The 144,179-nt window shown below is 42.7% G+C and overlaps 1 protein-coding gene across 3 annotated transcripts; it reads right to left on the minus strand.

Moving 5' to 3' along the window:
• Window positions 1-36,350: 36,350 nt before the first annotated feature.
• Window positions 36,351-108,303, minus strand: BMP3 (bone morphogenetic protein 3). 3 transcript variants are annotated; one of them, XM_029600161.1, is made up of 3 exons: window positions 107,990-108,303; window positions 56,906-57,816; window positions 36,351-38,245 (listed from the first exon to the last, which is right to left on the minus strand). In XM_029600161.1, exons 1-3 carry the CDS (start codon window positions 108,285-108,287, stop codon window positions 38,054-38,056), a joined length of 1,401 nt encoding a protein of 466 aa, XP_029456021.1. In that variant the 5' UTR covers window positions 108,288-108,303; the 3' UTR covers window positions 36,351-38,053. The 3 variants fall into 3 exon arrangements, with proteins under 3 accessions (XP_029456021.1, XP_029456026.1, XP_029456035.1); XM_029600166.1 differs by lacking the exon at window positions 36,351-38,245 and adding an exon at window positions 43,555-44,257; XM_029600175.1 differs by lacking the exon at window positions 36,351-38,245 and adding an exon at window positions 54,895-55,249.
• Window positions 108,304-144,179: the final 35,876 nt, after the last annotated feature.

A 144,179-nucleotide genomic window follows, 5' to 3' on the forward strand; every position in this document is an offset into this window, starting at 1 on the left:
TAACTCTGTGAATGGGAACACAGGCATCGGCTAGATAGGAAAAGCCTCAAAAGTAGCTCCATATACCTTAACTACCTTCTTGAGGGATAGGTAGATCTTTCTGTGAAATAGCCTTTGCAAAGTGTTTTCCATGAATAGTTTAACTATGTGTTCATAGCTCATGAGTTGCTTTTTTATAATTTTGCATCACAGTCACTGATTAGCATTAAAATTGCAAAAGAGCTCCCAAAAGAAAAAGTTTGCCTGCTAAAATAGCTATTTTTGAAAAAGTATTCTTTGTACTCTAAGTGGGTCATTAGCACATGCTTCCCATTTGACATGCATTAACAATGCTTTTAATGTGCAAAATCATCTTTGCAAATATTGGTGCACTTTAGTACCTTGGTCTCTTAAAGAATTATAACAAAAATTCATAATTGCAGAAATGTGTAAAACTTGAACGACATGCAACTGAGCAGTAAGTGACAGAGCATGCTTTGCCTACCCTGCCCAGCTGCCAATGCTTGCACCAAACAGCAAAGTGTAGATGATCGTTCATGTAATCTCAGGAAGCACAATGGCATGCAGCGGGCTTCCTTGAACCAAATAACATATCTTATTATCACTGAAAAAGGACTGAAGTAATCAATTTATGAACAAGATATTAGTAGCTGATATCGTAAAAAGTAAAATTGACTGGACAACTTCTGGAAGGCTGAAAAAATATTGAGGCCAATATTCAAAGGCATTTAGCCAAACAATTCACAAGTTCTCCAACCAAATGCCAACTTTTTGAATACTGGGGTACTTACCTGGTTAGATTTTAGTTGGATAACTCATTATCCAGCTGAAATTCAGCCAGATAAAAAAAGGCATTCCAAAGGTATTCCAGGACAGGGTAGAATGTTATTCTGTCTCTGCTATGCGTTTCTGTGCATGGCATTAACAGATAGTCCTTACTCGCAGAAAGAGAAGGCTGGTTCTTCAACTCCAACTTTATAAACATTTGAGACAGTTAACAGAGTCTTACTGTACATAAACTGAGGACAAGAGCTGCCAGCACAGTCTGGGCAACTTAAATATGGATAGGTAAAATGAAAATAATTATGCAGGGTTTGCCAGGTTAGTTGCTTACTCATATAGGCCTGACCAGTACTGACCAGAGATGAAAGAGCAATGAGTTAAGAAAAGTCTCCGGCACCCATGCCTGGATTTAGGCATAGGCAATGTTGTAGACAAGTGCCTCCAGTGCCAAATTTTGATAGGAGCCAGAGCATTGCCAACTCTGTTGCTATCTAGGCCTGAAAAGTCTTTCTTCTTCCAGGTCTCCTATCTTCCTGTAAACAAATGTGAGGCCTCTCTGCACTGGCATGTGCATGGTCCCAGCAGGCCCCACAACACTCCACTCCTTGCACTGGTTGCCCTGGTAACAGAAAGCTTGTGCTGTAGCAGATGGTGGAGCACTGTGGTAGCTGCTGGGAGGTGCAAGCACTAATTCAAAGGCACCATATAGGTTTAGAAGAAGATCTTGTTGCAGTGTCAACAGCCAAGACCTGGAAAGGTGTGTAGGCCCTGAGGTAAAGGGATATGAGCTGCAGGACTGCAAGGGGAGAGGGTAAAACTTAGGCAGGTGCCTTACATCCTCTAATTTATGGGATGAAAGGAGGGTAAATCCTCCCCCTCCCCTCCATGATTTCTGGGATAAACTCCCCCTTCCGCCTCCTTTACTCTCCATGGATTTCTGGGGGAGGACTAACCCCCTCAATCCGTACCCTTTAATGATTTCTGAGGGGCGCCCCACCATTGCCGATGGGCAACTATATTGCAAATCTACCTCTGCAGATACCCCTGCTTTCAGTCACAGTTAACCCTTTAGAGCCACCTGCATCAAATATAACAGAAGCTTTGAACGTGCAGGCTGACCACCCGCTGGCAGTATAAGAATAAACACTTATATCACCATGGTAACCTTGGAGTTTTTTTTCAAGGTTGGACCATTGGTAAACATATGATAAATATAAAGAAGGTACCAATGTGCCCAGTATAATTATTTTTTACTCAAGAACCTGTGATGTTATGACCTTCATGTTATGAAGAACCTCAAGAACCTGTGATGTTATGACCTCAAAGACCTCAAAGACCTCAAAGACCTCAAGAACCTGTGATGTTATGACCTGTGATGTTATGACCTTAAAGATTCTCTACCATCAAATGCAGCATTACTGATCATTTCCTATTAAACTGAAACAGTCTCTATCTACCAATCATTACAATGTTTTACTTCTCGTTAAACTGTTTATCTTTCCTCTAACTCTAATCCCAGTTAGAATGACCCCGTTTTATTGTAACTTTTTTCTTCCATGCACTTGTTTTACCTTTTAATGTATACTCTTATGTTATTAGTTATTTACGTTATAATGTATTTCTCACCCCTTGTTTTATGTAAACCGACATGATACGAACTCCGTGAATGCCGGTATAGAAAAATACAAATAAATAAATAAATAAAATAAAATAATAGGCTTCATCATATAGTATTAAGTTTCACTTTCACACTCAGCCTTATATATAATCAGTGGTCATTAAAGGTACATTTTTTTAGATATTTTGAAATTGCAACATATCCCCATATTGTGCAAATACACTGTGATCCATAATTCTTTGAACTTTTCTTCACTGCATTACTTATCTTAGAACTGTATCGTAGTTGAAAGCCTTCCACTCCGAGATAACTCTGCCCGGTAGCTCTGCCCAACATGGGACCATGTTTCGGATTTCAACAATCCTTTTTCAAGGGCTTAAATAACTAAAAATAAAAAGGTTCAATGTATGGAGTATCAATAACCTATTCAAAACTATCAAGATGATGGCAAAACGTTACCATTGTAACATATAACATTTAACAAATGTATCGCAGCACTTACTGTTGCAGTCAATTTTCAGATAAAGCGTGGTGGAATGATAGCATTCAATTTCCGGTATCAGCGGAAAGACTGCCATATTTTTGGGCTTTTAAAGGGCTAAGATGTCAATCACTATAGCCATTGCCAACGTGATTGATAGCTACTTAAGGTCCAACACCATTTTTTAGCACGATACTCTGACCAAATTGAAAACCGGGGTCAGCCATTTTTTGCCTGACAATGGCGAAACCACTTATATAATTGAAATTAATTGAATATGAAGAATTGCCCACCTCCCTCCTCACAAAACTTATATAGAAATTTAAATACACGAGTATCATCATTATTATGATAATGATTTATTTAATAGAGTTGCACAATTTTAATCAAATAAAAGTTTGACAGGAAAAGAAAAAAAAACACAGCAAAAAAAAAGAAAACATCCAAAACAGAAAGAAGTGGGTGGTGGGTGGGTTGTCTGGAAAAAGAGAATTATAGAGCAAACAGAAAATGTACAATGTTTTCCCTCAAATGCAATACTCCCAAGGGCTCCATTTAGGCACTTGCTACAAAAAACAATCCCCATTGCACAATTAAGAGTGTATCCCACTGGCTGAATGAGATGCTCGTTCTCTCAAAAACCTCTCAAGTTGTCTTGGGTCATAGAAAACAAATTGTACCCCTGAAATTTAACTATACATTTACTTGGAAATTTAAGAAAAAAATTCAGCTCCCAAATGAACAATTTTCAAGCTTAGTAACAGAAATGGCCTCCTCTTTCTACAGAGATGCAGGAATAACCTAACCTTCTGCTTGAAAAATAACTCATCCTTCTTTATGAAACTAAAGCTGTGAGGGGCCAGTTCTTGTCTGGCTCTAACTTTACCATTTCTTCCTGTTTGCTCTGTCAAGTTAACATCAGCACCTTAACCTCCAGCTTCAGCTGTCCAAATGAAAGGAAGATATTGAATTGTTACTGTAAGAGGCATTTAAGGAAATTTTAATACTTTAGTCAAATATCTATGAAGTATTTCTCTTAGGAAAATTAGTATAACGAAGATTACATTTGCTTGTACTATTTTCCAACATCTCAAGTGTGTGATTCAGGTTAATATTATCCTTAACCAAGGTTGCCTGTAAAGCCTGCATAGATACAATATTCACATTTCTGAAGATTGAAAGAATTTAAGGCTATTTTCATATTCTGATCCTGTAATTTACTAATGGATTTCTCTGAGATGGCACACAATTTTACCACTGTCCCAGCCAGAGAAGCCTCAGTCCAGGTCACCACAGCCCACACGCTTTGCAAACACCAGCTGGAATCTGTACGTGATGGGAAGGGCAAAGCTAATCATCACCGGAAAAGGTGCTACCGATAACTATTCTCCTTTCTCTATCTCTTTCATCTCCACTGATGATAAGGCAAATGCTCTTACCCCTTCAAGAGAGCCCAGTGAGAGACCAGAGGGATCTTCGCTGTCCTGTCTCAGCCACAAGTTCTCCCCTGCTGTTGACTGCTCCAAACCCCAGGTATCCAGCAATGCTACAAGGTGTCCTGGCGTCTGACATCAAGTGGTGTCTAAGACCAGAGCTCCTCCGGAAGCATTGTCCTTTGTGTGGGAGAGGTACCCTAGAGCTTAACAAGGCTTCAAAAAAAGGGAGAGCTGAAGCCAACTGTTCCACTTCTTTCCCTCTTTCACCACACATCTTTAGAACAGATGCGGCTTCCTGAATTACAAAAGAAGTCAGTAGGTCTCGTCAGCTGAGTAGGAATTACTGTCGCGGGATGACGCTTCCTCTTGGATTTCCACTTCACCATAGCAGGCTCTAGAATGGAATACCACAAAGGAAAAGGTGGACCGAAGTGCACGAATCACACCAATAAGGATAACAGAAGGAAAATTGTGTGCTGCGATAATACTTATAGTAAAAGATAAGGGGTAGATTTTAAAAAGGTGCACGTGGACGCACATATGCGAGCGCTACCCGGCATGCACACATGTACACCCGAATTTAGAGCTTGCGCACACAAGTTTAAAAATCAAGGGTCGGCAAGCGCAAGGGGGTGCACAATTGTGCACCTTGCGCACGCCGAGCCGCGCTGACTTTCCCCGTTCCTTCCCTTCCCCCTAACCTGACCTTCCTACACTTTCCCCAGCCTTTCCTCCCTCTAGCCCTACTCTAGCCCCCCAAAAATTTTTATTTTACCTTTTGTGCCTGCCTCTGGGCAGGCGCAAGTTGCGCATACCATAAGGCTGCTGGCAGGCGATCCCTCGACACAGCGGCAATGGCTGCTGTGTTGCAGGCCTCTGGCCCTGCCCCCACCCCCGGACCCACCCCTTTTGTAAAGACCTGGGACTTACACGAGTCCCGGGGCTTTATGCGCGATGCCGGGCCTTTTTAAAATAGGCCAGGCACGCGTAACCCTTTTAAAATCCGGCCCTAAGTTAGGACAATAAATCAAATAAAGTAATTAACAAAATGAATGTAATACAATAAATGACAAAAACAACTCACTATCCACTATCAGTAGGGACTAGTGTATAAATTACCACAAAAATCAATTCCCCACTTTATGAATGTACCATATTTTTTATTTTATTATTTTTAATTTTTATTAATAAATTTTTTTTTTAATTTATGAATTCTTATTCAAAAGAATATTGAAAGTAGGATAAGGAAGGTTTCATACACACATTGCTACCTGCTTTCACCAGCCTTGTATGTAGATAATTTGTCAATTGTAATCATGAACCGACCTTCCTCCTACCATTGTTTTATTTCTTTACTGTAATTTGATCAAACAAGAATCTATCTTTTTTTATATAAATTTTTAAATGTAAATTTAAAATTTTTTTATAGTGAGTCATGCGAGGTTTCACCGGAAATGTTCAAAGTCCATTATTCATGCATAGTTTCACCAGAAATAGTTAAAGTCCATTAATCAATGATCCAATATTCCAATATTCCAAAAACATTTTTTTAAATACTCCCATGCTTACCTTGACCTCAAACAACTTACTGATAAATTATCTTGAATCTTTCATCATTTGTGAATATTTTTGATTTCCAAAATGGTCTTATTTGAACCTTCGGTTGAAATGTGAGTCAATTTACTCTATTTCCCATTAAGATAATTGTCCGGTATCTTCCAATTTTATTCCTCCTGGTATATAAAAACCTTCAGTAATATATGAAATTCCTCTATTAATCATTTTCAATTACAGCATACTTGCTGCTTGCAATTTTAATGTCCCAAAGATACCATTGCTGATATTACCAAGAAGTCGCCACTACTACTTTAAACAGCTTACTCTACTTCCCGTTCTTCTATTTCTCCGTTGTTATCACTCTTATATTTGATCAGGTTCAACTAGACCACCGATTTCACTTTAAAGTCTTAAACATGTTAACTTCTATAGCGTGTTTAAATACATTCCCCAGTTGTTAAAACTCTCGCTTACTCCTTTTCCAAATCTTCAACGTCTATTTTGCTAGAATTTCCCCAACGTTAATGAATGATAATTATGCGTTCCCGATCTAGTTAGCTTTTTCTCTCATGTCTCCCGACATGGCCATGTTTCGATAAATTGCATTTATCTTTTTCAAGGGAGGTTTTTTTCTCTTGTACGTCGGGTCGCTCCTTGCCACTTAACCAAGCCTTTAACAAGTAAATGCTTTTTAAACCCCTCAGCTTTTAACCGAGTCACTAGCTCGATCTACCACCAATGGAGAAGTACGTTTCTTACGTGCCTTTTGTTTATATTTTTTGAAAATGTTTTTCTGTTTTCTAGTTATTTGTTGTAAACCAACCTGTGCAATTATGTGTGTGGTATGGATAAACATGTTGACAGGTTTTAGAAGAACAGGCGTAAAGTCTTAAAGGTGAACTTTCAAAGAGCTGCACACACAAAAATCAGCACAGGTGCACTCTATTTCTGGAGTAAGTGATCTTAAACCTCTTCAAAGTGAAATACTAAGTAGATGAGGGGGACTGAGTGAAATGTGGGGAGTTCAGGCTGAAGAGCCAAGAGGGTCCTGAAGATGGACTGGGTGAACCGGTAAACTAATTGGTAAAACTGGTAATTTCATTGTTATGTGCATATCTCCCAATTTATACATGTAAAAGCTGACTTACTGGAGGGGGGTGGGGGGTGGGAATAAATGCATGTAAATTATGCATATTAAATCTACTTGTGTATAATTGTAAAATTAGAAATAAAAATACACGGGTATACCAGTTGCACACACTTATCCATCTAAATTCCGACTCATCCAGCTAAGTAGTGGCTTTGCTATTACTTATCCAGATAAATTTTGCGTTATCCAGCTAAGCTGTGCTTTTCAGGTCTTATCCAGTTAAGTAAGATAGCCGAATAAGTCTAAAAAGCACTATGTGGCCAGCTAAGTTAGGATTTTCTTAGTTATTTGACTATCTTACTTAAACCAAATAAGTCTGAAAAGCACTACTTAGATGGACAAGTAGCACTTTTAGATTTATCTGACTAAGTAGTAACTTTTCGGGGTGTGCATTCGTTTGCAACATATTGGCAATCCGCAATGTATATGCCATATTCGTTGCATTCGTGGGGGTCAAGAAATGTATGGTGAACCCCCATGAATACAATGTATCACTAACGAATAACCCCCCCTCCTGACCCCCCCCCCCCCAAGACTTGCCAAAGGTCCCTGGTGGTCCAGCGGGGGTCCTGGAGCGATCTCCTTCACTCGGGCTGTCGGCTGCCGGTATTCAAAATGGCGCCAATAGCCTTTGCCCTTACTATGTCACAGGGGCTACCGGTGCCATTGGTCGGCCCCTGTCACATGGTAGAAGCAATGGACGGCCGGCGCCATTTTGAATACCGGCAGCCTGAGTGCAGGAGATTGCTCCAGGACCCCCGCTGGACAACCAGGGACTTTTGGCAAGTCTTGGGGGGGGGGGGGGAGGGGTCAGGAGGGTGGCGGGTTGTAGTAAATTAAATTTAAAGGGTTGGGATGGGTTTTTTTGGGGGAAATGAATACATATGTAACTAATGAATGGATCGGGGTCCCCCGAGAACGGATGCAATGGATTTGGGTCCCGATGAATACGAATACCGAAGGGGATTAATCCGTCCCTGCTGCACATCCCTAATAACTTTGGTGCTACTTAACCTATTAAATCGGAACTTATCCGGATAAATACATCTACTTATCTGGAAAACTTGCAACTTGCCAGATAAGTAGAATAATGTATTTACACATTCCTTTCTTAGTAAAATAAGCAAAAACACTGTAGAATTGACAAATTGAGCTGTTTCATCTTTTGCACTGGAATTCTTGCACTGGAGAGTATGCTAAATATTTCCTGAATTTGCAAATTTTGCAAAGGAACATTTTACATTTCATATATCCTTCCTACCAATGCTGATCATTCATGCTGCTTTAGTTTAATGTCATGCTTCGTTAATAACAGTGTATTACTCTTCCTATATCAGAATAAAATAAATCAGTGTGAACAAGCATAACTGTTAACGATTAATTGAACCATTTTGCTTCCTCTGTTTCATACATTCTTTCCTTTTTACATACATGGGTGCCTGGTACAAGGGATATAAAGTTTATGAAATAAAACCATTATAAATGGAAACACCTGTTGAACATAGATAACTAAAGTGCACAAATATTTGAGAATGTGCCTTTTGGCAATGCAAATGTCAGTGCTATGCTAGCAAAAGATACAAAGCTAGGTATCTGCTCGGAAAGTTGTGCTGGCTTAAAATTAGTTCAGTGTTTCCCAAACACACCTACTTTAACAAAAAAATGTTGTGTGGCACACCAGCCTCCACAGGTCAGGCAGTGCGGACATGGAGAGGACTCATATGGGCAAAAAAAGAGCTAGGTAAGCACTGAAAGCCCCTCCAGTCTCTCTTCCAAATTTTAAAAGAAAGGGAGAGAGGGAACAAGGATGCACATGAACCTGTCACAATGGGCCAGCTTTCTATATGTACAAGATCAGGGTAAGGGAGAAGTCGTGGTGCAGGCAGCTGGCTCAGTAAACTTGGCTGTTGCATATGATTGCCAGAGCTCTTCCACTACTGCTGCTGCCAACACTCAGAGTAAGTCACGTCTCACAGAGCCTGAGGCTAGGACAGAGGCTGTAGGACTCAATGGAGGAAGCTCAGGAAGGGGAAGAGGAAATGGTATACAGCAGAAAGCAAGGCCCAGCTATTTGTCCCTGCATGCTGCCCATTAACCTCAACACTCCAAGCCTCCTGCTGCAGCTGGGAAGAGGAGACATGCATGATTACCCATGTTCTGAGAAAGGAGCTCCGGCATCTTTAAGAGTCATCACTGATGTGTCTTGCTGTTGAAAGATGCTGAGAGCAGAGCCCAGGTGCTGGCCTGGATTTGAGCATGAAGCAGTGGTGACTTTTCTGTGGCTTATCCTATCAGGTCTGAAGGCCTACTGGTTTGAAACACTAAATTAGTTTAAAGACTGTCTGGATTGAGTGACAATGCTTAAATATTGTCATCTTCCTGTAGATAAAAATGGTCACTTTCTCAATTTATTTCCACAATGTTTTGGAATGTGCAGAGGGTAAGAGCAAATAACTAAATAAATAAATGAACAGTATGATGCTAATTTTCGCAACCATAAGTTTTATTAAGGGAGGTCTTATTAGCCTTCTAGAAACTAAAGTTAGATGAATGAGGATTAATAATATAGATCTGTTTCAAAATAAATAAGAAGAGGCCAATATTTAAAGGCACATAGCTGGATAACTCACACATTATCCAGCTAAATGTCAAGTTTTCAATACCTTGGTACTTCTCTGGCTAACTTTTAGCTGGATAAGTTATTATCCAGCTAAAACTTAGCCGAATAAGTAGTAGGCATTTTAGGGGCATTCCAGGGCAGGAATGAGATAGCCAGGAAACTTAAAAGGCTAACTCTGATATTAGGAAATAATTGAATACATGTTTTACCTAAAAGGTATTAATAATGCACAAGAATCAAACCTTTGTTGATGGAAAGAAAACTGTAGAACAAGGGGTTATAATATGAAGCTCCAAGTGGATTGAGTCAGGACCAACGTCAGGATGTATTTGTTTATGAAAAGAGTGGTGGAGGCAGGGAATGTCCTCCCAGAAGAGGAAGTGAGGACCAGGATGTAATGAAATTCAAAAGGGCATGAAATAAGCACAGAGGATGCCTTGCACCTAAAGGATGGAGGTGAAGAAAAAAAGGTAACCCATGTTGTCTGGGGGTAACTTACACAGAGCAACAATTACCCTAAGGATGAAAATAAACAAAGAATAAAAGATTGCTGGGCAGACAGGATGGACCACTTGGGCCTTTTTCTGCCAACGTGTACTATGTTTCTATGTCTGGCTAACTCTAGCCATCCCCTGGAGCAGGAATATAGCCGGTTACGCGCCAGCACAAAACCAAAGGAAAATCACTCTGGTCCAGCAGCCATGGATCTCCACACCCGACAACTGGATTCAATATATGTATACCCCCCCCCCCCCCCTTTGGCAATGCAAATATTTTACCCTGGAAGTCAATTCCCATCTCCCCAAGCCAAGCCAACCCAACCCATCCCTACCTCATCCAGCACCTTAGATATGTGAAAGGCCACCGGTGCCAAAGTACGAGCTTACCACTCGTGGGGGCTTCGGTCATTGCCTGGACAGCAAGGTCTGTGGATGGCACTACCAGCATTGCCGGGACTGGTATTACTTGTACTGCAGCTCCAGCGGCCTTTCACATTTCTGGGGTGTCAGACAATGAGGTAGAAATGAGGCCGACTTGGAAGGGTGGGAGGTGATGGTGGGGCTCCCCCTTCTACAGTAACATATTTGCATCGCCAAGGGAGAGAGGGGAGCTGTCCTGCTTCCTTGGATCTTTAGCATTACGGGGAGCTTAGGCGGGGAGGGGGCTGGAGGCATGGGCCCGCTGATCTGATATTGAAATCCACTTGGACACGGGGGCGGGGGCAAGACTTGTGAGGGGTGTTTTATGTCAGAGTTTAATTGGCTGTATTCCTTTGAACGTAGCCAGTCAATCCTAAAGTTACCAGACTCCCTTTGACAGGATTAATTTAAATGTTCAGAGATAGCTGATTAAGTTCAAAGTTATTCAGCTAAAGGTAGCCAGATAACTTAGGGGTTCATTTATCAAAATGCGGTAAATACCGCATGCGTTAGCAAAAGGGGCGTACTTTATTGCGAAACAGCTAAGTTACTGCACATTGCGATACCACTTCATATTCTGCGATAAGTGCCAAACCAACGAGAGAGAGAGAGAGAGAGAGAGAGAGAGAGAGCCCAGCCATGATAGCATGTCCCATGCATAGGTATTTATATCCCTAGGATAGGCCCAAATAGTAACTCGAGTGAGGAAACTCCCTCCAAGATGGGATTTGGCCAAGGGTCTCTCAGCCTAGCTTGATGGACTCTCTACCTGGGTAACATCAAGCTAGGCTGAGAGACCCTTGGCCAAATCCCATCTTGGAGGGAGTTTCCTCACTCTGAAGGCCAGCTAATCGTCACAAGAGACCACTGTTCTGTTTGTACGTCTCATGTAGAATGTGACAGTGGCCCCTAAACCCCTACACCCTTATCTAATCCCCACCTCGAGTTACTAGGTGGGCCTATCCTAGGGATATAAATACCTATGCATGGGACATGCTATCATGGCTGGGCTCTCTCTCTCTCTCTCTCTCCCCCCTCTGGCACTTTTTTTGGAAGAAGGGGGTCAGAGAGTTCCTCAGAACCTTTAATGGGGGTGGGGGGGTGTTGAAGGGCCCAGGGATTTCCTGGGTCCTAGGCCCCTGGCCCTTTTTCTTGTGGAAGTTGGAGGGGCCGAGGGACTTCCCCGAGCCTTGGCAACTTTGGGGGGGGACAGTCTCAGGGAAGCCCAGGGGAGGACCTAGGGAGCCTCAGACCCCCCCAGCAAATGTTATTTCCCCCATCATTTTTTCAAAAGAGAATCAAAAAAATGTTGAAAATGTAATGAAACAAAATAGGATTTCCCATTCCATTTCAAATGAATGCACATCCCTCTTAGTGGGTTGTTTATCCTGATGAATATCTCTGATAATTTATAGCCGGATAAATTATCAGTTTTAGATTCCTTTCAATATTGGCCTCAAAGAATTCCTGATTAGTCCTAAAAATATGATAAGCATTTGACATTTCAAAGTCTACATTCCTAAAGGCTTTAAGATGGGCAGAGTACATATTTTGATTTGAATCCTTGCATGTGATTAAATGCACCATGTGCAGTTTATTGTATTTGTACCTTGATTATACTAAAATTAGGGATAAGGGAACCTCCTCTGATCTTGTCTGAACTCAGGATCAAGCTTTCTATTCTTTCTCCTCAAACTTATTTGGATATGCAGAAGCAGTGCTGATTGAATTTGCACCTTAATAAAGATGGTTTTATTTGAGCTTATAAGGAAGGATTTTAAACATAAATGTTACTCTCTGAAGAAGTGAATGGATAGTATGTGAGGGGCTCTGTTTCTGAACCCCTGGGATTCTTCCTCTGCCACACTGTTATAAGACTAAGCTTTGGCTCTGCCTATTTTCAATGTATGCTGAGGAGTGAGCGCATGCAGATCTATTCAATCCATTTGAGCTAGTCTCCAATTGCCTTTTTTTTTTTTTTCAAAAATCCAGGTTTACCTAAATTGTTTTGGATCTTGAGTGACATTAATGTGCAGTTGCAGATTATCATTTGCTCATGCAGCCCGAATAAACCCAAAATGTCTCTGACCTCCCATCATTCTGTTTGCGAAAAAAGAAAAAGAACTTTATTTAGAAATTTTTTATTTTGTTCTGTGTGTTCATTTATCTTCTTGGTATTTCTGTTCATCTACAGAATTAATTGTGTAGGATGGGTCCCTATTATCTGTAAGGAAGAGATTGTGACTGGCATGAGTATGCCTGTCACTGGCAGGGATATCTGAGAGTGGGAATGGGGGTTCAGGAAGGAATCAAGGGGGATTTGGATTGGTGGGGCTAGAAGTGCTGCTAGGACACATCTGTCAAGGAAGCTAGAGAGGCATAAGTTTAGCTCTACACTTGTAACACACCACCAGCTGCACCTCACTGTGGCTCTTCATACCTTCCATTTGTTCAGCAGTGTCCCATTGCTCCAAGGTTATTCATCATACTCCCAGCATCCCTGACTAGGGACAATTCCCACCCGTAAGCCTTTATAGCAGTGGTTCTCAACCCTGTCCTGGGGACCGCCTCAGCCAGTCGGGTTTTCAGGATATCCACAATGAATATGCATGAGAGAAAATTTGCATACACTGCCTCCATAACATGCACATTTTCTCCCATGCATATTCATTGTGGATATCCTGAAACCCCGACTGGCTAGGGGGGGGGGGGGGGGGTCCCCAGGACAGGGTTGAGAACCACTGCTTTATAGGGCCCTGCTGCAGGTCTCCCTGTAGGTGTCACCTGATGACATCATCACTGCCTCAAGATATAAGGAAGCTCAGTGCATCAGACCAATGCCTCAGCAACAGGTCCTCTCATGGAATCCTCTGCCTAGGTGTTGTCATTGCTTCTGATCCTGCATGTCTGCTGCTTGTTTGCCATGTTCCTGCCTCCATTCTAGACCTTACCTGCTTCCTGTCTTGCTCTGCTCCTATTTCCTTGCCTGCCCTGCTTTTCTTCTGCCTTGGACTGATTCTCATAATTGATAGGGTTTGCCAACTGGCTCCATTTTTTTCAGGACAGGTTGATCCAGTCCTGGCTTTACCTCATTGAGTGATGGGAATTATTCTTATTTCCCTATTGCATAACATAACAAAAGCAAAATTATAAGTACCTGCATTCAGGGAAGTAAAACCAGGACTGGGTCAACCTGTCCTGAAAATCTGGAGCTGGTTCGCAGCCCTAGTTGTTGACCCAGCCTGACCTTTGATGTTGCTTCACTTGCTGCCTGCCCTGAACTTAGGCTGCCTCATATCTGTCTGAACTCTGCTAGCCCTGACCTTAGCTTGCCTGGATGCTGGCTGCCCTGACTGTAGCCAGCAGTATGTCTGCTCAGCTTGCCAGGGCCTAGGCCATGCTCAAACTAGCCTGCGTTAATCTGACGGAAGTCCTAGGGCCCATCATCCTGAAATTTGACAGCACTGCCAGTATCCAGAGAGATAAGAGCAGTGGAAGCTAAGAAGAAGGTGAGTGGAAGAAATTGGTAAGAAGGGGAGAAGGGGCCATAGGCTCAGCTGATTTCCAGTATGGACAGGCACTTTAGATCAGGGCTTCCCAAACCTGTTGCCCTGGGGACCCACAGCCAGTCAGGATTTCTGGATATCCATAATGAATATGCATGAGGTAAATTGGCATATACTGGGTTTCAATGTATACAGATTTATCTCATGTACAGTCACTGTGCACATCCAGAAAACCCAGCCCTACTTTAGATGGACCCCCCACTTCATAGAATAAATGCAGAGTTCTTCATGGTCATAACCCCCATAAAGTGTCCACCATCTCAACTTATGGAAAAGCCCTTCCTCCTCCTTGGTAAGTGCATAACATGGTGCTGGTACATCAGGTTCCTCAAGGGCCTCCACTGCAGCCACTTTCCTGATGCACAGTCAGTGCTAGAGAGTCCCACCTTGATGTGACATTTCTGCAGCATCCACTGCAGTTCTTGTGGGCTAAGAATTACTGCCAGATCCATGGGTAATCTCCACTGACAATGGGTGAACTGACAGCACCTCATTCATTTCTCACACCCTTAACTCCATTCCCAGTTCCCAAACTGTCCTATTCCTCAAACCAAACCTATTTTACTCATGCCTATTGTTTTCCCTTTTAACCCATCTCTAAGGGAACAGGGACAAATAGGGAATAAAAAACTGGCACCGACATTTACAACACATCGGCACAAATTCAGGCTGTAAGCTCTTTACTAAATAACGTTTCCCCCACATTTTTAGTTAATAAGTCACTTTTAATAGAAAACATGTGAAAGACAACTCTCATATGCATATTTAGCAACCCTGATCTAATAAATAAAACCAATACTGGGCCTTCCTGAGATAAAGCAAATGTAGGACATTATAGAATAATATCTTGATGAAAACAATTTCTTCACTTTCTATACTGCTATTGTGTACATCCCTTAAACAAAAATCCCCAATTCCTTATTTGTGGTCACCCTTTTCTGTCATCTATTGTGTACATCCCTTTAAGCACTCAATTGATTGCTTGTTAAATCATTTCCTCTTACTTCTTCATCACTGCCTCTGCTTACAGTACAACCAAAAATTAATAACACCCAAATTGTTATTCTTTATCAGGCCAATACTCATAAAAAGCATAGAATGGCTAACTTATCCAGCCAAAGTTAGGTAAATTAACATGAATATTCAGTGGCATAAAGGTCTCACTAAATATCCTCGAACAAAGTTATCCAGCAACTTTTAGCCAGGTAACCTTAAACCTAACCAGATATCTTTTAATATCGCAGGTTAGGTTTAAAGTTATCCAGCTAAAGGTAGCCAGATACCTTTAGGTTTAACTGGCTATATTCAAATGAACACAGCCAGTTAGGTAGCAACATGTATAAAAACAAAATGTCTAGCCCTGTGGTCATGAGTCCCATTCTCCCCAAGCCTCTGATCACCCTATAGATGCCAAAATTGGGATGATGGACTCCTTCACCTTTCCCACAAGTTCCCTGTGATTCCAGAAAACAGTTGGGCCAAAAGGCCCAGTGAAGCTAGCCAACCCCTCTCCCCCCAGTGATTGAAAATCTGTACATAGGTATAGGTCCCCCCTCACCTGCTCCAAGCTGAACTGAGCAGTTCCTCCTTGTCCGGCATCCCAAAACTGCACAGGCCTCTTATTTCTTATCCAATCTCCTCTCAGAGCATCCCGATATTGCAGTGATTTACACACTGATCTCTTTCCCAGTCTTCTCCTGATGCCAGGAATGAATGTATGAAAATCCATTCCATGTACGACCACTGAAGTCACTGGATCTCTTGTAGTGAGAGACTGCTCTGAAATCTCCTCTCCTCTCCTGATGATAGCAAATCAATGTGTTGGATCAAGAGGAATGTAGATAGCCAAAAAATTAAAAATAAGTCTTCAAAATCCAAAAAAAAAGAAGGAAGGGTGGACAAAACTTCCTTCAACAAAAATGACACACAAAACCGAAAGAAAGAGTTCTTTAAAATTCAGAAATTCACCCCTTCTCCCTTTTCCATACCAAACCTTAATCCCTAAGGCCCAAAGAGTCCTCTCCCAAAAGCAAGAAAAGCAAACAGGAGCAGAAAGAGCAGCATCCTGCCTCCTCAGAAGTAAAAATCCACACCCTTTCTAGATGTTTCTTTCTTTTAGAAGAAACCATCATAGCAGCCCACATAAAGGAGCTGTGATCCACTCGGATTACTTTGACTCTACCTAACTTAATGGTAGGGTTCTATACACATACATTCTAGTGCATGTAGACCTCATATTCCCCATAGAAGACTTTATCTCTTTGACATGCTGTGGCCAGCCTTGAGCTGTGGTTCTTACTGGCTTTCTTCAGGCTCCCTGGCATCCCAGTAATGGCCTAGACACAGGCACGACACTGGGGCCATTCCTGTTGTGAAGACCCAGGCCTGAAGCTAGGGACTATTCTGAGGCCCAGGCACAACATCAGGGCCCGACTTGAGGTGGGTCCCATGAGTCCAATGACCATTACCTAGGCCAAAAGCCAGGGATTGGCCTGAGGCCAGGTCCAGTCACTGAAGCCCAAGTCTAGGCACAGGCCCGAAGCTGGGGCCCTGCCCGAGGCCGGTTCCCACCTAGTCCTGCTTGGGACCTGCAGCAAAGACTCAAGTCTAGTCCCAGACTGGGTCCCATCTCTGAAGTCTGCGCTTAGGCCCAAGTCTGATGACAGGGACCAGCCCGAGGTATCTGTATCCACACTACTTGTTTGCAGAGATTCTTCAGGGACTTCTTTTCCTTGGACGTTCATTATATATAGCGCCTTTAGCGGAACAAAATCCACCTTATGACCATTCTTACTGCAACTCAAGAAATGAAGACAAGATTCCACTCTTTTTTCTTTCTTTCTCTTGGAGTAGATTTAGGGCTTCTACTTTTATAGAACTGCTCATACAAGTCTCAGACTCCATAACACTGGCCTAATACCAGCCCCTATGTATTCCCTCCTTGTGAGGACATTGTTCCCAAAAGTGGCCACTCTGGTTAAGGCAGCCTGCAACATCGTATTCCCTGAACAGCCATGTTCCTGCCTCAACCTTTGCAAAAGGACAGGTTGCTGTGGCATGATCTGTATATTTACACATTAAATGCTTGAACTCGCTATCACCATGGCTTTGCCCTACACATCTAGTTTTGGCAGTATGGACCTTGATCCTCAGGACCTCAAAGCCAAGAGCCTCAGGGTCTTGGCTTTGAGGTCCCTTTTAGTGGCCACCCTTGTTTCCCCCCCAATATTTGTTTCCCTTTGGGATTCCCTGGAAATCCCTTTAACCACTTTAATCATGTATTTTTATTCTAGGCATCTCTGCAACAGGTATGTCTTCACAGACTATCCATGCAGCAAGTATATCAGCATTTCTCCTGCAGTGAGTATGCCTTCACTGCACTTAGACTCCTGGAGTGCAGGCACTATCCTTTTACTAGTTAGCCCATACCTTAATTCATCAGCAGCCTTCCATGTCAAAATTTTAAAACCAGATTGCCCATTCTCCTGAAATAACACATGTAGTTTCTCAGCAGAAGGCCCATCCTCCCAATTAATTTTCCTGAGTTAGCCAAAAACTAATCCCCTGACAGAAAACTACTTGTGTTCATTTTATATTTGGCTCTCTCCATGCTCTGGAGTCTTTTCTCCTTGGCATCCCAGTGTAGACTGCACAATGCCGTTCTGGCTACTGGATTAGGCCCAACTGCCCATCCTCCACCAGTGTACTTCTCAGTCTGCAGTTCTGCTTTCTCTAATCTTCCTCCTAGTCCAGTAACCTAGAAGGAAGGAGAATACAGAATCCAACTACAGACTGCTTTGCAAAAGACCTGTCACACTCACTATACTTATGATACTTTGCCATAGAAAATCACATTCTGTAAGGGAAGGAGAGCAAAGACAAGAAGATATTTTTTTTTCTTAAACCACTAATAACAGAAAAAAGGAAAAAAATGTAACATAAAGGTCTTGCACTTCCCCTTTTTATATATAGACAAGCCTAGCTACTCTTACGAACAGTAAGGAACATTCTTGCATTTCAGGGCTACACCTGCCCTCATTATATACAGGTAGTCCACCTGTTCCCAGATACGCTTACCAGAGCATAGAAAACATTGGCCTTTCAAGCTCTCCATGGCTAATTCCATTTGGGTTGTCCCTGCCGATTTCCCATTTCTCTCTCAGTGCTCCAGGCTGGACTGGTCACTCCTTCCAGGCACTTGCCCTCGTCTATGCCGATTACTAACTCTTAGCTGCTTCAGCTGTTCAGAATGGCTTTGAGTTTCTCTTTAATCAGCGCTGGTTGTTCTGCATATGCCACTGTTACCACCAAATGTAACAGACCATTGACTGGACCCCACATGATCTGCTAACAGTTTTCTGGAACACACTTCTCAGAGCAGGTAGTCAAAACAGCTTTATTCCATATATCAGTATTTACTTCACACTTAAAGGTTCCATTTTCTCTCCTGAGACACTAAGGTCACTCCAGTAAGGTACATTAATAGTCAGTTGTAGGCCAGTCCAATTTCCCAGAATCATATAGCACTTATTTCCTAACTGTACCTTTTGGAGATCAAGACGCCCCAACCAAAGGCTGCAGGCATCTCTGCTTCTGAGTCCAGGTAAGCCAGATTATACATTAAGCCGTTCTGAATTTTGAGGATGAACAGTTCCCTTTAAATACAACCAAGTGAAAACAGTACAGAAATAATTAGCAGCAAAGCAAAATGGGGAAATCCTGCATTTGCAGATCTCTTAATTACTACTCTTAGTTACTCACAATTCACTTGGGTTCTTGTGATCCCACCCGGCAATTCATATATTCAGGATTTGGTTTGTGATTTGAGAATCATGGGGGAGATTTTATGCAATTATATTTCAGTCTTCAGGAAATATGTACCAAAATCTTATGTTGTCATACCTGGGAACTGTCTGGATTTTTAACCCAAATTCCAGGTTGCATATTGAGTTTCCAGGTTGTTTCTTCATGCTCACATTTTCCAGCCCCAGAGTATTCCCCTAGCCCCAACATGAAGGCAGGGAAACATCACACCAGGAATGCAAGTATATTCTTTTCTTAACTTCAAACCCAAGGGGAAAATAAAATCACATCAGAAAATAAGCAAAATATTCATAAGGATAATACACATACATGCAAATAATAAAAAGTAATGATTAAGAATAGGAGTTATGCAAAGAGATAACAAAACTATCAGTGTACCAAATATATTAAAAAAAAAAATAGTTTTCCTCTGGGAGGCCAACTAACAGGGATGTGAAGAGGAAAAAAAATGTTGATCTGGTTCATTTGTTTGTTTCCTAGGTCACAATCATTCTTTTGGCTCATTTCAGGAAAAGAAAAATTAATTCATTCATTTTATTTGATCATTTGTTTCACATTAAAATCAATGCAGCCTATTATGGGCTCCCATATTGGGGTTTTCTAATAATTTCTAATGAAACTTGTGGGTAGATATCATCAGAAGGGTGAAGGCACACCAATGCATCAAGACTGTGTCAACATGGCTCCAAATGTTGCATGAATAGGCCATGGAAAGTAATGGGACAAAGGCACCATGAGAGGAGCATCAGCAAGAGTACCCAGAACACCCCATGGCTCCAAAAGAAAGGCAAAAGGCACCATCAACAGTGAAATGAACCCTCCAAGGCAGCACAAGAGGGGCAAAGCAGTACCAAATGTGGCATGAACAGCTCATGGCACCATAATGGGGGAAGGAAGCAACAAAAGGATCAGGAAAACCCAAAGGCAGTCCTATGGGCTGGCCACTTGATGTCACTAGGTCCCTGTGGAGAACTCAAGTATCATGAGCCTTCCATCCCCCTCAGCCCCTCCCAACCTGGAGGGCGGTGGTTGGACGACTCTGCCTGTTTAGCCCAGCCATTTTAGAACTCAGTGTGATCAGTTTTAGAGAGCCTCTGAACAATGAGATGTTTTGGTTTTACTCTCTGCTGAGGCTTCCTTCATTCTGCACTTTCAGTTTAAAGTGATACTTCATTAAGCACTCCTTACCAGAAGGTCCTTCTCATATTAATTACAGAGAGAGAGAGATTTTTATGCTAGATTCCCTTTTGGGGCAAAAGGACTCTCACCCAGAAGACTGAAGACCTGTGAGCCCACTCTATACCCTAGGTGAGGTAGGCACCAGTGACAGATCCTGCTGAGAGAGACGGTGATGACCAAAGATATATCCACATTTACCTTTCGAAGTAGTTTTTGGCATGTGGGGGGAGTTTATTTCTGATTCATCCCTCCCCACAGGGATGCAATGCTGGTATAGCCTGATCCAATTTTGACTTTTCTGCAAAGAGAAACCCCTAATAATAACAACTAATGATGAAAGAGCAAGACTGGGTGACCCCAATCGGATCTCCACCTATGGGACCAGGATGGGTTAAGTATCCAGGAAGAATATGTAGTCAGGTAGGACTTTTGCTGTGAGAGTGGGAACCCCTCCAATAGGATTAGTGGTTAGCCACTGGGTGAGCTTTGCACAATTAAAATCACCATGAGAAGCTCTACCCATGGACACCTAGGTAGGAAGTTACATCCAACTGCTGGTACATGTGTGTATTTCTCTGTAGGTACAGAGAAATACACACATGTACCAGCAGTTGGATGTAACTTCAACATTATGGACAAATGGCCTTTTAATTTATTTAGATTTTTTTATATTCTGCTTTTTGCACTTTTGTTTCAGCACTTCAAAGCAGATTATATTCAAGTACTGGAGGTATTTCCCTATCCCCAGAGGGCTTACAATCTAAATTTGTACCTGAGGCAATGGTAAAGTGACCTGTCCAAGGTCACAAGGAGTGACAGTGGGATTTGAATGCTGGTCCTGTGACTCATAGCCCGCTGCTCTAACCACTAGGCTACTCCTAATCATTGCCAAATTAGTAAACTTTATTTTAACACCCAAAGCCTGGTCCTGTCTGATTTGTTCTAGCACCTCACCCCTTGGGATGCAACTATATTCTACATATACTGAAAACAAGACACCATGGTCTGGGCTATAAGCAAAAGCTTCTCCCCATAAAAAGAATCCACCATGGTATAGAAAGTCAAGTATGAGATGTAAAGTGCTAGCTGGAGCAGCTCCAAAGAGAGTAAATATGTTTGCAGGTCCTTGGGACGTAAAACCCCCAGTAGGGGTTACATTTATAGGGCCTCCTATCCTACATGTATTGTATGGCATCAGCTCCTGGGCACTAGACTCAATTGGTTGGTTTTCATGCAGAAACACTCTAGCTGCTTGCAGTCTCTATGGCTCACTGGTTCAGGAAATGGTAATCACATTGGCTCACAGCATGTCACATGTTAAGACCACCTAAGAGGCTGCTCTGTGCTCCTGAACCCAATACTCCTTTTGTTACCTGTGTGCAGAATCAGAAGGGCATTCAAATTCACGCTGCCACACTCCAGTCCTCTGACTACCCAATAACCTCAAGCAAAAGGGAAGCCAGTGAATGCCCATCCACATTCTGTCTCTCAGGCACATCTGCATCCTTTGATATACTCCCCTCTGAGTGTTACTCTACCCCTGTCCAAATTCTGGAAAAAGGGCAAGCTCATGAAAGCAGGGACAAAAATTTGGAACCTTGTCATATTCATTTACTCTCCTGCCCTCCGTACACATGTCCACAGGAAGGCCCTCTTTTTAATGTGGCTAAAAATACACTCACTATGGAATTTTCATATAGTTTTAGCTGCAGATAAGGACAGTAATTTTCAGTCAGGTCATTTTACCCTGGTACATACCTTTAAAATGTAGGAGGGTGCCAAGTTGTTGTTTTTTTTTTGTATAGTGAGAGGAGGATGACAATGGACAGGGGGGACCAGGCAGAAAAGGAGGGGAATAAGGGTAAAGGGGAGGGAGCAGGTGATGGATAGAGAGGGATAAAGCAGAGAACAAAAGTGCACAGCAAAGGACAGATATGTAAGGAGAAGAGGAGAGGGTACAGAGGGACACATGGGAAGGAAGAATGTAGAATAGGATACAAGAATGGAAAGAAGACACAGAAGAGAAAGTCAGGGCCTGGCAGAGTAGACAAAGAAATGCAAGCAGACCTGCAAGAGCTAAGGGAAGGGAAGGAGGAGAGGGAGATGAAAGCAGAGATCGTGATGAGCATGGAAAGGAGGTAGAAGGGTTGAAAAATCTAGGATAGAAAGGAAGGATGATATTAGCATTTTCTTGAGCACTTGAAAGTGGTAGAAATCACATTGTGAACCATGAAAGCACTGATGAGGTTTGTCTGGAAGTAGTTGCTTTTGGGCCTCCATGGTGATTTCTAGCACGATGATGTGCACTAGAAAACATGGTATAAATTCTCTCTGCAACTTCTTCAACTATTCTTTGGCTGAGCAAAATCCCAAAGTTCCCTGGTGTGTTTATTTTGCTCTATAAATATCCCAGGCCAGTGGCCACTATGATTTTCTATATACTATCACTTAATAAGTGCTGCTGCTAGCATGTGTTATTGTTTAAGACAGGAATGGCCAACCTATGGCACATGGGCCACATCCTTACTGCCCACAATAGCATGAGCATCCCAGCCCACAGCAGCCACATCACAGTAGAAAGTGACATCCGTGGCGTGGCAGAAGAGATGACACTTCTGCCACCAAGTTGGGCGATAAATCTCAATTATAGCATTGAGGTGGACCCCTTCCCTCTTTGACAGAGCACCCTGCCATTTAGGCAGAGCCACAATGTTTGCCCAAATGTAGGTTTGACTGTGAGGCACAGCAAGCTTAGCTGTTCTGACAAGTCAGACCTGTGCAGGGTGACAGTGTAAAATATTAACACATGCCAGCAGAAACACTTATTAACTTATTATTAAAGGCCTATCATATTCCCATTTGTAGGTGCTTTATAATACATCATGCATTGTTTAGTTTTTTATTTTATGGAGGGCAATATGGAAAAGGTTCTCCTTACCCCAGCCCCCTCTCTGCAGGGAGCAGTGAACAGTCTCATAACCATTACACTGCCTATGTTTAGAGATAAGGGCTGGAATGGGATAGGAGGGAAGGATCTGAGCAGTGCTGATTGAATGCTTATTGGTGCATTATAATGGGTAGTATAATCCTGCAGATTGATATGTAGATTACGATTTGCAGGTCAGGGTTGAAAAGGTATAGGGGGGTTGGGGGTGGGAAGCAGTTCTGACTAGTATACCATAAGTCCATGGCTGCAGCAAGATAAATGAGGCACGTTTCACAGAACAACAAATAGTGATATGTGATACAACCATCTTTGCTCAGGTAAGGCCAGTCACTAGCTTGGGGGTCTAGGTTAAGGTGAGCTGCTTCTACTGATCAGCAGCACAACACTGTGTATAGCCTAGATCCTACTCTTAAGTGCCTGGCTCTGCCACCTCTCACAAATTTGGTACCACGTCACACTAACTTAGCCAATGAGCATGACATTCATCCCCCTAGAGTACTGACCCCTTCCCCCTCAACCCATCACCCAACAAAACCATTTTTGTGAGATAACAGTAGCTTTCAGCCACCGAATACTTAAAACTGCTACAGATAATGTTCCTTAAGCCCTCAAGTCTAAGACAGAGAATGGAAATAATAATTAAAAAAAAAAAAACACACTTAAGTAAATTTTATTATTTTCAAAGTTTTGCAGTGAAAAGTTCCCATTACTGAAAGGAAAACATTACAGATCAGGAAAAGCTTATACATCAGTAGTGAAAAGTATCCTTCACAGTTTCACTGCATATGCCTTGCTGTAGTGACCAAGGAAAAATATCCTGTCTTTTCACTTTGAAGGTGTAGTTACAAAACAATTGCCTTATATAGCATCTAAAAGTTGAAATTATTAAAATATAAAAATGCAATTGGCATATAATAAATTAAAAGCATTTTTTAAACATTTCTTTCCATATACAAATATATTTTTTTCTTTTTTCCTGAAGCTTACTATACAGGCAGATATAGCTAACTAGACATTTACAGGAGCTTATTTGTACAAGAAAACATGGATCTTTTGCTGGTGGAAGGGCTGCTTGCAAAGTAAAAAAAAAAAAGAAAAAAGCCTTGGCAGGTTGTGATACTTTTTAAGAGGATTAAACAACAAAAAAACTTAGTGCCTGAAACTTCACCACCACAGCGGTTCCTTCTTTAACTGTGAAGTGTTAAAAGCCTCAGGGACCACATTTTGTTGGCTGGTCCTTTAAAATGTCTCACAAGCTGCTAAGACTTCAGTTTCTCCAGGACCCATAAAGTCCCTAGAACTGGACGTGGAAAATAAACCAAACCTATCATGCCCAGGAGAAAAAAAAAAGCTGAGACTATGCACAAACATACTTATCGAACTGTGTGTGTCCAGTTTAAGAGCCCTCCTTATTATGGTTGTGTTTCTATTGCTAAAGCTATTCTTTTTTCTTTTGTCTGAAAAAGCATTCAACCACAAAGTAATACAATAGTGGGATATTTCTCCTCGTTGTTATTTAGGGGAAGCAAATAGATGTTTAATGAGAAGAAATGCCCTAAATATTTAGGAAAAAAAATGCACCCTCTCCCCCCCTACACATGTGTATATACATAAGATTAAAGTTAACAATTGGAAATATTTAGATATGTTATATACAGACATTATTACATATGTAAATAAAATATGTCTAAACAGTATTAATTTTTTCAAGAATGCACAAATATTAGTTTTAGATTATCTATAAAAATGGACAGTATATAAATAATAGATAGATAAGTAGGCAACTGGATTGATTTTGGATTTAATCCACTCCATTTGTTCTTTTCACAATTTACGATTGAAGTGTTTTGCTTAAACAGAGAATATCAGGTGATGAATCAAATGAGATTATTCCGCAGTTACTAAAGACATTAACTCAATCATAGCAATCTTGCATGTGACATTTAAGGACATCTCAGCAATCAGTGGAAGATGAGGACAGAGTATAATAAGATGCGCCAGGTTAACCCGCAGTTGTGCACACATTTTTTTTGTACATAAAACTATACTTGGCAATACAGCAAGGAGGTTTGTGCATAATGATGTGTGTTTAAGTTAGCGCCCTGGAATGGAAATCCCATGCTAACGAGGGCATTAGTTATTACCCCTCAATGCAGAGAGGTGCGTTGGCTTACCTGGTCCTTTAATAGCTCCGGAAATTTACCTCCTAACCCAAGGTGGAGTAAAGTTTCCAGAGCTAATGGGCAGAAGTTGGAGTTCTACTAATCAGGACCTGTGGTCGGGATTGTGTGTGCATAAAATATGAAAACATAAAATATGATAAAAAAAATGTGTGTTGAAAATATTTTTGTATGCATAAAACATATTTTATGCACAGAAAATATGGTTTATGTGCACAAATCAATTTTCCACATGCAAAATATAAATTATGCATACAAAAAATGCTGTGGAGAGCACATTTTTGTGCACATAAGTCATAAACCATGTTTGTATGCACGCTAGGTATTTTCGTTACGCACATTTTTGGGGTTGTGCACATTGTTTAACTCCTGGATGCATTAACCTCCCATTAGTTTACTGCATCTGGAGTTTAAAACATTTTCAGAATGTGCATAAAGCAACTGTAAGTTGAACTTCAGCACACAGTTTTAATACTCAGCCTAATTAAATTGGCCCCACAGGTTATAGAACAGTGGTTCTCAACCCTGTCCTGGGGACCCCCCCAGCCAGTTGGGTTTTCAGGATATCCACAATGAATATGCATGAGAGAAAATTTGCATGTTATGGAGGCAGTGTATGCAAATTTTCTCTCATGCATATTCATTGTGGATATCCTGAAAACCCGACTGGCTGGGGGGTCTCCAGGACAGAGTTGAGAACCACTGTTATAGAACATTTTCTTTGTACAATGTTTGTTTCTAATATTTAGTTGGGAATGGAGGCATAGGACTACTATAAAATACACAATTTCTTGTACAATATTATTGAAAAAAGACCATGAACATCAGGACCACAAAGGTTGACTGTAACTGATTTCTCTCTCTGTTCAGACTTCCCACCACCACATCACAAATGTATTAAGTACCTTTTAAAACCTGGGTCCTTATGGCTTTATCGTAATCTTAACCAAGTTTCCTGAAATGTAATGTTTCTAGGAAAAGCTGTCAAAGCGTTGTCATTTGTCAAAATTTTCTAGAACCATGTGTGTCTGTCCATATCCCGCTAAAAACTATTCAACCATTCATCTGATTTTTTTAGTTTGTACCACAGACAGAGCATGCAATGAATCCCAGAACACACATTTTATATACCCTCAACGTCCCTGACACTCAGGATACTTTCTTTTTTCTTTCCTGTAGGGAAATGGTCAGTTCAGTTGACATCTCGGAGTAAGTTGTGATATTACTGAGCAATTTTAAAGCTGCCCTACCATTGATTAACACTGAGCATTTTTAAAGTTGCCTGGTCATTGGGGTTTAGTGCTTGTGGTCACCAGTTGGCTCTGTTTTTTCTCACCTAGTATCTTAGAGGGAAATACTCTCTCTCTCATGTTTAATGATCTACTTATTACACAAGAGTTCACATAATAAATGTTGTCATAACCATGTACAACATTCTGTCCCAAAGAAGGGAACTAGGCATCATGAAATGTTCATACATCTCCTTGTTGAAATTCAAGCAGAGTTATAAGTTCAGATAATAGTCAGCCCAGAGATGGAAATAGCTTATTATAGGTCCTATGTACTTAACATTTTTTCTTAGACACAAAACAGGAGAAAATCTTTAGCACATAGGCCCTGTTAAAAACCATATTTAAGCTACTCCCATGCAATTCTTATTTAATATTGAGTCCAACCATGTTAGCAAGAGACTCAGAACCGATCTCATTGAGCTATGCTGGCTAGGATGTCAGAAATGATATCACATACAATGGTATTCTCCACATGGCTATGCTCAGGATTCAAGGGAATTGTAGGAAAGCAATTAAAAGAATGGCAGAAGTAATGACTTTAGGCAGAATTACCGGTAATTTTATGGTTTGCAGTGTATATTTCTGAATTAGTGCAGGATACACAGAGGGTAGAGCTTGCTTTAAACTAGACCTCCCCTAAAACAACTTGTCCATCACTGATACATCTAAATATATACCCTACAGAAATCCAAATATACCACATAGATCAGTTTCTAGAGATAATGCATTCTCTCTCTCTCTTCAACCCCTTAGCTTTTTCCTGATGTCACTGCATGGGAAAAGTACAAAGAAAATTGCCCTAGAAACACCAAGATTCCTGGGAAACTCAATAGCAAAGTCCAAAAAAAAAAAAGTATTCCCGGTAATCACTTTAACACATTCAAATATCTATGAGAATTAAATATATATAAATGTAGGATCAATCTTTTAAATTTTTAGCCTCAATAATTTATATTATAGGCTGTGATTACCTCATGGTCCATATTCATGTTTTCAAAATGTTTGTTTTTTTGCATATAAAACCCAATGACCAGCAATATCATATGAATTATATAAAAAAAACTTGCAGCAACAAAACAAAGGAAGTCATATGCAGTGCCAAACATCTCAAAGAAGTGTCATCATTTGCAAAAGGTCCCCAGAGGTATCATCTCTATTCCAAAAGTACCAACACGGTGCCATGTTTGGTTGAAACTGCTTTAGGAGGGTTAATGGATCCTTTTGTAATCCCACTTGTACAAAAATATATGCTGTACCTAAATGGTCCTTCATTCAAATTTAAAAATTACTACACATGGAGGAAAGTTACTTCATTTAAGGGAAATGGAAATGTCATGATATAACACAATATTCATAATTCAATTAAAAAAAAAAACATTTTAAAGCTACAAATACCATTCAAGGCATTAATTCAGGCCATGTGGGGTCACAGTACATAATGAGAAAATCCATTATTGTTTCCTAGTATTGAGTTTTCTCTGTATGTCTTCCTCACTGCTGTTAAAATTAATTTTTCCAAAACAATTCATTTCAAATCTTTAAATTGATGTCCCTTTTCTATATAGTGCAACACCATGGGGCCAGAAATTTTGACAGTGTTAAGACAACATCTCTGTTCAATAAGTCTGGTTCTAACAAAATATTTAGTACTGCCTATATAAATTAGATTACACGAGCATTGTATCAAATAGAAAACACCCGAGGATGAACAATCAATAGTATTCTTCAAGGAGATTTTCTGTTCTATCAAAAAATGAACCCATTCCATACATAGATAGGTTGTATCGCACATAGAATACTGTCCATAGGGTTGATGTCTATTCCACGGAGTTTGATTAGATGCTGATATTTCAGGAAGTCAAGAATACACTACCATGTCTAATGTTTCTACTACGTGAGATGCTATACGTGGGAAATCTTAAAAACCTGATGTAACATGAGAATATGCCAATGTTATATTATAGCTATCACATCATGAGCTCTGTTAGGGTACTTAATGATACATTTAAGATTTGTGTCTTTTCTATGAGGGTTGAAAGTTAGCAATATAGACCAATTGGCATTTACAGCCCTCTTAAAAGCTCTCTTCATGACACTCTTTGGATACCCTCATGTCAAGAAGCATTGTTTCATATCCAGTGCTTAGAATCTAAGCTCCTGAGTGTCACAGCACAATCTCCATAACCAGAGTAACTGGTTGCCTGGTATTTCAACTGTAGAGGGTGACAACTATTATATAAAAAGTAAGTTGTTTTGGAGAGTCTTCTTCCAATAGATTGTAGTACTTAACTCAGAGTCATGTGCAATTATAAGAATGACAAGGAATGGAATTTGTCTAGATCATTACGCATTGTACATTTTAAATGGTCATCCTGTTGACTGAGCCAATGACAAAATTCCTGTAAAGACGTGGAATCTAAACATCAGAGGAAAAAGACATTGTCAATGTATCAGCACCACAAGCTATTGTGACTGAACCACTGAGACACATACACATACTGCTCTTCAAAACTGGTGACAAAGATTGGCCACATCCGGGGCCATAGTTGCACCAATGGCTACCCTCTCTATATGGATGTAAAACAGATTCAAATTGAAAATAATTGCTAGTTAAGACAATAGTTGTCAGTTCCATAAGAAAATCTGTGGGAATTCTTTGATGGTTGGGTCTCAATGGCAATGCTGACCCAACGATATCTAATGCTACATTTTGGGAAATGTTCGTATACAATGCTTAAGACATCTAGAAAAGACAGGGATACTAGAGAACTGATTTTCAAAAAGTGGAGCTCTCGTGCTGTTAACAAAACTTGCTTGTACATCCTGGTCTAGAATTCGATTATTCACTGCTTGATTGTCTCAGCATGCTCTTTTGAGTACATTTGCTTTTATCATGATGTCATTTCTGTTTCCCTTAAATGAAGTAACTTTCCTCCATTTTTAGCAATTTTCAAATTTGACTGAAGGACAGTTTAGAAATGACATGATGCAGTGTTTATTTTTGTGCAAGGGGGATTATATAAGGAGCAATTAACCTTTGAAGAAGTTTCAACCAAACATGGCTTTTTGGAACAGACAGCATATTTCAGGAGACCTTTTACAAATGATTACACTTCTTTAAGATAAGTTTACCACAGCATATGACTTTCTTTGCTTTGCTGGTGCAAGGGTTTTTTGTTTTTTTTTTTAATATGATTCATATGATATTGCTGGTTGTTGGATTTTACATACAAAAATTTCAAAAAACACAAAAAGGACCATGAAGTAATTACAGCTTATAATATACATTATTGATGCTGGTTAAAAGAACAGTCCTACATTTATATATATTTCTCATATATATTTGAAAGTGTTAAAGTATTTAGCGGGATAACTATTTCTTTGGACCAAGTGGGAGAATACATAAGGCTGGCTCTATGCCACTAGCTGGTGAAATATAACAATTTCACCATTCACTTATCTCACTGCTACACAAGATACTGTTTACAATAATACTTCCTCTTTAGGTAAAACAGAGGGAAGGTAATTTTTAAACAGCCACATGTTATAAAATTGGGCGTAGATTTGTGCGCGCCGGGTTGCGCACACAAATCTACGCCCGCGCGTAGATTACAAAATCTGGCCCATAGTGAATAAGCATTTTGGTAGCATGTTCACAAAAGGAAGAAATGGATTTTAGTGATGTTACGAAGGAAGAAACAACATACTTTAGCAGTGTTTTGGACGCACATAGAGAGAGAGGCATCAAAGTTATGATCCGAGAATTTGAGAATTGGTGCAAAATCTGCAGGAAAAAGTGCCACTGGATTTACAACTATGCACAGACATTTGAAACTTGCCCTCTAAATAATAGGTATGTGCAACCATCACATCCATTCTGGCGGGTATGCACATACCTCGCTGACTTTAATAATGAGATACACGCATACTATCAGTTTTCCCATGTATACCATAAAGTTGGCAAGGTACGCGCGTATCTGCCAAAATAGATGTAACAAATGCATATCCTTTCTTTATAATGAAACTAAATTTTATACCATTCATCTCAAATAAATAGATTATCTCTATCCTGTGGGTAAGCATCTTCAGTCAAGCCATGTGACATGGCATTCTCTTAGTGGTATATGTTGATTTATATTTTAAATAGGAAAATTGTGTAGCTGATTGTAAACTTATAAGGAGTTGAGTCCTATATTGTGTGTTATCTATAAACACAACAATATACCTACAGATTGATATACTTTAAGGAGTCCATATTCATCATGCCAACAAAGGTTGCCAGATGAATATACCCAGCTATATAGAAATTAGACGGACATGTTTATCCAGCTATGTTAGCCAAATAATGTTGAAAACTTGAAGGTGAATTTTCAAAAGTTGTGCGTGTAGTAATTAGTAGTTGTATGTGTAAAATATCAAATATATGCTATTTTAGAAACTTCAACATACCAAGCATAAGACAGGGTGAGTAAATCTGCACAAGCTGAAGAGCCAGGAAGGTCTCGATGACCTTCAGATGGACTGGGCAAATTGGCAGACAATCGGTACAACTGTTAATTTCATTTCACGCGTATGTTAGAAAATTTCCTATCGGGTAAATTTTTATTCGCCGGCATGCACAAATACCGGAAGATACATGTGCGGCCGGGCCATGTGTAAGCCAAGTGCATTTTTAGAAACGGCCCGGCCATGCACTTATCTCCTGATACATGCAGAAGTGCTGGGCCATTAAAAAGGGGCGGGCCGGCACCATTCTGCGCTGACCTGGTGACTCATGCGCCGGCAGCCAACCGGCGCAGGCAACTTACTTGTACTCCGAGGAGGAAGTAAGTTAAAAAAACAAACAAAAAAAGATATAGGTAGGGTAGATTTAGGGGTCAGGGTGGAGAGGGGGGTAGGGAAGTTCCCTCCCAGTCCACTCCTTAATTGGAACGGATCGGAAGAGAACTGGGTAAAGGCCCGATCGTGTCATCATGCGTGTTTTACAAAATTCCCCCCACTACGTGCGCGAGGATGTGTACGTGGGCATCATATTTTATAACAAGTGCGCATGTTATAAAATCTACCCGCACATGTTTTAAAATCTACCCCTTTGCGTATAACAGCTGACTTATGGGAGGTAATGCATCTAAAATATGATTGCTATATCTACTCTGGGGGTATGTTAAAATTAGACATAAAAATACACATGTATACCAGTTGTGCACAATTATCCTAATAAATTCCAACCAATCTGGTTAAGTAGCAGCTTTGCTGTACTTTACTGGCTATGTTCCGGCTAAGTAGTGGCGTTTATCTGGACAAGTTCGATTGATCCGGATAATTCTAAATAGCGCTACTTATCTGGCTATCTGATTTAGCTGGGGGTAAGTAGCTTTTTAAGACTTAATCGAAAACTGTCTGAATAAGTGCTGCTACTTAGCCGGATAAGGCTGGATTTTGCTTGATAATTGTGCACAAGTGGTATCCTCATGTATTTTTATGTCTAATTTTAAAATGATATGAGAGTAGATGTAACGTGTATTTTAGATGCATTTATCTCCTCGTAGTGCCACCTCTTAGCTGGATAACTTGGAATTTAACTGGATAAGTGTAAAAATATATTTGCACGTACACGCACGCACCTGTTCCCAGGTACCTTTACACATATTTTATAACCGGTATACACTGTATATGCACAGATTATAAAATATCTGTCTATTTTATGACACACAAGAGAGGAGTCAAAAATTCATGTTTGCTTAGATCAAGGCAAAGAAGCCTGCTTGACCACCAACAAAATGAATGCCTGATGACAAATTAAGTATTTTGTGACGTTGTGGCCAACTGTAAAGCAGGCAGATCAGACACCATTTTAATTTTAATATTTCTGTATGGTCTGTTAGGACCTTATCAGCATGTGGTACATTCTAGTCATGGGCTAGAGTGTTCAATTCATTAACATAGTCCAACCCCACTGGGAAGAATCTTCCTAATATTTTGTAAATACTCATCCTGAATCCCTAGGGGAGAAAAGGAGTTGAAATTGATGAGTGGAAGGGAGAGGCAGCAGGTTGCCGGCCTGCTCCCTAATAAGGGTCTGAGAGGAGGGGGGAGATTGCTTTCCCTCTCCAAAACTGGAGCACAGGACAAGCATCCACTTGTCGTGTGACATAGAAGTCAATACTGTGTTCATACAACAGGAAACATCTTTTATTGGAACAACATTTTCTTCGGTAAGGACTTTTATTTGAGTGACTGTTCTATTGATCTCTTTGGGCCTAGAAGCAGTTGGCTTCTTGCCACATCTGGAAGAACCTATAGGATTGCATCAGGTTTTTCCAGAATATCTGCAGTTCCTGAAGGTATGCCCCTTTTACAAAGGGAGGACTCTAAAAAGGGGATATTTTTCATTATTTTTTAATGACCGCAGTTCGATAAACCATAAATGTGTCTACAATACAGGTATTTACTGCTGGGAAGGATTTGTTTTGTCACAATCCACAACAGCATCAAAGCAATCTAGTAAAATTGATGAATAAATAAAATAAGTCTTTGATACGATCAGTGCCTTAGTATTTATACTATCATTTTATGTAATCATTCTGATCCCATTTTAGCTGATGATTCAATGAATCCCCACACAATGGTAAACACTCGGGTCTGTGGGCAGAATTCTGGTAAGCAATCCAAGATCCTAATCTTTTGACCCATCTCTATTTTAAAAGGTGATTGTGGAGCTCCTGATCACGAACACCCTAATAGAACCTTCAGAGGATCATCTGCTGCTTTCAAGAAAAGCTCCATTCAGTTGTGAAAAATGTTAAAAGTGAAACTAACTACCGTATTTTTTGCTCCATAAGACGCACCTGACCATAAGACGCACCTAGGATTCAGAGGGGGAAAATTTAAAAAAAAAAAAAAAAAAAAAAAAAAAAGTGTGCTAAACCAGCTCTGTCCCTGGGCATCTGTGCGTCTTATGGAGCAAATTAGGGGACTGCATAACATTTTATTTCTCTGCGTTTTGTTTTCGGGTCTGGGGAGGGCCATTTTGGTCCATTCCCCAGATCAGAAAACTTTTGTCTTTCTATTTCTGTGGGGAAACCCCCCCATCCCAACCCTTTAAATTAACTAACAACCCCCCACCCTCCTGACCCCTCCCCAAGATCTGCCAAATTAATTTACTACAACCCCCCACCCTCCTGACCCCCCCAAGACCTGCCAAAAGTCCCTGGTGGTCCAGCGGGGGTCCAGGAGCGGTCCGGGAGTGATCTCCTGGACTTGGGCCATCGGTTGCCAGCAATCAAAATAGCGCCGATGGCCCTTTGCCCTTACTATGTCACTGGGGTCGACCAATGGCAGCGGTAGCCTCTGTGACATAGTAAGGGCAGGTCTTGGGGGGGTTTGTTAGATTTTTAATTTTTTTTTATATTCGCTCCATAAGACGCACAGACATTTTCCCCCCACTTTTGGGGGGAAAAAGTGCGTCTTATGGAGCGAAAAATACGGTATATTAATGTTATAGGTGAGATATAAATATAGAAAAGTGACAGCATAAAAAGACCATATGGCTTATCTAGTTTGCCCAACCACACCAACTACTCAGCCCTCCCAGATACCTCTAACACAATTAGCCAAGAATAAACGAAAACCCATGTATTTTGCAATTATAGGTAAATATTTACCTTTAAAAGCAATCAGTGCAAGACCATACATTTATCATTTTCTGAGATGCATCATTAAAGTCTAGTTTTGCTTTCTTATGCATGCCACATGAGGTTACACAGACCTATAACCTAACTCTTTTTGACCTAAATTGGCATTACCCAACACATGGAGGTTGATATTCAAAAACAAATCGGAAGCCGATCCAAGATTGCTGTGTAGCAGTAAAGAAAAGGTGGAGATCGGTGTATATAAAAAAGACCTTTATTAAAACTTGCCCAAGTTTTAATAAAGTTAAATTTCTTTGAATATCAATTTGGCAAACTTGAGTTATCCAGATATATGTTGAGGCTTGAATATCATCAGCACTTGTCTGAATAAGTCATTATTCAGATTTAATTAATCCAGATAAGTAAGATGAGTTTTGGGGGCATTCTGGGGCAGAGTTGAGTTAGTAGCCAAATAAATTATTAGACTATTTTGAGGGGGCGGATGGCCGGCAGGGCTGACACTTGTTTCACTACTGGGGTTGTGGAGTGGCGAATTGGGCTGGCAGGCCTGCAAGTTATTTTATTTTTAACTTTGAATTGCTTCTTCATCGGCTATTTGGCTAAAGCAAGACATGACCCACAGCAGGGTTATAGTTATCCAGGAATGTGTTCCCGGATAACTTTAACCAGCTATTCAAAGAATGTAGCTGATTAAACAGCAATTCAGAGTTCAAAATGAAATAACTTGCAGGCCAGCCAGCTCAAAAGCCCCACTCCACCACCCCAGTGAATCAAGCGTCAGCCCTGCCGGCAATTCCTCCTCAAAATACTTTAACAAATTGCAGGCCTATAGCTCCAAAAGCCTCCCCGAATTGGCCCAAATATAACAAAGGTCCCCCCTGCAGAAATCCCTCAAGCCACCTCCTCCCTCATCCCCCAGCGACCCAACACGACCCCTCCCAGAATCCCCTCAGTGCAGCTGGGAGCGTGGAACGATTGTCCAGATTCCGGCGTGTCCAGCGTTGCTGTCAGAATGCTTCTTTGATAAAACCGGAAACAGGACGATTGTTCCGCGTTCAGGACTGCTGTAAGGGACTTGGGAGCTCCAAGGAGGACTGGGTTGGGTCGAGGGAGAAAAGCAGGGTGAAGGCAGAGGGTGAGCTTCTGTAGGGGGGGCCTTCATGACAATTATATTTACCCAATTTGGAGGGCCAAGAGGGAAGGAAGACCTTTTGGTCCTAAAGGCCCGCAACCTGTTACTAATTTGGGGAGGTCGGGGTGGGGGGGGGGGGGGGTGTCAGCTGGCAGGACAAACACTTGTTTCACTGGAGTGGAGGAAAGGGCCAGTAGGCCCACAAGTATTTTGGTTTTTTTTTTTTAAACTCTGAATTGTGTCTTAACCAGCTATATTCTTTGCATAAAGTGATACAAGGTAGTTATCCAGGAACACATTGCCATATAACTTTGAAACCTTTTTGGTGATATTAGAACATATTCAGTTAGTTTTCAAAAGTTATTTAGACAGCTATACCGGGATAATTTTATTCAAGGATGTTCAGTGGGATGTTTAGCCTGCTGAATGTATCAGATAATTTAGCTGGCTGACTTTAGCTGGATAATTTATCCATTTCCTTTTTAAATTACCTTGTACTTTATGCTTTGCCTGAAAGCGAGCAGCATACCTCAACCAGTGAGGGTATTTCCCCCAGCGCCTGCAAAATGTTTATGAATGCAGGTATTTGAGAACTGGCATTCATCCAATGCAGAGAAATGGTCTAAAATTGGCTTTTAAACACACTCTTTTGCTAGAAAGAGGAAACTGTTTTCCAACTTCCCATCGGCTCTTCTCTCATCAGGTTAGTAATAATAATAATGACCAAGCATGGCACTAAGGCAAAACGCGTACAATAGATGTTAAATAAAATCTGTGAGTATCTGCTCAGGGAAAGCAGTGCTCACCAATCTTTCCAACTCACCAAGGAAAGCTGTCAGATATAACGCCTCACTGACTAAACAGTGTTATTCTTTTTATACTAAGGCACTTGTACTCGGCTTCTACCGTATTCATGGTTACAGTGGAAGAAAGACATTTTGTCAATGTGTTTTACATATATTATTTAAAAAAAAAAAAAAAAAAAAAAAAAAAGATGAACATTTTACATTGTTTTATCCTAACCTAGTAACATAGTAAATGACAGGTAAAAAGACCTGAATGGCACATCCAGTCTGCCCAGCAAGGTTTGAGAGTTGTAACTGCCACTCCGTGCAGGTTACCTGTTATCCTGACCCACAAGTATAAAACTTAAAAGCACCCAGGCTGAAAGGATTAGGTTTACATAGCTGTCCTGCTAAACTTCTAAGTTGAGTAGGGCTGTGCAATCAATTTATTGGTTCACTGCTTTCTCCACTGCATTTCAGTACGAACTAGGCTCAGAAGCAGGCGACACTGCAAGCGGTTGGCTGTCACCTGTCTCAAACTGAAGTGGTAAATTGTAAATAAACAGCAAAATGTCCAATTATTTCCCCATTAAGCAATGCATCCTCTCTCATTTCCATGCACTGTCCTGCCACATCCAGTGCATCCTCTCTCATATTTGCACACTCCTACGCGCACTTTCCTGCGTGTTTTCGCTGTCTCCGCTGTTTCTCTTCTCCCCCCTGTCTTACTAATCTCACTCTCTTCTTACATTCTGCGCACGAGGTCAGTGTACGCTCCAGGAGCCCTATAAGAGGAGGAATTCTATTGCAGCAAGTTTAGGGACGGGTGGAAAGGGATCATCCCTTTTCTCATCATCACTTAGGGGTGATGAAAGAGCACTTGCTTACTTGTGCTGTGAATGGTCTTAGAGATATTTGGAGCAAAACTGTAACTGGTAACCTGCTTGCTATTGCTAGGAATTCTGAACCCCACAAAAGTATTTGCCACCTTTTAAACCTGATGTGTAATAAAACTTTCTTTCTGTATAAACATAAGGTACTATTATTGTAATCTCATCTTTAACAAGGCTTCGTAGGATCAGTACCATTGTGATTTGCTTATAAAAATTGAAGGCTAGGGCATGTTAAGCACACATACACCCCACTATACTAACCAGGCAATCATTTAAATAAAGCATCTCTCCCCAGCTATCCCTATGTGACTATATATTATAAACCAAGCTTCTGATTACAAAGGTGATGTATAAGTTGCAGTGGTTTGCACTACCAGGCTGAAAGCTTACCTTCAGATGCATAGCATAACATCAGTGCCACAGTACAGGATCTCAAGCTGGGTGTAGCACTGTAAGCTCAAAACTATGTGACAGCCAAATGCACACCAAAGAAAGGGAAAGATGATTAAAAAAAAAAAATGAAGGTGAAGGGCCTACCCAGGCTTCTCTTATGACATTTTGATAAAGAAATCATTCTTCCATCCACCTTAGCTTTCCTTCAGTGTGTAATATATATTGTGGACTGCATTAGCTTATCCCCTTTAGTCAATGAATAAATGGAGCGCTCAGTCATGCTTTTTCACCCTTGTATAAAAATATAAATGTATGAGGTCTTCAGACAGATATAAAAGCATCTTAAAGCCTTCTATACCAAGTCATTTATTACCCATTCTGGAAGCTTGGAGCAACAGCAGCAGGTAACATTCCTGGTCCAGCTGGCAAAGGGTGTATCTGTTGTTTCAGTCACATATATTCAAAGAAAGGCTCACTTCAAGCTCCTATGATGGGAAGTCGTCAGGTGCTGTCCACCACTCCATTTTTAAAATACAATTGTTTTTTTTGTTTGTACATTAATTTTTTGGGAACAAAATGCATTGGGAGTGCAAATGTAGTTAACAATCAAAAGAAAACCCATGGTATCAGCTCTCCGTGCTGTTATCTGCAGGCGCAGGACTCTACTGTCATGTTAGGGTACACCTTGAGTACCACGTTCTTGTTTTCGTCAAAGAATAAAATGCTGAGGGAAGACATCTTGTCGGGCACACAGCAGGGCTCAGGAATGCCAGGAACCACGCCAACTGCTCGAACTATACTCTGGATGGTGGCATGATTCGATGGCTTCAGAGACTGGAAAAGAGCAAGATACACATAAACCTGTTACTCGAAGGATCATTGAATGTCATCCAACATATCCTCACAGCCTGGACCAATTAGCTAAGACTTCCAGCACACTACAGTATTTAAGTGCATTAAAGCCCGATGTGACTAGCGACTAGAGTTTACTGCCAGAGGGGCAGATGCAATACATTGCGCTCAGTCGAGCGCACTGTTTACATGGCAGTTGGACGCGGGTTGTATAGGCACTACCTAATACCCTTATGCCACAGCGCCTCCACAGCATGCGTCCAACGCAGGGCAAAACGAATAGTCTAGGACGCACATTTCTGCGCTCACTAATTAACGATTGCCCGGAGCAAGCATTAATTGCTGAGTGTTCCCAAACGTTGTACAGAAAAGCAGAAAAAAAACCCCTGCTTTTCTGTACATCCTCCTACATAATATTGTTGCGATATTAAGTAGGAGATGTACAGGAAAAAAAAAAGTTTAAAAAAAGCGCCGGTCGGGTTCAGGAAATGGACGCTCAGTTAACAAGCACCCGTTTCCTGAACCCCTGGCTGTGCGCAGATTAGGAAAACGGATATCGATAAATTTGGCGTCCGTTTTCCTAACTGGCAGACAGCAGACCGCTCGTGGGCTCCCATTCTCAAGGAGGCACTAGGGGCGCACGCAAGCGTCGCTAGCTTCTCCTTGATGACGCCACCCCTAATTTAAATATTGCATGGCGCCCCCAGGAGGGATGCCTGGGGGGCGCGATAGGAAAGCAGGCGCGGGGTGTTCAGTGTCCGCTTTCAGTGCGCAGTAATTGCATCAGCCCCAGAGAGTGGTTGATCATCTTACCTCTGAACAATGCAGATTTACATCTGAGACCAAGTGAATTTTAATAGCTTATTAGAATTGAAATCTCAATTATTATGAGCTAGTAAATTAAAAAAACAAAAAAAAAACAAACAAGATTTCTAACTTAAAACATTAGTTCTAATGCTATGATCTCAAGCAACATTTAAAAAAAGCTGGCATGCCAGCCAATCATGAAGCCTAAGCAATCAGCTCACCTGCATAGAGACTAAATGCTGGAAAAGCAAGATGAGGCACATAGCAAGCCAGCTGTCAGTAGCCAAGACTCTAATATTCCCTTTAGCTGGGATTTGCCAGATTTTTTTCCTTTTTTAAAATTTATTTTCATCTGATTTTACCACTTCATTTTTTAAAGCTTAAGGATCAAATTTCTACTGATTGCACTTTAAATAAATATACTTATTTAGATTTTCAAATGAAGCAAGCAAATGCAAACATCCCCCAGTCAAATGTAACATTTGGCTGCATGGTGATGTCACAGAAAAGTTAGAGCAGCTCAGATGAATACAGAGGGGCTGATGCAATCGACGTGCAGTAAAACGAGTGCTCGTGTCTTCCTAACTCGCACATAGCCACCTCACCTGGATGCCCGATGTTATATTTAAATGAGCCGGTGCAATAAAAAGGATTAACTGTGCGTCCCTAGCGCTCAAAAGCATCGGATACCCAGGAGCCGTGGCTGTGTGCGTGTTTCTTGGCGGCACTCACCCTCCATTCAACATTGTTTAAATATATATATTTTTTTAATTGTATAGGTTATTCTTGTTTGCAATAATAAAGCTCTCTTCCTGCCTTTAAAGCTCCATCATTCCTCCTGGTTGCCCTGAAATGTAAGGAGACTTTACAAGCTGTTCTGACCATCCTGAAAGCTTAATGGTGACTTTTCTTTGAGAAATCTTTAGTCTTACTACAGAGCGCAGATTTATTTTGTATGAAAAGCAGTATTTTTGTTTTTTCAGGAGCCCTTGACTCGTGGTATGACATATCACCGGCTCTGGGGCTGGCATTAAGTTTGCCGTGTTGGAAAGGGTGCATTGGGCGACCGGCGATTTTCTGCATGGGGGGGGGGGGGGGTAAATAGCTAATGGCTATACGTTTGGATGCACTAATCCCCTTACTGCATTGGGTGTTATGCTAGGGCGTCCAAAACGTGCATCCAACCGCATGTGAACCTGTACGTCAGGCTGAGCGCACTTTATTGCATCGGCACCTAGAGAGCGCGATTTTCACAAGTCACTCATCCAGGCAATTACTGATTTACCCAGGGAGCAAGATTGTCTGAATATTGCCCACCAAATCCACAGTACTCAAGACGGAGTAACATCTCATACACAGCATGTACATTTTAAGCTGTGCAAGGAAGAGGACTTCGTGGTGGCAGGTTTAGGTCAACAAAGGCAAAACGATACACGTGGCTTGCATGCTCAAATCTGTGCACATCATTTGCCATGGGAAGAGAATCCAAAGAAAAGGCCGGAGCAGATACTTTGTCCCCCAGAGCAGTTTTCAAAATAGAAAGAAAGTTTGTGAACTTTCATGTTTGAAAACCACCATAAAAGTCCGTGGGTAAAAAAACGTACCAGTGTGCCGCAAAGCCCTCCCATAAAGAATAGCCTCCTGGAAACAAAGATACGGACAGAAGTAACACTAGGAATCAGGAGGACATGGAGTAAGAGTGAGGAGGGAAGTGCAGGCGCATGGAATACGACAGCAGATAAGGACTGTACGGCCCCATCACCTGCCCAGTTTATCTCCTTGTACAGTGCCAGGCACCGCAGTCAATCTCTGGCTCTCTCATGATACCCTTCACATCTTCCAAACTAAGCATCCCCTGTGCCTATCCCTGGCTTACTGGGATAACTGTTACTGTTCCCAGCTGCACCCCCCTCCCCAATAAAAGCATTTTTATCAGATGAAATTCACTAACACAAGCAAAATGTTTAGGAAAACAAAAAAAGTTTCATGGAAAGAGCCTAAGAGTTAAAATGCTAATCATTACAATAGAAACACTCGCTCCAGCATGAGCACAATAACCCAAAGTTAAATGCTGAAGACGAGACAGCCACAGTCACTCTGTGATTTTGCTTTTTAGATGCAGATCTGGATTATAACAGCTTCCTTCTTCTAAACAGAAGACAGACACTGAAGAAGAGAAACCTTCACTACTGGAAATTATTATTTTTTTCCCCACTTTCAAATGTTTACACCAAAGGAAGATTTAAATGACAATTCTATGGCACAGGAATGGAAAGCTGAAAGACTGAAATAGTAAATTAAAACAGCAGATCAGAGCAATCATCCAGCACACACAGTTTCACCCCTCTCCTATATAGGGGGAAACGAGTAGCACTGGGGTATATATATATCAGGGGAGGGGTTAGGGCAAAGCCAGTGAAGACAACGTTAGGGACTGCATATTGAAATCCTTGCACCTGCTTTATTCTGCATACTTTGCACATGGAAAGTGCACTGGGCAATGACATCCCACTGATGCATTTTTCCAAAGGCCAAGTCCTCAGGGAGCGTGCCTTTGAAATCCACCTCGCAAGCCCACAGACACAAAGTAACCACAAGTCTGCAAGCACTGCGGTCAGATGGAAAATTGGTCTCCATAGGAGCAGCTTCCAAACGTGCAACATGTTTCTAGTTAAAACAGGGAAGCACAGAGTTAAAAAAAAAAATTCTCACAGGCGGAGGCACAGAAGGGAACACAAGAAAGAAAGAAAAATTGCAATATTTATTTATAGAGCAGGGGCCACATTTCAGGCTGCACTGAATCAAACGTCTGCACACTCTACAGTAGTTGGTCCGAGCCGATCTTAATGACATGTTACTTTGCTGTTTTCTTTTATGCACAGATGTTCCGAGGGCTGGAAGAGAAATGCTTCATCTTGAACTCTCCCTGGATCATGCTGTTAGTGGGATTAGGTTTTCGGCACACAAGTTTAGCAAAATATGTATTCAGTTTCTTGCCATGAAATCCTGTACAATATGCCTTAACTTGCTGCAAGGCGGTGACCATTCCTTTTTTTTTTTTTTCTATCAGATAGCATATAATCATAAAGCACACCACATCCTGTGTGTCAAGTATCATAATGTGATGGTGCACATACAAAAATAAACAGGCCTGCAGACATTTGTTTTCCAGATATGATTCCATATATTTACAGTGGAGGAACTTCTGAAAACAGTCATTCAAGCTGTCAGCATTTTTAGGAGTCCTATGATTCTTCATCCAACACTTAAAAAAGAAAAAAAAAATAGCCAACTGTTTAAAGCATCAGTGCTCCCAGCCGAACTGACTTCCTCATGTTCACGTTCAATTTTCAGCACTCTTTACATTATGCAGGCTGTAGAAATGCCTTATGTGCCTGAGCCTTTGTCCACCTGTGTCATCTGACCCTTGCACATGCACAGAAAATGTGCCTAACTTTCAACTTATAGGCCTAACTTTGAAAGGCACCTAAATTGACAAAAGGACACAGACAGATAGACTTGGGAGGAGGAGGAGTTGGTGTTGGGTTGCATAAGGGATTTTGTGTGCGCATATACCTAAATTGGATAGACTATTTGGTTCTTTATCTGCCATTTACTACGAGGTCAATAGTCAGCAATTCAGTGAGCAAAAATATAGTGGGATAAAGTTACCCAGGTAGCTTTACCTGGGATATTCATCAGGACTTAGCCAAGAAGTCTGCCAATGAAAATACTCAGATAATGTTATTTATTTATTTATTTATTTAACATTTCTTATATACCGATGACCGTTCGCACATCGCATCGGTTTACAGTGAACAAAAAACCATTGGGCAGAGCCCTTACAAATAACAGATAATATAGTAACTAGGTAACATATAAAAAATGTTTCCCAGATAAAGCTATCTGACTAGATATAGGACAGTGTTCCCCAACCAGCTAAGTTTATCCAGCTAATAATGCACAGCACGGCAGCTACTACCATAAGAAACTAGCTGGGCAGTCTGGATGGACAATTTGGTCTTTATCTGCCGTCATTTCCATGCTACATACAGCACACCTGTCCCCACACCTATTCCTATACCTCTCCAGAGGCCGACAATAACTGATGTAGCTTCTCAGTTCACACCCCCCCCAAACACCAAGTGCATGCATACTCCCCACACCACTGCCCCAATCACACGCCTAACACCCAAAACACACACCTTATGACTTTCCTTACACACAACCTTGCTACATACATCCCTCCCCTACTCACCCCCCCCCACCACATGTGCTGCCTACAGATACACAGCCATACTCCCCCATCTCTCCACATATGTACAAGTACACACACACACACATTGCTCCCCGCAATCCCAGCCAACTCCTCACCCTCCATTTCCCCCTCAAACACCCCACCACACACACACAAACACTTTTAGAAATCTATGTTGGAAACCTTTCCCTACTTGCTAATAAAGAATTAGTTTGATGCATTTCATTCTAAGCGTCTGCCTTTTGTGTATTGTAACGAATGTAGTTGTAGCCCTTGTTCTACCAGCTAATAGGGCTTAGGGGAATATTTAGGAGTGCTAAGGCCCATGTTCTTTTCCCCCAACAAGTGGGGAGGGGAAGGTAACATCTTTCAAGGCCCTTTAATTATTTAGACGCCTTCTGCCAAGTCTTAGACAACACACTGAGTTGGGGTTATTCAAAAATAAAATCCTTTTACTGGTCCATCTGACTGCAGATGAAAATTCACAGCGGGCACACTTTAGAATAGTGCGCTTCAGTACAGAAAGGAGAATCCAAAAAAAATCGCAATCACTGAAAATTATACACCCTGGCAGTAAATCCTCTTAAAAACGGACCCTCCCTGGGCATTTCCCTTAATGGCACTGGAAGCAGACCCCTTCCCTCCCTCCTCAGTTTCAGATGAGTCCTCTGTGGACAAACTCCCTCACTAGCAACTCTGCCAGTGGACATCCCAGTCTGCCGGTCCTTAAGTTGGCTCCAACCAGAAATCCACTCTTCAAAGCACACTGGTAATCTCCCATGCAGTATGAAGACTACAGGACAAACTCCCCTCTTTTGTCTGTTGCACTCTCAAGGTCCTCCTTGCATCAGAAGAAAATCTTGCACGTCCTGGGGCCTGAGAACTCCACCGTTGGGCCCCAGCCAATCCCTCTCTCTCTGCAGAGAAGACTGAAGGAACAGAACATGAGTCAAAGGAGGCACATGAGGGTATTATTGTTATTTTTTTCACACTCGCTCCCTGAAAGACGTTTCCCACTGAGGCGGGTCAAGGAATGCAATGTACTCCCACTGTCTCTGATCTCACTCATCCTGGGTCTGTGAAAACTCCAATACCTATAGGAAGGGACACTTTGGGAGCAGCTTTACATCCTGATGGCCAAACCCGATGCCACAAATGCCATCTATAACATTTATTTATTTAAAACTTTTCTGTACTGTCATTCAGTCAATTAACCATCACAACGGTTGAACAACATTTATGCACTCGCCTTCCTTCCACTGTCTGCATGTTAACAAAATCCACAGCAGAGATTGGGGACTTTAGTTTATTCTTTTTAGGGTCACATTCAATGCTTTAAATGGAGGAAAGGGGATTATTATTTATTTAATTTGATTAACCGCCATTCAATTCTATACTGTTAAATTGGTTGCTTAGTTCAAGGCCTATTTTCAGGCCAACATAGGAACCTTAAGGTTTTAGATAAAAATTCAGTTAAATTTGGGATCCCAAAAATAAGAAGGCCGATTTTCAAAGGGTTTAGGAGTCCTAGCTTTTAGCACTACAATCCTAAATTGTCCCTTTTGAAAATGTAGTTGTATGGAATCTCGAAATGCAGGCACCTAAAAAGTGGTTGGCCACAGTTAGAGTGGGAGGGAAACAGATACTTAGCACTGATTTTCAGCAGTGGGAACCTAACTTGGGCCTAGATTTACCAAAATGCTATAAATATAGCAGAAATAGCGCCCATGCTAAAACAAATGGGCATGGTGATGCTAATTTCCTCTCTTCTCATCACGTAGGCAATTTCCACAAAGTGCGATATGTCGCCGCCCGTCACTTTACATGGTGCGCTTCAATTAACGCACGACGTGCTATTTTTTGGGTTTATATATACCTGCTTCCTGCAGTTGCTTCTTTGAAGATGTATCAGATGTGGGAGAGAGAGGAGAGGAGGAGAGTTATTGGTAGCTGGAGTAGGTTAAGGTAGAGATTTCTGAGTGCTGTGTCTTCTGTTTTGTACTTCTCATCTGTTTCCCTTTTCCTTTGTCTTTTTGTGTGTGTGAAAGTTATTAGTTTGTTACATTTGTCTGTCAGTCTTTTTTATGGAGGAGTGAGGAGGAGGGGTAGTGGTGGCAGCGGAGGAGCAGCAGTGGTAGTGTGAAGGAGAGTAATGGAGAGGATGGATCGCGAGAGGCGTGCAGGAAAGAGGAGAGGCATGGCGTGAGGAGGGGAGGAGATGAGGTGGAAGACGAGAGGAGGAGGAGGAGGAGGAGAACAGACAGGAGTAGAGATAGTCAGGACGGAAGGGATAGGAGGCAGGAGGAGGGAAGGGGATAGGCAGTCGAGGAAGGCAGGGTAGGGATAGAGAGAGAAGGCAGAGGGGAAGGGAATTTAGAGGGCAGGAGGGGGGAGTGGGAGCGAGAGTTAGGAAAGGGAGGACACCTCTCCTGAAGTGGAAACACCACACCATTCTGGCAGCCAACCAACAGGGCGCGTTCGTCAGAGAGCCTTGAAGTTCACTGTACAGGAGAACAAGACAGTGATTGAAGGGATCCTGGAGCCTTATGCCATGTTCTGTGGCAACCATGCGACCAAGACCTCGAGAATAGCCAAGGGCCAGATCTGGTGCACCATCGCCAAGGCGATCTCCAGGTGCAGTGGTGTCACATGCAACACGGAGCAGGTGGCCCACAGGTACTGAGACATCAAGGCGCAGTCGAAGGCAAAGGTAGTGAGCCGAAATAAATACATATGCCAGATCATCGGAGGAGCCCCTTGTCCCATCATCCTCACAACCATGGATGAGCGCCTCGTGCAAAGGCTGGGTCCAGATATGTTCAAGAGCATGGCTGAGTGGCTGTTCACCATGTGAACTGCAGCCAAAAAAGTTCACCTCACCAGTAAATGGCCAGGCTGCTACAGTTGTTGATACCATTTGGCATAAGATGCTCACAATGCTTGATATTCAAAGTGTACCTCTTATGCCAAATGGAAAATAGCTACTTCTTGCCATTGGCACTTATGTCTTCTTTTTATTTCCACAGCTCTCACCCACTTAGCTGCCAGTCCCAGCCATCAAGCCCCAGGGACTAGTGCGCATCTGCCCTTTAGCGGAATCCCTGGCTAATAGATGTCCAGACCCAGGTGAGCAAGGAGGAGGAGGAGGAGCAGCAGCAGAAACAGCCTCAGGAGGCCATGCTGATCCTTGAATCCTTGGGCTCACCAGTTGATTGAATGTGTCACTGAATCTCTCCAGCATCGTGGAGGAACCCAGCCTGTACTGGGAGCCAGTTGATGCATAACAACCTCAAGCCAGCACACCATGTAGCCAGCCTGAAGCACCAGGCCCTTGCCAGGAGCAGCCCAGCAGCCCCCTCATGCCACAGTTGGAGGCCCAAATTTCGACACTCCACCCCACCAGAACCAGCACCATCCCTGCCAACAACAGAGGAGTTGATGCATGAGCAGGTGGACCAGCTGGAAAGGAGGCATGGGGGTACACCTCTGCCAGATACGGGCTGAGCTAGTGCACCTCAGGAGGGTTGTGAACAGGCAGACCCAGGACATGCAGAATCAGACTGTCGCACACACACAGAGGATCTAATGATGGTGGTCACATCATTTGCCACTATGTCCAGCGTCCTCAAACAAATTTAATGTGGACAAGTGCAAGTTGAAGCATATAGGGAAAAATAATCTTTGCTGTAGTTACACAATGTTAGGTTCTATCTTATGAATTACCATCCAGGAAAGAGATCTAGGCCTCATAGTGGATAATACATTGAAATAGCTCAAAAAAGCAAACAGAATGTTAGGAATTATTAGGAAGGGAATGGCAAATAAAAGTATGGATGTCATAATGCTTCTGTATCACTCCATGGTGAGACTGCATCTTGAATACTGTGTGCAATTCTGGTTGCCACATTTCAAAAAAAGATATAGTTGCACTAGAAAAAGTGCAGAGAAGGGTGAATAAAATAAGAGGCATGGAAAGGCTCCCGAATCAGGAAAGGCTAAAGAGGTTAGGACTGTTTAATTTGGAAAAGAGACGACTGGGGGTTGGTGAATATGATAGAGGTTTACAAAATCTTGAAAGGACTTGAACAGGTTAATGTAAATCGGTTATTTACTCTCTCAGATAATAAAAGGACTAGGGGGCATTCCATGAAGTTAGCATGTAGCTCATTTAAACCAAACCAAAGAAAATTCTTTTTCACTTAATGCATAGGTAAGCTCTGGAATTCATTACCAGAGGATGTGGTTAAGGTAGTTAGTGTAACTGGGTTTAAAAAAGGTTTGGATAAGTTCCTAGAGGAAAAATCCATAATCTGCTATTAATCAATAAATAATAGTAGCTTGAGATCTATTTAATGTTTGGGTATTTGTCAGTACTTGTGACTTGACTTGGCCACTGCTGGAAACAGGATGCGGGGCTTGATGGACCCTTATTCTAACACAGTATACCATATGTTTTTATGTAAATTCTTCAAAGAATGCCCAAGCCTCTACTGGTGTCTTCTCTAGCATCACAGGTCTCCACGCCCCACAGTAATCCCCAGCCTGATAGATGCCTGAGGGGTAGGCCCCTCAAAAACATGCCCCTGCCCAAGTAGCAACGGGCCATGAAGCAGCAGAGGGGCTGGCACTGAATGCCAAAGAAGAAGAGTTGTACCAACAAGCCTGGCTTCTCTATAGACTACAGCGTTCCTGTGCCAGCTTGCTGATGGGGATGGCCAACTGTCTGCCAGTGTAGTCCTGCTGCCTACTTTTAATGTCCTCCTCAATGCTTGGCCTGTACTCCAGCCTCCTGTCACGATGCAGCTGTTGTCACCTCATTGGATCTTGCAGCTGCCTCCATGCTGGTGTCTCATCTCCTCACCTCCTGCTGCCTCCATGCTGCTAGGTCACCTCCTGGGGCTCCTGCCTCCAACTGTGGTGTCTTCTCTTGGTCCTCAATCTCTATGCTGTGGTGTCTTTTCCTGATCCTTGACCTCCATGCTGTGCTCTCCAGTACCTGTTACTTAACCTTTGCTGTCATGGCTCTAGACTGTGCTCCTTTGAGTGCATTCTTTCAACATGGGCTGTCCGGGGCCTTCATTTGAACTTTGCTACTATGGCTCTTAGGCTGTCCCCTCTCGCCCCTGAGTGCACACTCTGTCTAGACTACACAACTCCCTCACTCCTACTCAGCTGTCACACAGCAGCTGACACCCTGTTTAAGGAGCCTGCAAGCAAACAGCAGTGCATAATGCAAATGCTGGTTAATGGACAAGTGAAGGGGCTAAAGTTTTTACGTAATACAGTCCCCTAGATTCTACAGCAGATATGTGCCACCACTTCTATGTATGCACAGTAATCATATTGAGCTACATATGGCTGCATCTTGATAGGCCTACCCTGCCAGCATATACAGATGATAGAGTAAGTCTGAAAGGATGCGACTTGGTGTGGGCAGCATCTATGTCGAATATGCATGATATGATCTACAGAGAGGAGGCTAAGGATGCCATGGTCAGGAAAAAGGAAACCTCAAATCTGAGTGCTGGCAGGCCTCAGCCAGCTGCCACCCCACCACCCCCATAACCCCACCTCCAGGTATCAGCAGCATGCTGGCACTCACCCTTCCCCCACACACTGATGGCATTAGGGAACCTTGCTCCGCTTTCCGGCCATCCCTACATCCCCACATTCAGTGGACAGCACCCCAACTTACTCCCACAACTGTAATGCCTACCTGGCAGCTGAAGCTCTAGACCAGGGGTGGGCAAGTCCGGTCCTCGACGGCTGCAAACCAGTTGGGTTTTCAGGATACCCCTAATGAATATGCATGAAATAGATTTGCATACAACTGAGGCAGTGTGTATGCAGGTCTCTCTCATGCATATTCATTAAGGATATCCTGAAAACCCGACTGGTTTGCAGCCCTCGAGGACCGGAATTGCCCACCCCTGCTCTAGACTATTACGCCTACTCAGATACTAGGTGAAAGAGCCTCAGGGGCAGGGGCTGGAAGATGTACAGTACACAACCCCTCCACCCCACCCCCATGCAACAAATAAACAGTGAGAAGCCTAGGTGGAATGTCATTGTACTACGCATGAGGCCATTCGTACACCAGCCGATAATATCATATCTCTGAGGCACCCCTTGTAAAGAGTGAAAACATTGGACCACTGGTGTCCAAGTCAGTATGGGCAAAATGAATGCACACACTGCCTGCTCTGGGGTATGCATTGGGGGGAACAAGGAGGCCAACACCAGCCCCAGCCCCAGATATTGATAGAGGCTAACACAGCACATCACTCACCCAGACGCACACTGACATACATATCAGTTGGGTACACACTACCTGCAGCACGTTGGGCATCTGCACATGATAAATGTGGATGTTCCTGGCCTGTTCTTCAACAAACCTCACTGATATCTGTGGCAGCCTGGTCCCTAATTGCTAATGAGGGAGTCCGAGTCCTTACTCTGCACAGAAGCTTATCTACTCCTGCCCGCATGACAAACATCTGTCAGAGGCATATATGATAAGCACTTTGTCTAAAGTACTGACATGGGCCTCCCTCAAGGCCTCAGGTCACATTAAATGTACATCTTGCTAGAGACCAACACAGAACATGTATAAGCCATCATGCCAACCACATGAGACCTCAGGGAGCAGTTGGCCTATACATTCAGCACAGTGGCAGGTTTCAGAATGAGGCAGAATGTAGGCTCCTGAGGTCATCAGCTGACAACACCTTTTCTAGCCATTATGCTACACACCTGCCTTACCACAAATTATAACAGTGCCCAACAGCACATAATACACAGTCAAAAGGACAGCTACTTTTCCATGTGGGCCATAAGTCATGGCAGCCATGTGGACCAGCAAGGGCCTGTAACCATAAACCCTTGAAAGGTGGTGACTGACCTTGGAAACAGACCATTCAACAAGCTGTTCAGTCCAAACGTCCTGAGCTTATGTGCTTTAAGGGTGACCAGAGATAGCATAAAGAACTGTCACGGATACTATCGCAACAAGCAAACTACTGTGCATATTTTCTAGGCACATACATATAGTAGCACCACGTGATTAGCCTGAACTCGACCAGCCAAGGGCCTTGTAGCACTGTGACATCTCCATATTTTACAAATGCTACCTATCGTTTGTCTGACTTGGCAAATTACTTCTAATACACACCTTTGCGTTGGGTTCAGTAAAGTGAACCTATTCTTAGGAGATATATGGGTGCTATTAGACTCATTAGAAACTATACTGTGACCTTGACATTTCTGAGGTCACTAGCAAATACAAGTGAAAGCATGACATCACCTGATTCTCAATCCTGGCCTTCACAAAGTCTGACCAGCATCCTTGTGTAGCCTCCCCAAGAAGCTAACTAACCAACATGACATCCCAATGGCCAAGGCTCTCACCATCTTACGATTCTTGACCTTTTGCCTAGATAGGTGTAGCACAGTGCATCTGTGTATGGGTGCATGCATCCACAAAGAGGTATGCTAGCTTGCAATGACCTGTGAGCACTGTGTGAATGCCACTATCCTGGACAGGTGCTTTACTAAAAGCTGTAACTGAAAGCCAGCTAGGCGAGCACTCTGATGTAAGCACTAGTTCTGAACAGCTGAGGTAGTGCTGTCATCATTGTCTTTGCAGGCCCATGTCACACAATGCCTCCAATATACAGATGCATATCTTCTGATGCACATGGATGTCAGCTATGGCATGAGGTTGCCAAATGGGAACTTTGGTGATTATTACTTTTAGCTGTCAACATGTAGCTTTATGCCGTACCTTTAAGCATTCATGCTATTTGTGATTTAGATGATTTCTAGAACATATGGCCTGCATTTTTGGGGCCCTGCTGGAGTTCCCTCATACCAATGCAACTATGTCACCAACGCGAGGGCTAGGACAGGGTCCAAAGAGGAGGCCCACCAAAGCAAACGGCGCAAGCGAGGGCAAGATATGTGCACTATGCTGGCACGTCTACACTAACACTATTGTGAAACATGCCACTATTAGGCTTACTATCAGTACAAAAACTTTAAAGCCAGCCACAATGTATTTGATGTTATCTTTACTTAGAGTACACTTTTTCAACATGTAACATAACTAGGCATATGTGGTTTATGTTACACACTGATCCAGACAAAAAAACCAGTGAGTGAAAGAGGGTAGATAGAGAGAGCAGCTGCAAAAATTCTGCTGGGCTGTCTTCCAAAGAAGGGGAAGGGGTAGTGGCAGTTGAGGCATAACAGGCAAAGTAGCATTGCATGAGGCTTTGGGCGAAGCTGCCTGACAGTCAGCGTGGTGTCCTCGTCTTCAGTGAGTGGACTTGGGGGATCCTGGGTAGATCAGGAAGTATGTCTATTGGTATACCATGGAACATAGCGAGATTATGGAATACATAGCAGAGCAGCATTATTTCTGCTGCTTTGGGTGGGCCATACATTAAAGCTCCCCCCATTTTGTCCAAACAGCGAAATCTACTTTTGAGAACTCCAAAAGGTGCGTTCTATCACATAGTGGGCAGAACATAAGGCCTTCTTGTACCTCATCTCTGCCAGCGTGTTGGAAATAGCAACAGGGGTGAGAAGCCAGGTCCTGCAACCGTACCCAGAATCTCCTGCGGCAAAGACAGAACGCTGGCATCATTCTTAGCACCGTGACTCTGACATATGGCTGGCCACCCACAGCATGCTATGACAGTACAAGGTAAGCTTTAGCTTAGCAGGAGCCTTAAAAGCCTAATTTGCAACACAAAGTCCATGCCACTTTTTTCCGTGACACGAGTAAATTTCCAATTGCTGGCACATGTAAAAACTGCGAGATATGCGCCTGGCTGGGCGGTACACACAGAAAGAGCTGGCTGTGCAAAAAGGGCAGGCCGGGACTGCGCCAATTGGCACTGTCCCGGTGAAGCACGCGCCAGCAGCCACGCACTACTTACTACTGCTCGGGGGAGCAGGCAAGTATAAAAACAAAATAAAAGCTATGTAAAAGGGTTTTAGGGATCAGGGCAGAGAGGGAAAAAGGGAGGCAGGGCAGATAGGGAGTTAAGAAATTCCCTTCGTGTCCTCTCCAATATCTACCTTTATTGGAGTGGACTGGAAGGGAACTGGGGAAGGCGCGTTTCAGAAACAGCTACCACGCTCTCTTGGGCCAATAAAAACACCTGTTCTTACCTGGCCTGTCTTCTGAAACCCATTATGTTTGTGGCAAATCTACTTGTTGGGGAATACTGGATGCTCCAGGAGTCTCTCCTAGGGATGTGAATCGTTTTTCTGACGGAAGAAAATATCGTACGATATTTTCAAATCCGTCAAGTATGGGGGGGGGGGGGGTCCAGAAAGCGATAGGAAAACCCCACAAAATTTTCATGTGGTTTTCTTTTTTTTTTGGGGGGGGGGGGGGGGGGGGCACACAGGAAAAAAAAACCCCAAATCCACCCGACCCTTTAAATTGAATTATTTAGAATCCACCACCCTCCCGACTCTCCCAAAACTTTCCTAAAGTACCTGGTGGTCTAGCAGGGGTCCCGGGAGCAATCTCCCGCTCTCGGGCCATAGGCTGCCACTAATCAAAATGGCTCCGATGGCCCTTTGCCCTTACCATGTGACAGGGGCCGGCCAATGGCACCGATAGCTCCTGTCACATGGTAAGGGCAAAAGGTCATCGGCGCCATTTTGTTTACTGGAAACAGACAGCCCGAGAGTGGGAGATCACTCCCGGGACCCCCGCTGGACCACCAGATACTTTAGAAATGTTTTGGGGGGGGGCAGTAGGGTGGGGGATTCTAAATAATTTTATTTAAAGGGTCGGGGTGGGTTGTTTTTTTTTCGGCTTGGGACAGCCGAAAAAAAAACAAAAAACGTTCAGAACTACAGGAAACGAAGATTTCCCGTGGTTCTACGAACCCGATACCTGAAACGATTCCGGAACTGATTCACATCTCTAGTCTCTCCGCAGACAACAGGAAGTACAGCTGGCAAGGGAAATTCCAAGCCCTTCTAGGGAAGTCCCTGCACCGGACCCCAAGTCACTGGCCTTGCAGGGATGGGGGGTCGGGGTCCACGGCAGCACCTGGCATGCAGGCGGGCATGGCGGAGGAGATACAGGGAGCACATCTTTCCTCCAACAGCATTATTGTTGGGCAAGCCAAAGGATTATGTGGTTAGCAGGTATCGCCTCAACTCTCGGGCTGTCCTGGAAATATATGAAAAAATCAGAGGGGATCTAGATCTGGTCACAGACTGGTCCCACACGCTGTACCAGGCCTCACCAAACTATTGGCCTCCCTGCATTTCATGGCAAGTGGCTCCTTCCAAACGACAGTAGGAGTCATCGGGAGCATGTTCCAAAGCACTTTTTCCTGTTGTCTGGGCCAAGTCATAACAGTTGTATCATTACATAGCATTTCTTCGTGACAGGCAGGACTTGATGGATATCAAGAGAGGCTTTTATGCCATCGCCAACTAGATAATTGTTGCACCTAGACTTACCGTATTTTATTTTAGATTTATATTCTGCTATGTTTGGCACTTCAAAGCAGATTACATTCAGGTACTGTAGGTATTTCCCTGTCCCCAGAGGCTTTCAATCTAATTGTGTACCTGAGGCAACAGAGGGTAAAGTGACTTGCCCAAGGCTACAAGGAGTAATAGTGGGATTTGAACGCAGGTTTCACTGGTTCGTAGCCCACTGCTCTAAACACTAGGCTAACTCCTCCACCCCACCTCCCCTTTTAATGCAATCTTTTTAGAATAGAATGAGAGTTACTAAACTATTAGATGAGGAGGTGGAAAGTTCATTTTTTAGGGTTCTAATAGTAAAGCCTTGAACCCTTATATAACATGCCTATATCTCTCGTCTGTCACAATGCCAGCAGTGAACATGTGTGCCTTGCCACCAAGTGCAGCCTCATACACAACTAATCAGGGAGATGACCAGTGTCCAACACTCTACCAAACTACTCTAACCATGATCTCAGCTACCTCTCTTGCCAGATATTTAAAAAAACTGAGTACTAAATCTATCAGATCCTGAGGTTTGCCAGACAATACTGCTTGAATAATTAAACAGAGATGCTAGGGAAGTGAAGACAAGCACCCCTTCTCTTTTGGGTATAGTTTGGGGCATGCAATGACTAGATCAGTAAGGGTACAATAGCTTAGATTGAAGCTTTTCCCAAATTCTGCCACTAAGCATTTTATTGAATGAATATCTAACTATTGCAATGCCCCACTCTTCTCATAGTCTTCCTCATGAAAGTTATTGGAACCAGGCTGGAATAAGACATGCTGAGGCCCCTAAAGTACATCAAGTTTAAGAGGACACATAGCATTACCAAACAAATATTAAACTTGAAATTTTGTAACTGTTTTGTATTAAGAGGCTCCCCTAATAAGCCAAGGCCCTAAGCTGTCACTTGTGCTTAAATCTTGCACGGAGTAGGATCATAACTCTCTACAACAATTAACAGAAGTAACTGGTAGGGCCCTATGGTAGGGTGGAGTTTCTTGGCGGTTTGGGGACCCCTAGGTCAATGCCTTGCTTTTTCTGCAGTTCTGTTCAGCTCAAATAATGAAATATGCAGGCAGGATTACAGATGAGGTATTTTATTAGTTAGGGCAGTGGGAGTGGTGTAATCAGACGCCGGCAGCTTGGCATGTCTTAAGTCTGTGTGGATTGGTCCAGCCATGCTTAGTGTTGCACCTGCTAAGCAGCAAAGTCTTAAGAGAGAGTCGTTGCCAGGTTGGATTTCATGACAGAGGCATTAAGCGTGCAAGAATGATGTCACCTTCAAGTTTTCATTCTTGACCTGAATGAGAAGGATGTCTGTCTTGTATGCTGTAAGGTACTCTAAGTGAGCACATCTGGGTTTGACAACACTACAACCATCTAATTGAAATCAGTACATGAGAAGGATCTGAAATTAATAAGGGGGGGGAAAAAAAAAAAAGACAGCTGCTGTTAATTATCCAACAGGTTGTTAACTTTCACTGTTGTGCTATTTAGGTCTCAGTTCTCACCCTGGGGATAGTGGTAGTACAGTATCTGGGAAAAGTTCAATCCCTTGATAAACTAGACCTGACTAGTTCTTGATATATTATTTTGTAAAGGGCCAGAGGATGGGGGTGATGAACAGAGAGTAGATAGATTTGTTTTTAAAGCTGTCTCAATACAAATGCAAAGGATGTGTTTCTTTTTAAGTAGGTCAAAAAAAAAATCATTAAAGTAAAAATGTATACAGTGTTGTCTGTGGAGCGTGATGCTCACATTTTTCAACTCCTTGCTTCTATCTGTGTCTTTGTTTTTATTTATTTATTATGTACTGAAAGCAGTCCATTCCAGTGCTGATATAGGTTAAATAATGTTCCTAAATGTTCATTGGGTAAAATGCCAAATAAAATTAACATTAAAATATGAACCATAAGATGTGCATTTGTTAGCATGGAAAATGATAAACACCATCCCATGGGGAAATCATTGGCACATTCTCTGATAGGCTTGAGATAATGTATCTTTAAAATATAAAAACATGACAATATTCATTGTTTTTTTACAATTCTGAATCACAATCTTATTAGAATTGTGTCATTGTACCTTTCGGCAGTACTACAAACACAAGACTAGCTTTGCAGATTATACAGTTTCCAGGGGGTGTCTATTATAGCATCTTAAACTATCATATTTAATTACCATAGTATGTTAGTAGACTATCAAATGTGCAAAGTATTCACAATTAGGCCTTTTAGGAAATGATCGTTCCATCAGGGTCACCAGTACTCGACTTACTAAAATACTCCTGTACTTAAAATTTCTCTCGTTTAAGATGCACTATTTACAGTAGCTTGAAGATCTTTACTTTTCCAGAAATACAATGGCTCAAAGTTCACATTTTACTACCCTAACAGTTCTAAGTTTTGATTTGCTACAAGAAATTCTTCTACAGCCACTAAGCAAGGTGATTTTCAAAAGGCATTTCCAAGGGTAAACCCCCACACTATTTTATGTGTAGAAATAGCCTTTTACAAAATTGATCATCTGATACACAGGTAAACCTGCATACAGATGTCATACTCATGCCCAAGTTTACTCAGATTGAGTGGAAGCATTCCTAGGAGCGGAGTCAGGGAGAGGTTTGAACTTCGTGCATGTTTAAAAAGTATGCGAGTAAAATTTTCACTGAAAAACTGTGCAAATGTTTTAGCAGACTTAACTTGTGCGGGTAGATTTGATGGGCTAATTTTCAAAGTGGACTTATGCTGGTAAATCCACTTTGAAAACTAATATAACTTCTGCACATATTTGATGGCTAGCTTATGCACAGTGTTACAAAATTCCCCCCCAAAATGTGTTTATATCTTTGATAGAAATCAATTCTAACTTTTGACACTTACCTTTATAGAAAAGACATATCTTGCTCATTAACAAATTTCTTGGGTTTAGCAGCAACACAGCTGGATTTTTAATTGATGAAAAAACACGCATGGTTCATAAAGTTATAGGCACTTTGCAATTTAGTAAAGCAGGAGAGAGTAAAAGACAGTGTACAAAATATTTTAAAATCTTTATACTATACCTTTGGCATGGGAAACTGGCATGCACCTGAGCAGTAATATGAATCAAAGGATTTAGGAGCGATAATCCAGTCGCTCCAACCGATGTCTGCAAAATCCACTTTGAGATTGCGTCTGGCACAATTTCTAGGCTCATTCCACTGCTTCCTTCTTGCCTTCTTTAAGGTTTGCTCGTCAAACTGCAGTGTCTGGCTCTTCTGACGGTTGCTCTTTTTCTGCTTCTTCTTAATCTTTGCCTTGTCAGCTGGACGTGCTTGTAGGGTTTTGTAGGGTTTGCTCTCCCCCCATGCCTCGTCCTCGTTGTGCTGGTACTCTGCCCCAGGGAGCTCATTATTCTGCAAGGGCAGGAGGACGTTGGTGGAACGCTTCTGCCTCTGTCCCGCCACGCCGCTCGCTGAATGGCTCACTAATCTGCCAGGGCCACCGGTCAGGGAGCTTCGGTGGCCTTGCAAACTGGAAACCACGCTGTCCGGTTCAGAAATGGCAGAATCATTTGCGTATACCAAAATGTAAGGCTCGCGGCTGGAAGGCAGCCTCCTCCAAGGGAAGCGGCCCTCTAACGTCATTTTGATGCCAATCAGAAGGTGCCCTTTCTGTTTTGCCTCACTCAGTACTTCAGTAATGTCCTTCCACTGCCAAGCAAGGAAGTCCCGGTAAACCGTAGGCACACTGACAACAAAATGGCCCAGGGGTTCAGTTTGTTTCTCCGGTGAAATTAAGCTCCACACAGAGAGGTCTATTGGAATTTCTGCTTTTCTCTGTCCATGAGGAGGGCAGCCCTTAGAGTGTGGACAGCTCTGATTGACAATTAGTAGATCCCCAACATAATAATGCAGAGTGGCAGACAAAATATTTTCCGATCTTGTCAGGGATGTCAGGTTAAAGATGTGCAGCTCTTTATTTCCGGGGCTCCCTAAAATAAGAAATGCAACAATGTAAGACATTTTAGAAGTAAAGAGAGCTACTGCACCATATTTTCTACTTCATTTTTAGCAGATAATGCCTTCTACTGCTTTCTCACTGGTTCAAAACACTCTCATAAAAGTTTAGCAAATGTTGCTTACCTGATGTAACAGGTGTTCTCACAGGACAGCAGGATGTTAGTCCTCACAAATGGGTGACATCGAGGATGGAGCCCACCACGGAAAACTTCTGTCAAAGTTTAAACAGAACTTTGACTGGCCCCTACTGGGCATGCCCAGCAAGGCACTGACCCTGCAGCCAGCAGGGGTCTCCCTTCAGTCTGATTTTCAAAGCTACAGGCAGTGCCTAGAAAGTAAAAACAAAACGAACCCAACACCGCGGGGTGGCGGGCGGGTTTCGTGAGGACTAACATCCTGCTGTCCTGTGAGAACACCTGTTACATCAGGTAAGCAACATTTGCTTTCTCACAGGACAAGCAGGATGGTTGTCCTCACAAATGGGTGAGTACCGAGCTGAGGATGTCCTGACTTGCACCAAATGCACCCAACGACGTGCAACAGGCAGTACAAGTGGGGTGGAATTTGGGAAAGGGCATCCGCACCCTACCGGGAAGGTGGAAGGGTGTTGGTACATCAGGTTGGAAAAAGGTTACGCAAGACAGATTGGCCGAAGATGGAGTCCTGTCTTCCAGCTTTGTCCAAACAATAGTGGGCTGCAAAGGTATGGAGAGAACTCCAGGTTGCAGCCCTGCAGATGTCAGGAAGCGGCACCGATCGAAGGTGTGCCACTGACGTAGCCATGGCCCTCACAGAGTGTGCTTTGACACGGTCTTGGAAAGGAATGCCAGCCTGCTCATAGCAGAAAGAAATGCAGTCCGCCAACCAGGAGGAAAGAGCCTGCTTACCCACAGGTTGTCCTAACTTGTTAGGATGGAAAGAGACGAATAATTGAGTGCTCTTCCTGTGAGAAACTGTACGGTCTAGGTAAAAGGCTAGAGCTCGTTTACAGTCTAGGGTATGCAGGGTCTGTTCTCCAGAGTTGGAGTGGGGCCTGGGAAAAAAGATAGGTAGTATGATGGATTGATTGATATGAAACTCAGAAACTACCTTAGGTAAAAATTTAGGGTGAGTGCGGAGTACCGCCCGGTCCTGCAGGAGTTTAGTGTAAGGCGGATAGGTAACTAGGGCCTGTAATTCACTAACCCTGCGAGCTGAAGTGATAGCCAAAAGGAATAACACTTTCCATGTGAGATACTTTAACTCACAGGAGTGCAGAGGTTCGAAAGGAGGTTTCATTAGACGACCAAGAACCAGATTAAGGTCCCAGGATGGGGCCGGAGGCCGTAAGGGTGGCTTCAGATGGAGCAAGCCTTTAAGAAAACGTGTTACTAGGGGTTGTACTGAAATAGGGACACCCTGTACACCTTTATGGAAGGCGGCTACCGCACTGACATGCATCCTAATGGAAGAGGTTTTAAGACCTGATTCAGAGAGATGCCATAAATAGTCCAAGAATTTGGAAATTGGACAGGAAAGGGGATCAAGGGACTGAGAAGTGCACCATGATGTGTACCTTTTCCATTTGTATGAGTAAGACTTTCTTGTGGAAGGCTTTCGTGAAGCTATCAGGACTCGAGAAACGGAATCTGAAAGGTTGAAAGGCCGAAGGACTAACCTTTCAACATCCATGCCGTCAGGGACAAGGCTTGGAGGTTGGGATGGAGGAGGCATCCGTCGTTTTGAGTGAGCAGATGCGGGTCCTTTCCCAGAGGAATGTGCCTGCGGATGGAGAGATCCTGGAGTATTGGAAACCATACTTGGCGTGGCCAGTAAGGTGCTATCAGGATCATGGTTCCTCCGTCCTGGCGTAGCTTCACGAGAGTCTTTGACACAAGAGGAAGTGGGGGGAATGCGTAGAGCAGACCGGTTGTCCACTTGAGGGAGAATGCATCCCTCGGCCGAGAGTTCTGGCTCCGAATGAGAGAGCAGTAATCGTCCACTTTGTGGTTCTGAGGGGACGCAAAGAGGTCTATGCGGGGAGAACCCCACTTGTGAAACAGAGAGGTCGCTATCAGAGGATCGAGTGACCACTCGTGCGGTCGGAAGACACGGCTCAGCCGGTCTGCCAATACATTGTCTACTCCCGGCAGGTAAGTGGCCCTGAGGTACATAGAGTGGGAGAGGGCTTCCGCCCAGATCTGCGCAGCTTCCTGACACAGAAGGAAGGAGCCTGTGCCTCCCTGCTTGTTTATGTACCACATGGCCACTTGGTTGTCCGTCTGGATTAAGATTATCTGATGAAAGAGATGATCTTTGAAAGTGCGGAGCGCATAGCGGATTGCTCGAAGTTCCAGGAAATTGATCTGGTGTTCGGCTTCCTCGTTGGACCATAACCCTTGGGTTTGAAAATTGTCCACATGGGCCCCCCAACCGATGTGGGAAGCGTCGGTGGTTAGGATAACTTGCGGATCCGGTGGAAGAAAGGGTAAGCCCTGAAGGAGGTTGACCTGAGTCGTCCACCAAGTTAAGGATAGGCGCAGCGCTTGTGTGACTGTGATTATGGAGGACAGAGGCTGAAAAGCTTGAATCCATTGTTGTCGTAGAGTCCATTGTGTTACCCTCATGGCTAGTCTGGTCATGGGAGTGACTTGAACCGAGGATGCCATGTGTCCTAGGAGAACTAGGAATTGGCGAGCTGTGGCAGTGTCTTGAGACTGGAGCTGGTGAGCTAGGGACATGAGAGTTTGGACCCGTTGTAGCGGAAGGTAGGCCTTTGCCTGTAAGGTGTCCAAGTCTGCCCCAATGAAAGATAAGGTTTGAGATGGGACGAAGCAAGATTTCTCGTAATTGACAAGAAACCCTAAGGAAAGGAGTGTGTTGATTGTCAATTGTAGGGAGGACCGGGCAATCTGAGGGGTGGAGGCCCTGATCAGCCAGTCGTCCAGATAGGGGTATACGTGGACACCTTCCTTCCTGAGGAATGCTGCTACAACTACGAGGCATTTGGTGAAGACCCGTGGAGCAGATGCCAGACCAAAAGGCAGTACTCGGTATTGATAATGGTCGCGGCCTACGAGAAACCGCAGATATTTGCGATGGGATTGTGTTATCGCAATATGGGTATAAGCTTCCTTGAGGTCGAGGGAGCATAGCCAATCCCCTTTCTGCAGCAGAGGGAGTAACGTGCCCAGGGTTACCATCTTGAATTTTTCTTTTTGAAGGTACTTGTTGAGGGCTCGAAGGTCTAAAATTGGACGTAGCCCTCCTGATTTCTTTGGAATTAGGAAGTATCTGGAATAGAATCCCTTGCCTCGTTGAGAGGGAGGAACGAGTTCTATAGCATTTGATTGCAGAAGAAGAGATACTTCCTGTTGTAATTGAGCCAAATGGCTGGATAGACTCCACGCTTGAAGCGGCGGGGAGTCTGCCGGAAGAGTTATGAAATTGAGGTGGTAACCCTGTGCGATAATCGCCAGCACCCACTGGTCTGAGGTAATCCGTATCCAATGCTGTAGAAAGTGGCACAGACGACCCCCTACAGGGATGTGGGGGAGTGGGATATGGCATGTGCTCCGAGTCGGGAAGTCAAAGGCCTGCCGCAGGCCCGGGGGGTGGGGCTACAGCAGGTCTTTGTTTCCGAGGTTGGCGTGGCTGAGGTCTGGTGGAGGATCGAGCCGGACGAGGCCTAGTCGACGGAGGGTAATAACGACGTGGCCGAAAGAATGACTTTTTGGAGTCCTTCTTAGGTGGTGGTTTGGAGGATACCTCAGATGGAACAGATGAAAGTTGTTTCAACGTCTCGTGGTGATCCTTCAATTCCGCCACAATTTGTTGAATCTGTTCTCCGAACAGATTATCCCCTAAGCAGGGTAAATCGGCTAGACGATCCTGAACCTCTGGGCGAAGGTTGGATGATTTTAACCAAGCCCAACGTCTGGCTGAGATGGCAGTAGCTGAGACTTTCGTGGAAGCATCGAAGATATCGTAGGCCGTTCGGATCTCGTGCTTCCCAGCTTCAAATCCTTTGTGAAGGAGGGCTTGAAGCTGTGGCTGGTATTGGTCCGGTAAGGTGTCAGCGTAGTCCTGCATTTGTTTAAGGATAGCTCTGTTGTACTGAGTCATATAAAGTTGGTATGAAGCTATACGAGATATCAACATAGCCCCATGATACACTTTCCTTCCCACACTATCAAGAAATTGGTTGTCCTTGATAGGGGGAGTGGAAGAGTGTGGCTTTAAACGCTTGGCTTTCTTTTGCGCAGACTCAACTACAACAGAGCGATGATCCAGTTGAGACTTCTGAAATCCTGGTGCTGACTGAACGAGGTAGGTTGAGTCAGCTTTTTTATTGACTGGTGACACAGATGAAGGTGATTCCCAGTTTTTCTTTAAAAGATCCAGAAATACTTGGTGAATGGGGATGGAAGCGATGATCTTGGGGGCATCCAGAAATTGGAGCAGCTCCATCATTTGGTGCCTGTCATCGGTCTCAGATTGCAGCTGAAAAGGCACAACTTCTGACATCTCCTTTACAAAATTTATAAAGGAGAGATCTTCAGGAGGAGATCGTTTTCTACTCTCTGTAGGAGATGGTGGGGATGGTAAATCTGTATCTGAAGATGAATCATCACCCCAGGTATCATAAGGATCATGTAAGGTTTGCTGTCCTGAAGGACCTGGTAGAGGATCCAAAGGCATCGATGGAACCGGTGCTGCAAGCGGAACAGTGAACGGCATCGAGGGCTTCGGGGCCACCGATGGAATCGGTGCCGATCTTGGAATCGATGGAGCCGAAGGATAAATCGGTGGAAAGGTATGTGAAGGCACCGATGGAACGACACCGGACGGAGGAATCCGGAACGGTGTTTCTCCTGTCGATGAATGTCCTTCCGGAGATGATGGTGTAGTCGGTGCTAATGAAATCACCGATGGAAGGGCGCGCATAAGTGCCTCCATACGATTTAGTATCGGTGCCAACGCTTCCACTATAGGCTCGGTGGTCGGTTCCATCCTCGGTGGCAGAGTCGGTGCTGAGGTCGGTGCCTGAGGCGGTGCCGGAATCGGTGCCGGAGGCGGTGCCGGTGGAGGCTGGAATCTTCGCATCGCATTCTCGATGGCCTCCTGGACCAGCCGGTCCAGTTCTGCCCGGAGACCAGGGGTAAGCATACCCGGCTCGACGGGAGAGGGAGGCTGAGGCAGGGCCGGAGGGACCACCGTAACCGGTGGGATCACGGCCCCCGCACCCCGGGAGGGTGAGGGTTTCCTCGGTGCCTGCGAACGAGACGTGGACGGTGCCAGGTCCGACCGAGGCTTTTTCTTCGGTGGCTCGGCCTGTTCAGAGGTCGATGGTTGCGGATCCTCGACGGGCCGAGACTTGTGCCGTCGATGGCGATGCTTATCCTTCCGATCTCCTCGGTCATCCGGGGAGGGGACAGGAGTCGACGGCCGAGAAGTCATCGATGGTGGACGGTCACCGGCGGGTTGGCGATGGTGGTGCAACTTCGACGGTGCCGGTTCCGATGACGTCGATGCTATCGATGGCGTTGGGGTGGGTGCATGGAAGAGGAGCCCCATCTTCTCCATCCTGGCCTTGCGACCCTTAGGTGTCATTAAGGCACATTTGGTGCAAGTCAGGACATCATGCTCACTACCCAAACATAAAACACAAACCCTATGGGGGTCAGTGATGGACATAGTCCGGGTACAATCCGGACATCGACGGAACCCCGTCGCCATGGCTTAAGGCCAAATTTAGGCGCGGGCTCAGTAAGTTCCCACAGGCCTCAAGGGCCAAAATCGACGGCCGCCGATTAAAAAAGGGAAAAAACTTACCGGTTTCCGCGAAAGTGACAAAAATTTGTCGAAGGGAGACCCCTGAGGGGCAAATTTTCTTCGGATAGAAAAATACCGAATTCCTGTCAGGAACGTGGTAAGAGAGCTCCTTTCACCGCGTGGCAACTGCTGCGCGGAAAAAAGAAGACTGAAGGGAGACCCCTGCTGGCTGCAGGGTCAGTGCCTTGCTGGGCATGCCCAGTAGGGGCCAGTCAAAGTTCTGTTTAAACTTTGACAGAAGTTTTCCGTGGTGGGCTCCATCCTCGATGTCACCCATTTGTGAGGACAACCATCCTGCTTGTCCTGTGAGAAACAAACTTATCCATCTATGCTCTTTATAACTTATTAAATGAGTAATATATGATAGTGGTTACTAGATAGAATCTGTTAGAATTTATCCCCTGTGAAACAGCTAGCTTTTCTCCCATTCTCCGTCTAAGGGAAAAATGCTTAGTGAACGAGGCCCTTAGTTTTTTTAAGATTATTTTTTTATAAGAGGATTTTAGATGATTATGATTTATGAGGGACAGAATGTTATTTTTGTATGGCTTGTGGTTTATCATTTTATTGTTATGAAGTAGAATATGCATTATTGCTTTAATAATAATGTTTATTATATACTGAGCATAATCCACTTTGAACAAATTTGTTTGGAAATGAAGCATTTAAGTAAGTAATTCAAATCAAAAGACAAAGCAGGATAGTTTAATTGAAAAAAACAAAACATGTTTTCATCTTCTATCTTAAAACTAAATATTATTTCTCTTTTTTGTATGCAATACCCCCAAAAGAGAATTCCAAAGAGCTGGGGCTGCTCCAGATAGCATTTAATTCTGGGTTCTACTCAGCTTCACACTCTTTAAGGAAGCAAGCCCTAGGTGAGCTTCCAGGCTACACCTGAGATTCCTAGTGCGACAGTGCTAATCTACATGTTGTTTCTACTAGACTGGGATAACACCCTGTTCTGTCAACTGGTAATGGAACCCACATGAGAGGGGGGGGGGGGGGGCGATACTGGACCTGGTGCTTACCAATGAGGACAGTATTTATTTATTTAGCATTTTTTTTATATACCGAGGTATAGCAGAGTTGCCTTCACTCCGGTTTACATTTATAACAACCTGTTACATTAAAAATTTAAATTTTAACAAACTGAGAACTGGCATATAATATTGGTAAAAACAAAAACAAGATATACCAAAGGATAGGTACACTGAAATATCTGAGTTCAAAACATAAAAGAGACATCTGTAGTTTGGAAGCAGGAGAGATTGTCATAGGGGGAGATTGAATGTTAGAAGGCTATGGTATTATGTTTTAAGATCATTGTGCGTGCTGTCATTAAGAGATTGGTTGAGTAGCCAGGCTTTTAAGTCTTTTTTAAAAGATTTTAGGTTTTCTTGAACTGTTAGGTACTGAGGTTATGAATTCCATAACTTTGGGCCGATAATGGAGATGGCTCTGTTTCTGGTGGAAGAGAGTTTGGCGTGTGGAAGTGAAGGAATCACTAGTTGAAGTTTACTAGTTGTTCTTGTTGTACGAAGAGAACAATGGATATGAGTGATGTCATCAAGGGCAGTGTAGTCTGCTTTATAAATTGATTTATGAAGTATAGAAAGAACTTTGAATTCTATTCTTTTCTCAATTAATTATTTCTGATGTTATAGTGGATGATCATCTGGGAACCAGTGACCAACAGATGGTGTGGTTTAATATTAGGACACAAGAGATTAAGGTTTATTCTAAGGCGAGGGTTCTAGACTTCAGGAAAAGTAACTCTCTCAAAATGGGAGAGTACTTCAAGGAGTCGTTAGCTGGATGGGAAAATCTAGGGGAAGTAGAAGGGCAGTGGGCAAAACTAAATGGAGATATAAGGGCAACTAATCTTTTTGTTAAGAATGTAAATAAAGGGAAGAGGAAAAGGACCATTATGGTTTTCTAAAGAAGTAGCTGAAAGATAAGGGAGAAAGAGTTAGCATTTATAAGCTACAAGAGATTGCAGAAAGAGGAAGACAAGTAACAGTATCTGGAAAAATAGTCAGAAATGTGAAAATTAAATAGAAGAAAAATAGCAAATATGGTAAAAGAGGGGGAAAATACTTTTTTTTTTTTTTTAATATATTAGTGATAGAAGGAAGTGCAAAAGTGGCATAGTGAGACTCAAAGGTGAAGGGGAAGAATATGTAGAGGCTGATGAGGAAAAAGCAAAAATTGCTTAACAAATATTTATGTTCAGTGATCACCTTGGAAGGGCCTGAAGCAGGACCACATGAAGCAAACACAAATAAGATTGGAAGTGAGGTAAACCTCAATTGATTTTCAGAACAGTGTGTTCGTGAAGAGCTAACTAAACTTACACATATAAGCAATGGAGCCGGATGGGATAATCAGAGAGTACTAAAGGAACCTTTTCAATGATTCTTTAGAGAGTCTGGAGTAGTTCCGGAGAACTAAAAAAAAGAGTGGATGTGGTTCGTATTCATAAAATCTGAAGTAAGGAGGAGGCTGGGAACTAAATGCCTGTAAGTCTGACCTCTGTGGTGAGCAAACTAATGGAATTGCTACTAAAACAGAGGAGCGTGCAATTTCTGGAATCCAATGGATTGCAAGATCTGAGGCACCTTAGTTTTACCAGAGGAAATCTTGTAGGAAAAATCTGATAAATTACTTTGATTGGGTGACCAGAGTGTTGGATCAAGGAAGAGTGCTAGATGCAGTTTACTTGGATTTCAGTTTGACACGGTTCCACACAGACGACTTAAAAATCGTGCACTCTTGATATGTATCCTAGAGTGACTGACTGGGTTTGAAACTGGCTGAGTGGGAGGCAACAAAGGATAGTGTTAAACTGAGTTTTTTCTGAGGTGGGGGTTGTTACTATTGGCGAGTCTCAGGGATTGGTCCTTGGACCGGTTCTTTTCAACGTTTTTGTAACATAACTGAAGAGCTGTCGGGAAAGGTTTGTTTTTTTGCCAATGATACCAAAAGCTGTAACAGGGTGGACAGCCACAAAGGAGTGGAAAACATGAGGACGGATCTAGTAAAGCTCAAGGAATGGTCTGAGATCTGACAGCTAAGATTTAATGCTAAAGAATGCAGAATAATGCACGGAGGATGCAAACAGCCAAGGGAAAGATATAGCATTAGAGGTGAATTTCTTCTGAGCACAAAGGAAGAGCGGGATGTGGGGGTGATTGTATCTAATGATCTTAAGGTGGCCAAACAGATGGATAAAGTGATGGTAAAACCCAGAAAGATGCTTGGCTGCATAGGGAGAGGAATGGTCAGCAGAAAAAGGGAGGTGATATTGTCCCTCTATAAGTCCCAGGTGAGCCCTCATTTGGAATACTGTGTACAATTTAAGAGACTGCACCTTCAAAAGTATATAAACAGGATGGAATCAGTGCAGAAGGTGACTCCTAAAATACGTGGTCTTCATTCTAAAGCATATGATAATAGACAAAGGGGTAGATTTTAAAAGGGTGTGCGCACTACTTGGCGCATGCACATGTGCACCTGATTTTATAACTTGCGCGCGCAAGTTATAAAATCCGGGGTCGGCGCGCACAAAGGGGTGCATAATTGTGCACGCTGAGCCGCACTGCCTTCCCCCGTTCCCTCCGAGGCCACCCCACCTTCCCTTCCCTGACCTCCCCCACCCTTTCCCCCCTACCTTTTTTAATTTCTTGTTTTTGTTTCCAAACTTACTTCAGCCCTGGGCTGACTGGATGGGCCATCCGGTCTTTTTCTGCCCTCCTGTTGCTATGTTTCTAAGATTCTGAAAATTAATGTTAAACACTTTAAAGTGAACTCCGTCACTAATAACCAGCCAATGCAACTCTTTTAGAAAGGTCAGATACCCTTCTCTCTTCCATCCTTCTTGCAATCATGCGTGCAGCTGACTTTTGTTTCTGCTGAATCTTATAGTTTTCCCAGGTAAAGCAAGATAGACAGCTCTAGGTTAGTTTTTACATGGACAATTGCATTGTGATAATCTATTGCATTGTGTGCGTCTTGCTTGTTCCCTGCTCTAAACATTGAAGGGTGGATGGGTTTTAAATAAAATTAGGGATTGCATAATTGTTTTACAGTCTGATAGTCACAAAGTTTCAACTGTCTCACTAATCTCAAAATCAAAAAAGCTTTCTTTGCCAGGGAGCCTTCCAATTAGAAGGTATCAAGGACTTTTTCAGTCTCATGCACCCATCCTCTTGAAATTAAATTTTGAACAAAATAGAAAAACCTATCGCCCAACTCTAGTATACAGTAAAAGCACAAACTGCCACATGGTTCTGATGCCATAGTTCCTCTGAATCTTTGAAGACCAATTTGTGCCACTGCAAAAATATTAGCGAGTCATATCTCTTAAGTACTATTATTACTACTTATTTCTAAAGCACTATTAAACATACACAATGCTATACAGACATGCACAAGAGAAAGCCCCTCCTCATGGATTTTACAATCTAATCAAGACAAACATGCATAACAAAAAACAAAGACTACGGAATTGTATTTATTGTAGAGGATTTAAAAGCAGTTTTAAAAAGATGATTTTTTTTAACTGGATTTGAATATAGCCAGAGAAAGAACTTGATGCATGGATTCAGGAAGTCTACTCCAGGTATATGGTGCAGCAAGGTAGAAAATGCAGAGTTGGGAACTGGTGAAACTGGAGGAGAAGGGTACAGATAAGAGCGGTATTTCCCAATCCTCTCCTGTAGGCACACCTATCCAGTTGGGTTTTCAGGATTGCCACAATGAATATGCATGAGATAGATTTGCAGGCCCTGGATCTTCAATGTTGCAAATCTATCTTATCTATATTCATTATGGATATCCTGAAAACCCAACTGGCTAGGTATGCCTCCAGGAGAGGGTTGGGAAACACTATATAAGAACAATGAAGAGTTCAATGATGAGTTCATGAGGAAGAATGTAGGGAGTGAGGACAGGTCATGAAGAGCTGCACAATGAATGCATCTGGACGCGAGTAAGAAAAGCCTGAACTGTATGTGGTAGACAGGGCGCCAATGCAGTGACTTGAGAAGAGGGGGTATATGATCAAAGCAATAGTGAAGATAATTCAAGCAGCCACATTTTGAATAGATTGTTGTGGAGAAAGACAGCTCAGTAGGCAGCCCACAAAGAACAAACTGCAATACTCGGGAGGTTATAAGAGTGAACATAAGAAAATAAGATGCCATAATGGGTCAGACCAAGGGTCCATCAAGCCCAGTATCCTGTTTCCAAAAGTGGCCAATCCAAGTCACAAGTACCTAGCAAGTACCCAAACATGAAATAAATCTCAAGCTACTATTGCTTATTAATTAATAGCAGTTTATGGATTTTTCCTCTAGGAACATCCAAAACTTTTTTAAACCCAGTTACACTAGCTGCCGTAACAACATCCTCCTTAAATGAATTCCAGAGCTTAATTGTGCATTGAATGAAAAATAATTTTCTCCAATTCATTTTAAATGTGTTATTTGCTAACTTCATGGAGTGTCCCCTAGTCCTTGTATTATCAAAAGAGTAAATATCCGTTTCACATGTATCCTTTCAAGTCCTTTCATGATTTTGTAGATCTCTATCATATCCCCCCCATCGTCTTTACTCCAAACTGAACAGCACTAACCTCCTTAGCCTTTCCCTCATAGGGCAGCCGTTCCATGCCCCTTATTTTGGTCACCCTTCTCTGCAATTTCTCCAGTGCAACAATAGCTTTCGTGAGATGAGACGACCATATTTACACAGTATTCAAGATGCAGAGTCACCATGGAGAGATACAGAAGCATTATGACATCCATAGTGGAAACTATTCTCAAGATCAAAATCGTAGCGCACATAGAAAGACATAGTTTAATGGAACACAGTCAACATGGATTTACCCAAGGGAAGTCTTGCCTAACAAATCTGCTTCATTTTTTTTGAAGGGGTTAATAAACATGTGGATAAAGGTGAACCAGTAGATGTAGTGTATTTGGATTTTCAGAAGACGTGACACAAAGTCCCTCATGAGAGGCTTCTAAGAAAACTAAAAAGTCATGGGATAGAAGGCGATGTCCTTTCGTGGATTACAAACTGGTTAAAAGACAGGAAACGATTAAATGGTCAATTTTCTCAGTGGAAAAGGGTAAACGGTGGAGTGCCTCATGGATCTGTACTTGGACCGGTGCTTTTCAATATATATATATAAATGATCTGGAAAGGAATATGACAAGTGAGGTTACCAAATTTGCGGACGATACAAAATTATTCAGAGTAGTTAAAACACAAGCAGATTGTGATACATTACAATAGGACCTTGCAAGACTGGAAGATTGGGCATCCAAATGACAGATGAAATTTAATGTGGACAAGTGCAAGGTGTTGCATATAGGGAAAAATAACCCTTGCTGTAGTTACACAATGTTAGGTTCCATATTAGGAGCTTCCACCCAAGAAAAATATCTAGGCATCATAGTGGATAATACTTTAAAATAGTTGGCTCAGTGTGCTGCAGCAGTCAAAAAAGCAATGTTAGGAATTATTAGGAAGGGAATGGTTAATAAAATGGAAAAGTCTCTGTATCGCTCCATGGTGAGATCACACCTTGAATTCTGTGTACAATTCTGGTCACTGCATCTCAAAAAAAAGATATAGTTGCGATGGAGAAGGTACAGAGAAGGGCAACCAAAGTGATAAAGGGGATGGAACAGCTTCCCTATGAGGAAAGACTGAAGGGGTTAGGGCTGTTCAGCTTGGAGAAGAGACGGCTGTGGGGGGATATGATAGAGGTCTTTGAGATCATGAGAGGTCTTGAACGAGTAGATATGAATTGGTTATTTACACTTTCAAATAATAGAAGGACTAGGGGGCATCCCATGAAGTTAGCAAGTAGCACATTTAAGACTAATCAGAGAAAATTCTTTTTCACTCAATGCACAATAAAGCTCTGGAATTTGTTGCCAGAGGATGTGGTTAGTGCAGTTAGTGTAGCTGGGTTCATAAAAGGTTTGGATAAGTTCTTAGAGGAGAAGTCCATCAACGGCTATTAATCAAGTTTACTTAGGGAATAGCCACTGCTATTAATTGTATCAGTAGCATGGGGATCTTCTTACTGTTTGGGTAATTGGCAGGTTCTTGTGGCCTGGTTTGGCCTCTGTTGGAAACAGGATGCTGGGCTTGATGGACCCATGGCAATTTCTTATGTTCTTATGCTAAGGAGTTAAAGTTTCTAAATGAAATAAATGACTGCTTCAGGGAGCTACTTTATACCTAATCCTTAGTGGAACACAGTTTGATGTTGGAGCCCCTAGCCAATAGTGATCATAACATGATCAAATTTAACTTGATAGCTGGAGGAAGGACATTAAGGAAATCTACTGTGATAGAATTTAATATTCAAAAGGAAGATTATGATAAAATGAGAAAAATGGTTAGGAAGAAACTGAAAGGAGCAGCTGCAAAGGTTAAGAGTTTACATGAGGCATGGCTGCTTAAAAATACCATCTTGGAAGCCCAGACCAGATGTATTCCCCGCATAGGGATGGTAACTTTGAAACAGACACGCAGGAGCACAGGTACATACATATACTGGCTCGACGTCAAAATATGCAGTCATATTACAACATACCCACATATATGCCGCATGGTATCAAACAGACTGCAAGCACGTACATGTGCACAATTTTATATGGATGCACACATGTGTATACAAATGCCGCCTCTGCCACGTAAGTGGTGGGATTTTAGTAGACACACACACTAATGAAATTACCAGTTTCCTTAGTTTGTTTTCAGTTCAGCCAGGTAAAGGATAGGACTTCCTAATCCCCCTAGATAATTAGCCTCCCTTTTACCATGATAGCCCCTACCCTTAACACCCCCAGACTAGTCTAGTATTTTTTTTGTTGTAGGACTTACATGCCATCCATATCAGAAGTAAATTTATGCAGCAGGGGACCCCGATGCTTGCCTGTTCACTGGTTTCATTCATAAATCCTGGAATGCCAATGCCCGGCCCAGATCACGTTCACGCCTGTTTTTCAGAAAACAAAGTTAGTGCGGATATGCGGGTGCCTTTTAAAATCCGCACGGTGCACACTGGTCCAACTTCTGCATGTATCTCTCAGCTTTGGCGTGCGCCAGGCTTTTAAAATTCACCCCTAAAAAAGGTAGAAGGCAGCCAAATGACAGCTAACATGGTTAAAAGGTGCACTGAGGGAATATTCTAGCCAGAAGAACTTCCTTCAAAAAATGGTAAAGTGATCTAAAAGAAGGAAACAGCACAAGCACGGGCAAGTTAGATGCAAAGCATTGATAAGGAAGGCAAAGAAAATTAGAAAAGAAGTTTGCTATGGAAATGAAAACTCATAAAATCTTTTTCAAAGCAAAAGGCCTGTAAGGGAGTCAGTTGGACCATTAGATGATCGAGGGGTAAAAAAAGGGGTGCTAAGGGAGGACAAGGCCATAGTGGAAAGTTTAAATTAATTTTTTGCTTTAGACTTTACTGAGGAAGATTTAAGGCAGATACCCATACCAAAGTGATATTTAAACAAATCTTAATTAACCTTGAAGATGTACAAGGGAAAACTGACAAACTAAAGAGTAGCAAATCATCCTGGACCAGATGGTATACATCCCAAAGTGCTGAAAGAACTCAAAAATGAAACTGCAGACCTACTGTTAGTAATCTGTAAACTATAATTAAAATCAGCTATGAAATCTGAAGATTGGAGTGTGACCAATGTAATATGCCAGTTTCTAAAAAGAGTTCCAGCAGTGATCCAGCAAACTACAGACCGGTGTCAGTGCCGAGAAAAATGGTTGAAACTATTCTTTTTTTTAACATTTTTTTTTATTGGAGGAGAGAACAAAGAATAAGAAAAGTATAAGCAAAATAATACAAATAAAAAATATATAATTACATACTCAATTATTATTATTTTTTTCTTGTTATGGTGTATGGATAATGACAAACATCAATTTTTCTGTACAAGGTTATTCTTGGGTGTAATTTCAAAAAATTTGAAAATAAAGAATTAAAAAAAAATAAAAAATATATATATAATTACATATATGAATTCCAGACTCTTTAAATAACAAATGTAACAGTATATGAATTCTAAAGTACTGATATACTGAAGCAGAATCGTAGTTACCTCCTCATTTTCCAATAAATCTTACACCACGCGCATTCAGTCAGTCATTACTATCTAAGTACTGAACATAATCAAAATAAACTAGTTAGTCACAGTACTAGATGCAAAAAAATTCCAAATATTCGTTTACTACATACGTAGAACTTTGGACCATTGGGTGCCCACCAAAATTGTGGTGGTACAATCGCTCTAATGTGACAGTTTATAATTTCCAACTTCCAAATTTCTAAATTAGGCAATTTGGCATCACGCCAGGACAGTAAAATAACTTTCTTTGCCAAAGTCAAAGTAATGCTCAACAGTTTAGGATCCCCCTGCCAGCAATTTCACAGTATCATCAAAAGAATAAATGTACAACATTTTGCCAGACCATGGAATAGTAGCATGTAATAACTGGTTCAAATGGTCAAGAACTCCTCTCCAGAAAGCATTATACTTAGGACAGTCAGTAAACATACGACATAGATTGCCTCAGGCAAGACAACACTTTAAGCAAGTGTCACACTTCCAAAGTTTAATTTTAGCTGCCAAGGTTCTGGTTATATAAACCCAGTGGAGAATTTTGAACTGTCCTTCCCATAAATTAGCTGCTGTTAAACGCCGATAAAGAATGGAAAAAGCTGAACGAAGGTCTGTAAATGCTAAGGGTGTCCCTAAGTCCGCACTCTACAGCATTGCCAATTTAGACAGCCCATTTAGAGGGGACATGTCGTTTATTTGCATCATCCAGGAGTGAAGTTTGCTAAATTTCCCAGTATAGTTTTGAAAAAGCAACTGCTTCTAAGTTTGCTTTCCCCACTGAAAAGCAAGTGTCTAGATTGCAAATAGGCAATAAAATCTTTTTTTGGCAGTATCACAATCAGTCATTAATTGTGCAAAGGAATACAGTACTGTAGAATCTGAATCCACTAAGTGCCCTATACAATACAAGCCCTTAACTTTCCATTCTTTGAACACTCTATAGTCATGCCAACTAGGAAAATCTGGGTTGCCCATCAAACTAAAAAAGGGAGATATAAACAGCGAGCATTTGTTCAATATTCTCCACCACTTCCATGTTTTATGAATAGCTTTAAACCAGAAACCCCATTTGTTTGGGAGCAATTTTATAGATTTGGAACAATGCAACAAATTGATTGGTTCCCATGGTGCAGCCAACTCAGCCAGAAATTGGTCAGGGTCAATTTAGAATTTAGGGAAACCCAGTCCTGTATATATCGAAGCAAGGCTGCAATATTATAAGATCTTAAATCTGGCAGAGCTCGTCCACCCAGGTTTTTTTTGTGACATAAAAATTATATGCAATGGGGCAGATTTTCCAAGGGATACGCGCGCAACCCCCAAAAAGCTGCCCCTTCCACCCCCTGCGTGCGCCGAGCCTATGTTGCATAGACTCGGCAGCGCGTGCAAGCCCCGGGACGCACATAAGTCCCGGGGCTTTCCGGGTGGGGGGGGGGGCATGTCGGCCGCTCCGATTTCAGAGCGGCCTCGGAGGGAACGGAGGCAGGCTGCGCGGCTCGGTGTATGCAGGCTGCTGATTTTGCGCAGCCTTGCACGCAACGAACCGCGCGTATTTTTTTAAATCCGGCGTACTTTTGTTTGCGCCGGTTGCACGTACTTTTTAAAAATCTGCCCCAATATGAGCACGTTTTCCTCTCCAAATAAAAGTAATTACGGCTGATTTAAAAGTCATGAGTTTAAATCTGTCTCAGGTTGGTGCTGACCACCTTTCTGAAGGTTTGTGGTCTCGATCTCAGTCCAGTTCCCAGTGAACAGTTCCCCACACCACTAGAATCACAACAACAATTTAGCACTAGTAATTGCTACCACTACTGAAAGTCAGTAGAGAGGCAAAAGAATAGACATGGGCGCTGGACTATTCTCTCATTCTTAGCAATGAGTCCTGCAAGGCAGGGTTCAGGGACATGGTTGGTGTATGTGGGGAAACCTGCATGGCTGTATGCCTATTCTTTGGATAAATGTAAGATTTTGTTATCAATGTGGCATTTTCCATGAGAACAAAATTCACTTAAAACTTATTAAAAAAAAACCCTCTAAATATCATTTTACAAATCACTGGTAGAATTTTCTTCCCAAACAGACCTAATAGGGTAAGGTTAATTCATGCCCTCCACCCCTTACATTCTCTCTCATTTAATAGAAGACAATATGAGACAGCAGCTTTATTTAGATCATCTGACAGGGGAATCTACCTGGGTGCGCCCATCCCTATTCCTTAGGAAAGATGCCAACCAGGAGTGCTAATCCACTAACTACATGAGGCTCAAGACCTGCTGTGAATAGCAAAGCACCTGGCCATCTGGCCACCATTGCATTTGCATGAGGCACCTAGCCCCAGTAACTATGGGCTCTGGCCATATGGCATATGGACCCGGCAAGGAACCTGATCTAAACTTGGCCATCCTGAGCAACTTTACATAGGCCAGAGCACCATGAATAGCCAAAAATATAAGACCTTCAGGAGCTTCCCCTATTTCTTTGCCCTTAACTTGAGAACCCTGCAATAGAGTCATTCTCCCAGCCCACCTGTCCAGGTAGTCTCATCTCCGGCCAAACAGCCCTCTCAAATCAAAGCCATAGGTCTGGGGAAGTTGACAACCTTATTCATGGCTTTTAACAAGGCAACAGGAATAAATCCATGCCCTTATCAGACAGGTTCACTCCATCAGAACCAAACAGATCTGGGTGGGAGGCCTCTGCTCACCCATGCTGAATATGCTGACCCGTGTGTAATGTCAGATATTTTCTTACCTGTCTGTTAATTTTACCCTCTCCAGGTTTCCTTAATCTGGAGTGTGCAAAGCACCTCCTGGATACAATCTTGGACCAACAGATGGCCATGGAAGGTAATGAGGTCAAGAGGAAACCAAAGTAATTTATCCACCACTATTTGATATTGGGCACAGCCAAAGTTATTGCCCTCTATGTGCATGAAGAAGACCATCATGCATGTGTCCTCAACTTCTATTTCCTTCAAGCAGGGAAAGAGGTGTTCCCAATGCATACCCCCTCTTCCAAGTCAATCAACCCGACCTTCTTGGTTTCAACCCTATATACCTGCATAGCTGCCTTCCCACCCAGGTATTTTTTTGCGAACCCACTTGATCTTCACGAAGACTAGTTGTTCCCAACCTTTGCAGGCCCTTACATAAGAATTATGTTGTGATGTAACTGACGCCCACATGCAGCAGCAGCAGAAATAAAGACAGCTACGGTCACCTCTTCTACCGAGATCAAAAGAACCCATTCTTGTGGAGACATCATAGCCCTCAGCGTATGCCAAGTCATGACACAACATGCAGCCAGAAGAACAATCACATTCCACATTCCTGTGCCTGCTGATGGAGGGCTTCAGAAAATTCTGCCATTACTAAAGGAATCTGATTGGGATGGATTTAGAGAACACTATAAACTGCCCTTTTTAATTAACAGCATTCATAGCTGAAAATCAACTTTATACGTCCTGCTAAAAAAAAAAAAAATTTGTGAAAGGGGAGAAAAAGAAAACTATAAATAAAAGAAGTTGGGTAACTGTACAATGGCTAACACAAATTTAGTTGTTAGAAAAAAATCACTCCAACCTTGACTCCTGAAAAAAAAAAATTGCCATAAATATATATTATACACATGTAGGGATTTTTCTCAAAAAGATAACCCACAACTGCTTATATTATAATGGACACACAAATCATCATCGTGATCCTCTTACATATTTAAACAGTCCCAAAAGAATTGTTTCTATTTTTCCTAAATAATTTTTTTACTTTGATTCAATCTAAAAGTGTGAAGTGTTTCTCGAGGCGTTGAAAACAAATCTATCACCCAGTGTAGACTTCAATAGAAAGAAACTTATCTTGCAATTTTAAAATGCACAACCACTTTGTCACCCGACACGAGCCGTTTCTCAAATCAGATCTTCCTCAGGGGTACAATCTTATACTCAATTACTCCACAAATGCTGCTCCTTTTTGAAGATATCACAATGCTGAAGAAACCTCTGTGACTGTGAGAACGCTAATGGTTGAATCTATGCTCCCGGTTCTTATAGCACAGAGTAAAAAAGTCAATCTTTCAAGGCCATTAATAGTTTTTTGTTTTTTTTCCTTATCTGGAGCTCCTCTGTAGCCAGCCCACTAAGAAACAAAAAAAGAACTCCACACTGGAGATGCTCAAAAAATACCGGTCACTTGATTGCAGGAAACAAAAATCCACAGAAGATACACCAAGGCTTAGAGCACCAACCAGTTCCAAAAAAAAAATAAAGCCCATAAAGAAACCAGAGTCTCAAGCAATAGCAAATGCTGCACTCCCTGACAGGTAAGCCCTCTGTGACAGACACACACACACACACACACACACACCCTGGGCTCTTCCCCAGTACATGCCTCTCCAGGTGAAACTTGTTTTCTCTCTTCCAATATACAAAACAGATGAGCCTCTGGCCGATTCAGTGCTTCAGTCAGCATCCCTTGGGACCTTCCACTATTAGGCAGTCTTCCCTTTGAATCCCACAAAGAACAATCCTCTCTCTTTAACCTCTGCAAAAATCTTTATTGTCCAGGATACTGCGTACGGAGCTTAACTCCCCTCCTTCTTGGAGATCTCATCCTCTTATCTTCAGAAAAATCTCCGAAGCTCTTCTTGGACTCCCAAGGCAAGGCCTCCCTAATCCTCATGAGAAAGGCATGGTGAAGCTAACAGGCCTGTTTTCTTCGTTATGAAATGCGCCTAGAACCAACTAAACACGCCAGGGGCATTTTCTTATACATATTCATATGTTGGAATGGAAGGGTCAAAATATAGTCCTCTGCACATCAGGAGTCAAGAGAGTCATTTCTCAGGCGAAAACTGCTCACACTATCTGCGCCGCTTTGTTTTCCAATTGTTTCTCTTAGCATTCTTTCTGATGCACGTAAAGAAATACCTTAGCTTGCACCAGTTTATTCTTACTGATGAATTGTGAAGGCGTATGCACACGTAGCAATTTCCCCGTGGTTTCTGCTAGTCTAGAATAAGGCTGCGAAGTATCAGTTATTTCAAAGGATGTCCCATGGTAGCTAGACAGCGCCTGGCACTGCTGCTTGATGGGTCTCCTCTTCAGTTTTCTAGGACTCTAGGCCTCTTCACATCAGAAACCGGATGGAAGAAGGTCTGGGTGATGACAATTCTTCAGTTCACACCAGAAAACACTGCTTTCTCTAAAGGATGCTTTCAAACTTCATTTTTTATCTTTTGCTTGCAAGATGCAGGAGAAAGTTACCATTTAGTGAATGAGAATTCAAACTGCTGCAGTAAAAAATAAAAACAGGTAAAAATTTAAAAATCTGGCAGGACAATGTAGTTTAACTCCTCTCTTATTACATTTCAATTCCTTTTCTTTTTTATTAAATGCACTTCTCCAGGAAGTAAACATCAGTAATACTGAACTGATTACCGTAGTCCTGAATGAGAATTGATTGCCAAGAAAACCAAATGCAACAGCTTGATACACTCACATGAGTCAATCAGCAAAACCCAGGGAGACTGATTTTAGTTTTCATGGCAATGAAAGCAGAGGAATCTGTCTGGAAGTGCCTAGTGAAAACACAAGGATAGAATTCCAACACAATAGGCAAAACAGACATTTCTTAGTGCTCCAACTGTAATTACATCTGCATTGGTTGGATTGGCAACATGGACTCTAGTGTCAAGGTACACCAGAGAGCTGGAAAAGTGGGCTGTGTGAAAAATCCAAGTAGAATACATTAATTCACAATCACGGCACACCCATATAACAAGAATGTTGTATGGCACATCAACCTGCGTGGAGCAAGCATTGTGAATATGAAGAGGACGCATATGATCAAAAAAAGAGCTAGGAAAGCGCCAAAAGCCTTACCAGTGCATCCTCCAAATTTTAAAACAAAGGGAGAGAAGGGGCAAAGACACATGTGACTCCATTCCAATGGATCGGTACCCTAAGTGCAGGAGAAGGCGGGAAGTCAGTGTGGTGTGGGCAGCCAGCTTGGTTAGTTACCTTGGCTGGCACATTCAGCTAACAGAGGTCCTCCGCTGCTGCTGCTCCCAACACTGAAAGTGAGTCACATCCAGTGCTCAGTGTATGGATGAGCGCTCTCCCCATCTTATCAGTCTAGGATAAGACAGAAGCTTGAGGGACTTGAGGTGCTGTGATCAAAGTGGGACCTATCATGCTGCCCATTCATTTCCATACTTCACAGCTCATGCTGTAGCTAGGAAGAAGCAGCATGCATGATTACTCATGATCTCAAAAAGGGATTCCTACAAGTTTAAGAGCCACCACTGATGTCTCTAATTGCTCTGCGGTAATAAGAGCACAGCCCAGGTGCTGACTTGGTTGGGAATATTAGGCAATGGTGACGTTCCCATGGCACACTCGATCAGGTCTGAAGGCACGCTGCATTCAACTTCACCAAATGGACAAGAACCAAACTAAATTATTAGTGGAACCAGTCAACATGAAGCAAATTATTTTTGAATTAAATCATGGTGTATGCAAATCTAGTTTCTGGGCTTGCCATAATACTCAGGATAAATGATTTTCCCTTAAATCAGACTCTGTTCTCTCATCACACAGAAGATACATGGACTACATGGTGGTGTGTGGAGGCAATGAGAGTTTTTGTGTTCCTCAGACAGAGCTAGATAAAATTCCAGAAGTGACAGAGCAAAAGAAAGCAAGTTTTACAGGATCATGTCTGAGGACTGAGCTTTACTCTTCCCTTCTGAATTGTGTGCCACATTTTTAAATAAATTACAATTGTAAAACAACCCTCGCTTCTTCAGTTTTCATTTCATTATAGTATCTATAAATATTTCTGGAGAAGGTAAGTATTGCCCATATCCATGGCTTTGAGCTTGGAGTCATGATAGACAGTACGTTGAAATCCTCCACTCAGCACGCAGCAGCAGTCAAAAAAGCAAACAGTGTTGGGAATTATTCAGAAAGGAAAGTAATAAAACTGAAAATATCATTATACAGATCTAAGGCAAGACCAAACCTTGAGTATTATGTGGATTTCTGGTTTTTCCATCTCAAAAAGGCTACATCTGAATAGGGAAAGGTACAGAGAAGGGCAAAAAAAATGATTAAAGAGATGGAATGGCTTTCATATAAGAAAAGGTTCAACTACCAAGGCTCTTCAGCTAGGACAAGAGATAACAGAGTTGCAGCATGACAGAGGTTTATAAAATGGTATAATCTGTGAACAAGGAACTAGGGAACAGTTAGTCTCTGAAACAGCTTTAGGACTAGGAGACATTCCATGAAACTAAATATTAGCAGTTATAAGAAATTTGAGAAAGTAGTTTTATTTTTTACTCAAACGGACAATCGATGTATGGATTCTATTGCCGGAGGATGTGGTCAAGGCATCTAGCATAGCTGGGTGTAAAAAAAAAAAAAAAAGTCTGGACAAGTTCCTGGAGGAAAAGTCCATTATTAGCCAGGCAGACTTGGGGAAATCACCATGTATCCCGGGAAGTGAGGCAACAAGGAAATTATGTATGCTTTGGGATCTGCCAGGTACTTCTAAGACACCTGGATTAGCTGCTGTCAGAGATGGGCGGCTGGGCTTGATGAAAATTTGCTCTGACCCAGCATGGCATTCCTTATGTTCATATACATACTTCAGGTTACAGTGTCTAGAGCACCATGATTTTGATAATTAAGGAATATGCACATACAGGATGCATTTAATGTTTGCTACTTTGAGAATTGCATGTTCAGACATTTACTGAAGGCTACAAGCTACAAAGGCAACTTACAAAAACATTATCTTCTTCCTGTGGCTGGATCCACTTTTTCCAATTTGTGTTTACCTTCTTGCATTTGGGTATTATACTAAACCAATAGTTCTCAAACTCTTTTCCATCATAACACACCTAACAGATGATGCTCATGTGCATGAGACATTGCACATTACAATAAACAGCTATACTAAAAAAAAATTTTTTTTAAAAATCCTAGATGTTATTTTGTTGTTGAAAATGATGCAGGAGAAAGATAAAATATTCTTCTTAGGAAGTTCTGATGTCTTCTGGAGTTTATACAGAGCAGGTTTAGGAAATTTCCCCTTTCAACTCATACAAAAATATATTCAAATTCTGGTATCCCTTCAGTAATATTACTTCAAAATCCCTTCCCTGCCAAGCACTTTGTGAAATAACATGAAAACCTGCTAAAAAGACATTGAGTAATTATATTATAAACCAGCCATACCATAAGAGTACTAGGTACCAGCACCTGAACAGCAACAACCTTACCTATGAAAAAGCAAGACTGCAAATACAGAACACACTACTACACTTACTATTGGAAAAACAATGAAAGCCAGACTGCTCTAGATCCCTACACAGAATCTACATCCTAGTTAGCAGAATCCCTCACTTCTGTCAAACATGCAGAATGCAGTCTGACGCTTATCTAATACAGAATAAGAGACCATAAATTAAAAACAAGCATACAGAGAAAAACTGAAACATCAAGAAGGGGGGGGGGGGGGGGGGGGGGGGGGAGGTGCGGTGGCAATAGCAGGGCAGGATATAGCATGCCTGCAACATTTCTGGCTTGGACAGGTGGTGGCAGTGATTGCCAGGGTCGAGGGAAAAGCTGCAACAGGGAGCGGTGATAAGGAATTTTAAGTACCAGCTCTTTTCTCTGCACTCTCCTCTAGCAGCAAGCACATGTGACTGTTATAGAAAGCATAGGCTTGCTATGTCAAATTTTTGGTGACACACCTTCCACCCCTTGGTGACCCACTGGTTGAGAACCACTGTACTGAACAACGCACACTGAAAATTCAGTGAAAGATATGACAGTGTAGGTGCTGAGCACTCTTTCCTCAGGGCGAACCCAGCCCTCCTCATCTAGACCCCCCTCCTTTCGAACCCAGTGTACTCCAACTACCCTCCCCAGCTCCATCCTAGACTTATTGTTCCCTACTTCCCAGTTTGACCCCAGCATCCTCTGATCCCCCTCCCCAGCCTAACCCTAGCACTCTTCCCCCCTTCCACCAGCAGATTCCATTTCCTCTCCCATCACCTCTGTCCTGAATACTGGCCACCCCACCCCAGCCTGAACCCACCACCCTCAGCCCTCCTCTCCCACACAACCTTAGCTGAAAAGGCGTGCTGTTCCCTCCTTTTTTCCCGTGCATGTGACTGCTTTCCTCTGGTCCTGCTGTCCTCTTTCAGGTCATACTTCACTCTGGCTCTCTCTGTTTCTTTGTGGCCTTTCTAACAGTCCCCTGTTGGAGTCTTGCAGCAGAGCAGACACACGTACACCATGTAGTTTGGCGAGTGTATGAATAGTTCTGAACAAGCACGCATAAGTGAATAGCAACAAGTATATGCTCCTCAGTGGAGCGTGAGGGGGGGAAAGGGAGAGGAAGGGCAAGAGGGGAAGGAAAGTAATAAAAGGAGGGAAGGGAAAGGAATGAAGAACAGAGGGGAGAGGGGATCAAAGTGAGGAGAGCAAAGAAGGAAAGAGTGCCCCCTGTCTCATACATATACAACTCCCACTTATCCCCCAATACCACATCCCTTCCACATACACTAGCGGGGGGGGGGGGTGTTTAAAAAACAATTTTCTTCATAGGGGAGTTGCATGCTCCTGCAGAGGCTCCCCTGAGAGGATCTGCAGGGAGTCAGAGGTCTGCTGAATGCACAGTATCCAGAATTCAATCTGAACATCCTGAAGGAAATGCCACTTCATTAAACTATTAAAAGTATGAACATAAATATTTTTTTTTACTTGAAAAGGGTTGTGTGTTTAACCAAAGTATAGTAAATATATGTCCAATCACCAGTGTCAAATGATGCTAATTATCTCTGTATATACACATACATTTTATATATATATATATATATATATATATATATATATATATATATATACACACACACATACACACACACACACACACATACACTTTATATACATAGTTATAGAAAGAAGAAAAGAATAACACCCAACTAAATATGATTGCTTTGCGCATGCATGAAGTCATACAGTTTCCATGATAGTCCCATTTATGAACAGGCAGATACAGGTCAGTAAGTTTGTTGCAATGAATGCTTTTTTTTTTTTAAAACTGGACCTACCGATTATGTTTAAACTAAGAAATATCTCTAGCTACCAGCAGATGGAGCTACCTTCTAACCATTTGGCCAGCAAGAAACTCCGGCTTCAGCACAAAGCTTCCAAATGGTTTGATCTTGAGGGACCTATTCACTAGTGGTAAGGCACGTGTTACCGCACATTAACGCAGGTGCAATAATGCTACTGTGCAGATGTTGCCATGAACGCGTATCACCGCAACCCATATTTAAAAGAGCTGTAAAATGCAAAGTTATCTGGAGCAGCTCATTTAAATATAGCGCTATATTTGGCCAAGATAAGTGATCAGTGGTCACTTTTGGCAAAACTAGTATTATAGATGCCACTGAAGTAAAATGTGTCTACTCCTCCTTTTCATTTATTTTCCAATAGTAAAGTCTTACATTTAAAAAGGAAGGTTTTGTGTGCTTCACAATAAATATCGCCAAAAAGGAGAGAGCAACAGGCAGCTACAGATATTGTATGTTGTATTATACATGATGCAGGCTTTTCTTTGAGATACAGGAGCCATTCGTTATCAAGACAGAAATCAGGATAATAGGGATACCAACCCAAAAAAATACAGTCCCCCCCTCCCCAAAAGAGAGATAAAAATCCTGAATTCAAACAAGTCTACACAGTAAAATAAAAAATAATTTTCTTATATTATTTCCTGTCACTGGACCATCCATTACTTACATTTCCGCCCATCTCCTGCCTGCTGATAACATCCTAAGGGGCAGATTTTAAGAGGACGCGCCGATTTTATAACCCTCGCGTGCATGTGTGAGCGGCGCGCGCAGGGGAGGGGGTGAATTTTAGAAAATTACTCACAGCGATGCAATCGGACCTCCCCCAGTTCCCTCCCAGTCCACTCCAATTAAGAAGTGGACTGGGAGGGAGCTTCCCTTACCCCCTAAACTCCCTCCCTCTTCACCTCTCCTCCCCACCCCCCCTAAACCCTTCGTTTGAACTTACAATTTTTTTGTTTTAATTAGTCACTGCTCCCCTAGAGTAGTAGTAGTTTGTGCGTGCCAGGCTGGCTGCAGGTGCGCGCTTCCCCTGGGGCCGCTGTCCCGGCCGGCCTCCATCCCGCCTAGACCACATCTCCCCCCCCCCCCCCGATTCGTCCCTTTTTCAGGGCCCGGCACTTGTACGCGTATAAGGCTCTCTCGAGCGTGGCAGGGGCTTTTGAAAATGCGTGCAGCGCGCGCAAGGCCTAGCCACGTACCTAAAGCCCGAATTTTGCGCACGCGTGCCTTTTTAAAATCTAGCCTTTAGAGAATTGCGCTCTACTTTAAGTAAAAATAGTAAAAAAAAAAATATATACATATAATGTGGCAGAATATGCAAAATTAATTTCAGCTCACTCCTTCTCCGCTCAAGGCATTCCAGTATAGTAGGTAATCTCCTGTCCCGTTCCCCCCCCATAGATACATTTATGTATTTATTTAGTGTTTTTCTATACCAGCATTAAGGTTAGTATCACATCATGCTGGTTTACATTAAACAAGGGGGTGTAATATAAATAACTAAACAGAACTGTAATAAGTGTAATGAAGAAAAACTCTGAAGTTACAATAAAACAGGATGCTAAAACTGGGTGGAGGAAAGTCTAAAGGAACTTAACGGTAAGAGCTATTATTTACAGTATTATAAGAATGTCTGATTGTGGTTGTCGTTAATATACGATTCAGACAGGGTCTGGAAATGCTTGTTTGAACAACCACGTCTGAAGCCTTTTTCTGAATGTTCGAAGGCACGGTTCTTGACGAAGTTCCGGAGGAATGGAGTTCCACAGAGACGGTCCTGCTGTAGAGAAAGCTCGGTCTCTGAATGATATATGTTGAGAGGTTTTGGCATGGGGGACATGTAGTGAGTCTCTGTAAGCTTCTCTAGTAGGTCTGGAGGAGGTATGTTTTCTTAATGGGATTTGTAGGTTTAGTGGAGCTTGGTGATGGATGGCTTTAAATATTGTGGTAATGGCCTTATGCATGATTCTGTAGTGAATTGGCAGCCAGTGTAGGTCTTTAAGTATGGGAGAAAAAGCTTTAATGGGACACACATAATGGGAGAAAAGCTTTAATAAGGCAAGCTCCAAGTTTGTACCTGAGGCAATGGAGGATAAAGTGACTTGCCCAAGGTCACAAAGGGCATCAGTGGGAGAACCAGGATTCAAACCCCAACTTCTCTGGTTTTCAACCTGCTGCTCTAAGCACTAAGGAGAGTGGAGGAGTAGCTAAAATCATCATTTATTTATTTATTTATTTTTAATTTTTATATACCGAAGTTCTTGTAGGGACTACAAATCACTCCGGTTTACATACAACGAAGAACTGCTCAACAAAGAGCGGAGCTTTACATGGAACCGTATAACATATGGAACAGTATAACTGGTTGACAATTTAACATAGTGCTAAATAAAGTAATAATATTTTAACTGGTAATAAATAAAGAAATATAATATTTTATATAAGAAGTATAACTATTTAACGTAGCAATAAATATAAATATAAGCAGTGCCTAATATATATATGAAATAAAGTGAATTTTTTTTTCATGAACGTATATGCATGTTATAAAAGAGCATTCTGGGTATCAACAACATAGAACACAACCATTAACAGGTACTATGAATCGCTTAATGGAGGATATAGAATTTCTTTTATGGACTGCCAAAAGCATCCCCCATGAGTGTGAAAGGCTGTAATAATGAGGTTTATATCATTCACTTGCCATCACCAACCATAGTTTCATTTAGGCATTCAATATGAATCAAAGTGTGTAGTAAGGACAGGTTTTATAAGAATTTACCTATGGGGTGATATAAAATGAAACAAGCAACTTTGGAGTGGAGTTGTAGCCTAGTGGTCAGAGCAATGGTCCCTGAACCAGGGAAGCCAGGATTCGGTTCCCACTCAGGGATTTTTATTTTATTTATTTATTTATTTCAAATTTTTATATACCGGCATTCGAGACAGCAGTCACATCATGCTGGTTCACATAAAACAGGGGTGCATAGTAAACATAACTATAACAAAGGTGCTGAAAAGGCAGTTACATATAACAGGGTGATAAGAACTTGGATGAGAAGGAAGAGAAAGGATAGGTTATTAATTTAAATATGTAAAACAATAGAATGGATAACCAAGGTGTAGTTGGAGATTAGTTGACTATGTTGGCGTCCGGGAAGGCTTGTAAGAATGTCCAGGTCTTTAGTCTTTTTTTGAAGGTTGAGATGCAAGGTTCTGTTCTGAGATTTGAGGGGATGGAGTTCCATAACGGTGGGATGGCTGTAGAGAAAGGATTGCTAAGGCAAATTACCTCTCTCTGCAACACGAATAAATGCAGGGAATAAATGGAAACAGGATGCTGGGCTTGATGGACCCTTGGTCTGACCCAGTATGGCAATTTCTTATGTTCTTAACTTTCAAACTTATTTTACATAATTATTATTATTTTCATACTTTCATGTGCACAGAAATAAAATCCAAATCAGATTAAAATTTTTACGAAGCAGAGCCAAGGGCATTAATAGAGTGTGCCATCACTTAGATCACCTTCAAAAAATTTTCATATATATGTTTTCAAACTAACAACTGGCTTTTTAGTTTTTTTTATCTCTCTCAAAAAACAGTTTAGCATATACTGTTCTCCCAGCCTCAGTCTTATAAAGGGATCAGGTGCAGTGTAGTGGTTAAAGCTTTGTACAATGATTCACTAGAACAGAACTTCTAATGAGCATAACCTTGAGGGAAGTCACTTTACTTATCCCTGCCATCTTGAGCCCGTTGAAATCCAATTTCCCCAAACAACTCAAACATCCTCCAAGCCCACCCCAAGGAATCAAGTGAGGGGGAAAAAAAAAAAAAAAAAGAGCACACACAGCTGTCCCGACTGGAGCGGCAAAGGACAGCGAGAAGGGTAGGAATATGGCAACACTATACACCCATAGGACAAACATCATGGACATTGTGCTCAGGTTGGGTGAACTGCAGCTATTGATACCTTTTCATTTGACAAGCAAGAAAAGAAACTGCTTCACTGGCTTCTCTTTCTGATGCTCTGGACAGCTACGCCAGAAATGTTGAAGACTCTATAATCTGGACTCTGCTTCGAAAACATTTTGTTATAGGGTAAGGTGGTTGAAATAAAAAAAAAAAAAAAAGAGTAACCAGAAGTGCAATTTGGCACAAAAAATCCAAAGCAACATTCCAGTTCTGTACAGAATCCATGCCTAATCTTTATCAGGCATTAACATTCGGGTGAAAGACGACAGACTGAGAAATATTTATTTATTTATTTATTTATTATTTTTATTATACCGAGTTTCATGATAGGGATCACATCAACCCGGTTTACAAATAACAATGTGTGCAAAGTATAGCGTAACGTAATAAATATTTCCAATAAAAATTTGAACTTTAAATACAGAGAATCAATTAAAAGGTGTGAAAGTTACAATAAAACAGGGAAAATTAACTTGGAACTGGAAGAGGGGAAAGGTTAAACAATGCAATATTTACATTTAATACAATTAAAGTGATAGTGTAGCAGAGTAAGTAAATATGTCTTTATAAATATAGGTGCTGTCACACAGAATTTCTAGTAACTATTTCAAAAAGCAAATCTTCCTGGGAAGATTCCTAGTTTCTAGCATGGCTAGCAATGTTTGTTTTTAAAATATGGACTGTGCCTCTGTTCGCTTTGCTGGCCAACCCCGCCAATGGGAGAATGTGTGTAAAAGGGATGTGGGGGTGGTGTGCAGGTGATGGTGTTTGGGGCTTGTATGCATCTATGGCTGGGGACACTTTCACCCCCATCTCCTCTCCTCTATGTGCAGTGTGGGGGGAGAGGGGGTAGTGGTGTACATAGGGTGGATGGAAGCTGCTTAAAATTGTGGATAATGCGGCCTATAAATGTTTTATTAAATAAATAGGGTGTGTGTGTGGGGGGGGGGGGGGGACGGACTCTTTCTTCCTCACAATCTCTCCCCCCTCACACTCTTCATTCTGTCCCCCTGTGGGAATAAGGGCAGTGGTGTACAAAGGGTACGGGTGGGGGTGGTATAAGCGTTGGGGGGGTGTCTGTATAGGTTGAGCCATTCTCTCCTCATCATTTTCTCCCCCTCACCTGATCCCTGTGTGTGTATGTGGGGGGAGGAAGGGATTTAAAAAGGGTGGTGATGATGTGCAGGAGGGGGAGTGGGGATTGTGAACGTGTGCATCTGCTCCTTCCTATATCCTCCTCCCCTCTTCATACTCTCCATTTTGTGGTATTCTCCTCTCTTACTACTACTCCTACTCTCCTCATTCACCTTCTCCCCCCCCCCCACCACACTCTCCACTTTGGTGTGTCTGTGTGTGTGCATGTGGAGGGGGAGGTGTTGAGTGTAGATGGGGTGTAATATGTGGGCTATCTGGAGGGGTAGAAGAGGGCGAGAGTGTGAGTGTGTACTTTCCACTTTGTAGCCCTGGCCTTCTCCCCAGCACCCCGTGTGTGTATATGTGTGGGGAGAGGTGTAGATGGGGTATGTAGGGAAGGAGGGGCGAGTGTCAGGAGGTGTGCTGGGGTCTGTATGGGTGGAGGCACTCTTGCCCCCTTTGCGCATTCCACTTTGTCCCCTCTCTCATCACCTGTGTGTGTGTGGGGGGGGGGGGGGGGGGGGGGGGAGGTCGTTGTGTAGATGGGATATGTGTGAGTGTCTGCACTTTCTCCCCATCTCTCTCCATTTTACAGCTTCCACCTACCCCACTCGTGTGTGCAGGTATGTGGGGAGGGGTGTGTGTGTGGATGGGGGTACTCTCTCCCCCTCCAAATCTTTCCCCCTCACACCACCCATTTTGTCCCCCTCTCCTCACCTGTGTGTGCGCTGTGAGCAGTTTGTGTGTCTGGAGCATGAGAATAGGTGGGATCTCTCTCCACCTCATACACACACAGGGGTGTGGAGAGGGGGCAAGGGTATAGGGGAGGTGGGTTGCATGTGCAAGGGGAGTGAGGTGGAGTGGGGTGTGTGGGGGATCAGAGTGTAAGTAATGTTGGGGGGGGGTGAGAGTCAGGATGTGTTAATGTGTGCAAGTCTGTGGGCAATATTTCCAGCTCACACTCCAATTTGTCCCCCCTTTCCTCACCCCTGCATTTATGTGTGGGAGGTGCTGCGTGAGTGGAGAGCGGGTGAGGGGTGTTTGTGTGTGTGTGTGTGGTGCTGGGAGCTGAGAATGTGTGCAGTATTGGTGTATATTTGTGGGGGGGAGCGTTTGCTGTTGGGAAATGTGTGCCTGCACTCCTCCTTCCCTCTCTCCCCACTCCCACTTTGCAATCATCTCTTCTCACTCACCCCTCCCCAACTCACTTCCCCCCACCCTCCTTCCCCATTCAACCTCCCCCCCCCCCACTTCAGGACACTTCCTGCTGCTGGTAGGGGTCTGGGAATACCTATCAGCCTTTCAACTGCTGGTTCCACTGCCATCGTCCTCTGCCGCTTCTCCCTCGCTACCCGACTTCTCCTGCTGGCCATCCCCAAGCTCCAGGTGACCATTGCTATAGGAGCACATGCTCAGAAATGCCACAATACTCACCTGGAGCCTTTAATATTTTTATAATATGGAGAGATTACCTCTTCATATTGTTGACAGAGTGGATATCAAGAGACCATTTCTGTTTTAGTAACCAAATTCTAGTTTTGCAAACATTTAAGGCCAATGTACTAAGCTGTGTTGAAATTTGCAAACGTTTCTGTAGTATTTCACTATCTAGCATTATACGCAATTGAGCCCAGTAGTTAAATAATGTAAGTAGTTTTTCTATGGACTTAACTACACCTCCCTAAGCCATAATTACATTTGTTTGAGATATAGTGTTTGTGAAGCATTTTTCATGCACACTTTTAAGAATGTGCTCATACCTAATGAGATGCTTTGCACAATTTTCTTACTTTTCAGTTCAATACATCAAGTAAATACTTGAAACATGAAAACAAAATAAAAATCAAGAAAACATTTTGTCATAAACAAAAATCCAGTGCTGTGGCATATGTTCAGACATATAGCCCACTACAAAGATAGAGATCCAGTAGAAAAGGGACACAGAATCTAACCCAATAGTAAAAAGTAAAAGTAAAAAATAAAATAGGAATGAGCCAAGAAATTCTATAAACTCAAGAAGCTATCACTTAACCTAACCAATACAAGATCACCATAACCTAATCTAGGGACTACCCTGCCCTTGAGTCTCAGCTCTCTTAGTATCTAAACAAGTTTGCTTACCTTACACAGTGTTTTCTAGAGATAGCAGGATGAATTAGCCATGATCTATGGGTTATGTCATCAGGCTGCACTGAATGAAACTGTCTCTCCCAATTAGTAGAGCTCTGAGCTCTACTGAGCATGTGCAAGAGTTCCCAAGCAGGCGTTGCCTCAAAATCTCTTCAGTCTGTTTCAAATCTAGGATAAGGATAGTCTGCTGTCCAGGGAGGAGGGCGATCATCTAATGTCTAATTCCTCTTGCTATCTAGGGAAAACACTGTTTACACTAAGCAGACTTCTTTTTTCCAATCGATAAGCAGAGTTGAATTGGCCATGATTCGTGGAGAGTCCAAAGCTGAGGATTGCCAGAGAGTGATCTCTTAAAAGCAACCATGGATAGCGGATTATTTTTCAATTAAGTGGTGCAGCACTGCCCATGCTACCACATTGTTCACAGAAATCAAGGTTTCTAGGCAGTAGTAAGAAGTGAGCACGTGCACTGATGACCAGGTAGTTGCATGTGCATATATATATTCAATTGGAATCTCTCCTAAAGTGTGGAATGGAGGAAGCTGTTTCTCATATCTGATGAGCTCTAACTGGATTAGTGAGATCGAGTCCAGCTGCTGCATAGCAGTGTTGGATGCAACTTGGAATCCAATTGGAAAGTGGTCTTTTGGCTACAGCTTCGCCAAGTTGGTTAGGTTGTATGAGACAAAAAGATGCAACATTTTCCTGTGGGCTCTCTATGATGTTTATAGTAAGCTAGAGCTCTTTTGCCATTCAATGTATGCAATGTTTTTTCACCCTCGTGCATGAGGTTTTGGAAAGAAGGTTGGGAGAACTATTGACTAATTTAAGTGGAATGCAGAAACCATTTCCAGCAAGAATTTGGGATGCGTTCTGAGCATCACATTATCATGGAAGAATTACATATACGGTGAGTAATGAACCAGCACTTGCAACTCTCTAATTCTTCGAGAAGTAACAGCTATTAGAAAGAGTATCTTCCAAGATAAATATTTCAGCAATGCCATCTCTTAAAGTCTCAAACAGAACTTGCATTACATGAGTGAAGAGTATGTTGATGTTCGAAAGTGCCAGCAGTTTTTGAACGGGTGGGTGCAGTTGCAGCAGACCTTTTATAAATTTCGAGGCCAGAGCATGCTTGGAAATGGGCTCTCTGTTTTCTGGAGTATCATAAGCTGCAACAGCGCTGAGATGTACATGTACTGATGTGACAGCAAGTCCATATTGAAAAAAATGGTAAAGATAAATCAATGTGATGTGGGACAGTCTTAGGGTGTCTAGGGGACTGATTTCTACAGTTAGAGTGAGCAATTTCAAGTTATAGGGACTTAAGATTTTAAGGAGATGGAGTGCCTTCCATACATATGTGGGTTTTCTAATGCCAGAATCTCCCCTGCACATAAGTCTTAAATCTCTCACAATAAAGCAAAGAGGTTCTTATCCTTAGCCTGTGGCTAATCCTTTGTGTCATGAATTTAACACCAGTCTCAACCAGTAAGTAAGGCTCTATGAAGAATACTGAATTCTAATATTGCCAGCTTCACTGTCATTGACAACCATGTAAATCCCTTTTCAACTCAAAACCTGGAACTTGACGTCCATCTCCTGTGGCAATTCTTGCAATGTTCTACATTTGTTTCCCAAAACACTTGCACCATTCCAGTCCTTAGTAATGACTGGAAAGCAAGCCTCAAGCCAGTACCCCAAATTCTTTTTATTCAATAACAGCTAACACTCAAGCATAGCAGTAAAAGTTAGAAACAGGTATGTAGCAAGGCTTAAGACAGATCAACCCTTAAGTTTCCAAGCAGATTAAAGCATAAGGAGAAATGTACTGCTCACAGTTCTACTTCTCCTGAGCTGGTCTGCACACACTAAAAGGATTCCATGCCAGAGTTTCCAAGTGATTGATTACAGTCACCCTTACAGCCTGGAGTTCTAATTTATATAGCTTTCAGCACAAAGTGCAGAACTAATGACAGGCTACATTTCAAACTTAAATGTTCAGGGTTCTCTAAACACCATTGTTTCCCTAAAAAAATACAAGCACAGAGCTAATCAAGAATGACTCCAAAGTACTGAACTTTCACTACATGGCTTCAGCATTCCCAATGTTAGGAGTTTCAAAGCACAAATTAACCACATGCAAACTGCTCCAGGTAACTTCAGCTTAACATGTCTGGGTGAATACAGCTCAGTGTTTCTGCTGCCTCTAATGCTGAGCTTGACTCTCCCTCAAACTAAGGTTTAGCTAGTAACTTTAAACTTAAAAGTAGAGCAAAAGCTCCTCTCCTTGAAATTGGCTAAAGGCTTGATTAGTGTTCCTGTGCTTTTCTTTTCCCTGTTTGTCTTTTAAAGCTGGCCCTCTCTGGGTTTCTGAGTTGTGCTCTATCAGCGCTAGCATTTTGCAGCAGCTTCTATTAGATTGCTAGAAAGTCTAACCATCTGATGCTTCCTAAACACGCTCCCCAATTTAATTTCCCTGCTGTTTTCTAGGCAAGAGACTTAGCTTAGACATGGGAATGGCCATCTGGTTCTGTCTCCTCATCAGCACTGTACTTCATAGTTAGCCCAGGAGTCCTTCTCTGTCTCCACCTCCTCTATCTCAGTCTCTGCTTGTTGTTTCCCTCGGGTTCCTTTTATGGGAACTAGCAGCCTACTAGTGAACTGAGGGTTCCCCCCTCTAACTCAGCCCCTTTTTTGCACCACCTTTCTCAAAAATAGGCTATTGGAATCATGGGATTTGTAGCCCTGCAAAAGTAGCCCACTTAACCCCAGCTTCAAGTTGTTCCTGCCTTTTGCTTAGAGGCTGCCTTTTTGCGCAAAGACCATTACCAATACACCTAAATCATCAGTATGGAGATTTCTCAGCTCTCAGTTGAATGGGTTTAGATTGTGTGACATACACCAATCTGAGTAACATTTCCACTTGAAGGAGTATCTGTGCCTTATTGATGGCTTTCTGGCTGAAAGGCGACATTTTGGATTGATTCTGGAAGAGACCATTGTGTTAGGACTGAGCGCTCAACATCCATGCTATCAGATTGAGGGATGGCAGCACTGGGTGGAGAAAAGAGCCCTCTTCTTGGGATAGGAGAGAAGGATCACCTGCTAGATAAATGGGAGGTCTGATGAATGACTGAATTAGATAGGTGTACCACAGTTGTCTTGGCCATGTTGGTGTGATTAGAATAATCATGGCTTGCTCTTGCATGAGTTTTTGTATTGTTCTCGTTATGAGTAGCATCAGAGAAAAAGCATAATGAGGCCTATTTTCCAGGGAATTAGGAAGGTGTCTGGAGCTTCATGTAGTGAACTGGGTTGAATGGAACAGAATTATTCTAGTTTTCAGTTCTGTTCCATTGCAAAAAGAGGTTGATCCATAGGTGATCCCACTGCCTGAAAAGACGATTTGTTATGGTTTGAGTCAAGGACCATTTGTGTGGTGGAATATTCTGCAGAGTCTGTCCATTATTGTGTTTGCAATATCTAGTAAATAAATGGCTTGAAGTGTAGCAATTCTCTGCATTGCCCACTGCCATATGTGCAGGGCTTCTTGGCACAGGATCCTTGAGCCAGTTCCTCCCTGTTTGCTGACACAGAACATTGCTACTTGATTGTCTGTTTGGATCAATTTGTCACTTTCCTCTAAGGATATGAATGAATGTGCGCAGGGCATTGTGCATCGCACCAAGTTCCAGTAAGTTGATTTGTAGATGTTGTTCCCGAACAGTCCATACCCCTTGTATTTTGTGGTGGCCTGTGTGGGTTCCCCACCCCACTGTGGAGGCATCTTTAACTATTATGACTTGATATGGCACTGGCTGTAGCAGAGTGCCTTCCTGGTTGGTTGTAACCACCAGTGTATTTCTTCCTTCATCTCTGGGTTAAGGGTGATCTTTGTATGAAGTGGTTGAAGAAGCTGGTTCTGCTGAGTTCTTAATCTCCATTGCAGGCAATGCATGTGCAAGCATATTAATGGGACTTATGTAAATTGCTGCCACTAGATGTCCCAAAGGTACTAGAATGCAGTCAGCTGTTATAGATGTTGACTTCAGAGTGCCTCTGCTCTATCTGAAGGAAGGAATGCTCATACATGCAAGGTATCTATAATGGCTCCAATTATATTCAAGGAGTGGGTTCCAGAATTGATTTTTCAGTCTGGGCTTTTGGAATTCTATACTCCTGTAAGAACTTTGTGCTCGCAGGAAATGGGCTTCTTAGAAATTCCATCAATTAGGAAAGCCTATTTAAAGGAAAAAGATTGTGCATTTTCTATAATAGGGCCCATGATCTGGATTTCCTTGCCTACTGCCTTGTAAGCGATTAACAAAATAAAATTATTTCACAAGCAGTTGAAAGCATTTTTATTCCAAGAAGCTTTTGGACAGACTTGATTTACTAATTTAAGTGTAAAGTGCTCATTATGGATGTCAAAGTTTATCATTTGATTTTATGTTTTAGCTAAAGAATGGATCTTTTGTATTTGTTTGAATAAAGACATTAATGTGTTGTAACCCATTTAGCATGGCTGATTCATTATAAGCGAGCTATAAATGTCTTAAAATAAATAAGCAATAAATAAATCTGAGGGATTGAAGAAGGGCTATTGCTGACTGGAGATGTGATTGGAGGGATTCTCTTGATGGGGCTTCTAAAAGCCAGTTATCCAGATAAGGGAATACTCAATCCCTTGATGGCATAAGTGAGCCACTACCACTGCAAGGAATTTTGTGAAGGGGGAGGGGATAGCCAAAAGTCCAAATGGAAGAACTTTGTATTGGTAATGTGTGCCCATTTTGAAACACAGGAAACGCCAACAAGGGGGGAGATTTGGAATTTGTGCATAAGCATCTTTGAGGTCCAAAGAGCACATCCAATCATACTGCTGAATGAACTGAAGAATTGTGCTCAGAAAAGTAATTTTGAATTTCTCCTGGTAGAGATATTGAGATTTTGGAGATCTAAGATTGGCCGGAGTCACCCAATGTTCTTTGGAATCAAGAAGTATTGGGAGTAAAATCTCTGGTTGTGAAGTAAAGCAGGTATTTCCCAAATTGCCTTCTGTAGCAAGAGTTGCTGAACCTCATGCTGCAGAAGTGAAAGGTGTGTGGAATTGAACAGTGGTTCAGCAGTGAATGGGGTTGTCTTTGCATTTGAATTTGATACAGTAGCTCTGTCGCAATATTTTTCAGACTCATCAATCCTTGGATATTTGATTCCAGACAGTTAGAAACAGTTGGATTATTCTCCTACCTGATGGCTTGATAATGGATTCTGATGGATCAAAAACTAGGCCCCAGTTTCGCTGGATATTGTTGCGGCTTCTGCTGGCGACGCTCTCTTGAGCATCCTCTCATTGGAGCCAGCTGAGATTGTTGACAGTGCATCTGTCAATATTGCTAGTATGATCGTCTCGTGTAGTAACGATGTTTGTAGGTCAGGAAAGGTCTTGTGCTGGCAGGGTGTGGATCAGCCGATGCAAACAGTGATTGAACCGCTATATTTTGTTCTTTGATCTGGGCTACAGTTTCACATAGAATTTTCCCTAAAGAGATTGTCACCCATACATGGTTGGTTAGCCAACTTTTCATGGATATTTTGTCTAATACTACTGCCCCTGAGCTTTGCCATGCGATGTGCTTTAATTAACACAGCTGATGTTTGAGCTGTAGCGTCAAAGGATTCATACATTGATTAAAGAAGATGCCAGATAGCTTCCTCCAAATTGTAGAGTGGAACAGGGGAAAACTGTTCACCTGTTTCTGAGGGAATTAAGGGTTTTAAATTTTGAACACATAAATGTATTGAACCATACGGAGTTGGTATTGTGTGATTCTTGCTGTAAGTATGGTGCTCTGGAAAAACTGTGTGTCAAACTCATTAAGGATATGGTGATCTTTCCCTGGCAGAGTGTTGGAATGAAGATGGGCCTAGTTTTCCTTCTTCATGGCAAACTTGATTACCGCAATATTATGTGGAGGTTGTAGCATCCCATAACTTAGAGATTTCTTCATCCTGAATTTAAGATCCAGCTTACAGGCAGCTGTAATGACTGAGTAAGGAGTTTCTCATACCTTCATAAGCATTACATCTAGCACTGCTTTTGTTGGTAAGGCAGAAGGGCTCTGCCAGAATGTCCAGGATTTTTAATAGTCCTATTTAATATTCTCTGGAGTCTGGAGCTGTACATATTGCTATGCTTAATGCTGTCCCCATCTTCTCCACAAACTTGGAGAAGTATGATCTGGTGGCCCTGAAGGTGGGTTAGCAGGGATGTCTGTTGAGCTCCAGGAGACTCCTCTGGAGAATGAGTGCTGGACCAGGAAGAACATGGTGAGTGAGGAGGGCTGACAATCCTTGAGGGAATTGAAGAAGTGGAAGTTGTTTGCTGGAGGTAAACCTCCTACATCCCAAAGAAGATAAAGTTGGACACCTGGCATTACTTTCTGAGGGGAAAAATTAATGATTATGCCAATGGGAATGACAGCTGTTCTAGTTCCTGTATGAAGGAGGTGAAAAAACCTCATACTATGTCTGTTATTTGCTCCATAGCCTGTTGAGATCTCTGCACTATTAGTGGTAGGGTATCTTCCTCTGACACTAGAATGGATTTGTGCTCTGTTATTGGTGGAGGATTGGATGGCAATAGAAGGATAAAGCATACAGGATCTGAAGACTCTAGGCAGATTACCTGTCACCCCAGCTTGTGATCCAGGGTAAGCTCTGGTGATTGATGGTGGGAGCTATAGTCTGGCCTCTGCTAAAGAAACACTGTGTCACATATAATTGGGTAGGTAGAGCTGCTTTTAAGATGTCTTGAGCATAACATTCCCCAAGATGGACAAGAAGTTCTGGGAAATACTGGTAGTGTTCTTTGGATCTCTTAGTCGCTGTAGAGCAAGGTGACAAAGGAGAGGGGTTTGGTCCATTATCAGAATTGATATGGAGTGTCTCCTACCCTACATTTGTCAGCTGCATCTAGTCAGCGGTGCCTTGCATTGATTGTGTCGAGATTGACTTCCATTGTTTCAGGTGCTTTGAAGTAGATTGTGTCAGTGGCTTCAAAGAAAGAAGTGTCAACTGCTTTGATGCAATGTGCCTCGAGGGTTGCTTAAGTTCATCTCGCTTTTGTCTGCAATGCACCGTGCATAGATTTCCCCAATGTAGAGTGTGTCGATTTCATTGCTGCATGATGCTTCAATCACATCGGTGCATCGAGCGCTCCAATGCACACTGTGTCGAGCGCTCAGATGCTTCTTACTTTGATTTAGGGATTTCAATGCTATGTGCATCAATTGCTTCGAAAGTCCTGATGGATCGTTTTGTGCAAATTCTCTCTCTATGCTGCGTCAACGAATTCCTCTTTTTAGAAAGAAGGCACTGGTGATGATTACACGATTGGTCAAGGAGTCTCTGTGTTTTGTCTTGAAAGGTACTTTGACTAACTCCATGAGCTTATGCCTGGCAGGGGTCAATGCACCCCAGGATGTCCAGTCTATCATCACAGTGATATAAAGTAGCTCTGGAGGATCTGCTTCTGCTGCTTTTTGAAGAGGAGGAAGAATGACAACTTCTGGAAGCTGATCTGCTTTTGTTTCTGGTCCTCAAGTTGACTATCTTGGCTGCTCTGGAGCATTGGGACCTTGGAGACATTTGACCAAACACAGGGCAGTTTGATTGGTCATAGTCTGAACCCAAGCAGAGGTAACATAATTGGTGGCTGTCTGCGATGGACATAATTTGGCCACACAAGCAGGATTTGAAGCTGCTGAGGGTTTTCTTGGAGGCCATTAGGAAGGTTCCAGAAGTTCCTCAGAGAACTTTCTCCCTTTGTTTTTCTCTCTCTTTAATTCTTTTTCTTTTGTACAAGAAGTATGGTAGCACTGAAAAGTGCTGTTGGAGGTCACTGAAAACAGCAAGGTAAGAGAATAAGACTAAGGAGAAAAATATTTTTGAGGGAGAGACAGATAAGCTGTCTGCTTGAAGCACGGATGAAAAACAGACTGAGGAAATTCTCAATCAATGCTTGCGGGGAACTCCTGCACATGCTCAGTAGAGCTCAAAGCTCTGTTAGCTTGGAGAGCTAGCTCCGTTTATTGTCACCTGATGACATCACCCACAGATCATGGCTAATTCAGCCCTGCTTATAACGGAAAAAAAAAAGTTACCTTTGCATAATTTTGCATCAAGGTTACTTAACACTGAATTTGCGTGAAAACTTGCTAAAGAAAAATTGTGTGTGCTAAAGTTGTTGTTTGCAGAAATAAGTATAACTTTTCATGTTAAAAGGGCAAATGGCTTATCACATTTAAAACATACTAACACTAATTTCAGCACACAAAATAGCCATTGCAAATTTTCATGCAGCTTAGTATACTAATCTTATAAGTAGGTAGCATCACTTCTCTGAAAGCCTATGAAAGCCCCACTTCACCAAGCTGCTATAATCTCAGATAGGTCTTTACTCTCACTGATTGAAAGCAAAGCAGAGAAAAGATATCCTCCACCCTGACCCCAGAATTCATATGTAAGAGTGTCTCAAAAGTGACCTTATTGATAGGACAGTATCTGAATGTAATCTGTTTAAAAAAGTGTTTGGAAGGCAGAATGTAAATAAATTGGATTAGCTATGTCTTCCGGACTCCTATCTATGAGGTTGGTAGAGAGGTGTTGCTAATAGAGTGGAAGAGTAACCAGGGAAGCCAGGATTCAAATCCTGCAGCTGCACCTTGTGACCTTGGGCAAATCACTTTGCCCTCAGGTGCAAATTTAGATTATAAACCCTCTAGGGATAAGGAAATACCAATAGTATATGAATGTAATCTGCTTTGAAATACCTGAAAAATAGAATAAATAAATAGTGGTCAGACTGCTCCCTTTGGGAGACGTCTTTTATGGAGATTATTTTCCTATATAGTAGAAAAACCCAGAATGTCCTCTCTTCCCACTGTCCTTCAGGGATGGTGACTGTGGCTCAAGGGTGGAGCTTCCAGACCATAGGAGAGGAGGCAGAGCCTGGAGTCCCGGAGGATTCTGAATGAAAGAATCAACAGATGATCCTTAGTGAAAGGGGATGCATTCTATACACCTTGTTTCTATTTTAACTGCTTTAAAAAAGTGGATAGCAACCTGAAGCAAAGGAAAGATATCAGACTTGTGGATTTACCCTCAGGAGTGGCCACAGACACTCACAGAAGAGGGTATTTTACCTCAAGTCAAGATGTGATGTCAGTTAGTCGCATGTCAAATATATATATATATATATATATATATATACATACATACTATCTTGATTTTATGTATAACCAGTTATAACTTTTGGATATGAGCAGGCTATAAACCTTGTCAAATATATAGAAGAAATTTCAAAATTCCTGCTTTGAGAAGAGAATCACCACTAGGGATGTACTGTTTGTAAATGACGCCCCGTAACTTCTCCCCCACCACTCCTCCAACCATTTCTTAACCCATCAGATGATCTTCTATGAGCAGAAACGATCCCCAGTCACTCCTGCTCTGTAGCTCTGGGATTTCAAAACAGCCACCAGTCGACCCAAGATAAGAATCTGCCATACAGCATAGCGCTGGCCTTGGGTTGACCGGCAGCCGTTTTGAAATCCCTTAAGCTGCGGGACAGGAGCGACCGAGGATCGCTCCTCCTTGTAGAAGATTGCCCGATGGGGTAAGAAGGGGCAGGAGGGAGATCATCAGAGAGGTCCAGGGGGCTGGCAGAGCCATTTTATTTTTTTAGGAGTTTGGAAGGAAAGAGAAGGGGACATTTGTTTTGTCTTTCTGGGGTTTTTTTTGTTTTGTTTTGGATAAACATTTATCTTGTTTTAGACAAAACTAAAAAAAAAAAAAGAAAAACTAAACTAAGTGAAAAATTTCCAGTGCTTGCCCCTAATCAACACCAATACTGAGTACCAATGTAAAGAAAATTCTCAAGGTTGGGAAAATCACTAAACAGTGCACTTTTAGAATGTGGAAAGGAACTTCTAGTGATGCATTTTCAGTCACTGTAGATTTTTTTAACTGGGTTTTGAATGTTGGATTTTTATTTCTGTATGGATTGCTCTAGAAGAAATTGTACTGTGCCAAGGTGTCCAAGTTGAATTTTAAGAGACCGGTGCATGCAATTAGGGGATGCGCAAACTAGTCAGGTTTATGCTCGCTGACCATATTTTAAAAAGCGTCCATATATATGTGTGTAAATACCGCGGCGTATACATCTCATAAGTTTCCAAAAAGCAGCAGGGCGAGGGCATTTTGGGCCTGGCCAAGAGATATGTGTGTAAATACTTACGCATCCCGGCGTGCACAGAGGTCCCCTGCCACGTAACTTTACTTCTGCTATGGATGACGTGTAAGTCATAAAATAAAAGGATCAAGCCATTTCTGAGGGGTTGAAAGGGTCTGGAGTAACTGGGGGGAGTGTAGGCTAACAAACCAGGGGGGAAATAGAGGACCTAGTTGTTAACCGGTGAACTGACAGATGAACTGGTAGACTGTGAATGGTGGAGGTAGAGGCCCCTTTTAAAATCCCCTGACTTACATGGCAGAAGCAGCATTTGCGCCACCATGTGCATAACCAGTTAAAATGTGGTGCACCCGGCCAGGACATTTTATAACGTGCACAAGTTATAAAACAGTCGCGTCCATGCACAAATGTGCATCTGCACAGCGGCTGGAAAGTTATCATCCCACCAAGTACCCCAGTAATTATTTGTTTCGGAACATCCAGACTTTTGTGGTCAAAGGGGTTTTGTGGTGTCGGGAGGTACAGAAGCGAAAGGATCCTGAAAGCGTGAATTTCCTGCCTTTCAGAAGGTCCCTGGATCCACATGGAAGAGTGTTTAATTGCCCCTCAGCAACCTGACATGCCTCCGAGTCAAGAGAAGAGGTGGACCAGGGGCTGGGTGAGTATACCACTTAATTTCTAATCTTAGTATGGCACTTTCTCTAGACTTTCTGGTTTGAACCTGAGCTGGAGAGATTTTAGCATTCTGTTCTTCAGAGAGCCTGATTTATTCATTTCCCCGCAGGCACAAAACAGGGTATAAGCCTTCCTGTATCATGCACACAGTGCTATATTCCGCCACGGTTCACAAACTTTAAAACAGTAAACACCACAGTACAATGTCAAGAATAAGCAAAAAAAAAAAAAAAAGTAATGGAAAATAATACATAGGGTTTTGAGAAAAACTTTGCATGCCCAGAGTCCATTGGCCAAATGGGAGGATGGGAAGCTGATTCCAGAACATGAGGGCAAGAAAAACATGCGAACAAAATGAAATAGAAGGCCTGCAAGGGCAGTGGGGACGAGAAGCAAAGGTCTTCCTGGAATATACTGATCAAGAGTGAAGCCAGGAGCTGGACCAGCAAAGACAGCGAAAGGGGAGAGAGCACAATTAAACTCTGGAATTTGTTGCCAGAGGATGTGGTTAGTGCAGTTAGTATAGCTGTGTTTAAGAAAGGATTGGATAAGTTCTTGGAGGAGAAGTCCATTACCTGCTATTAAGTTGACTTAGAAAATAGCCACTCCTATTACTAGCAACAGTAGCATGGAATAGACTTAGTTTTTGGGTACTTGCCAGGTTCTTATGGCCTGGATTGGCCACTGTTGGAAATAAGATGCTAGGCCTGATGGACCCTTGGTCTGACCCAGTATGGCATGTTCTTATGTTTCTGAACTCAAACAGGAGGATTCAAAAGATCTTGAAATCCAGCATCTTGGAGTTCAACATTTTAAAATGTTTTCCAGCTCTGCTTTACATAGCAGTTAAGCTTTATTTTGATAAATAGTTTTTCCCCACAGAATGGAGAAATTCCCTTTTTAAAAAGTCCCCAGTGTTTGACACCACAGCCAGAATCACTTGAGGAGAGGGCTAGGAGATGAAGGCAAGCTCATTATCTACTGCCGACATCTGAATGTTACAAGATGGAAGTTTGAGGGACTGTGACAACTCATTTTTCACATCTGTGCCTTAGCATTAATTACAAGGCTGAAGGGGAATCCAAGTGTCCAGATAAACAATGAGAATGTCTCTGCTGGTGCTAGGTACTGTGTTACTAGGCCCTGAGCTAAAGTCAGACAAGCTTGTTCAGCTTCAGAGATAGAGACTGAAAAAAAAATGATGCTGCAAGAATACAAAAAAAAACCCAACACAAAACAATCTGATTAGTCAATATGTCAAAGCTCCTCCGTAAAGGCATAGTATAAGAGCCATGTAACAGTCCAAGACAGTACCTTGCTGAAGGAAACATCTCTTCACAGCGGACAAAAGACTTCTCCCTCTAACTTCATGCTTCATAACACTCCAAAGGCCTGACCAATTACATGCACCTGTTCTGCCTTAATGTTGAAGTTCACTGGAGTTTCCCTATATAAGGCCTTTGTCAGGAGCCAGGCACTGCAAGCATTGCACAGCTGGGTGATTATACTGAACGCTATTATGATGTTAGTTCAGCAAAGCTGGTAGCTAAGATACAGTGGAATAGCCTGAGATCAAAGAAAGCCGTATCCTAATTTTGACATATGTTCTTATCCTGTCCCGCAAGTGTCTGCTAAGTTAATTTGTACTGTCCTTGCTATATTAGTTCATTAGATGCATCCTAATAAAGAAACCGAATACAGAACAGTTTCTTAAGGAGAAGGTCTAGTACTAAATTTGACAGCCTACAAGTTTAATAACTAGTGTTAAAAATCAAAAAGGGAAAAACAGGCCATATTTCAGAAAGTTCAAATTTTGGCCCTAGTACTCTAAAATTACATCTGGAGACACACAAGGCCCGATGCAATAAAGTGTGCTCAGTCTAACACACGGGTCTGCACGCGTTTTGGATGCACTAGACTAGTGCCCGATGCAATAAGGAGATTAGCATGTCCAAAACGCGTGCCCAAACAAATGCATAGCCGATAGCACCCATCACATGTAATTTCCAGGTAGATGAAGCCATGAACTATTACCCCGATGAGGAAATTGCAGGGCACCCAGCGCACACGGTTTTAACACCGCCAATTCAATTCCAGCCCCGGAGGTGTAAAGTCAATTCGCAAGTCAAGGGCTCATGAAAAAAGAAAAAAAAAAAAAATACGGTCCCTCTGGGTGTCCTCCCCTTTAGTATCGTTGTGACATTTAAATTAACTTCTTGCAGTGTATATTAGCTCCATAAAAAAATAAATAAATAAATAAATAAATAGATAGATTTATGGCCAAATAATTTAGATGCCCATAGCAAGGGGGGCTTAACTTTGGGCGTCTTCAGCAACCTCGGCAAAACACAGAAATTGGCCTGAAGAAGCAGGATAAAAACGGAAGCTCATGTTGAGTGCCCGTTGCGATTGTGGGCACCCGCAGCATTTGAGCACTATGGATGCACCATTCTACCCTAGCATGCCCTTTTTTTTTTGGCACAGCCCCTCCAGGGGATGTGGCTGCGTGCTCATTAAGAAAACGGGCGCCATTTTCAGTGCGCATCTTATTGCATCTGCCCAACAATAAGATTGAATTGGCACAAATTTCAAACTTGTGAGCAGTAGTACCAATAGCCACGGCTTCAACCCTGGCTACTGTCCATTTACACATCTTTCCTTTACATTCATAATTCAAATTGGGGTGTTTGTTTTTAATCTGTCTACAGCGGAGCGTATATCTTGCATTTACTTAACGGCTAAATGACTTGGTCCTAAAGGCTGTTCCGCCATTTCAGAGCCAAGCATGTGGTAAGTAAATGCGAGATATACTGTCCACTTTAAATAGATTTGCTTTAAGATTACTGAATTCTGAATGTATATCAATGACACATGAATGGAGAGTAGCCTAGATTGAAGCCTTGATGAGTGCGTGCTACTGCTGACAAATTTCCAGTTTGTGCTAATTGAAACCCTTTTTGTGTTACCATCTGTCTGTAAATAAGCACTTTTTTTTGTTTGCTGAGTAGTTTGGAAGGGGAGCTGGAAATAGAAATTACCAAAAATGATGAACTTATTCCATATTTTTATTTTATTTAACAATAGATCAAATCATTCCCCTTGAGGGAAAAAAAAAGAGACTAAATTCTTTAAAAAGCTATTTAATTTAAAGCCTTACACAGTAGAAGTTGCCCATGGAGAAGAGTAAATTTGTTGGAGAGTTTTTAACTGAAAGGGAAACCTTTAAGAGCTGCAGTGTCAAAATAGCAGACAATCATGTCATGCAGACAGGTGCCATTATGAGTGGAACTTTATTCATTTTCAACTGGAAGCAGACCTGGCCTTAGCCAAAGTTTGGCACATGTGCCCAAGGTTATCTCTTTAGGAAGTATTAGAAAATATTATAATTCTAAACAGAAAAAAAAATATGTCTTAATTCTAAAACCTTTTAGTTTATAAGTTTTGGCACTATATGTTCATTTTAGAACTAGGGAAAGCAAGAAGGAACGAGGAAAAATGAGTTACTAGAACTGCTGCCATTCACAGCCACATGATTATTGGTGTACAATGGCCTCAAACTCTGGCTACTAACATGAGGTCCGCATAGAAGTGGGATATGCATTTAAAAAAAGCCAGAAAAATTGTAAGCTCTACAAAGAAGGGACTGTCTGTGTATTTCTACAGCTCTGAATCCAGACCATCTCATAGTAGACCTATAGAAATACTTAGTAGTAGTATTAGTAACTTGGTCAATCTGATTTTACAATTCACATTCTCATTCTTCAACTGTGCATCTCTCCTCTATGTGCAGATATACAGGCCAAAAAGAATCCAGATGATTGCCAAGATGGAAATTGAGCTAGAGAGCTCCCATGATTACAATGGAACCTTTAAGCAGACAAACTATTGAGGGTTAGGCTACAGATTTTCCCCATTGTATTTATGAACCTATTATCCTGACACTCCAAAGTAAATTGAAATTATATGCAATGGGACAGATTCTGGATGATTTTAGTTTATGGGCAGCAATGTTTCTTTCATAGTGACATTTAACCAGAGGTTCTTGTTTATATATACAAAAAATATATATATTGAATGGTATCTCAGTTCGCCCTCTAAGCACCTTTGGAGACAACAGAAATTTTTCAAAACCTGAGTCTAGCAAAAGGCGTATGGTAAGAATCTGATTCATTTGTGGGCAACTTCCACTTTGATTTTATGGGAAATGTTCTTAAGTCTTTTTCCACTGCAGATCCACTACAGCTATGTTTCTTCCATCTGTTTTGAACCAGCCTTAAATCAAAATTGCTACATCAAGGGCACAAATCATAGGTGCCTCAGATGAAACAGGCAGAGCAAGAAAAACTGGCAGCAAAATGAAAAAAGTTGCTTGTTAAGCAACCCAGGATAAAGAAATAATCACCCAAAATACTAAAAGTTATGTTGTTCTACCATTGATCTCACTTGCCATTTCCAAAGTTCCAAACCAGACTCTGAAGCTGCTATAATTTTATTGTGAGACTGCAAATAGGAGAAAACATGTCAGTCCACCGGGAAAAAAAAAAAAGATTTGAAATATTTTGGATAAATGAGCTCTTTCAAATTATTTTTAGCACCAGGGGACTGAACCAGATGACAAGTATTAGTTGAGACCTTCTTTTTAACCCACAACTTGCTCCTCAATGTGAGAGTGGAAAGATAGATTTGGAGAACACTTGTAGATATTGCTATCTGACTTTAGCATATATGAATTAGTATTAGAAAATAAAATAGAGACTTGAGGACCAGTCTTTAAAGAAGTGGTTTCGGCCCATGGCCAATGAACAGGAAAGCTTTCCGAGATCAGGCCTCTGAAGTCCAAACTACAGTGAGATGAGATCTAAAACAGGTGTTCTGTATCCTCAGAGCAGCATCTTATGAGCTGAAGGAGCAGCTCCCCTAACCCAGTTCAAGGGGAAAGTCATAACTCACCCCAGATCATCACATGCTCTTGAAAATATGTCTAATATCAGTCATTGTCTCTTGTTTAGAAAACCAGACATCTTAAATCTTCTATAACAAGTATGTTGAAAGATGGAAAATGTGTAATGGAGTGCAATACAAGTTAGGTCCAGGATATCATTCCATAGCTTTGTTGTAAGGGGGCGACCTACATAATAGAGATTCTTGCATGTAGACATCACTAAATTAACTACAAAGACATTTTTTTCATACAGAGACATACTGATTTATTCAGGAATAGCCAAAGCGGTTATTCCTGAACCTTCAAGTTCTTACATTGCTAAAGTTCTTTTTGAACAAATCTTTTAGGTTTTGATTTGTCAAATGGGAACTATAGGGACAAGTGATTATCTGCCAGTTTAAGCTACCCCTAGTAAGCAGGCACTTCCTTTGTAATGACAGCGGAATGGATTAGCATTACCACTTTAGTTTTATCAGGTGAGCGGCTATTCACAGAATACGTTTACATTACAAGCCACAGCTCCTATATTCACTGGAAATGTCATTTTGTCTTTTAAGCTCAAGGGTGCATTTACATTGTCAACCTTAAAGCTTTTATGGATAGGTTTTTAGGAACTGTGCATATCAGAGCTTCTGTGGAAAACTTCTTTGCAGTAGTTTCAACATCATACCTATGCAACTGAAAAACATTCTGAGCACCTTCCAGATTAATTATAGATTCAAAGGTCTCACTGGAGCCAAGATCTACAGCACATCAAGTATCCTATGTACAAAGATATCACCTAAATGCTTGCTAGTTTATAGCATTTTTCTACTGCATAAAAATAAATGTGCTTTACACTTCCTGCAAGTTGTGCCCACTACCATAGATTACATTTCTACCTGCATATTGTGTATCGGAAAATGCCTAAATTTCCATTCAGAACCTACTAATCCCCAACAGGATAGCTAAACATTTATAAACACTTGACAACCAGCAGTGAGGCAGCAGGGATAATGATAAAGACAGAAATACACCTGCCTAGAAATAACTAGAAGTATAAAGTGAGACTCCTAAAGGAAAACGGTGTTCTTTGGTAGTGGAGGGAGGGGGAAGAGATTACAGAACATTAGATATCTACACGCCGGTGGGTATTATAGGGCTGCCACATCTAAGGTAAAGAGAGGAACGGCTTGTAGAATCAGCAAATTATTAGCTAGCATCTTAATTAACAGCTACCTGCAAAATTACATCAGCCGGGCACCTTTTTTCAGTCCAGCGTATCATGGAGGCTCGTAAGTGTACAGTGAAGCCAAAAAAAGGAAACACTGGCTGGAAACTTTGAACCTTAGCCCAAAGAATGTAAATCTGGTGATTTAGTGAAATTGGTTTTATCCTTCATGCAGGAGAAACCAGCAACACCACATCCCAACAGGGAGGGATTAGAATCAGGGTCAGACCAAAAAAAAAAAAAAAAAACAAACTAGGAGAAAGGACAGAATTTGTTTTTACCTACACTACTTTTTTTCATAAAACAATCAGCGCTGACCTTTGCTTCCTTGAATCTTAGCACCTGAGAGAAATATATTAAAACCCCCCACCAAATCGCAAGTTAAATATCACTTGAGAGTAGGGCATGTCAATCTCATAAGAGGGAGGAGGGGGGACCTGCCAGAGCTCTGGAGACCCTGACCATGAACAGAGCTTTTGGGGGGGAGGGGGGTAGTAACTTCTTTACAGTAGTTTCAACAGGACACCTCTGCAGCTGAAGGCCATTTAAAGCACCCTCCGAGATTAATTACACTCGGCCAAGCATCAGATACACAAACCACTGACTGTCCAAGGAAGTTCACGCACTGGGGGACCGAACCCCGCCACCTCGGGTCCCGCGGGGCCCTCTCCCAGCCGCCGCTTACCTGCGGAGAGGGCGCGGAAGCTGCGCACCGTGTTGCCGTCGCGGAGCGGCCGCGGACGCCCCTCCTCCGCCGCCCCCCGCCTCCTCGCGCCGCGGTAGCGCTGGTAGAGCCGCAGCATGTGCTCGGACACGGTGTCGCCCGGCGGCAGCCGGGGCTCCTCCCGCGCAGGAGCAGCCGCGCCGCCGCTCCTCCTCCTCCTCCGCAGCGGCTCCCCGCGCCCCGGGCACGGCGGCAGCAGCAGCAGCAGGAGGCAGCTGCAGCCCAGGCAGAGGACGAGCCAGCGGGCGCGGGCTGCCATCCTTAGCCGGGGAGGGAGGGGGAGCAGCCGGCGTTGGGGGTGGTCACTAGGAGCAGTCCGGAAGGTTTGTTGGAGGAGCGCCTGTTCCTCTGCCCCCCCACCGGAGAAGCGACTCGGTGAGCTCTACATAAGACGTCGGGGGGCTTTACAGCAGCCCCGCGAGTGAGGCTCGGGCTGGCTCTGCCGGCTTTCCTCGGGGCTCGCCGCCCGCAGCTCTCCTCTCTCTCTCCCTCACACCTGCACTTTGCTTCCCAGCCTCTCGCTGCCGGGGGCGCAGCCCGTCCGAGCGGTTTGTTGTTTTTTTTTTTGGTATGCGCGCGTGGGTCTGGGAGCAGCCAATCGCGCCGCTGCTCTTCTCAGCAGACTGGAACCGAAAGGCAGAAAATCGGGGGGGGCTTGCGCGAAATCCCTCGCGTTTGTATTCCTTGAGTGCCAAAGTTTAAAAAGAAAAAGGCAAGGAAGGATGCCCCGCGCGCTCTCTCTCTCTCTCTCTCTCTCTCTCTCTAAACCTGACGGCACAGACCGTGCAAGCTTTCAAGTTTGGAGCGCTCTCAGGCTGGAAAACAAATAAACTGCAGGTGACGTAGAAAACCTCTGGGAGCTTGCTTTATTTATTTATTTATTTAAATCTTTTTTTTTTTTTTTTTTTTTTTTTTTCACTCTGCAGCGGTAACGACGACGATCCCAATGCTTTTACTGCCCTGACGGTGGAACCTGCCCGAGTTGACACTGGCCCGAAGTGACAGAGCTGGGGAGAGGCTGCTGTGCGCAGAAACAGCTCGTGTCCCACGGGGCAAGAAACGCTGCATTCAAGGCATTCGTGTTTCGCTCCTTGCTGAGTTCTGTGAAGTTAAGCAGACACATCCTGCCCCCCCCCCCCCCTTCTCCCTAAATCCGGATACAGGGGTGATTCCCTCAAACAGGCTTGATACGATAAGATCCGTGGAAAGGCTCTAAGGGTCCCCCTTCACCTATTACTTATCAGCGCCAACCAGCGAGAAATAATTCCCCTAAATATCACGCGGAAAGTACAATACCCCCTCTTTTACTACAGTGGTGCAGTAGATGCCATGCCGCAATCAGCACAGCAGGATTTCCAGAAAAAATTCGCGCAAAAAAATAATGTAAAAAACATAACCCAGAACACAAGTAATTAAATCGCTGGAAACAGCAGCAAATGTATCGTTGACATGCAGGTTTTCTCTCCATGAGGTGCGGATGGGTGCGAGACTGCAATGGCAGAAGTAACACAAATATGACTTACAGTTCTTCCAAATGAAGTAAACTAAAATCTTTAATCTGTTGTGTGTCTATTGCTACAATATATTTCTATTTATTTATTTATTTATTTATTTATGTATTTATTTTGGCGCTGTTAACCAGGGCTGATAATGCTGTCACTGATTCAATTCATCCGGCTCACTGGTGGCAAGATAAACGTCCATAAAAGAAGACCCATGGGGATCCATAGATGGGGGGGGAGGGGGATAGGGGCAAGATTGGCTCTAGGCTGTGCAAAACCTGAAATTGGTGCTGCCCACCTTGGCGGCAGCTCTGACACAGCACTCCTTCGTCCGTGGCAGTGGCTATGGCATTCAGCACCAGTAACACCCCCCCCCCCCCTTCTCTGGCTGCCCCCCCCCCCCCCCCCCCCAGCATCCTCTTCTCTCTTTTCCCTTTCCTACCCAGCAGCAGCACCCTCTGGTTCTCTCTTCTCTTCCTGTCAGCAGACTGAGCCTTCATCTGCCACCACAAGAAAGAAGCCTTCCTCCTTTTGTACAGTTTTCCCGCGTTTTCTGCCTACATATATGATGTGGAAGGGTGAGGGAGGAGTGGGACAAAAGCACCCCCCATGATTATGGCACCTTGTGCAGCTGCACAGGTTGCATGCCCCAAAAGCCTGTCCTGGATAGGAGGAAGGTGGAGCGGAGCACCTACCCAGTTGATAATGGCCTTGCTCCAGTAAAGATGGGGTCATTTTTAATAGGATCAAAGTTGAAAAGCTCTGGAAAATCCAAGCACAACATGACTTTCTCTTCCTTATTTAATGCAGCTTGGGGTATGTGCTTGCAATAATCTTGTGGAATGTAACATCCAGGAATAAGATGTCACATTCCACATTTTTTTAGACATTCACTAGAATGTTTACTCCCTGTATTTATGGGAGTTAGAGCTCTTTGAGAATGGTGCGTGACTGTTAAGGGAGGGAGCCAGCTCGAAAGGTAGAAAACAGGTGCACAGCTTATTTTGTCTGTCTGTATTCACAGACTGCATTTCATGTGTGAAACTATTTTAGAAAGAATATGATGGCAGATAAGAACCATAACACCCATCTGGTCTGTCCAATTTACTTCCAAGTGCAATGCCAGAAGACCAGAGTGGATGTCTGGTTTCCCTCTCACTTCCTCCTCAATCATATTTTATGTATATAATTATTATTTTGCTTTCCCTCTAAGCTTTAAATCCAAGTCTAGTTAAATGTAGGTCCCGATTTGGTACTTGCTTCCTCTTGATGTTAACCAAGTACAGCCTTCTGGAGTTAACAGCTGTAACGAAGAAGGGAGCTAGTTCAGATTTTTTTCTGAGGAGGTGAGGACAACTCCACAGGAGGAGTTAGGCATATTGAAAATAAGATGTGGGGGTGTTTGCACCACTAACATATAAAAGAGGTGTGCCATACATCGCCAGGGTCCGTGAGTCCGTTGCGGCAATCCTCTAGTCTTCTGCCAGCTGCCTTCCTGCTCGTGGGTCTCCCCTTATCCCCTCTCCTCCCCCTCCTTCCCCATAAGCACAACTATTCCACCTTCAGCTTCATGGTCCCACCTTCACTGCTGACCAGGCAGCAATTGCATCCATCCACTGCCTACTGATGTCATCACTGAAGGCCCCATCATCAAGGGCAACACGTCGGGCCTTTGTGGATAACGTTATAGATGCCACTGGGGCAGGCAGGTCAGAGCGTTCGTAGCTCAGAGGTGGGGCAGATTTTCCTCTGTCTATGCATTCTGGTGCTGGCAATCTTTATTTATTTATTTAATTTGTTTTTTTTTGAAACGATGGTGGAACTAATCTGTTGGCAGTACCACAGCAGGCTCCATGAGCAGAAGACTTGATCTACGCCTCTACCTCGTGCATACCAGCCACTGCCATCCCCCATAACTGCTGAAGGAGCAACTGTTCTGGCAAACCTTCTGCAGCTTCCAGGTCACCAGATCCTGAATGCCTCTCCGCTATCTCAGCCTGAAGGTAGATCACATTGTAACCATGGAGGATAACGCTTGCTTAAAAGCAGCTCTACAAGCATATATGTGTAAGTGCAGCTTTCTCAGAGGAGTTGCTTTCCTGAGCAGGCATGTTAGTATCTCTCTCTATCTCTCTCTCTTTATCACTCTCTCCCTTTCTCTCCATCCCCAGCATGCAAATCCTCAAGTTTGAGCAGGCTAGGGAGAGTTTTTTGTTGGCCTGGTTCAGCCTTAGGACTAACCTGCTGGGGGAGGGGGGGGAGAAAGACAGGAGTACTGTGGTGGGAGAGGATAGGGAAGAAAGGGTTGGGAGAAAAGGGGGCTATTGAGCACCATGAAAAGGGGAAAAGACAGGCGGTTGGATAGAGGATACTGGTCGATAATGGATGTTGTAATCCATTTTTATGGTTATATGCACATTCCATTATTGAAATACTGTATAACTATATTACAAATTGACTTCAGTCTTTGTGCATATTGTCATGTATATTTCAGGGGTTTGTTTGTTTTTTTAAAGAAAATCTGAAGAAAATTTCCTATGTAGTTCTAAGGTGAGTATTCAAAGGCATTTAGCTATTAGTTGTTATTATTTGTGATATTTGTGGGTGGATCCTTGGGCCGGTGGCAGATGACCATGCCCCCGGGGGAAGATCCCGAGAGAGGCCACCTGTCAGGCTCAGAGTTGGGAGACAGACACACACTAGTTCTTTTATTAAACTGTAAGTGAACCACCAGAGGTGGCAGTAGTGAGCTGGAAGAGCCCGGCTGGGCTGTAGTCTCTCAGGCACTGGAACAGCGATCCCAGGATGGCTGAGCTGTAGAGAAACTGAATATAGTGAGTAGGCAGAGTATGCAGCGATGGTAACACTCACACAATTGTCTCTTGGAACAGCCCAGGAGCTGGAATGAAGTAGGCCCTCGAGGAGCGAGTACCTGGTTCCAGGGAAAGCTCTGAGAGAGAGATGGTAACTCACTGGTGTTGTAGGCAGCGGTGACTTCCTGGCAGAAGTTATATTCGGTAGCAGGTCCGGGAACGTGGGCCCTCTAGGAGCGAGTACCGGTTCCAGACTGCGACCTGAAAAGTAAGAGAGAGAGCGAGGCCCCCGAGGAGCGGGTACCCCGGTAAAGTCTGAGGAGGCAGCGTAGCAAGGTATGCAGAGAGCGAATCCCATCCGCAGCGATACCTGGAGGAAATCCCACCCTTGCTAACTCGAATAGCTAGCAAAAATGAAGACCTTAAGTAACCGGTGAGGATGATGTCATCTCAGGGGGACGTCCCTGAGGTTCGCGCCACAGCTGGTACTTGAGTCAGGGCCGCGCTGCGCGCGCGCCCTTAGGCCTCAGGAGAACATGGCGGAAGGCAGTGTCTAGCCGGTCCGGGGATGCCGGAGGAGGTCGGCAAGATGACGCCGTGGCAGCCAAACATCCATCAACCAAAGAGGGAGTCGCCAAAGAGATAAGGAGGGCGGAGTGGAGAGGTCGGGCAGCGACAGTCACAACATTAGTGATGTGCAAACTAATTTTTTTAAAATCTTCATTTAGTTTTTTTCTTGGCTATTTTTTTTGTTTATTTTCCATTTTAAAGGGGGGTGCATTTTTTTAATTGTTTTTGGGGAAATAGTGCACCCTATTTTCAAATAGGACACATTATTTTGCTAATAGCCTGCACAATTTGCTAATAGTATGCACTATTTTCCGAAAATAAAAAATGGACAATTTTATGTTCTTGTTTTTTCATTTTTTGGTTCATTTAAAACAAAATGAAAATGGACTCATTCATCATGTTTTATACTTTCATTTCAAACAAATGCACAATCCCTATTAGCCAGATAACTCACAAATTATCCAGGCTAAATGCTGCATTTTCAATATCCCTGAAACATATCTGGCTATCTTTTAGCCAGATAAGTAATTGTCCAGCTAAAATTTAGCAGAATAATAGGAATTTTGGGGGTGTCCTGGGGGTGGGGACAAGTTAGCCAAGAAATTTATCTGTCTAACTCCAATATTTGGAGTTAGACAGATATTTGGAGTTAGACGAATACATTTCTCGGCTAACTTTAACCATTCACTGGAGAAAGTATAATAAAGCGATATGTGAGCCAGTGGCCCGATTTCCTGAGCCCCAGCCAATATCTCAAAATGGACTGTGTTGGGCTATATCCCCCCACCCCCTCCAAACCTCTCCAAGATCAATTTTAAAAACAATTCTGGTAGGGGGTCCAATGGGCGGCCTTCCTCTCTTCTCCCACCTCCTCCCTGTTTCAGCAAATTGTGTAAGAGTTATCACCCTCCTTTCCTCTCTCTTCCTTCCTTCCTTCCCACCAGACTGGTACCTTCAGAAACTTTTTTCTTCTGCTGGGATTGTGGTATTCCCATAGCACGATCCTAGCAGCTTTCAGTGTACCTTTCACAAATTTTCTGGTCCACCACCAACTTCAGCAGTCACCCTATGCCCCTGAGCATGCCACAAAAAAAACTGCACATTTTGGTTTCCAATAAAATATCGGAAATATGATATCTATGATAGGAATGAGGTAAAAAAGCAAGCAGAGGTATCACATGACTCAACTAAAAACAGAAAGAGCAATTATTACAACCTAACTATAGTCTTCCTAAAATGCTGTCATTTTGCTATGAGTGGTGATAAAAAGGTCAAAGGTAGCAATTATTGGCCCATGAAATTCCCATTAGTTTTACAGATGGTACTGTAATTTGCCACTTCTGACATCCTAAAAATAGTCATATTTTTTATGCAACAATACATGCATTACATAATGTGGTTAGTCTGAAAGACAATCAGAGGTTCAGCGTCCAAACTTGCGATACTAGATAATTGACTGTGATTCTCCACATTCAACCTAATATTGCATTACAGCAACAAAAAGTACCCTTTTTCAAAAACGGTTCAGGGAGAATTTGAATGATGCTGAACCAAATAAAGCACTTGTATTTTTTTTTTCCTTAAATCATTCTATATAGGGCTTATTGGTGCAGCAGGGAGGGATTTGGCTCTCTCCGGCCGATCATAACTTGCTGGACTTGGGAATGCCAAGAAAGACTGCCCTCAGGCCCAGGGAGGAAGGGCATGGGGCAACTATTACTGTGAAGGCCTCTCTGCTCTGCCAGCCTGTCTTGCCCCTATCAACTTTCTGCCACTCTGCCTTGCTGCCATATACCAGACGACTCACTCAACTCCTTGTGGTGTTCTTGCCACTCTCATGGTTCCTCAGTGTGTTGGTGCTAGTCTTTCTGCTTGCTATGTTCCCACTTCATTGTACTGTAGGATGTTGATGCACTTGTCTTGCCACTTTGCCTGTCCTGCTGCCTTCGAGGGTTCATGCATCTGTTATCAGTGCTCTCTTTTGAAGCTGTGGTGTGTTTTTTACACTCTCGCTGCTGCTTTGCACCTCTGTTAAAGCACTCTTGCCACTCCTGGTACCCCTTTACCCCTTTAAAGTGCCTTAGGTTATTCATGCCACTTTGGTGCCACTTTGCCACAGTCTGAGTACCTTGGAGCTCTTTTCTCGTTCTGATGATTGCTCCCCAGAAGTTTCATCAGAATTGATAAGAAAACTCCAATTCTGCAGCCAAAAATAGGCTGCAAATTCTTCCCCCATTGACTTTAATGAGAAATCGGAAAACTAATAAAACTAATCTATGGATTGGTTCCCCCCCCCCCCCCCCCCCCCCTATGAAACGAATGCAACGAAATTAGGTCCCGGCGAAATGAATACTGAATCGCAACTAATTTTTTCCATCTGCACATCCCTAATGTATACTCAGTGTGTGTCCAGATGTTTTATTGTACTGATAATTCTAGCTAAATAAAATAGAAGATAATTAAATGTCCTTAGTTAGCTCACTGGGAGAGAGTTGTGACTCTTATTGATAAGAGGCACTGTATGAAGATATATATATTGATATAGGTACAGTCACTAGGCCTTTATACTTAGACTTGAAATGCCTCAAGTTAATTATTATGGAATGAGAATAGAACTTGAGTATTCATGCATGCTCTCATTCATATGCTCTCTCAAATTCCACTTCTCTTTCTCTATTAAAATCTTAGTTGCTTCAAAAAAATTATAAATCAATTAAACTGAATGTCATTTTATAACAAGTCCATGGACTTTTTAGTGTCACAAGCCATAAACATACTTGTTCTTCACTAGCCTTTCTTTTTAATTCTTCACATTTCCAGTGACATCAGGCTTAGACTGATTCAAGTATTCTTTCTTTTACTTGGGTTTTAATATAATAGCAACTTAAATGTTACTTGTTATTTCAATATAGCCAGTTTTATATTTAATCTCCCTGTCCTTTATCCTCAGGACCGGATAATTTTTTCCTTAAAAGGCTTTTGATGCTCTAGGAACTCAATATTTCTCAAATCTCTAGCTTTAGTGTTGAAATCCTTTTGTTAATATTTCTCCATTCAGCTTTCTAGATTCAATCAGTTTAAGTAAGCTGAAAATTCTGTGGTTCCCTTTAAATTCCTTACCTTAAATAGGTTTTTTTTCTCATTTAATATTTTTTCATACACTCACATTCTCAAGCATTTCCTAACTAATTAGGGTGGGTTTTTTTTAATAGTAATTAGGCCTCAAAATGTAAACTCTGGCAGCATAACTTCTCTTCTCCCTCAGTGCAACTTCAGATTTCCAAGCATTCTAAAACTGTCAGCCATCATTGTTTTTTTTTCTTTAGTGATGTCATCATTCTGATGATGTCACACAAAACAGTACTTGTCTACTTTTATTATCCAATACCTCAGCTTCCCAATGAAAAAAAAATTCTTGAACAAGTAAATATGATCAAAGGAAAATTTAGGTATCTTTACAACTTTCCTAATTTCAGATAATTTTGAAATCATTTCTGTGCTTTGACCCAATCAAATATAATTCTGCAAGCCTGTTTGCATCTCCACCTCAGGTAAGTATTTGTTACCATGGAATCACCATGGTGTCTCCATGGTAATGGCTTTGGAACCCTCAACTTGAACTAGCTTCTGTGGTCAGAGAACTAATTTTCCCACCTCAACCCCATCAATCTGAATTGAAAATGACAAATCTATTCAAGTAAGCTATAAAGATTTCCACATAAAACCCCAAGTAATATAACCAAATGATTCAAAATCATTCCTATTCTTACCCCCATCACCACCAGGTGTCACACACTCATCCACACCTGTGAAAACCTGTCTCAGGCATTCCCAGAATCAATATTATTAATATTATTAAAATAAAAATACTTTAAACCAGATTAATGGTCTAATATGCATTTATATGACTTCTCTGGTAACCACTACCACCAAAAGGAAGTTTGGGGAGTGTTTTTGGCCATTTTCTAGTCCCCAGGAACCCCTCTAATAAACAGGATAAATATCTCTTTAAATCAACACTTTTGGACCCAAATTCTGGTCTTGGTCTTGGCTATGGCTAATTCTTGGTTACCTGCTTTCTCTTACCTAACTACCAACAACAAATTTTAAAATGTATTAATTTTTGGGTGGTTTTTACCTCCGATAGCACTGGTTATCCTAGGATGCTTCCTGTACTTCCATATTTGGATGGGGGCCTCCCCACAAGCTGACCACCTGAATCACAGGTTTGTTTGTATTTTAATTAATTTTTTTTAAAATTTTAAACTTGCCGACAGGCAGTGCTTTGGCTACCCGCTGATGTCAGCGGGACCCAGGCCTTTACATTAGTTTCGCGCTGGGGCTTGCCTAAGGCCCTGACTCCATAGACTGCCTCCAGTTTGCGGCGGCAGCATCCCCAGTGCTCATTGCTCTTTTACCCTGAGCAGTGAAGCAGCTTTTATTTTTTTTAAAAACTTGCCCAGCCACCCGAGCAACAGCATCAGAAGGCCCAGAGTGGTTGCAGCAGTTTCACCGGCCACCCGCTCTGGCTCCCGAAGCATGTGGCCTCTCTCATCAGTGCCACCAGGAGCTCCCCAGGCTCCCGATGCACTCTTACTGCAATGCAGTGCCCACCAATGTCTGGGGAAGTCCCAGTGCAATCTCAGCATTCACCTCAACTGCTTGCTTCAACTCTCGCCCAATACGGCCTTTTCTTTGCCCAGTCCCCAGGCTGCCAGGAGTTCCTCACACACCAATGGCGCTCCAGCATGCGACCATCAGGTGCCTTCATTTTTGAAGTGGCTGGAAGCTGCTGCAGTCAGGCTCCTGCTGACTCCCACTGGATCCTAAAAATTTTTTTTCAAAACTTATGGCCATGCTCTCCCGGCCTCCAAGAATTTTCCAGTCATCAACCCACCAGGCCTACAACATCGGGACACTTCTTTTAGCAAACCAGCAAGGACAGGGTCAGGATACTGCATGGGACAGGTAAATAAATTTTATTTTTATTTGTACCATATACTGACAGTTGTAAATTATGAAAAGTCACAGAGCTGCTACCTGCTGTGATCATGTACAGTGATTGTGTGAGCCTTTACACTTCTCAATTGCATAATGATGTGCCTGCAGCAGTTCTACTTCGATATGAAAAATATCATAAAATACCTGTAAAAACAGTTGTTAAGTCATTTATATGCAGAAAAGGTATCTATTGCTGAATAAAACATAAGCAATAACAACAGTGCTGGACAAGGTGAAAAAGCTGAGAGGTTAAAATAGATCAATGAATCAAGTTGTGACAGCTTCTCTAAGTTGAATCATGGAACTGGATATCCATGGTGAAGGAAGGGAGAGAAGTTCTAGTTTCCTGGTGAACTTGTCTAGGTTCACTTAATCAGAGTTTAATTCTGGGAATGACCTGGAACGCAGTTCCAGCACTTCCTTTCAGACTTGAGGCAGGGCGGAAGAGGTTCCAGCCTCTCCCATCCAGGCAGCCTGCAGGGAACAGGAGAGAAGAAAGTGAGCTTGGAGTAGACAGAGCAGCGGAAAGTCACTCTGCCCCTAGTTCAGCTCCCCTTTCCCCTTTACTCTTTACTCCCTTTGTTGTTCCCCCTTTCTCTCCTGTTTTGTAGGGAGCAGGAGGGAAGGGGGTTGATCTTGAGGCAGATACTGCAGACCAAAGGACACAAGAAAAAAAAAGGTTGAACTAGTGCGAGTTTGAAACTTGTGAGCAGTGTGGCCAGTTGTCAAGGCTTCAACTGCGGCCTTGATGATTGGCACTGCTGCTCACATCTTTCAGACTTGTGCCAAATTCAGTACCATTTTGTGTCTGTTAACTTGGTCTTAATTTCTGGCAGAATGAACCGGAACAATATTCTGTCACCTTTTTCCTGAGACCCACAGAAGCAGAGTAGAGCTGGCAGCGTACATCAGTTCCTCCTTTTCCCCCTGTGGAAATGGAGCGGAGCCAGTAGCAGCCTGGATCTTTTCTGGCCCCGAGCTCCTGCAGGAAGCAAAACAGAGAGGGTTAGAGCTGCTTACCCCGAGACAAGGGCAGCCACGTGGCCTTGATTTTTTGCAATTTCCCAGCACAATTAAGGCAGCTGTGAGGGAGAACGGCCAAGGTCAAAGACACCTGGGGTGAATGCCTGTCAGCCCCACTGCCTCTGCCACTATTGCGAGTTGGTTTATTGGCTCCCACTGCTGCTTATCATGCTGGCTTCCTGGGACCCATCCTCTCTGCCCCTGGGAACTACACTGGGGGAGGGAGAGAGTTAATGATCAAAGGACAGAGGGTGTGGGGAAGAGCAAAAATGAGAGAAGGGATATAGAGAAGGCAAGAGAGTGCATGAGGGGATGCGGGAGGGCAAAAGTGAGTGAGAGGATGGGAGGGGCTGTGGGTTGTGTGGATGAGAGGAGGGAGACTGAGTAAGGGGATTAAAGGGAAAGAGGTTTGAGTGAGGCGATTGAAAGGTTAGGATAGAGTGAATGAGGGAAGGGGATTAAAAGGGTGAGTAAAGAAAACATGTGGTGCTGCTTCCTCCATCCCTTCCTCTCCTCCGTCTTTCTCAAGACAATTGAGGAATTGCAGCAAAGCAACTATCACAATCACTAGAACTCGGGTGAGCTAATAGGCACCAGAGGAGACAGTGAAAGCACTGTGTTTCTTGTCGCCGTGGCTGCCTCCTCTTCCTCTTACCCTGTGAAGGCTTCATTTCTAATTAGAAAGCCCATGCAATAGGACAATAAGAGGAAGGGGTGGCAACAGCTCTGGCCGAGGCCTCTGAACCAGCCCCTGGGCCGGCGAATGGCGCCTCTGGCAGGCGTAACTTTCTGACCAAAGGTGGGGGGGGAGAGTTAGTTAGGGCTGAGGGGTGGGTTAGGTAGGGGAAGGGAGGGGAAGGTGGGTGGGTCGTAAAAAAGTTCCCTCTGAGGCCACTTCAATTTCAGAGCGGCCTCGGAGGGAACGGAGGCAGGCGGCTCGGCGCGCGCAGGTTGCATAATTGTGCAACGCCCTGTGCGCGCCGACCCTAGATTTTATAACATGGGCACGGCAGCATGCACATGTTATAAAATCGGGTGTAGATTTGTTCACGCCGGGTTGCGCGAACAAATCTATGCCCATGCATAACTTTAAAAATCTACCCCACAGCTTTTAAAATCTACCCCACATGCATAAGGATAAGGTCTCATAATATTTTGTACATCTCTGTGTTAGCAATTGCTTCAGCCCCTATATATTAAAATCTATTTGCAACCCATAGATATATAGAGCTTTTTAAATTACTGTGATTTGTTTCACATTGTTGCATTACAGATGATTTATCATTGTTCATCTGTAGCCTAGAGAAAAGCTCAGCATAGTCCAATAATTTTTTTTAAGAGCAGGGAATCCTTTCACTTGCTTTCCAAAATAAATGAGCTCATCAGAAACTTTGTGTACTTGCCAAGTTTTAATACCCTGTACATCTTTGTTCCTCCTACCAGCCAAAAATATGGGTTCTATAGAGAATTTAAGTGATACAAAGGACAGAGGACATCCCTGTGTAGTACTGCCAGACAGATTAAATGTCTCAGGTGTTTCTTTACTACTAGTTATCTGAGCTTTGCTTTTTGTATAGAAGTTTAATCCATTTCCAAATATTGATCTCAAACTTAATTTCCTTGGGGATCATTATTAAGTAGGTTCATTCAATTCTTGCAAAGGCTCTTTCTGCTTCCAGAAAGTCAATACCCAAGATCGCCTTGGACTTCAGTGGAATAGGTTTGTACAAATTGAAATGAAAGAATTATCAGTTTTTGCTCAGCATCTAATGTTATATAATCTTCTCATATACCAGGGTCATTCATAAAAATGTGTTATGTTTTCGTTTTATAGTGCCCTGGTAGAGAGTGCATCAGGCTAGGGTGAGAGAACATTGAAGATAACTCATCTTTGTGTACCTTTCCTCACTCTAAATCACTTCAAATCTTCACTGATGTGTACTGTGCTGTTCGTATGTCTCACTGTGCCCCCCAAACCCTAGACACCACCAAACCCTAGACACCACCAAAACCTCACCTCAAGTTACTAGCTGGCTGACCTATAGTGATAGTTGACTTATATGTTTGGCTTTAGAGCCACACATGGTGCTGTGATTTATTTGGGCGGGGATTTGACAAAGCTCCTGTTTCTTTTTTACTTTATTAGATGTAGCAGTATTTGATACTTTAGACCACAATATTCTTTTAGGATGCCTTAAGCAGATAGGTATGTCAGGTATTGTTTATGATTGGTTTTACTAATTTCTTACAAATCGTTTCAAACAAATGGTGATTCAGGGAACCAAATCTTCCTTATTTAGGTTAGATTCTGGGGAGCTATAAAGTTTGCTCTTATACTTCTATTTATTTTATTTAATTTACAGGTTTTATATTTATCATAAAGTTTTTTTTGTTGTTGTTTTATCATTTTATGTTGGACTATGATGTTGAGTTGCCAGCCACTTTGAGCTAAGGCAATGCAAATAAATAACCCCCCCCCCCCCCCCCACACACACACACACACACACTCATGAGGAACATTATTCAAAAAATAACTCTTCAACAAATAATAATGTAGGGAATTAGTATCAGAAATAGAAGTGCTCTTTCAATCCAATCTCCAGGCTCTTGCCCAAAATGGGCTCCAACAAGCATCATAAATGAGCACTGAAATTCATGTTATTTACTTCTCCCCACACACCGCTGTATTATTTCTATTCATTTTATTAACTTGTTACTACTAAAAATTACTTATCTTTAAACTTGTTTCTCTCCAACACATTTACTTGAAGACTCTCAATCTATTAATTAAAATTTGTAACCTATCATTAAAATAATCCATTGTACCTGAAGACTGGAGCGTGGCCAATGTAACCCCAATATTTAAAAAAGGCTCCAGGGGCGATCTGGGTAACTATAGACCAGTGAGCCTGACTTCAGTGCCGGGAAAAATAGTGGAAACTATTCTCAAGAACAAAATCGTAGAGCATATAGAAAGACATGATTTAATGGAACACAGTCAATATGGATTTACCCAAGGGAAGTCTTGCCTAACAAATCTGCTTCATTTTTTTGAAGGGGTTAATAAACATGTGGATAAAGGTGTACCGGTAGATGTAGTGTATTTGGATTTTCAAAAAGCGTTTGACAAAGTCCCTCATGAGAGGCTTCTACGAAAACTAAAAAGTCATGGGATAGGAAGCGATATCCTTTCATGGATTACAAACTGGTTAAAAGACAGGAAACAGAGAGTAGGAATAAATGGTCAATTTTCTCAGTGGAAAAGGGTAAACAGTGGAGTGCCTCATGGATCTGTACTTGGACCGGTGCTTTTCAATATATATATAAATGATCTGGAAAGGAATACGACGAGTGAGGTTATCAAATTTGCGGATGATACAAAATTATTCAGAATAGTTAAATCACAAGCAGACTATGATACATTACAGGAGGACATTGCAAGACTGGAAGATTGGGCATCCAAATGGCAGATGAAATTTAATGTGGACAAGTGCAAGCTGTTGCATATAGGGAAAAATAACCCTTGCTGTAGTTACATGATGTTAGGTTCCATATTAGGAGCTACCACCCAGGAAAAAGATCTAGCTATCATAGTGGATAATACTTTAAAATCATCGGCTCAGTGTGCTGCAGCAGTCAAAAAAGCAAACAGAATGTTAGGAATTATTAGGAAGGGAATGGTTAATAGAACGGAAAATGTCATAATGCCTCTATATCGCTCCATGGTGAGACCACACCTTGAATACTGTGTACAATTCTGGTCGCCGCATCTCAAAAAAGATATATTTGCGATGGAGAAGGTACAGAGAAGGGCAACCAAAATGATAAATGGGATGGAACAGCTCCCCTATGAGGAAAGGCTGAAGAGGTTAAGGCTATTCAGCTTGGAGAAGAGACGGTTGAGGGGGATATGATAGAGGTCTTTAAGATCATGAGAGGTCTTGAACGAGTAGATGTGACTCGGTTATTTACACTCATGATGTTAGCAAGTAGCACATTTAAGACTAATTGGAGAAAATTCTTTCACTCAATGCATAATAAATCTCTGGAATTTGTTGCCAGAGGATGTGGTTAGTGCAGTTAGTATAGCTGGGTTCAAAAAAGGTTTGGATAATTTCTTGGAGGAGAAGTCCATTAAAGGCTATTAATCAAGTTTACTTAGGGAATACCCACTGCTATTAATTGCATCAGTAGCATGGGCTCTTCTTAGTGTTTGGGTAATTGCCAGGTTCTTGTGGCCTGGTTTGGCCTCTGTTGGAAACAGGATGCTGGGCTTGATGGACCCTTGGGCTGACCCAGAATGGCAATTTCTTATGTTCTTTTACAGCTTGCTGCAGTACCTCCACTTCATAAACCCGACCTTGTCAATGTTTCGGCATGAACTCATGCCTTCTTCATGGGATCAAAACTTAGGGGCGGATTTTCAAAGGGTTACGCCCATATATTACGCGCGTAACCCTGAAAACCCGCTCCTGTGAGTGCCGAGCCAATTTTGCATAGGCCCGGCGATGCACGTAAGTCCCGGGGCTTGGAAAAATGGGTGGGGAGGGGTGGTCCGGGGGCGGGGTGTGGGCGTGGCCAGAGGCCTCTCCACTCCTGCTGCGTACACAAGCTTACTTGACAAACATGTCGTTCTCACTTTCGGTCTATACCCCCGTAATTTCTGCAGGGGTAAATCAATATTAGAATGTGCTTGTGCACAAATCGAACATGAGTTGCATGGATAACGATCAACCTGCTCAGAGACAAGGGTTACATCCCCCTTTGTAAGATGACCATACTACTTGATCTTTTATATTACTGCCCTGCTGGAATGCTATCATTGGTTTCTGCACGCTCATGTGAAAGTTACTGTCCCTAAAGTATATTTTGTATGTATCCAGAGCAACTTGGCATAAGTTACAGTTGATCCATTAGATAAAATCTTTTTTGATTACTTCTCAGCTTAAGTATATTCTTCAAGCTTTCGTTCTTGCCCAGGGTGTTTATTGTAATTCTCTGATGGTTGGCTTGCCATTGGAAAGTTTACACCATCTACAGATGATTTACAATTGTGAAGCTCAGTTGGTCATACTGTATTTTCACAATTATAGCCAATTTGCACTGGTTACCATTGTGGTGTAGAGCTCAGTTCAAAATCCTTTGTCTAACCTATAAAGCCCTCTGTGGTAAAGGTCCACAGAACTTGACCAACATACTTTGTAAATATATTCCAGCTCATTCTCTTATATTTGAAACTGATTTCCCTGTATGCTTTCCATCATCTAAGAAGGACAGATGGATAAAAGCCAGAGCTACAACATTTACATTTATTGCCTCCATGTAGAATGCTCTTCTTCTGCCTCTCTGCTTGAAAAAGGATTAGTTAAAATTCAGGCGAGCTCTTAAAACCCATTATTTTGATTCAGACTTTTATTTAAATGATTTTTGGTTGGCATTAGGTAAATGTGTTTAATTTTGTAAATAATATGGTACATTGTACTGCTTGTAATTTTGATTAGTTATATTTTAGTCTATTAATTTATAATTTTTAATTAGTTGCGGTGTCCTTTTAAAATATATTTGGGCCGATTTTAATTCCTACACGCGCTGGGTACATTTGTGCGCGCTACCCGGCGCGCAGAAATGTACACCCGATTTTATAACATGCACGCGCTGCTGTGCGCATGTTATAAAATCCAGGCTTGGCGCATGCAAGGGGGTGCACACTTATGCACCTTGCACGCGCCGAGCCGGAGGGGAGCCCCAATGGCTTTCCCCATTCCCTCCAAAGCCACTCCAAAATCGGAGCAACCTTGGAGGGAACTTTTTTTAGCTCCCCCCCACCTTTCCCTCCCTTCCCCTATCTAACCCACTCCCCAGCCCTACCTAAATCCCCCCTACCTCATTTCTTTGAGTTACGCCTGCCGGCCAGCTGCCAACACACCAACCACAGGCACAAGCCACTCTGCCGGAGGACTCAGTGCCACCCCCAGGCTGCCGCCACACCCCCGGACCGCCCATTTTTGAAAGCCACAGGACATACTCTCGTCCCGGGGCTTGCACGCACCGCCGAGCCTATGCAAAATAGGCTTGGCGCGCACAGGGGTAAGTTTCTGGGGTTATGCGTGTATCTTACGCTCGTAACCCTTTGAAAATCTACTCCATTATGTTTCATTGTTTAGTTATGTTCTCTAATTGGTAAAATTTTTTATATATTGCTTTGAGCCATTGTGGTTAAGTGATTTACAAATGTAATTAAATAAAACAGCAAATGTGGGCACAACGTTTGCCATGCAGGGATCAGTATGATGCAATTTTCTTGTGTAATTTCATCAAAACCTTGCGCAATGACCCATTGGATTCCTTATTGAGCAATGTATCTCTTGTAGAAAGGACACATTGTTCGTGAGTGCAGGAAGTTTGGAAAGATCCATTTGCCAAAATTCCTCTATAGGAGATGCCACAGTGGATCATTCCATCAAAGCATACAATGTAGTGAACCCTAGTGAGTTAGACATCACAGACGAGTATCTATATTGTTTAAACTAAATTGTCCTTTTGTTATTGACAAACATATTGAGGACTCCCAAAGGTTGATTCTTAACCGTGACTGGGAAATTGGGAGATCAAAATTATGATCTTTGCAATGGCTATGCTCCTAATATTTAGTCACCAATAATTTTCAGAATTGCTGTCTAAACATTTTTTTTACATTCAGAACATCATTTCATAATAGGAGATTTTAATATTGCAGCAGATAGTAGAATTGACTGTAAACAAGCTAAACTACTAAGGAAAGATTTGAAAAATATGGGGAGTAACCTTCTGACATCAGAGCTACAATTATTGGAGATATGGCATACTTTGCATCTGGATGACTCAGAATTTACTTTTTTTCTTTTCCACATGAGGTTTACTCTTGCTTTCTTATTTCTCATAATATTTTTTGGTACTGTTTTGGAATCTGAAATAGTGGAAAATGTGTTGTCGAATCATGCTATAGTCTCTTTAAAACTAAAAGTTAATGACAGGTAATGGGTCTTCAATCTGGAGAATGAATCCCAATCTCTCTTATGAGCTGGAGTACAAAGATTTCCTAAATGCTACTTGGAGTAATTACTACAAGGATAATATTGACTATGGAATAAATGATTGTTTTTTGGAAGGCAAAAAGTGCTGAATTAAGGGGTCAAGTTATTGCTTATATTACTGGGAAAAAGAAGAAGAAAGATTCTGATGTTCAAAATCTTTCTTTAACCATTTAGGAATTGCATCATAATCATGTAAATAGTATGAGAGATGCGGATAAGCAAGAGAGATATAAAAATCTGGAGAAAGTTAATGGGATTATAGATCAAATGTTCAGTCCACATTTTACAAACAAACTTCACAGGTTTGTAAACAAATCTGGATGCCTGCTAGCTAGACTGATAAATAATGTGAAAAGCCGACACTTTGTAACATCAATCAAATCTAAAGATGGGGTAAATTATCGGAATTAGGAAGACATAACCAAGGTTTTTGTTCTGATGAGGCCAGTTCCTCTCCTGATAGGAATTTTTTTTTGTTGTTGTTGAAAATGTATCTCTTCCTAAGTCAATTCCTAATCAGATTTTTTTTTTTTTTTAATAAACCAATATCTGAAATTGAAACACAAGACCAATTAAAATCTCTTAAATTGGTAAAGACATCTGGCTTAGATGGTTTTGGGAATTAATTTTCAGATTACTGGATTATTTAACTGTACCATCAATGAAACATTAATATAATTGAGGAATTGCAGATAAAATATTCTCTGGTGATATGACTCAAGCATTGATAACAGTTCTCTTGAAAAAAAGTCAAAGATTCTGAGCTGCCAGAATCTTTTAGGCCCATCTCCTTGGTAATCTCTGATTTGAAAATTGTTGTATCAGTTTTGGCCAGTGTCTGGGTACTGTCATTTCTGACTTAGTTCATGGTGATCAAATAGGGTTTGTTAAACAATGTTCTTCACTTGTGAATGTAGCGTTGTTAGCTTTAGAACTGAAACAAAGAGATATCAGTTAGCTTAGTTTGGATGCTGAGCAAGCTTTCAATAGAGTAAATTGGAAGCACTTGTTTTGGATTTTAGTTCAGTAAGATGGTAATTTTTAAACAGCTGAGCGGACACACGTACGCGCATATGCCAGCTCGTGCCAAAAGATTCAGCCATTTTATAACGTGCGTATATGCGTGCATATTATAAAAAAGGCTGAACGTGCGTACAATTTTCAATGGACGCGCACACCTGTGCAGAAATCCCGCCACCTACCCTGTAATTTGGGGTAATTTTACAAGGGATGTGCACCGACGTGATAGGTAGTTTTCCTTGTTCGTTCCCAGTTCACCCAGTTTAGGGATAGGACTTCAAACCCCCCTAATTTTATAGCCACCCTTTCCCCCTGCTAGCCCCAACCCTTAAAACCCCGCTTCCTGGCCTACATTTTTTTTATTTTACTACTTACACATCCTCCATAGCAGAACTAAATTTACACAGCAGGGGACCCCAGCGTGTGCCTGTGCGCATAAGTATTTATGTGCACATCTTTTGGTCGGGCCCCAGTATGCCCATGTCCCGCCCAGACCGTGCCTGTACTCTGCCCCTTTTTAGAAACTTTTCACTTGTGCACACAGCAGGAGATATGCGTGTCCATAGGTGGCTTATAAAATCTGCCTGGTGCACACCGGCCCAACTTGTGGGCATATCTCCCTCTTTTGGCACACGCAGGGCATTTAAAATCTACCTTTATAATTTCTATGGTTTGTTTCTAGATGGACTGGCAGCACTGTACACTTCTCCAGGAGCAAGAAGTATTGTTAATAGTAAACTTTCTGATTTTTTTCCCCTTTATGTTTTATTTCTTGGGCCTTTAGCAGTTAGGCTTGGGAATCTCCCCTCCTAAACTGATCATAGTTTATTTATTTATTTTAAAAAATGTCTTTGCTGCCCTTCCATAATTCAGATTTCTATAATGTACTTTCACCCTAGCTTGACAGCACCCGCATAAGAACATAAGAAAATGCCATACTGGGTCAGACCAAGGGTCCATCATGCCCAGCATCCTGTTTCCAACAGTGGCCAATCCAGGCCATAAGAACCTGGCAAGTACCCAAAAACTAAGTCTATTCCATGTAACCATTGCTAATGGCAGTGGCTATTCTCTAAGTGAACTTAATAGCAGGTAATGGACTTCTCCTCCAAGAACTTATCCAATCCTTTTTTAAACACAGCTATACTAACTGCACGAACCACATTCTCTGGCAACAAATTCCAGAGTTTAATTGTGCGTTGAGTAAAAAAGAACTTTCTCCGATTAGTTTTAAATGTGCCCCATGCTAACTTCATGGAGTGCCCCCTAGTCTTTCTACTATCCGAAAGAGTAAATAACCGATTCACATCTACCCGTTCTAGACCTCTCATGATTTTAAACACCTCTATCATATCCCCCCTCAGTCGTCTCTTCTCCAGGCTGAAAAGTCCTAACCTCTTTAGTCTTTCCTCATAGGGGAGTTGTTCCATTCCCCTTATCATTTTGGTAGCCCTTCTCTGTACCTTCTCCATCGCAATTATATCTTTTTTGAGATGCGACGACCAGAATTGTACACAGTATTCAAGGTGCGGTCTCACCATGGAGCGATACAGAGGCATTATGACATTTTCCGTTTTATTCATCATTCCTTTTCTAATAATTCCCAACATTCTGTTTGCTTTTTTGACTGCTGCAGAACACTGAACCGAAGATTTCAATGTGTTATCCACTATGACACCTAGATCTCTTTCTTGGGTTGTAGCACCTAATATGGAACCCAACATTGTATAATTATAGCATGGGTTATTTTTCTCTATATGCATCACCTTGCACTTATCCACATTAAATTTCATCTGCCATTTGGATGCCCAATTTTCCAGTCTCACAAGGTCTTCCTGCAATTTATCACAATCTGCTTGTGATTTAACTACTCTGAACAATTTTGTGTCATCTGCAAATTTGATTATCTCACTCGTCGTATTTCTTTCCAGAACATTTATAAATATAAATGCATAAAGAGTGCATCAAGCTAGGGAAAGAGTGCACTGTAGAAATCTCATCTTTGTGTATCTTTCCTCAATCCAAATCTCCTCAAATCTTCACTTATGTGTACTGTGTTGTTCGTAGGTCTGCCTGTGCTTGCAAAAACTGGCCCCAAAACCTTAGACCACCACCAAAACCTCACCTTGAGTTACTAGATGACCCTCCTATAGTGGTATAAATATCACGGGTGCGATAAATTTAACAAGTGTTGTGGTAAAATACCTAGACAAAGCTCTAAAATAGCATGCCATGCAGTAACTCAAAAATCAACCTAACCACGCCCCTTTTTTTTTTTAATCACGGACGCTGTTCATGCAAACTTTGTAGCAAAATGATGAATCTAGGGGATAGACAGGAAGACCAGTGAAGAGAGGATTACAGTAATTGGGTCTGCAGTTGATAGCTCCCAGAACACTGGGAATGTTTGTGAAGGCATAAAAACCTCTCTTCAAGTCCATCACGTCCTGCCTGTCCCGAGGAAATGTTATGTAGCGATTAATGCAGTCAGAGACATCTGTTATGACCTAGTCCACACAGCGGGCAAAAGTGGTTTGGGACATTCCCACCATGACTCCTACTGTCGTTTGGAAGGAGCCGGTTGCCATGAAATGCAGGATGGCCAACAATTTGGTGGGGCCAGGCTCAGTGTGGGACCTTTCCGTGACCAGATCCAAATCCCCTCAGATTTCTTGAGAGCTGAGGCAATACCTGCTAACCACATAATCCTCTGGCATGCCCAGTAATGATGCTTGTGAAGGAAAGATGTGCTCCCTGTATCCCCTCCGCTGTGGCTGCATGCATGCCAGGCGCTGTGGTGCGCCCCGACCCTGCAAAGCCAGTGGCTCTGCCTCCAGTTCAGGGACTTCCCTAGGAGGGCTTGGAACTGCCCTTGCCCATTCTTGAGGTTGAAGCATCCAGTATGTATCCCCCAACAATTAAACTTGCCACCAAAATTATGGCAAGTTTAGGAAGCTAGGCCAGGTAAGAACAGGTGTTTTTATTGGCCCAGGAAGGCCTGGAAGATGTGCCTATCAGAATACCTCCTTTTATTGTGCGCGATAATACCCATGATCTGCGATATTGGCTGCAGGAGCACGATAAAAGATTTTTTCACTGTATAGCAAAAAAAAAAAAAAGGTGTAGTTATTTCCGGCGTTAAATCGTGCGTTACTCTATTGCATTCCGTGCTAGTAGACCCTCATTTCCATTTACTCTGCCCAAACTCCTCCCATTCGAATACTCAATGTTTAATTTGCATATGTATTTTGCATTGCGTTATTTATCGCTCGCACGATAAGGCCCTAATGCCGTTTAATAAATGACCCAGTAAGTTAGCCAGATAAGCTAACTCCTCCCGGTTACGCTCTGTCCCACTCAACACTTAGCTAGCTACTTAGCAAGATAAGTAGTTATCCAGCTACGTGGTGGACACTGAAAGTGGCCTGATATTCAGATGCTGTCACTTAGCTGGATAAATCAGCATTTATCCGAGAAAGTGGCGCTAAATATCTGGCCCCAAAAAATCTTGATTTTTTTTCTATTTGTTTTTTCTTGCTTTATCCATGTGTAACCCCACACTGGCGTACCTGTCCTGCACAAGTTTGGACATAAAAGAATGTGTTACTCTTTGGGGCTGGAACCTATTGCTGGCTAGCTTTTTTACATTTCCTCGTTCTCTGATGGCCGGATCCTTTGTAGGTGTGTATGTGTGTGTGTGTGTGTGTGTGTGTGTGTGTCGGGGGGGGGGGGGATACACTTCCAGGGCCCAATGTGACAGGCATGACCTTTTTGCACGTACCTTGATGTTCTCTGTATTCCCTTGGGGAGGATACGTGTCCTTAAGCTGGGCGCAGTGAGTGCAAAAGAAATACTCGCGTCACTGGGTTAGTCTCCAAAATACAGTTTAAACATTGATGACGAATGGCGCAAAACTCAAACTGCAGCACCCAGATGTTTCTTCTCAATTATGTACAGTCTCTTCCCTCTATCTGTGCACGACTCACATATATCAGAGCCCAAGAAACATCCCCTGTCTTGGATTAAGTAAAGTGGAGCTCCCAGAGGGGCAGGGTCTTTTAGGGTGGTCAAAACCCCTTCCAAAACTGATAAAAATGGCAAAAGTCTGTGGCACCGAGAGTAAATCTTCTGTCTCTCCCCAGGCTGATGAAACACCAGGTGAGTGTCCCCGGTGATGTTGCTTTCCTTTACTCATGGTTAGCAGATCTTCTGGAGCTCCTTGATTATACACAGTCTCTTCAGTTCTCTCCCTGGATCCCTGATGGGAAGGATTCCCTTTGAAGCAAGCAGTTCTCTTGCTTCTGGCAGGAAGGAAAGGGCAGCCAAAAAACATCTCCCTGGCTCTTCTAACAAAATAGTTCTCTCCCCAAAAACTGATTAGAACACCAGAGTTGTTCCTTAAAGCGGGTAGCCACCACTTCAGGGGCAGGCCTTCCCTATCCCTGGGCATCCCAGACACAGGGTCCCCCCATCCCTGCGCCCAAGAAAGGCTCAGCTGTCTCGCAAGGCTCCTACCACAAAAAAGAATCCCCGAAAAAAAGACCCAGAGGGAGAATCCCAACCAGCCAGGTTGTGGACTGGAAGAGGAAACCCCTCCCGACCCTGGTCAATATCCCCAGGCTTGGATTAGCCTGCTTCTTCTGACTGGGCCTGAGAAACGAAAGATAAACTCCTCTCCAGGGACGGATTGCAGGAAAATATCAGCCAGGGGGATTTTTTTTCAAAACCGGCCCACAAGGTATCTGTCTGACTCCTTGCAGCATGTGCTTCAACAGTTCCCAAAAGCACACCAAACTGACCCTTCATAGGTATATCATGTGACCTGGAACCTGGCAGAACTGAGCCAAAAAATCTCCAACATAAATGTCACATGTTTCCTAAATAACATAATCATAGAATACACACTAGATCCGAGGTAAGCAAAAAGAGCTGCGTGTCCTCTTCCATCCATGCAATCTGTTGCCTTCCACCTGTAAGTCTGGTTTCATCACATATAATTATATCTTGGATTCCTGGTCTGGTATTAAAGTCTTTTGCCAACCAATCGGTTCTTGAACCAGTTGCCAAGTAATGTGCCAACCAACACTGCCTGCCAGTGTCAGACACACACACAGTCTCTCAGACACAAAGACGCTCACACACACACACTCTTGCTCTCAGTGTCTGGGGTGTCATAGAGAAACTGTGACTGTGGGTGTCTTTCTGTGTTGGGGAGAAAGACACCCATACCCACACTCTCTCTCTGAAACACAATTCTGTCATTGTGCTGCTGCTGCTGCTGCTCATATACTTTCACAGTGAGTATCCCTACTCCAGTACTGCCACATGATTATCTGAAAAGTTTTTGCTTGCTGCCAGCCCTTCCCTAGCCTGCAGGTGCACTCACCCTCACTCTTTCCCATTCCTACCCTCACTCCAGGAGACTCACTGTTTCCACAGCCAGTTGACCCTTTCAGGAGGAAAGCGCTGCCTGCAGGAGCCTCCCCAACACTGCCTAGGCATTTCCTCTTGGCTCACCCCAGCTGTAGCTTGCCTCCACTTCTCCATTAACCCCCCCCCCCCCCATTCCAGTGCATTCCCATTGACTGAAAACTACAGTGTCTGCTGCTTTTATAGTTCCCCAGGTTCTGCACTGCCTACCTACTCTGTTACAGCAGGCCCTAAAACACCAATACACCTGATATTAGGATAACAGAACAAGCCAAGCTGTTATAGATCCCTATAAAGAAAATACACGCTAGCAGTATACCTCATCTCAGTCACACATGCAGAACACACAAACCCTCACCAAATACAGAAAAAAGAGACAATAAAGTTGAACTAGAAACATGCAAACAAAAACTGAATTGGAAACCATAAAAAGATAGACTCTGTATGCAGTGCAACAAAAGAAAAACAGAAACATCACCATTCCTCATTAAACATCAAACAGGGAAATCAAGATCTATATAAACCAGCAATCATAATAGTGAAACTATACTCATAAAAAGAATAAATATTTAAAAGCCGCTGCCGAATAAACATCAAATTAAAAATATATAACATTGTTTCTTTGTTTTAATTTTCCAATCAATAAAATATTTCAAAACAGCAGATGCATCAAATAACCCCCAACAATTAAAAACTAAGGCTAAATAGAAATCCTTTGCTCTTCATACCTGGGAACTTTAAATTCCAGTCACACTCAGATTGTCATGGACTAGTCAGGGATAGGTGTGCACAAACTTTCTCCTCCTCTCACACTTTCTAACATATATGTTCATGTTCACACAAACTCCCTTATATTTTCTCTCACATACATGTTGACTGGCTCACAAACTCTAGCTCACACACATGCCTTGGAAAACATAGTATTATGCATTGTATCAATGGAAAAACAGAAATAACATTCCTCATAAAACATTAAGCAGTAAAGTCAAGAGATATAAAACATCATTCATAATATTAAAACCATAATAAAAAAAAAGAATAAATATGTCAAGCAGGCAATAGCCATCAAACATCCAGTAATTAATATAAGTTTTTTCTACTATTTTCCAAACAAATATCTCAACCAGCAGACACATGACACATGAAATATTAGGGATGTGAATCGTTTTTTGACGATTTAAAACAATCATTAGATATACTTTAAATCATCACAAATCGTTAGAGCCGCGATACAATAACAATTCCCCCGATTTATCATCAAAAAATCGTAAATCGGGGGAGGGGGAGGGGGAGGGCGGGAAAACCGGCACACCAAAACAACCCTAAAACCCACCCCGACCCTTTAAAACAAATCCCCCACCCTCCCGAACCCCCCCCAAAATGTTTTAAATTACCTGGGGTCCAGTGGGGGAGTCCCGGCGTGATCTCCCGCGATCTCCCGCTCTCGGGCCACGGATGCGTTAATAGAAATGGCGCTGGTGGCCCTTTGCCCTTACCATATGACAGGGCAAAGGTAGCGCCGGCGCCATTTTGGTTCCTGTCACACGACGTCACGAGTGCAGGAGATCGCTCCCGGACCCCCGCTGGACCCCCAGGGACTTTTGGCCAGCTTGGGGGGGCCTCCTGACCCCCACAAGACTTGCCAAAAGTCCAGCGGGTGTCCGGGAGCGACCTCCTGCACTCGTGCCGTATTGCCAATATTCAAAATGGCGCCGGCGCTACCTTTGCCCTCACTATGTCATATGACCCATTGGGGCTCCCTTAGAGCTCGGCACGCGCAAGATGCACAAGTCTGCACCCCCTTGCGTGCGCCGACCCCGGATTTTATAACATGCGTACGGCAGCGAGCACATGTTATAAAATCGGGCATAGATTTGTTCGCGCTGGGTTGCACGAACAAATCTATGCCTGCGCATAGCTTTTAAGATCTGGCCCTAAATATCAGCCTCCTCATTTTTCCATTTTAATACAGAGTTTGCACTTGGAACGAAGAATATCACATTATACCATGGTAAAAAAAAAAAAAAAAAGGAATATTTTTGCATATCTTTAACTTGGCATATAGCCTCAATACCCCAAGGGGCGGATTTTAAAAGCCCTGCTCGCGTAAATCCGCCCGGATTTATGCGAGCAGGGCCTTGCGCGCCGGCGCGCCTATTTTCCATAGGCTTGCCAGCGCGCGCAGAGCCCCGGGACTCGCGTAAGTCCCGGGGTTTTTTGTCGGGGGCGTGTCGGGGGTGGGACCGATCGACGCGGCATTTTGGGGGCGGGACACGGCGTTTCGGGGGCGGGCCCGGGGGAGTGGTTTCGGCCCGGGGAGATCCGGGGGCGTGGCCGCACCCTCCAGAACCGCCCCTGGGTCGCATCTCGGCGCGCCAGCGGCCCGCTGGCGCGCGCGGATTTACTTCTCCCTCCGGGAGGCGTAAATCCGCGGACAAAGGTAGGGGGGTTTAGATAGGGCCGGGGGGGTGGGTTAGGTAGAGGAAGGGAGGGAATGGAGGCAGGCTGCGCGGCTCGGCGCGCGCCGGCTGCCCAAAATCGGCAGTCTTGCGCGCGCTGATCCTGGATTTTAGCGGCTACGCGCGTATCTACTAAAATCCAGCGTACTTTTGTTTGCGACTGGTGCGCCAACAAAAGTACGCAAACGCGCATTTTTTAAAAATCTACCCCCATGGTTTTTAGCAAGGGGAACTGGGGTTATGCTGCCTGCAGTAACTAAACAAACATATTGCACTTTGGTATGCAGATGACGAGGGCCTGATTTATTAAGGCTTTTTCCCATTTTAGGTCTACGGGGAAAAAAGCCTAAGGAGGGCAATTTTCAAAGTTATTTATGTGAATAAATAGTTATTTACCCAGGAAAATTGACTGCCTAAAAAAAATTGCCCTTCCTCAATCTGGCTATCCTTGTTGCAGAAACTTTGTCTCCTGGTCCCCAGCTCGTTACTCTAACCCAAGGATAGGCAATTCCATTCCTGGAGCGCCACAGACAGGGTGTTTTTCAGCTTAACCACAATAAATATGCATGAGAACGATATTTATATTGAAAACATTGTTAAATGGTTATTTAGAAATAAGTAGTTTGAAAAGAACAGTATCTCTGATAATTCTTTGTATGCCATTAGGAAAGCTGCATAATTGGAACATATGATCTTGAGGATCGAGGATTTCACCCAGCAACACAGCAGTACAGAATTACGGAATCAACCACAAACGTTGGAGAAGCACAGAAGAAAAGCAAAAGACTTGACAGTTATGAGAAATTAACAGAGTCTGCATAAATATCATGAAAACATGAAAGAATGTCAAAAACCATTATTTTTCTTGCCTTCCATAACAACAATGGTGAACACAGAATCCCCATCAGGAGTGATCATGTTTCTATTACCTCCTTGGCACGCATTCTCATATTATTAATTATTAGTATTTTGATGTACAGGTATAACATTTCATCTGATACCTTGAAGGGCATGCAGAAGAAAATAAATCAGGAAACATAACAAGCCCCATTGTTTTCTATGCTTATATTAAAAACCAGACATGCATGGGTATCAGATGTACAGGCTTAGATTGCAGCTGCTATTTATTCCATCTCATAGTGAGTAGAAAGATAAAGAGAGAAATAAAAGAAATATAATCATATATATATTTATATGGGGTGGGCATACATACAGAGATATCTATATAGAAATAGAACTTAATTCTCAATGCTTCAAAAACGGAATTCCTCATTATAACCCCGGAAAACAACAACATCTCCACAAACCCTCCAGCCAACCTACAAAACTCTCACGTAAGAGACCTAGGAGCTATCATCGACAACCGTCTCAACCTAAAACCATTCATCAACCAAATGACCAAGGACTGTTTTCACAAGTTACATATCCTTAAAAGAATCAGGCCACTCTTCCACTCCCAGGACTTCAGAACAATTTTACAAGCAATAATCTTTTCCAAGTTAGATTATTGTAATTCTATTCTACTAGGTCTCCCGCCTTCACATACAAAACCTCTACAGATGGTGCAGAATACAGCTGCCAGAATTCTGACTAACTCCAGGAGATTCGACCACATTACCCCAATCCTGAAAGCCCTTCATTGGCTACCTATTCACTACAGAATTATGTACAAGTCCATCACCACCATTTACAAAGTCATCCATCAGCACGCCCCGCTAAACTTACAAATTCCCTTCAAAAAACAAACTTCCGTCAGACCAATTAGGGAGTGCTACAAAGAATCACTACATGTTCCACACGCAAAAACCTTTCAACACAAATCCTTCAAAGACAGAGCGCTATCAACAGCAGGACCACTTTTATGGAACTCCATCCCATCCGAACTGCGCCAGGAACCGTGCCTACTAGCTTTCAGGAAAAGGCTAAAAACCTGGCTTTTTAAAAAAGCCAACCAAGACACAGACTGATCCCTGCTACCGTCATCATAAACTCATTGTTATAATTGGGGCGGATTTTAAGAGCCCTGCTCGCGTAAATCCGCCCGGATTTACGCGAGCAGGGCCTTGCGCGCCGGTGCGCCTATGTTCCATAGGCCTACCGGCGCGCGCAGAGCCCCGGGACTCGCATAAGTCCCGGGGTTTTTCGAGGGGGGCGTGTCGGGGGCGTGTTGGATCGGGGGCGTGGTTTCGGCACGGGGCTGTCCGGGGACGTGGCCGCGCCCTCCGGAACCGCCCCCAGGTCCCGTCTCGGCGCGCTAGAGGCCTGCTGGCGCGCGGGGATTTACTTCTCCCTCCGGGAGGCATAAATCCCCCGACAAAGGTAGGGGGGGGTCTAGATAGGGCCGGGGGGGTGGGTTAGATAGAGGAAGGGAGGGGAAGGTGAGGGGAGGGCGAAAGCGAGTTCCCTCCGAGGCTGCTCCGATTTCGGAGTGGCCTTGGAGGGAACGGCGGCAGGCTGCGCGGCTCGGCGCGCACCGGCTACACGAAATAGGCAGCCTTGCGCGCGCCGATCCAGGATTTTAGCGGCTACGCGCGTATCTACTAAAATCCAGCGTACTTTTGTTGGCGCCTGATGCGCCAACAAAAGTACGCTAAGGCGCGCTTTTTGAAAATCTACCCCATTGGGTGTAAATACCATCACTCTATCATCAACTTCAATCACGACTTCATTCAGTCCACTTTGGATTTAATTTGCATCTTTTTAAATATTCATTGTAAATAATTCTTTTTTTCAATCAATCTCTTTTCTTCTTCTTCCTCTGCTCCCAGTTGTGTACTTCCCTGTTTATTGTAACTACAATTCCTGCACCAGTTATAGTTCCTCGAGTTCTCTGTACAATGCACGCCCTGTTAAATGTAAACCGGTTTGATGTGACCCTTGGTCGTGAAAGCCGGTATAGAAATTAGTAAAATAAAATAAATAAATAAATAGTATGCATGGATCTGTATGGTAAAGGGAAATGATCAAAGAATGAACTTGGAAAATCATATAAGAGGAGGAAGACCTATTGAAATTTGTGCTCTGCTTGTTCTGCTTCATAGGTTTAGCAAAAATGACCTCGACAGATTAACATTGGCAAGGCAAAGACCTGCAGCGCTGTGACTGTGACAGTGACAGATTTTGGCAGGGTTTGGAGAAATGGAGATAGAAATTGTCAGATGTAATAAGAAGGCATACATTAAGAATATTAGGCATTCCAATAGTCCAAATAATACATGAAATATGTCTGAGGCCTTGTTCAAGATGATTTACGGAACTACTTTATTCTCTGTGGGAAACATGTTTTACATGTCTGTTACTGTACTTTCCAATGTCACATGTCTTTTTGATTATGAACTATCAGCGAGGTTATGCTTTTTTCATCTGTTATATAAAGTCTATCTGTAGGTTGGCCTTCCTGCGCATAATGATTTCACTCAAGCAATTAACAATGTAATAAAAATGAGGCACACATATTTATCATCTCACGAAGAAAGAGAGAAGGAGGAAAGAAGATTTTGGCAAGGTGAACGAAGTTTTGATAGAAATTTAGAGGGCGATATTCAAAAGCCATTTAGATAAATAACTGAAAAGTTATCCGTCTAAATGGCTAACCGGCGATATTAAATGCCGTACGTGGTATTAAATGCCGTATGCAATATTAAGCGCCGTATTAAACGAGTTATGTGGCTAGAATTTAGCTGCATAAGTCAGGAGTGTTCGGAGGGCAGTGTTTCTGGGAGGACCGGAGTTAGCTGCATAACTTATATGTATATTGCTGGTCGCACCATAGGGCTGTCCTAAAGTTAGCTGCTGAATATCTTGGTTAAGTTAGCCAGATAGCTATATCCGGCTAACTGAACTAGCTGCTCTACGGCTAAATATTGGCCCCTTAAAGATTTTGGCTGGTAGTGTACTAGCAGGTCCTGGGAAAAAGAAACCTGACTTCTTGGCAGCCTCTAGTGCTATTTATTAGACCAATGTAGAAAATGGACTTATGTGATCTGAAAAATTTACATGCAGCATCTTCTCTGGATCATTTTTATGCTGCTTCAGTAAAAGGTATTATATCCTGCAAAGAATCAAGATGAAGTTCAAATGAACAAGTTTTGTTGGTGGTGTTTTCTTTGCATTTCCGCACTGGGTATATTGTAGAGATGTGCATTGGGGTTTTTTTTTTGGTTCAGGCTTCGTTTTTGGGCCCCCACAGGAAGTTTCGTTTTTCCTGTGGTTCAGGGTTTTTTTTTTCGTGGGCCCCTGATTTTCGTGTTAGCGCACGCTAACAGGATGTTACAATGATACGTGGAACCAAGACTGGTGACCGCTTACCTTGGCTAGTAGAGACGCTGGAGAAGGAATCTCGAGGAGTCCACCGGCAATCCAGGTCAGGGCAGACAGCATGTAGCAGGCACCAAAGCAACTTATCCAGAGGCAGGCAGCAGGCAGAGTAATCCAAAGACAGTCTGGGTCAGGGCAGGCAGCAAACAACAGGAACCAAAGCAACTTATCCAGAGGCAGGCAGCAGGCAGAGTAATCCAAAGACAGTCCAGGTCAAGCAGGCAGCAAGCAGCAGGAAAAAAGCAGACAGACTCCTCGAAACTACTCATGGCTGAAGCAGCGCGGAAGTGAAGAAGCTCCCCTTAAATAGGGAAAGCTTTCCCGCGCTACACAGCACTTCCGCCGGCGGCTGACGTCAAAAGGGGGAGTGGTAAAGCCCCAATTTGCGTGGTGCCATGCTGCGAGGGAAGCCAGCATCAGGGAGGAACGCCGGTGCCATCGGGAGTGCTCCTGCAGGTAACACAGGAGTTAGTGCGCACTAACATTTTAAAGTTAGCGTGCGCTAACACAAACTACAAATTTTTCCGAAATTTCAGAAAAATTCTGTTCATTTTTTTGTCGCCCCTGAACCATGCTGAATTGTGGTCAAGTTACTCAGACACAAACCAAAAAAATCCAGGCATTGACTCTTCCAATGTAAACGTGAAGATCTATCTAACAGATGAGAGTTAATATGTGCTTGCATAATGCTTTTGCAACTATATGTTATTCAGTTAGAGTTTGATTCTGACAAATTATTTTGCAGAGCAAATATTGAAAAAAATTGAATGTGAATAGGTACGTTTGATTTAGCCTGAAAGTAAATATTCAGAGTGCCCAGGAAGAGGGGCACTATAGATATTCCATTAACACCCTCTCCTCTGCAAACAGACCATTTATTCACCAAAAGATGTGCCTTTTATTCACCACCCAAAGCCCTCAGATCCAATTATATAGATATGTTTTTCACTACTGCTTTTTTCATTCTTAAATCCTTGATCTTAAAGAATATGCCTAATGCAACTCTAGGAAGGCATCACCCAACCCCTCCCCCCCCCCCCCCCCCCCTTAATGTCACTCTTCTGGCTGCTCTTTACCCTCTCTTCCAACCTTAGTCATCTCTGGCAACTAGCAGCCTGAGAATAAAGTGTACTGCTCTGCAACATGTGTCACTATAATTTTATTTTTACGAGCATGTGACAGATAGACATAGGCTATTATTATATTGGATTAGACAACATGCCTGTAAAAAATGACAGGATTTTACAGTTCAGCACAGGAGCAGAATGATAGATGACTCTATGATTTGCATCATCCTCTACATATGTGCAGGGGAAAAGTTTTCAGTTTGGTTCGTACATTAATTTCATAGAGCACCTCCATTCATTCCATTAGTTTAAACAAAAAATAAATTCATTTGTTCATTTTATTTGTTCATTCATTTACCATTAGAGTCAATGGGGGAAGCAACACAGCCTCTTTTGGGCTCCCAAATTGGAATTTTCTAATTATTTCTAATGAAACTGGTAGGTAGACATCATCAGATGGATGTAGGCACGCCAATGAATCAATACAATGACAACATGGCACCAAAAGTGGCACAAAGAGGCCAAGGATCCACAATGAGGCAAACTGGTACCAGCAGTGGCAAGAATTCTCTAAGGCACTGTCAAAGGAGCAAAAGAGCAGTAAGACTGGCAAGCAACAGTGGCATGAGCTCCCCAAGGCAGTACAAGAGGGACAAAGTGGCATCAATTGTAGCATGAATAGCTCAAGGTTCCATGAAGGGGGAACAAAGCATCAAAAGAGCAGAAAACCCCCCAAGGCAATGACAGAGGGTCATAAAAATTGAAAGGGTAGCATGAAGAACCAAAAGTTTTATTAGACTTGCAAAACAGTCATCCAGAGTGGCAAGAACACTCCAAGGCTCCAAACGAGGGGTACATTTTGTTTATTGATTATTATACACAAGTTACTACATTCAGGAACTTATTGTGCACTTACAAAAAGTCAACACAAGTATAACCTTGCCCGAGTACTGAGATCCTCAGGTCTGAATTTGTTAGGATTGCCAGTATGTTAGTCTTACAATTTACTGACAACATGTGCAAGAGCCTTCTTTTATGTTGGCCCAAAATTATGGAGTGAACTGCCACTCAAGCCAAGAATGGAAGCAGACATTCTTGGTTTTTCTTGCACATTTATACATAAAAGTCACTAGTGTTGTAAGAAAGTCAATCAATGTATAGTTTTAGCCATAACTTTTTAATCTCTTTGCAATTTTTAATGAATGTGTTCTATGTTTTATGTGATTATGCATATTTATTTGGAATCCACATTGAACACAACACACAGAAATTGCAGAATACAAATTTGTTTATAAATAAATAGAGGCCTAAAATGCCAATAACTGTTTAATATTCTATGAATTTAGGGAATCCAGGACATGATTCATGATAATACGTTTTTGCAAATACTGCTTCCATTACTTTAGAAGCAGTAATCATGGAAGAGCACAGTCCTAGTGGTTCTGGGTCCTGAACTTCTTCAGCCCTTGCCTTTTGATTGGTATAATACATTGAAAGCTAAATACTGGATGAGACCAATAATCACAAGAGTCAGTAATAACCATACAGAATGAAGATTTGGAAAGGAAAAAGAAGACAGCCAGAAGAACAGAGGAAGCACCCATAGGTATCAAGATTGGCATGAAGCAGTGGTGGCAGCAGTGGTGCTTGGGATTATTAAAAACTGAAACAGTAGGAGCAGAGCAATGCAGCAAAAAGAGTAGCCATAAACCCCCCAAGATATACCTTGAGGACTGTGACAGAAGGAGGAAGAATGCTATCAAAAGCCTGAGGAGTGGTGCAGCAGGTGTGCAAAACAATGGATTTATTTATTTAAAATTTTTTTATCCACCTATATACAATACTTGGCAGATAACAACATTGAGGTTCATATTTAAAAGCATTTCACCAGCTAACTCAGAGGTTAGCCACCTAAATAATATTTGGGCACTTATTCAGCTAAATTCTAGCCTACTAATAAGATAGCTGGCTAGAATTTAGCCGGCTAAATTTAGGGGTATTTGGAGGCATAAGTGGGAGGAGTTGAGTTAGCCGGCTAACTCCGATATTCAGAGTTAGCCAGTGTTGCGCCCATCGGTCGCAGGCAGCTGCGACCTCTACTGCTCACCTCTTTTCTCTCTTCTGCTTCTAGTCTGGGGAAGAAAGCCATCTCTACTTCTCCATGCTGACCCTCATGGCGTTCCCGGGACAGCGTGGGCACTCCTGGCAGCCATCTTACTTCCGGGGTAACCTAGGGCACGCGTGCGCGCCTGGCCCCTTCTTGAGAGTGTCATGGCAGGAATCTCGGGGCAGTCTCCACCGCATGACGTCACCCGCTTCCACTACTTAAGCTCAGCTGACCTTCAGTACGATGAGTTAGCAAGGATTCCAGTCCTGCTTATTCCGCCTTCCTGTGACTCTAGTTGCTGTTCCTGTCTGAGGGTTCTCGGTACCCGCTCCTCAGGGGCCTCGCTCACACTCAGGGCTATCCGCTCCTCGGAGGGCCTCTCTCACTGCCTCTGCTTTCTTTCAGTGAGTCCTGCATCATTCCTTGGATGACCTGTCCCTGTTCTGTTCAAGGTCTTCTCGGTGCCTACGCTTCAATCTACTTCTTCAGTGCCGAGTGAGTACAGTGCCTGCTCTCCACCTGTCTCTACCTTCACTGTGTGGATTCTCGGGTTACCCTGCTCAGCGGACCACTACCGGATCCATACCATCTTGTGCAACTTGCCACCGGCGTCCGGCTTACCACGCATTGCGGACCACTACCAGATATCGCCTGCACAGACACCAGCAAGAGAAGGTATTCTTCAGGTCACCCCACGCTGCTGGTTACCACCGGCTCTCTATTAACTTGTGTACATCCATCTACTATCTCCGGCCTATTCTGCACTACGGGCCTCTACCAGAGATATCCTACACAAGCACCACTAAGAGGAAGTATTTCCAAGACCATCCCGCTCTGTGGACTATCATCGGAAAAGACCTGCTTGCAGGTCCTACATCTTGGACTAAGTTCATTACCCGTTCCTCGGGTGCCATTGCAGTATAATAAAGTTATTTCTCTGTTGTCCATCATCACTGAGACTCCACCTGTTGTGGTGAGTCACTACAGGGCTCCTCCCTGTGGGTAGAGTCTACCCTTACCACGACCCAGGGGCCCACTGTCTAACTAGACACACAGAACATAACAGCCAGATAACTTAGCTGGCTAAGTCTGTTCAGGCTAACTTTGCTATCCAGACTGTGTCTGAATATTGGCTTCATTATGTTCATAATCAGTAAAACAAGTATCAAACATAAAAAAGGAAATATATAAACAATAAAAACAGACCATAAAAACAAACAAACCAATACATAACATTATCATAAAAAATAACGTATTCTCTGACCAACCCCAAATCAAACTCAGCTCTACTTTTATACTAAGTGCATTAGTAGCAACAGGCTGACTAAACTTTAACCAAATGTCTGTTGAAATAAATAGGACTTCAGTATTTTCTGAAACCTGGTAATTGAAGTCTCAACCTTAATCTTCTCGGGTAAATTATACATGAGACAGGGGCCTAGAACAGCCTTTCCCTGTACTCTGCTGAGGTGTGCTCAACATGCCAGTGCATCTATGTCCATATCCTTGATGGGCTCAACAACATAGCATTTCACAGAAATTTGTGCAGGGCACTTCTTTGCTGGGGTGGGCAGAGGTCCAGCTACTTTATCTGTGTCAGGAGGGATGGTTCTTTGTGAGCAACATGGCATATTGAGGTGAGGGACAGATTTGCACTGAAGCTCAAAGACAACCGAGTGTGGGATGCCTATCTCAGTAGGAAGAATTTGGTTGATGCTACCAGTAGCATATGCTTCTGTTAAAGGGTTAAGATTGAGTGCTACCTGGAA

This window comes from Rhinatrema bivittatum, chromosome 1 (assembly GCF_901001135.1).
Source record: "Rhinatrema bivittatum chromosome 1, aRhiBiv1.1, whole genome shotgun sequence".
NCBI classification, from domain to species: Eukaryota; Metazoa; Chordata; class Amphibia; order Gymnophiona; family Rhinatrematidae; genus Rhinatrema; species Rhinatrema bivittatum.

Excerpts from the sequence above, each read along its gene's own strand:
- BMP3 (XM_029600161.1), bottom strand. The coding sequence starts at position 108,287 with ATGGCAGCCCGCGCCCGCTGGCTCGTCCTCTGCCTGGGCTGCAGCTGC. Across the intron at positions 57,817-107,989 it reads CTTCCGCGCCCTCTCCGCAG|GGAGCCCCGGAAATAAAGAG; the intron begins GTAAGCGGCGGC and ends TTCTTATTTTAG. Across the intron at positions 38,246-56,905 it reads GCCAGTTTCCCATGCCAAAG|TCTCTGAAGCCATCGAATCA; the intron begins GTATAGTATAAA and ends GCTCTTTTCCAG.